General features: G+C 32.3%; 16 protein-coding genes, 1 non-coding gene and 1 pseudogene across 21 annotated transcripts; 8 read left to right on the forward strand and 10 right to left on the reverse strand.

Annotated features, from left to right (window-relative positions):
• Positions 1-657: 657 nt before the first annotated feature.
• Positions 658-5,343, reverse strand: LOC8267780 (dof zinc finger protein DOF3.6). Of its 2 annotated transcripts, XR_007216513.1 has the most exons (3): positions 4,412-5,343; positions 2,960-4,228; positions 658-1,385 (listed from the first exon to the last, which is right to left on the reverse strand). XR_007216513.1 is itself a non-coding variant. In XM_002530798.4 (2 exons), exons 1-2 carry the CDS (start codon positions 4,463-4,465, stop codon positions 3,266-3,268), a joined length of 1,017 nt encoding a protein of 338 aa, XP_002530844.2. In that variant the 5' UTR covers positions 4,466-5,343; the 3' UTR covers positions 2,728-3,265. The 2 variants fall into 2 exon arrangements, 1 of the variants encoding a protein (XP_002530844.2); XM_002530798.4 differs by lacking the exon at positions 658-1,385 and having other exon boundaries at positions 2,728-4,228.
• Positions 5,344-17,811: 12,468 nt separating this feature from the next.
• LOC8268260 (B3 domain-containing transcription factor VRN1) lies at positions 17,812-20,552 on the forward strand. Of its 2 annotated transcripts, XM_048375384.1 has the most exons (7): positions 17,812-18,298; positions 18,569-19,031; positions 19,162-19,328; positions 19,487-19,766; positions 19,883-20,029; positions 20,147-20,231; positions 20,335-20,552. In XM_048375384.1, exons 1-7 carry the CDS (start codon positions 18,194-18,196, stop codon positions 20,345-20,347), a joined length of 1,260 nt encoding a protein of 419 aa, XP_048231341.1. In that variant the 5' UTR covers positions 17,812-18,193; the 3' UTR covers positions 20,348-20,552. The 2 variants fall into 2 exon arrangements, with proteins under 2 accessions (XP_048231341.1, XP_015582772.2); XM_015727286.2 differs by lacking the exon at positions 20,147-20,231 and having other exon boundaries at positions 17,815-18,298.
• Positions 20,553-20,557: 5 nt separating this feature from the next.
• On the forward strand, positions 20,558-23,812 carry LOC125368579 (B3 domain-containing transcription factor VRN1-like). Of its 2 annotated transcripts, XM_048375386.1 has the most exons (5): positions 20,558-21,981; positions 22,256-22,404; positions 22,492-22,685; positions 22,762-22,943; positions 23,030-23,812. In XM_048375386.1, exons 1-5 carry the CDS (start codon positions 21,877-21,879, stop codon positions 23,192-23,194), a joined length of 795 nt encoding a protein of 264 aa, XP_048231343.1. In that variant the 5' UTR covers positions 20,558-21,876; the 3' UTR covers positions 23,195-23,812. The 2 variants fall into 2 exon arrangements, with proteins under 2 accessions (XP_048231343.1, XP_048231342.1); XM_048375385.1 differs by having other exon boundaries at positions 22,256-22,685.
• LOC8268259 (B3 domain-containing protein REM19-like) lies at positions 23,446-23,973 on the forward strand. The gene is made up of 2 exons (XM_048375354.1): positions 23,446-23,565; positions 23,743-23,973. Exons 1-2 carry the CDS (start codon positions 23,446-23,448, stop codon positions 23,971-23,973), a joined length of 351 nt encoding a protein of 116 aa, XP_048231311.1.
• A 6,943-nt stretch (positions 23,974-30,916) lies between these two features.
• LOC107262294 lies at positions 30,917-32,286 on the forward strand (annotated as a pseudogene).
• Positions 32,287-44,855: 12,569 nt separating this feature from the next.
• On the forward strand, positions 44,856-47,137 carry LOC125370381 (B3 domain-containing protein Os04g0386900-like). 2 transcript variants are annotated; one of them, XM_048375507.1, is made up of 5 exons: positions 44,856-45,010; positions 45,156-45,265; positions 45,943-46,222; positions 46,327-46,496; positions 46,719-47,137. In XM_048375507.1, the coding sequence occupies exons 2-5, from the start codon at positions 45,260-45,262 to the stop codon at positions 46,797-46,799; spliced, it is 537 nt and encodes a 178-aa protein (XP_048231464.1). In that variant the 5' UTR covers positions 44,856-45,010; positions 45,156-45,259; the 3' UTR covers positions 46,800-47,137. The 2 variants fall into 2 exon arrangements, with proteins under 2 accessions (XP_048231464.1, XP_048231463.1); XM_048375506.1 differs by lacking the exons at positions 44,856-45,010; positions 45,156-45,265 and adding an exon at positions 45,679-45,854.
• Positions 47,138-58,436: 11,299 nt separating this feature from the next.
• Positions 58,437-61,079, reverse strand: LOC8268257 (cytochrome P450 726A27). Its single transcript, XM_002532258.3, has 2 exons — positions 59,418-61,079; positions 58,437-59,285 (listed from the first exon to the last, which is right to left on the reverse strand). The coding sequence occupies exons 1-2, from the start codon at positions 60,309-60,311 to the stop codon at positions 58,665-58,667; spliced, it is 1,515 nt and encodes a 504-aa protein (XP_002532304.2). The 5' UTR covers positions 60,312-61,079; the 3' UTR covers positions 58,437-58,664.
• Positions 61,080-61,985: 906 nt separating this feature from the next.
• On the reverse strand, positions 61,986-63,782 carry LOC8268256 (cytochrome P450 726A27). Its single transcript, XM_002532257.2, has 2 exons — positions 62,858-63,782; positions 61,986-62,606 (listed from the first exon to the last, which is right to left on the reverse strand). The coding sequence occupies exons 1-2, from the start codon at positions 63,737-63,739 to the stop codon at positions 61,986-61,988; spliced, it is 1,503 nt and encodes a 500-aa protein (XP_002532303.2). The 5' UTR covers positions 63,740-63,782.
• A 4,841-nt stretch (positions 63,783-68,623) lies between these two features.
• LOC125370406 lies at positions 68,624-69,400 on the reverse strand. Its single transcript, XM_048375647.1, has one exon. The coding sequence runs from the start codon at positions 69,398-69,400 to the stop codon at positions 68,837-68,839; it is 564 nt and encodes a 187-aa protein (XP_048231604.1). The 3' UTR covers positions 68,624-68,836.
• A 393-nt stretch (positions 69,401-69,793) lies between these two features.
• LOC107261384 lies at positions 69,794-70,414 on the reverse strand. The gene has a single exon (XM_048375355.1). It carries the CDS (start codon positions 70,412-70,414, stop codon positions 69,794-69,796), a length of 621 nt encoding a protein of 206 aa, XP_048231312.1.
• Positions 70,415-70,510: 96 nt separating this feature from the next.
• LOC125370323 lies at positions 70,511-72,031 on the reverse strand. Its single transcript, XM_048375356.1, has 3 exons — positions 71,670-72,031; positions 71,113-71,576; positions 70,511-71,013 (listed from the first exon to the last, which is right to left on the reverse strand). Exons 1-3 carry the CDS (start codon positions 72,029-72,031, stop codon positions 70,511-70,513), a joined length of 1,329 nt encoding a protein of 442 aa, XP_048231313.1.
• A 7,337-nt stretch (positions 72,032-79,368) lies between these two features.
• LOC8268255 (cytochrome P450 726A27) lies at positions 79,369-81,236 on the reverse strand. The gene is made up of 2 exons (XM_002532256.4): positions 80,291-81,236; positions 79,369-80,178 (listed from the first exon to the last, which is right to left on the reverse strand). Exons 1-2 carry the CDS (start codon positions 81,170-81,172, stop codon positions 79,558-79,560), a joined length of 1,503 nt encoding a protein of 500 aa, XP_002532302.1. The 5' UTR covers positions 81,173-81,236; the 3' UTR covers positions 79,369-79,557.
• Positions 81,237-84,744: 3,508 nt separating this feature from the next.
• LOC8268250 (heat shock cognate 70 kDa protein 2) lies at positions 84,745-87,766 on the forward strand. The gene is made up of 2 exons (XM_002532251.3): positions 84,745-85,137; positions 85,784-87,766. Exons 1-2 carry the CDS (start codon positions 84,924-84,926, stop codon positions 87,520-87,522), a joined length of 1,953 nt encoding a protein of 650 aa, XP_002532297.2. The 5' UTR covers positions 84,745-84,923; the 3' UTR covers positions 87,523-87,766.
• On the reverse strand, positions 87,754-91,512 carry LOC8268249. The gene is made up of 9 exons (XM_015727287.3): positions 91,336-91,512; positions 91,187-91,248; positions 90,766-90,856; positions 90,381-90,467; positions 90,102-90,155; positions 89,262-89,446; positions 88,684-88,766; positions 88,463-88,563; positions 87,754-88,204 (listed from the first exon to the last, which is right to left on the reverse strand). The coding sequence occupies exons 1-9, from the start codon at positions 91,381-91,383 to the stop codon at positions 87,989-87,991; spliced, it is 927 nt and encodes a 308-aa protein (XP_015582773.2). The 5' UTR covers positions 91,384-91,512; the 3' UTR covers positions 87,754-87,988.
• Positions 91,513-93,164: 1,652 nt separating this feature from the next.
• LOC8268248 (geranylgeranyl transferase type-1 subunit beta) lies at positions 93,165-97,549 on the forward strand. The gene is made up of 11 exons (XM_002532249.4): positions 93,165-93,556; positions 94,295-94,370; positions 94,540-94,598; positions 94,751-94,890; positions 95,067-95,122; positions 95,207-95,283; positions 95,415-95,460; positions 95,801-95,925; positions 96,155-96,222; positions 96,306-96,393; positions 97,162-97,549. Exons 1-11 carry the CDS (start codon positions 93,329-93,331, stop codon positions 97,309-97,311), a joined length of 1,113 nt encoding a protein of 370 aa, XP_002532295.2. The 5' UTR covers positions 93,165-93,328; the 3' UTR covers positions 97,312-97,549.
• Positions 97,550-98,629: 1,080 nt separating this feature from the next.
• Positions 98,630-100,899, reverse strand: LOC8268261. The gene has a single exon (XM_002532247.4). It carries the CDS (start codon positions 100,120-100,122, stop codon positions 99,154-99,156), a length of 969 nt encoding a protein of 322 aa, XP_002532293.1. The 5' UTR covers positions 100,123-100,899; the 3' UTR covers positions 98,630-99,153.
• Positions 100,900-117,151: 16,252 nt separating this feature from the next.
• Positions 117,152-117,225, forward strand: TRNAN-GUU. Its single transcript has one exon. It is a non-coding gene; the product is annotated as a tRNA-Asn (tRNA).
• Positions 117,226-117,680: 455 nt separating this feature from the next.
• On the reverse strand, positions 117,681-118,425 carry LOC8268262 (RING-H2 finger protein ATL52). Its single transcript, XM_002532246.3, has one exon. It carries the CDS (start codon positions 118,310-118,312, stop codon positions 117,737-117,739), a length of 576 nt encoding a protein of 191 aa, XP_002532292.3. The 5' UTR covers positions 118,313-118,425; the 3' UTR covers positions 117,681-117,736.
• Between the last annotated feature and the right edge of the window lie 10,054 nt (positions 118,426-128,479).

Below are 128,479 nucleotides of genomic sequence, written 5' to 3' on the forward strand. Positions count from 1 at the left end.
CCCTCATTGATTGGGAAGAATGATAGAGCAGATAATTAGTCTTATTTCTGGAGAAAAGAAAAGGAAAAAAAAACTAGATAAGATAATAACCTTAATTCATTATGGGGACCTTATTTCTTAACTAATTAGGTCCTTTAATAATTGTGAAAGCCATATTCAGAGATAATTAGATAGCTCGAGGAATAAAAATATTAACAAAAATTAGCTTGGAGCATGCTGTGTTTGTGAAATTAATATAGGTTAATTAAGAAGAGAATTTATTCATTTGTTCATTGTTAATTGCAAATCAAAAGGCAGTTGCTGCTGATATTGATCAATGAAATTCTAGGGCCGCATAGAAAGGACATTGTGATATAGAAGATTCGAGATCTTAGCTAGCTAGATCTTACTTTCGGGTTGTCTTGATTTAGGTCCCTCCTTAAAGCTGTGTGCTTTCACGTGTAGGGTTCCTCGTGGTTCATTCAAATCTTTAGTTTTAAGTACTTGTTCATAGCTAGGCTTCATATACAGCTATTTAGTCTCTCCAATTTCAATTTATATTCATGAATATGGGCTTTTTCTTAATTACCAGAATGTCAAGGACGATTCCAGAATGATTTTTATTATTGAAAACGAAAAAATATTAAGAAACGAGGAAGTAAAATAAGGTATTTCGAGTGGAAGAACAAAGAATATAGATTTTTTATTATCTTTTTTACTCTTGTTTTTATTTGAAAAGAAATGTAAAATTTCCCAAACAGGTATCTAGAAATGACCAAGAATCTAAACACCAATACATGATTGAGCACATGTGGAAGAACGTGAGTAGTACTGTAAAAATAGGAAAGAAGAAACAACGAGAGAGAGAGAGAGAGAGAGAGAGAGAGAGAGAGAGAGAGAGCATAGATTGGAATCTCATACTCAAAGGAATAAAAGAAAGAAAGGGAAAATAAAAGATAAGGGAAAGAAAAGAAAAGAAAAGAGAAGCAATAACAACAATATGACCTCTCAAAAGCGAAAGCTGCCATGGAAACAGAGAGAACATACTCACGCCTATTCTATTACATGTGGGCATCAACAACATTATATCAATAATACCCCATTTCCTTGCTTGGATTTCCGAGCACTCTCTTCTTCAAATCTTCTTCTTCTTCTTCTTCTTCTTCTTTTTAATTTTCATTTTTTATACCTTTGATACTCTTCTTTTTTTCTTTTCTATCAAACAAATTTGAGATCACCTATCCAATCTTGTACCTCACAAGTAACCAACCGACCAGGAAAAACCATATCCTCAGTGGCTGCTTCACTCTTACATCCACATGGAAAGAGAGAGAGAGAGAGAGAGTAGTACTGTGTATGCCTTTTTCTTTTCTTCTTTGATGGACAGTTTAGGGATAGCTTTATTCCTTGTTGGTAAAACAGTCTTGGTTAATGAAAAAGCAGATCCAAAATACAGATTCCATTCTCTTATAAAATTATAACCCAAAAAGATTAACACTTTAATGACATCATAATCTCTTGAGTTAAAGAAAAAGAAAATTTAAAATTTGTTAAACATAAATGATTGCAGATATTGTTTTATATTGGATTATACATTCCAAAGGTTATCAAAATTAGAACAAAGGGGTTTAGTTGGTCTAGGTTTCTTTTTTAATTTTTCTTTTCTCTTTTTGTTACATTTATTTTTGTACAACTTTTGACCATGTGTAGAGCCATAGTCTTACGTTGGTTTTTGCTAACAAAATTCCAGAATCCTATACTAGGATTTTAAGTCGATTTGTTGCATAGGTTTGAGTGTGAATTTTGGCCTTATTTTCTACTTCTTCTACTACTCTGAGTTTGCAACTGTCATATACAACAAACAAGTACTTCTCATTTTTTGGTCAATATCCCATAATTGTATAATCATTTATAGTCTCCAACTCAAACCATAACAAAACAAATTTGTACGTACGTCCTCAATTTATGCTTCCTAAAACCAGTGTCATGGTGTCAAAATCTAAAGAAAAAGAGCACAAACTTAGATGTGTTTCAAACGGTTTTTCCTGGGTGGGTGAAGAATAGAATAAGTTAAATAACTAACGGTTGGTAAAATTTCCAAAAGTGTATGGGACCAAGTAACATATGGAGGCTTTGGAATTTGCCTAAATGGCGGATTAAAGGTTCTGAGAAATCAATGAGAGATCAGTTCAAGTCTGATAGTGATGAAACGAGGCATAATCAAAGTATATATTTTATGATCATAGTTTAAAGATCTAACATATTAGTATAGCATTCAGAGCTCACCACAAAAGGAAATAGCTTGGTTACTGTGTTGGCCTAAAAGAGCAAAAGAAGTAAAGTGCTCTCTCTTCATATATAATACCCACTAGCTAGAGAGAGAGAGAGAGTTTTGCAGGGTATGGAGTTCTACATTTCATAAAATTAGTCAAGCTAGTCACTTCTTCTGGAGCTAGCTGCACCTAACGTTTAACAAGTGTGTGGAGACTGAATCCCTTTTGCCACTTATAATTAGAATTAAAGATGGATTTTACCAAAGCAAACTAATTACTGTAGATGAACAGAGAGCGTGGCCGAGAATCAACTCTCAAAAAAAAGATTTAGAAAAGAAGAAGAAGAAGAAGACGAAGAAGAAGAAGAAGAATGATTCTTGTACATAACTAATGCAAAACATTTTTTTTCAATAATTGCCATTTATTTAGTGATAATTTAACTAAGTTGATTCCAATAAAAAGCAAAATAAAGAAATGATGAGCAATTTTAACATATCACAAATTCAAGGAAAGTCACTTAGTACAGTGCATTTGATCAAATATAACAATATAGCTTTTCATGTCAGATATACCGGAAAGATCCCAAGTACTCCATGAACACATAGACCTTACTTCTGTAAATATACTCATAGAATACAAGATAAACCTCCAAGAAAAAAAAAGAGAAATAACAAGCAAAAAAAATTCAAGAGTACTAGAAAGCCTACCATTTTTCTAATTACTTTCAGTAGAGATCATGGAGAGACATGCAACTTCCTTGGATCCATCCTTCTCATTTATTTCACCATCTTAATTAGACTCTTGGATTTGGAACTTACAAAGTTAGGGTGGTCGATCCATCGGCTGAGACTTGAAAAATATTTTGTCTTTGATAATCAGTTGATCGCTTTTCTCATAGAAGAACCTGTATTAATTCATTGGATCAAAAATACCAAGACTGGATGGAGTTTTGAAGAGAACATATAGAAGGGCATCAAGATCACAAATTAATTGATGGCCTAGATGATATAAGATCACAAGAGATGGCTTGTAGAAGAGGAATTGAAACCAGGAATATCAGTCCATGCATTGTTATTACCACCCCAAAATTGATCATTTCCTGAAAAAAAATTCTTTGACAAATTCAACCCTTGGTGATGATGATTGTTTTCTTCCATTTTTACTGATGCTCTCTGAGTAACCCCAGTCTCCAATGGCTTAGACCTAAGCTGACCAACATAATTTGGAGGCCCAGCACCTTCACCTTCAAAATGATACAATCCAGGCTCTAAATTTGGCAAGAAAGGGAACTGTTGTGCTTGTTGTAATCTCCATTGATCAACAAGTCCACTAGATAAAATAGACCCAACACCACCACCACCACCTGAGCTAGTACTGCCAATCTGAAACTCCATACCAGCACCACCACCGGCTGGGGCTACCACCTGATGCTGTATTCCGCTAAAATTTAACCCAATATCTGTGGAATTGAAGTCAGTAAGATGATGCAAAGGAGGCAAGATTGGCAAGTGAGGAGGTGGTGGCGGCATGTGCCCTATAATATCATTAATGCAGCTATTAGAAACAAGCCCACTGCTTGAGCTAGAACCAGCTTTAGATGGAGATTTCGATCTATTACTTCCTTTACTTCTTTTATTTCTTCTACATCCACCACCAACCGGCACGTTCCTTAGTGCACCACCTCTAGTCCAGTATCTCCTGCAAGTCTTGCAAAAGTGTCTAGGCTGAGTAAGACTATAATTATTGAAGTAACAAAATTTTGTATTTGTTGATTCACATCTTGGACATTTTAGTGCTGTTTCTGGCTGTGGTACTTTAGCCATTCTAGCTCTTTCTGCCATCGAACCAGGCCTGATTGAGCCTGTGCTTCCACCACTACCACCACCACCAACACCGCCGCCGCCACCTGGTGGCGGTGGAGGTGGTGGAAGTTGATGGCTTTCACCGCCAGCTCCTCCGGGTTGTTGATTAGATTGCTGCAAAAAATTGAAAGGTTAAATATTAGAGATTGGACAAAAATGAAATACATAGTATATTCAAGAAAAGATAAAAATAAAAAAGCATATATAGGAATATTATGTATATATCTTTTGCTTGTTCTTTTTTGGCGAGGAAGCTATGCAGCTAATAGAGAGCAAAGAAAAGAAGAGAAAATTAACCTGATGCCAGTTGGGTGGATCTAGATAGACTGGATTAATGGATGAGAAAACCATGGTGTGTGCTTGGGCTTTAATCCTCTATATCTTTTCTTTTGTAAAGGTTAATGAGGTTTTCTTTCTTTTCTTTCTTTTCTTTCTTTTTTTAGTTTTATTTTCTTTGAGAGATATATGGTGGAGAATCACATCAAGAAGAGAGTTGCAGAGAAAGAAGTAGTGGAGATCATGGAAAGATAAAGGGGAGTCTGTATTGTGTTCATTTATTTTGTTTCTTTGGTCTCTCCTCTCTTCAAGTCTTTCTCTCTGTTTTTGTTTCCCTTTCTCTTTCCCTCTTTTTGTTTTATTAAATTTTTAGGGTTTGAACTTTGAAGGAATGAAACGAAACCTTTTTTTGTTTTTAATTTCTTAGCCTGTAAGCTTCTTTTTATACTGTTTTACAGTATCCATCAAGAAAAAGTGATTAGTGGCCATGCATGTACAAAAGAATGAAAAAGGTAGAGAGAGAGAGATAGAACCCTAAATTTAAGTTTAATTAGCAAATTATTAATTAAATTAAAATGATAATCAACATAATTAAAAATGGAAAAGGAAAAGTGGGTCTTGGTGGGGGCAGTCATGGGTGGGAGTGTCACTATCGAATGTACCTTTGTTTCTTGGGTCTGTCTCCTGGCAGAGTTTTCTTTTTTTTTTTTTTCCTCTTAAATTTATTTTTGTTTGCATGGAAAATATGTAAGTTTTTTAATGAATAATTGTTTCTTTATGTAGATTATTGGGAGCTAAAGCTTTATGCATACCCTTTTATGCCTTGTAGTGTCACAATTCAAGACTCACCTACCAAAAGGGACTAAATAGAAAATGGCTAATTGCTGAGAATCTCATCCAAATTCTATATACACTATTTCAAATATATTAACTTAAAGGCTGGATAAATTATATATAAAATAATTATAAAATTTAAAACACATATTTTATAAAATATGAAATATTTCAAATATATATTACTCGTACAACAGTTACATTTAAATAGTATGATAATTCATGTATAAATATACGCAAATGTGAAAAGAAATGGAATATTATTGTTGGGGTAAAAAAAAAGAAGCAAATCCCAGCTACTATTTAGCAATATTCTCTAAAAATGTTCTCACGAAATTTCTAAGAATTATAGTTCTTTTGGATGAATATGTATAATTTTCGGTCAATGCTCTGAAATGAATTAAATATCAAACACGAGGGAATTGATTGCCTGCCTGAGCCCAGTTCAGGTGGTAGAATAAGGCTGAGAACTGGATTAAAGAGAATATGTAAAAAGCATAACATTCTTCTTTCATACGAATAATAAATTATAATTTGACATGAAATTTAGAGAGGTCAAAGTGTTAGGGCAAAAGGAAAATTCTGTATAAGAAATTGAATGAACCAGCATCTAGATTGATTTTATTGATCTCGTGGGATAATGGCAGATGAAGCGCAACATATTCAAATGAATCAAATAAATTAGTTTTAATTTTTCCTTCAAATTAAGCATATTTGTGAGATCGTAGCCCTGAAACTGTCTGATGAAGGCAGAAAATAAACGCCGGATAAAGGTAAAATATATAAATAAGGAATAGCAGGCTTTAAAATGTAGCACTTTCAAGCACCCGTATGAATGAAATTGAATTGCATATAAAAAATAATTAATAATATATAAGTAAAGCATTGGAGGCATTTTTTATAATTTAATAAGAGAATTTAAAATATCTAAAATTAAATTTGTTGAATACAAGAAATTTTGAAATAAATGATTTTTTATGAAATTTTGGAATCTATTAAGAGAATAAAATGGTGAGGTGAAGGATAAAATGGATAGGTGGTTAGAATATTATATATATGATTTTGATGGAGAAACATCATTTCTTTTAGAAGAAATATGAATATATTATAAATAAAAATCAACAAGTATATTATGATATAAAAGATAAAAATAAATATCAAATATCAAGAGGTATGTATAAGAAATTTACTTTTAGCAATCATCAATGGTATTGACAAAGCAGTAGATTGCGATTTTGCAGGAAAAACGTTCCACTCGATAGTATTATTAAACAACATATCGACTTTATATGTATTTTTAACGAGTCCAATTATTTAAATGTCAAATTAAATTTTTTCTTTCACTTCACCACTCCTATAGAAAGAGCACTCAACACCTCCATGGATGACTGTAAAAAAACTTTTATCAAAGAAGAACTTCACACTCCTATAATGAAGGACCATAAAACTCCTTTAAGAATACACTAATATTTATTTATTAAGACTAATTAATATAAAATAAGAGGGGAAAGGGACCACCACTAATTTAAAAGTGATCAGTGAAAAATTAGAAAAATAATATTTTGTATATAATATTAAACTAGAAATATAGTAACAATAAGTAATTAGTAATTGCAATGGTAGATCCATTTCTAGAAGTGAAAACGAGTCGAATGATCTAACCACATCATTGTTCAAGTTCAACTTGATAAAATCATATTAGTAATCGAAATCGGTTCGGATTTGAAATATTTTGAAGGAGTTCGAACAAGTTAAAAAATGAATCGAGCCCGAGTCAAGTTTGAGCTGTTCACAATATTATTATTTTTTAATATTTTAGTTTATTTTTATTATAGAATAATAAAAATAAAATAAATTTTCTTAACAATGAAATTAATAGGAAAAAATTACAGAATAATAAGCTTAAAATGATGAAAAAATTCATTTAAAAAACTAAATAAGAATATTTTCCTAAACTGAGAATAAGAGATAAGAATTAGCTCGTAAAAGAAGATTATTGCATGTCATTTATTCTTTTCAAACTTTGATTTATAAAATATTTACAAATTTAAATGTGAGTGTATAAAAATATTTTCTAGTTAAATACAAAATCTCTATTATTATTATTGATAATATATTATCTATAACGAGCCTAAAAGCTCATAAATATACGAACCGAGCTTTTGTCTTCTCATGCTCGACTTGAATTCTTAACGAACTTAAAAATAAGATCAAACTGAGATCATCATATATTTTCTGAACGAGTTTGAACAAAATAAAATACGAGCCGAATTCGAATCAAGCTCAAACCATTCAGATCATTTTACATCCAACTAATTAGTAAGTAGCAATTTCGAAGCCAAATAACCCGGTTTCCAAATTTCTAATGCTCAAGCTATTTAATTAAATTAACACAACCTTTTTTTTTTTCATTTTTTAGCATATTAAGTAATACTACTTGAAAGCCAAAATGTGCATCAATCTAAGGGTGCCTTTGAAATCTGTTGTCTTGTGAATTTAAAGTGAATATATACAAATCAAGAAAAAGGTGAAATAATGCATATAATATATGAGAATTTATAATGATGACAATTGAAAGAAAGTGATAATATAGAATTATTGTGAATTTAAAGTGAATATATATAGAAATCTTGATTTTAAGTTGGGTACCGTATTATTAAAGTTGTAATTCTAAAATTTAAACTTTTGTTATTTTGATTATATTAAAGAACAGAACTTAACTAATCAACTAAGTTTTAGATTAACTACATCAGAAGTAGTTAATTCCAGAATTCAATTGAATTTTATACATAATTCACATAATTCATATTATTTTTCATAAAGTACAGTATTTATACACTTAGTAAATAAGTCTGCATATATCATGGTCGATCAACTGCTAATTATATGGTTTTTCCATATTAATTGCAAAATGATTCTTTTCTCGGATTAATAATTTATTGCCTGAATATTATGATTAAGAGATCTTTCGAATTGCTACAATTATACCTAATTGGCATATCCATCTAATCTTACTGGGATCTTGAGTTTGAATATGAACCAGATCATGAATTAATATTTAGAAAAATTCATCCATTTCTTTTTCTGTAAATAGTTTGACTAAATCAAATGGTAAACTTTTGTACTTTTAGTTTTAGATGTGATGATAATTTATGTATCTGATATCAGTATGGTGTAAATAAAGCTAAATTATAGGGTTTAATAATATATTTTAAAAAATAGAAAACCAATTTGTATATCTCATATTATTTCCGAAGTCATACTATTTTATTTTATATTTAATTTGAATTTTGGAGGTAGATATAAAATAATATGTATCTTTTACAATCTTATAATTATATTATGATTTACTTTTAATCTAAGAATAAAAATAAATTATATATATGTTATATATGTGTGTGATTTCTGAAAGCTTGAACAAGCAAGCATCGCTTTACTATGGATAAGTACACCTTTTTAGTGATGTATGATAGGTAAATGCAACAATCATATTAGCCCAAAAGTGTATTTCCTTAGTTATGTAACCTTCACTAGTCTCTCTGTAGGCCTAAAGAGAAGAAATAAGGAGGCTCGTCCTCATGGGTGGTAGAGATGATCTTGGACCATGGTGGTGCCCAAGCCGCCGGATATGGAGTGGAAAGACCAGTCGGCATCAGATGCTTATGGTCGGGAGATCATTGCTTTTTTCCCTAATGCATGTGCCACATCAGATGCTTATTAATAAGGTCCACTTAACACCTTCTTCTCTGAACAGCCTCCCAAGAATGTACATGTTGCCTCATAAACTCTTTGCTATACCTATTAATTAATTCATTTAAACTAAATTTGAAAATAGTACTCTATATTAAATAGAATTTTTCACTTATGCAGAACAGTAGATAAGAAATGAATCAATTGGCCCTCTCACATTTCACTGTTCTTTTTGCCTTCTTAAAAAAAGTTTAAGACAAGCCTAATTTCTATTTACAGTGATAGTCTCTATATAACAATTTTTTTTTTGTTCAGTTAAGACTATAGATCCTAAGGAAGATGAATCCATCGCCATTTCAAAAGCACTCCAATTATCGAATTCAAATAACTCTCTCTAATTCTGGTCACACATCATAAACCGGTGGTTTTGGTTCATTGTTATGTGGCCTTAGCAATCAGCCGGTTTTGATTCATGGTTTCAGTTCGGCTAATTTTAACTATTATAAAAATAAAACTATTATAAAAAAAAGTTTTATCATTTCGTTTTTTTTTTAATCTTCTTTCTCGAGTTGGATCTAGAACTGACAATTATAATTTCAGTTAGAGAGAATCGGTCTTGAACTGCCTCTACCAATTTAGGACCGGTTCAAACTCAGTTTCAGATTTCACCGGTCCGTTTATGTTCTAGTTTCAGGCTTGAAACAGACCACGGCCTAGGCTAACTCCTTCAGCAACATGCATCTAGAAATGGAATCAAATTAATGTGACCGATTAGGTAAATAGGTCCTTAGACAACTTCACGTCCTTGGAAACTTTAGGACACTGAAAAATAATGTATTAACATGTATTATCGTTTAATTTAAGCTTATTCACATTTTTAATGCAACAGCAGATTATCTCGTCAAATCAAGTTTAAGCTGTAACTCAAATTTGTCGTTTGATTTTGATACTGTAGCATACGATTTTTTTTTTTTATTATTATTTCTCTAATCTTATTTTCTTTGCCTATTTCAGAATTACTTCCTTCTCCATTTGCATTAGTTTCTCATAATGTCCTCCTCCTTCTTAATCTCTCACTATGCAATTTAATTCCTTTTCTTCTGCTCCTTTAGTGTTCTGAGTTGTATATGATGTTGGCACTCTTTGCTTCTGGTGACAAACTTCTGGAGCTTTAGGTCTTGCTAGGTTATAAAAATAAACTCTATATTATGGTAGGTTATAGTAATAATAATTTGTATATTATAACTCCACTTTCGAATAATTTGTCTCCATATAGTAATAATTATTTGTATATTATAGAAAATATTGCTATATTATATTAAAGGTTTAAGATGAAATAAGATATTTATCTAAAATTGTTCGAGATAATATATACATTAAACAAAGTTATAAGATTGTAGAATTTTAAACAGACTTTGCATGTTCCCCATAAATACCTTAAATTTGATTTGATACTATAGTATATATTTCATTTCTATTCCAATAGAAAATTGATATTTCATATTTATCTTTTTTAATTATAATTTTTTTTATTGGTTGTTTTTGTCACGTGTCAATTTTTTAGTTGTAAAGTGACTAAATTGAAATCAAATTAAAATTGGATGATTGAGATGAAGCAAATTAAGATTTTGTAATTAAAATAAAACCACGTATACAGTTCAGTGACCATTTATATTATTATACCCATAATTCACTTAATAAAATAAAATTCTCAATAAAGATAATTTAAGAAAGTGGAAAAAGTTAATGTTATTAAGAAAAAAAAATCTTAGCTTCCTTAATTCAAATATAAATTGAAAATGAACTATTAAAATAAAATTAGAAAGTAATTTTAATAACTATGCCTTTATTAAATTATAATTTTTTTCATAATAGTAAAATTAATTTAATCTTATTTTATAACTTTAAAGAGGTTTTACTCTTAAACTCTTATGCGAGTCTAGAAAAGTTATGTTTGAAGGTAGGTATGATTTTGGGAATTTGATTCGAGAGAATGTACTCTAGTAGCTAGTGCAAGGGATATTTCTACCAAAATGGATTGATACCATGATAGTATATACATGATCTGATCCCTTGATGATTCCTAATTTGATCATTATAGTGACATTTCCAAACAATTTAAATGCGAAACTGCTGAGGCTTTTTAAAAATAAAAAGAATTTTTTAGAAAATCAAATGTTAGAAAATATTCTAGGTATATATTGTATTGAGTTCAATTTTCTTTTTGTTTTCTTCTTTACATTAATATTCTCTCATTACAAAATAGAAAATATTAATTTTACACTAATTAAACTAGGCTTTTTTGTTTTCTTTACACTAATTAGATAATGATTATTTTACAAAATTGTATATTTCTTATATTTTAATATTATATTAACTAATAAATTAATTTTATAATTAGATAATAATTTTAATTATAGAAAATAATATTTTTAAATATTATGTTCGCTAGTAATAATGTCAATTATATTGATAGTATTAATTTATATAATATTAGAATTAATAAATAAATATTTTAAAAATAAGTTTTACATTATTGCACTAATAAAATTTAAAAACATTATAAATATTTAAAAATAGTTAATTTGCTATTATTTTTTAAGATATTATAAATCAATATTAAATATTAAAAATTTTATTAAATTGTATTTATAAATTTGATTATATAATCAAAATAATAATAACGGTTGTGCAACGCACGGGTAAACAATTAATATATATTAATTTCTAAGATTTAAATTTTTTTCACATGTATGCTTAATTTTTGACACACAAATATTTTATTTTAATATGTATACTTATTTTTTATGTATGGAATTTAAACTTATGTGTAATTTTATAGTTTTTTCTATTAAATTTTTTATTTATAATTTACATTCCTAATTAATCATTGACTCTAACTTTAAAAACTAACATATTAATTATATTCTAATATTACATCAACTAATAAATAGTTCTCTAATCAAATAATGATACTAATTATATCATAAAAAGTAACATATTAGTTATACTTAATATTATATTAACTAGTAAATTAGTTTTATAATTAGATAATAATTTTAATCTTAAAAAGTAGCATTTTAATTATATTATAATATTACCTTAACCAATAAATATATAATAATTCTAATTCTAGAAAATAATATTTTTAATATTATATTTAATTATATAATAAATTTTTAATTTTAAAAATAGAAAGATTCATTATATTGATATGTTAATTTATATAATATTAACATTAAATAATAATTACTCTTTAAAATAATTTTATATTATTGCATTAATAAAATTTTAGAGGTTTAAAAAAAATTAAGGACATTTAAAAACTGTTAGTTTGTTATTATTTTTTAAAATTTTATAAATCAATATTAAATATTAAAAATTTATTAAATTATAATTATAAACTTAATTTTATAATTAAAATAATAATAACGCTGTGCAATGACTAGTATCAATAAAATAAAAAATAAAGACATATAACAACTAAATTTACAATAAGAATTAGCAAATTACATTTCTCCCCCTAATATTGACCCTAATTATAGTTATCTCCCTCTTATTTGAAAATCGAACATTTATATTCATGAATTCTTATTGTGTAAACATTTTTTTTTTAATTTTATACCACACCTGATACCTTCCTAGATATCAACGATAGATACATACATATATATATATAATATTAATCATAATAAAACTTTTGGCCTATAATTGATTCAAGCCTGGTAGCAATCCTCATTTTGTGTTGACATCATCCATCAGGCATGCATGTGCCCTGAAAAGCTTGGGCACGTAATTGTGTTACATTACTTATCTGTATTTGCTTGCTTTATCACTATATGTTAACAGGATTTGGATCACGTTTTCTTAAATTATCAATTACAAGTTATTTTATTCTCTATTCAGTTAAGGCCTGCCTGTGCGAGGACAGGTTTTTCTTTTTCTTTTTTACTTCTTGAGGGTGCAAAAAGTAAGAACATAGAGGTAGAAATCCAGCTGAAATAACTAAGAATATTTCATAACTTTTACTCCTTGAAGGTTTTTAATGAGATTGCCCACCTCAATCATTACAATTAACTAATCCGGATATGCTTGTAGCACTGTTTTAAAATTTGATAAGCTTAATTGATTTTTGGAACAAAGATGAAACCTTGAAGAAGGGTTGGTGAAATAACATGTTATATATATATATATAAAATATAGTATGATGGTCAGTGACACTAGATCTGGAGCTTGTATGTGGCTTACGATATCAATTTGGTAGAAGTTCAAATCAAGTTTCCGAAAAGTTAACATTTCTCATTCATTTTCTGAAGACTCATTTGATAATTATTATGTTATGAGATCTTCTTCTTTGTTTTTTAGTTTGACCTGTTCATGACAATTACCTTCTATGATATGTGTACAACTTTCTTTTTGAAGAATCAATCACATAATTATTATAATTATATATGTTCCTCTTGTTTTATTATTATTATTTGTAAAAATTGTATCTATTAAAATAGAAAAACAGATTTTTACAACTATAAGAGATTATTAAAGAAAAAAGAAAGTGACTTTCTGATCTTTTCAGCTTATGCATTCTTCTTTTGCAGTGAGGTGCTCCATATTTTCTATCCAATTACATAAACAAATACCATATATTAAATTTATGTATATATCTCGAATAGCTAAGAGCACTACGTTTTGCCTTGACACCTCATATTTAAATATGACCAGTGCCTAAAAGTAAGGATGATGTCCTATTTATGTTGTATTAATTAATAAAATCTTAAACCAAGAAACAAAGAATTGTCCCTCTTTTTATTGTTCTGTAAGATTTGGACATAACTTTACCCATATATTAAGCAGATTCTGTCCCCATGCATTTGTGTTCATCTTAGTAAGGTCAGTCTCATTGGCCCACTCTTCAATTGGCCTCTCATTTCAAATTTTGATTGCAATTTGATTAAAACATTCCGCGTTGCGACCAATTATTACTATTATTATCATTATTAAAAATCACTAGTATTGATTTAGTTGTCAAGTGTTTGAATTTGATTAGATGTAAAGATGATACCCACCAACTAATTAATATTTTTTAATAATATATACTTTTCTATATTAAATTGATAAATAAATAAAATTAAAAATTATTATTGATATAGTTCAATTGCCAAAAAAAATTATGTGTTTCTATATCTATTATCAAAATTTAGCATTTTATTCTTAAATTTTTAATTTTAACATTATATTTTAATATTAATTTCAAATTTTAGCATCTGATAACATATCTAGCTAAATCTGTTAACGTGGCATTGCCCTAATGACAATAAGAAAAAAAAAGCACGGAGTTGCACTCTATTATTAAAATATTACTGATTAAACACATAAAATTTTAAAATTAAAAAAAAATTATGTGCTTAAATAATAATATTTTAATAATAAAATAAGTCAATAACTCTAATATTAACTTAATTTTTATTTGTTATCACACAACATCAATTGATTTGACGAATAATTTTATTAAAAGCTAAAATTAAAATCGATATTAAAATATGATACTAAAATCTTAAAAAATTAAAAGCTATGTATTAAGTTTAATAAAAATATAAAATCTAGTATTCTTTTGACAATTAATTCTATTAATATAAACAATTAAAATAAATATCATTCATCTAATATTTTATAATAGAAACATAAATCTTTCACTTATTAAAAAATAAAAATGAAAATCACTACAATCAAAAAATATAAAAGAAAAATCTCACTTAAATAATAAAACTTATTTTCAATCTTTCAACAATGTTAATAGAGTTTTTCTAATTTGTAACTCGGCAATCAACGCTATTCACTAATTTGTAACTCGGCAATCAACGCTATTCACTGAATGATTATTTTAAACTATAAATTAACTATTTAGTTTTTAAATGAATCCGATCGCAAGAATATAATAAAAGATTTCTTGCGATCAATCAACTTTAAAATATTAGTAATAATACATTGCTCACTTATTTTATCTTAGTGCAGACACTATAAAAATTTTAGTCAAGTCTTACGCGGCTTGGAATAAGAAAATCCTCACTCGGTAACCCTTTTCATTCTTAGATTATTTCTATCATTTTTTCTTCTTCCAGTAAGAGGGAAATCATACAGAACTTAGATAATTGCCTTCAACAAATGTGAAAACCATTTGCTTTATTTTGAACTTTTACCTATAATTTCATTTCTGTTGAATTGTTTTTAATAAACAAAACTGAAGAGGAAGATGGCCTATATGTATATATACAGTTCAATTATTCAACTTGATTGCTTTTCTCCACTTGCATTGTATTAATTGTCAAACTGGTTTCTTTTTCTTCTTTTGTTAGCTTATTTTTCCTTAATTTTTACGGCTAATTAACCTGGGAAACATTAGCCTCTAGAGTACATCATTTCATTGTCAAAATTAAATAGCCTCTCGAGAACACCCTATTTTGTAAAAATTAAATTCGCATACAATAGTATTAGTAATAATCTTTTCTACACTTACAAAATCTAAAATTCCTTTCAAACTCTAATAAATTATTTACTATAATTTTTTTATTCCCTTTCGAAGGGATCATGCATGCAACTAAATCCTTCATGATCCACTTATGTATATCGATATACTCATGTGATATTATTAAAGAAGAAAAGAAGAACAGCATAAGATAAACTAATTTTTTGTTCAAAAAAAAAAAAAGAAAGTTATTTTAAGGTTGGTGGTGACGGAATCTAATTCCCCTATCTAATCAATGTTTGGCAGAATATCATCTTTAACTCATTTTCATGCAAAAAGTAAACCCTTCTTGTACATATACACATAGTTGGAAAGGAAGCTTGTTTTGCAGCTTTTGCAACCCATTATTTTGTCCACTTGCTCTCACCATGGGTTAAGTATGGAAGTCGGTAATTTCTGTCCAAAAAGTACCAAAACTGAAATAACCGAAAATTTTTATAACTGAACTAAAATTATCTAAAAATATTTTACTATTATGATGTGGTACTGGTTTTTTAGTAATAACCGTACTAGAACCGAGCCGTTTTGTACTGATTCGGACCAAACCGTAAAACTAAATTTTTTATATATATTTATTAATAATTATATATATTATATAAATAATACCTATAAAATATTAACTATGATATAATATACTTTTTTATTCTATAAAAAATCTATAATGTATATATATAATATTTGTTATATAATGTCTATTTATTACTATATACTTAAGCTCTAATTTTTTTTACTAATACAATTTGCTACAATAGCTAGCCGCATGGCTCAAATTTCAATTCATAGGCTTATTCTCTCATACTCTCTAGAGACCTTAAGCCAGCTGCGTTTCTTACACATAAAATTAAACTTATATTTTAGTGCTATATAAAATTTATAATTTTTTATTTTAATGCTAGCCCTCTGTAAAATATCATTATGCTAGCAATAACAAATATTTTAATAGTTTATATTTGAACATTAAATTATTATATTTTCAAGTGGATTAAATTGCAAAGCAAGTTGTTGAAGAATGTGATTACAATTCTATTTAATTCTAATTCTCATACTAGTTTCATTTGGACGTCAATTATATTTTTTTAATGTATTTGATTAAAGGTAAGATTTAAAGTTGTGTTTTGATTCAAAAATAGCACCAAACCAAATTGTATTGAACCGAAAAAATTAATTCAAAATGATATATGATGCCATTTATATTCAATACGGTACTAATGATTTATACATAACCGAATTGAACCGATGCATGTTTGTCTTACTGTCACCTCTCTTCCCCACACACACACACACCCCCTTAATTTTTCTATATCTTTCTTTCTCTCCCAAAACGATGCCCACAAAGGATTAATCACATAACTTAATTAACTAACCTTTTACTTATATCTATGTGATATTGTATAAAAAAATTGATAATTATTTTCAATATATTATATTCTAATAAATAAGTGACACGTATTATAAATATTTTATATTTAAATAAGAATAATTCTATATCAGCTTTATATACATTACTCATTTAATAGTTGAGTTAGAGTAGAATGCATCAGAGTAGTAAAGAGAAGTTCAAACATTATTTTATTTTGTATGTACCCTTATGACCACGTGAGATGAGGAGATAATTAAATAGGTTTAAATGGAGATTTAAGAAGCAAACAAAATCTTGCTTAAATTGTGCTCACGTGCTCAACTCTTGTGAAGATTCTTGAGTTAGATTCCAAATTAATTTTTAACTGAATGATATAAACCTGCCATTGCTATGGTTTTGTTACTTATTTTGGTTAAGCTTGCTTTTTAATTAGAGATCAGGTAAAAGATGATGGTGGTCCATACCCATTTAGAAAAATGTTGTTCTTATGAGTACCAATGCACTTCTCACCATGTACATCAGAGGCTCCTATGATCATCCATGTGAGATCCAAGATTCAGTTAGTTTTTTAATTAGCTTCTCTTCTCTTTTCATTTTTTTCTTTTGTCTTTTATTTTTATTTATTTTATCAGGTGTATTGAAGGCATAAAGAGAGTCGTATAATAACTAATAATAATAATAATAACACAACAATGTACAAGAAATTCGAATATATAAGAGGCACAATGGTTTATGGCTGAAATAACCGAATAAAGAGTAAATTTGAAACTAGCCTTTTCTTATTGGAAACCCAAATGGGGTCTTCAGCCACTGAGATATAATCCATTAACCATTGGGCCAAGAAAAGGAAAATAAAAGATATAACAATAAACAGATTGGAGAGTGCAATTTTGAATTTTTTTAGATTTAAATGATGGTATATTAATCAAATAAATTATATTTACTTTTCTTCTATAAAAGAGAAATTGAATTATCTACTATTCAGGAAATTCTTTTGACTATATAATTCGAATACAATTAATTCCGAGAAGAGGCCTTCTCTCCCGACTTAGCGCATACCAAAGGAACCTAAATATGAAAGGATGTGGCCTTTTAATTCAAGATTTCAAAATCTTGTTCATTAATAGCAAGATTACCACTATCAACATACTGTCTTTATTGGAAAAATTTCAGTGTTAGGTGTAATTTATTTAGGAATTTGGTGTAATAGAGCTGACGGCGTAGGCAATTAATGCCCGGACTTCAATTTTGACCGCAAAGATAATAGAGGGTAAGAATCTTTACTGCAGGACTCAGGAATTGCTCGACACACCAAAACCTTGAAACCCTTTTCTTGTAGTTGTATACAAGATCAACTTTTTCTGATAAAGAGACCTATCAGAGTAGGGTTGTTAAAATAATGGCTATTTCTACTCAAAGAGATAGCGATCGCTTGTTGTTTAAGGCAACTAGACCACATTTTTTCAAGATCGTTCTGAATGATGTTATTCGTGACAAGAAGCTTGTAAGCCTTCTCTTCCTAATTTCCTTCATCTTACTATAATATCAAGAGTTGAACTTCTTTTTTTCCATTTAATTTTTATAGAAAATAATAGAATATCAAGAATTCACCTTTTTCCTTCAAAGAAAGAATTTGTATCCTATATTCATAGAATTTTCTAGGTTTAATTTCTTTAGAGTTAATTTTTTTTTGTTCCAGGCTGGAATTTGGATGATTATCATGTTCTGCAATTTTATATAAATGACTACTGAATTTGATGCTCTTTAATATCAGGGATTCCCAAGGAAGTTTGTGAGGAAGTATGGAGATATTTTGCCAAATACTGTAGTACTGAAAGTACCTAGTGGTGACATATGGAGAATAGAGTTGATCAAGTGTAATGGTGAAATTTGGTTACAAAAGGGTTGGCAAGAATTTATGGAGTTTTACTCTTTAGCTTTTGGATTTTTCCTTGTTTTTCAATATGATCAGAGAAATTGCCATTTCAATGTAATCATTCTTGACACTAGTGCTTCGGAGATAGATTATCCATGTAGAAACAATGGTGAAAATGAGGTCCCTATTGATCTTGAGGAAGAATTTGTAGAGCCAAGAGTTGAACAAGTTGAAAAAGATGCCTTTGTTGAAATCTTGAATGCTTTTTCATCAAGCCGGAAAAGGAAAGAGAAATCACCGGTATCATCAGGCCAGCCACTGAAGAAGAAAAAGCTAGAAAATCCCACAAGACAATATGAAGGTATACAATGGTCATTTATGATTTTTTTAATTTTGGGCGGGGGTTCAGATAAAGAGTTCTTCAGGTTGTACTGATTTATTTTTGTCTAGTGTTTGTTCTCATTCTTAACTGGAGGGCTTAAATACTGCAGCTAATACTGGTAATGGAAGCATGAGTGTAGTAGTTGCAAAGACGCAACAATTGAGTAGTGATCAGAAAGCTTATCTGCTTAAGAGAGCAAGGGTTGCTTTCAATTCTAAAAATCCCGCTTTCACGGTCACACTACAGTCATCATATATTCATCCCGGATATCAATTGGTGAGTAATGATTTAATTCAGATTTTGAAACAACAGTAGACTGTGGTAATCATTTTTTTCATCTTTTCAATTTATCTTTATGGCTTTTCTGATTCTTGCTTCTATTGTATTGTTATTATTTTTAATTCTTTCGTTTCTCTTTGTAAATGCTTGCTCAGGGTATACCAGCAGGCTTTGTCAATCAACATGTCGATAAAAAGTACAGTGATGTCATCCTCAAAGCTATGGATGGGAGGAGTTGGCCTGTCAAGTGCTATAAATCGAAAACAAATGGAAGAACAACTGCAAAACTCTATAATGGATGGAAGAAATTCGCGCAGGAAAATCGTTTGGAAGTTGGTGATGTTTGTGCTTTTGAGTTGGTCAGTAGCAAAGAAACTACATTTAGAGTTGTCATATTCCGCAATGGGAAAGATGCAAGTAGCAGCCCATCATTCGGTCAGTTTTGATTTACAAATGCAATGGTTAATTTAATCTTGGTTTGTCCAGGGATGAACCCAGATCTTACCAAAATGCTCAAGGAAAACAGAACATAATATGTCTTCTTTATGCAGGTAACAGCGAGGAATTGAATCATGAAAAACAGAATGCGACCTGTAAGAAGATAATTAAAGGGACTTATGATGAAGCTGCAAACAAACTTACAGAAAACATTCTTCAAAGTGGTCATCAAGTCAGGCTAGCTGAAGCGTTTCCCTCTGGTAAGATTGTAGACACTTTATAAATGAGTTCATAACTGAAAAGCATTACTAAAACTAGCTGAAAATTAAATGCAATGATCTGTTACTAATTTCTAGTCTTAAATAAAATTATGTTAGATTCAGTCATCAGAATAAATCAAATATTGATGATTGAGATGCACATGTCCGGTTATGTTACCATGCACCATTTTCACTTGCCAAGGTGGGGAAGAACTTAAAGTTCCTCTTATCAATTTCTGAATTCGGCATCATTTTGATTGCCCCAAAAAACATATTGATGGTTTGTAAACTTCTTCTTTGTGCAGCATGTACCACTGAATTTTATGGCAAAATGTAGCAATCAAAGCACAACGAACGTAACGTTACAGGTTAAAAACAGACAGTGGGATGTGAAACTTATTAGTTATGCCTCTAGAGGTATATTATCAGCCCGATGGCCTGCATTTGCACATAACAATGTACAAGCAGGTGATGTTTGCATCTCTGAGTTGATTAATGCCGCAAAAGGTCTCGATTTTGAGGAGACATGGTAACTAATCGATTGTTGGTACTAGTTCCGTATCATTTTTTGGGATGGTATTTTTCTAGTAGTACAACTTGGATTTAAAGGGAAATGGCTGAATAGGATCTCCTGTGTATATTCAAGAAACTATGTCTTACGAGTTGTTGCATTTTATTTGCTTCCCCTCTTGACTTCAAACCCCATCAAATAATACATACTTACCTAAAACTTGACTTGAGGCATCGAATTTGGCTTCCAAAAATACCACTGCATGAAAAGCACCAAGATTTTTCTCTTACCTTTTCTCGTCTGCAGAACGACTTTGATGATCTGATTGGTTCTATTTCAGCTTAGTCTTTGGCCAATCTTAAACAGCTATGTCCTGTCCTGTGAAGCTTATAAGAGAGTTTTAGATAAAAACTTGGAACAAAACCAGCTTTGATTGTTCCACTTATTTCAATTGCTACTTGGTTATATGTTGCTCTTGCAAATTGTTATATTTCCATAAACCCTTTTAATTTTTCTCTCTAAGCATCTAAAACACAGTGTTTCATCTTCTGACAATGAGTTAAAATTAACTGAACCATAGAAATCTAGAAGAAGTCGTGTCCTTCTTCTCTCTTGTTGCGAATAGCAGAAAGGGAAAAATGGGTTCAAAAGGCGAAATCTTGTCACTGTACCGTTCACTTGTATAATCAGTTCAATAATTTTATGACTACAATACAAAGCGCTGCACTGGCGGTGCTTTCTCTGAAGGCAAAATTGATAGACCAGATTGATAATTTCCAAAGCCAATGATATAATCGAAAAGATAAATAAAGTTTGAAGATAAGTGGGATCCAATATTAGGATAATTTGATTAACTAAGTACTAGGATACCCGAAACTAGATTGTAATTTGAAAAAAAAAAAAAAGCAAACTAGCACTGTTAAATATAAAAATTCAAAATGTGATTAGGAAAATAAGTAACAATGGCTAAACCTCCACATGCAGGTCTTTCTTCAACCGAGAGGGCATTGCATTAGGCTGCTCCATTAAATGGGTGTACAATTTACGATCAAAGTTGCATTCAGAACTATTTGCCAAGAAATAAAGTTAAAAATAAAAATACGAGAGTAAACTACCAATTATAGGCTCAATTTATAACATTTGTGACTACTTACCTGTCTCTGCCTGTTCAAATTCATGATCACATTTAAGCTACCTTTCTGCTCCTCCGGCTACTTCACGTGCTTCCATTTACATGTTATAAATAAACTGTGCTGTGGTCTCCCTCCCGAGGATAAAAATAACAAGAAGAAACTTTGTTAACTGGAAATTTTCAATAGAAAGCTGCCATTCTAGAATGGAATCTTGTTCCAGAAGAGACAATGGGCGCTTGATGTTTAAGCCAACAAAACCACATTTTTTCAAGATAATTTTTGATGATGACATTCGTAATAGAAAACTAGTAAGTATTCTTATTTTTCTGTTCATATACATGTTTCTTATATAATATCATATGCATGGATACACAAAAAGTTCTGTCCACTACTCTTCCTACTTTTAGCTATCTCTCTGTCTCTCTTTTTCTTCTTGTCATAAATTATTTTCGTTATCACTTCAAATATGTAGACCTTATGAAAACAGCATTTTCCTGGGTTAGATTTCTTTAGAGAAACAGAATTTTTCTAATTTTATTTTGGATAATTTCTTGTACAGAGGACTTATTTTATATCTAACAGGGTATTCCAAAAAGATTCATCAGAAGCTATGAGAATGGTCTATCAAATCCGGTTATCCTGAAAGTTCCTAGTGGTGCAAAATGGCAAGTAGAGCTTGTCGAACATGATGGTATAATTTGGTTGCAAAATGGCTGGCAAGAATTTCAGAAGTATTACTCCCTAGCCTTTGGATCTTTCCTAGTTTTTGAATATAATGAAGGAGATTTTGATTTCAATGTAACCATATTTGACAAAAGTACTACAGAAATAGACTATCCAGTCAGTATTATCAATGGAGACACTGATGTAGATCTTGAACAAACTGAAAGTGATGCTTCTGTTGAAATCTTGAGTCACTTCTCACCATATCGGGAAACAAGAAAGAAATCACCATTGCCATTCTCTCCACCTACTAAGAAGATAAAGCTAGAGAATTCTACAGGACAAGAAGGTATTAAATTTCTTCCTGAAAGAAATTTGCAAACAGCTTTTTCTCGTATTACTTACCAGATGAGTGAATTTTGCAGAAAAGAAAGGAGGAATTTTTTGTCAGAAACAGATACTAGATGAGGTCCTGGGCAGAATAAAACCATTAACTGCTGAGGAAAAGGCTCAAGCACTTGATAAAGCAACAACTAATTTTAAATCTAAAAATCCATTCTTTATGATTGCAATGCAGCCATCATATGTTCATCCTGCATATAAACTGGTAAGTGTTAAATCTGGAATTATTTGTTTTAAATAATTTTTGTAGGCTTGTAACTGTTTCTTTTTTATTTTTAATGGTTTGTGTAGACTATACCAGCAAGGTTTGCCAAGAAATATTTTGAGAAGAAACGCGATAATGCCTTACTTCGTACTGTGGATGGTAAGACCTGGTCTGTTGTGTACAATTATGATTTGAGCAATGGAAAGGTAACAAGCCCAAATTGGTCATGGCTGGAAAGAATTTGCACATGAAAATCATTTAAAAGTTGGTGATGTTTGTGTATTTGAACTGATAAACTGCGCTAAAATTACAATGGAAGTTGTCATTTTTCGACATATTAGAGTTGCAAAGAACAATCCATCACTTGGTTAGTAACTATTCATGAATCCAACGGTTAATTTCAATTCCGTTTTCTAATCATAATGTGATTCAGAAAACAGAAGTTACCCTGCTTTAGGTTGGTGTGATGCAGTGAAAGAGGAAAAATACTAACAGGAAGTTTATGCAAAGGCATTCATGTTCAAAGGTTCCTGAAGCTGTTGTAGCAGCCAACAAAGTTGCCTCTTTGAATCCTTTCTTCAAAGTAAATATTCGATCAAGCCATGTGGAGCACGGCTCTTTGGTAGAGACTTGAACCTTATTCATGCATGATAGATTTGTAAAGTTACTGTTTGTAGAAGTTTTATAGATCTTGAAGAGAAAAAAATTACGTTAGATTTGAAACATAAAAGCAGATGATTAACTTTCTCTTCTTCCGTGAGATTTTGCTGGACCTGCCGATATTGAAATCCTTGTGCAGACTGTACCTGTGGAATTCTTCAGGAGTTATGCCAAGAAGAGCATTGAGAATGTAATATTACAAGTTGCAAGGAGACAGTGGACTGTGAAATTACTAATCTACCGGTCTCCTCATCAAGGTTGCTTTTCTGCAGGATGGTCGTCATTTGCAAAGGAAAATTCTATACAAGTAGGGGATGCTTGCATCTTTGAGTTGGTTAACAGTGAAACCATGTTGCTAAAAGTCTCTTAAGTAACTTAATCTTATTCCCACGTCGGAAATGGAACATTCCGGAGGAATTCTCGGATAAACCTGGTGTATGAAACTATAAATTAAATTAAACATTGATAATGCAAATAAACCAACTAATATAAATACAATACTTGATAAACAATGTTACATTTCATTATTTATTTTTACTTTATTTACGGACTAAATTTACTTGAGAATTTCTCAATATTTTATAATTTTTTTTAATATGTAGAGGTATTTACTTCTTTTGTAATTTATGGGTGGTTCGACGGAAATTTTTATAGGAAATTACTAACTTTTCCAACCCTCACTCTATACTTTTCGAGTTTATTCACATGTCCAGTAAATTTAAAACCTTGTTTCTTTTATTTTGAAAAGCAAAAATAAAATCAATCTAAACAAATGGTTGGGTTTTGAATTTGGTAGAATATATAAGATAAATTATAGCATTCACTTTATTTTTCAGACAGTATACATTGAACATAAGTATTTTAACACACCAAAAAATCTAAGTTGAAGTTAAAATTAGCAATTTTAGTTCAAAGTTTTACTTCAATATACATTTTGGAGTTCAAAGGTTTACTCCAATATACATTTTGGAGTTCAAAGGTTTTCTCCAATATACAATTTGGTCACAAAAAAAAAAAAAAAAGGATTGCTACCTGTAAGCAGTTAATTAAAGGGACTTGTAATGAAGGTGCAAATAACCTTACCTCACCAAGTCCATTCTTCAAAGTGGTCATCAAGTCAAGCCATCTAAAGCGGTTCCCTCTTGTAAGGTTCTTGAACAACATTTGTAGACATTTAAAAGAAGGAAAAGAAAAAAAATTAAAGAAAGTTCAGAACTGAAATGTATCACTAGAACTATTACCAACCATAGAACGAAAGTAAATGCAACTACAGAAATGCCAGAGCAAATATAGAAACATCAAAATTGAATCAAATGCTGATAATTGAGAGACATATATGTCTAGTTATGGTACCATGTCAGTTGCCAGGATGGGGAAGAACTTAAAGTTTCCCTCATCAGTTTCGGAATTAGGCATTTACCACTAGAGTTTATGGCAAAATGTACCAAGCAAAGCACACAGAGCGTGACGTTATATTAATCAGCTATGCATCTCGAGGTGTATTGTCAGCTGGATGGCTTGTGTACTATCTACTCAAAAAGAGCGAAAGGATATGTTAAATCTGTGAAAAGATTTGAATATGAAGGCTTGAGATGTTTATTGATCAATGATGTGTAATTGTATTGTTTCTGTATTCTGAGTTACAAGATGAATATGCATTCTGTTATATACAACATGAGTGTAACGGTCCTATTACTAATTTGTTCAATTCCAACGTTAATTTCCTGTTAGGGAGAGGTAGAAGCAGCCTTTTCCCTTAGGGGAGAGGTGTTGCTCCTTCTTTCCTAGCTAGGCCTGTGATAATTTAGAAGTCTGAGGTCAGTGACCATCAGTCAAGGATCGTCAGTCCTTACGGGTGGTCTTTGCCTGCTGAGCTTTGCCATTGTGGTATGATTTAGTTCTTCAACATTCCCCCTCAAGGTGGGTGTGAATAAATTGATAAAACCCATCTTGCTTAGAAGTCTTTGGTGGCTTGCTTTGTCTAGGGCCTTGGTGAAGATGTCTGCCAGTTGTTCGTGGCTTCTGACAAACGGGGTTGTGATTTCTCCTTATTAGACTTTTTTTCTTATGAAATGGTAGTCAACTTCAATATGTTTAGTCCTTTCGTGAAAGACTGGGTTTGATGCTATGTGTCTGGCTGCTTGGTTGTCACAGTACATCTCCATTGGATCCTTGCACTTTACTCCCATGTCAGTGAGCACTTGCTTAATCCAAACAAGCTCGCTAGCTGTTGATGCCATGGCTCGGTACTCGACTTCGTACTAGATCTTCTTTATTCTTGATTGCTTTTTGCTTTTCCACGTTACCAGATTTCCTCCTACAAAGACACAGAACCCAGAGGTTGATTTTCTGTTGCAACTGCCTGCCCAATCTGCATCGGAGAAACCAGCAACGATGTTAGCATTATTATTATTCTTCATCAAAATACCTTGGCCTGGAGTACCCTTGAGATATCTTAGGATTCTGTCGACCGCATCCAGGTGGGCAGTACGGGGAGCATGCATAAATTGGCTAATCATGCTTATGGCATAGCTAATATCAGGCCTGGTGACGGTTAGATAGATCAATTTTCCTACCAACTGTTGGTAGTGACCTATGTCACTTAAAGGGTCGCCATCCTCTAGATTGAGATGGTTTTTCGTTTCCATTGGAGTATCTACAGGCTTGGCTCCTATTTTTCCTGTTTCTTGCAGAAGATCTAGGACATACTTTCTTTGAGATAGGAATAGTCCTTTATGAGATTTGGCTATTTCTATTTCGAGAAAGTAAGTTAGTTGACCAAGATCCTTGATATCAAATTCTTTCTTTAGAGCTTGTTTTACTTCCTCAATCTCCTTATTACTATTTCCTGTAATAATAATATCATCCACATATACTAAAATAATTATGGTGTGAGTGTGCGTGTGTTTAACAAACATAGAAGAGTCATAGGTACACTTGCTGAAATTAATTTTTAAGAGAAACTGACTAAGCTTGGCATGCCATGCTCTCGGTGATTGTTTCAGCCTGTAGATTGCCTTTTTTAATTTACATACCAGGGAAGGCTCAGAGGCTAATGTATGGCCTGGTGGAAGTTTCATGTATACCTCTTCGGCTAGGGACCCTTGAAGAAATGCATTCTTGACATCCATCTGAAATAAGCTTCACCCTGAGTTAGTAGCAACAGACAATAAAATACGGATTGTGCTCATTTTAGCTACTGGGGCAAAGGTCTCTTGGTAATCTACACCATAAGTTTGGGTAAAACCCTTTGCTACTAGCCTGGCTTTGTACCTTTCAATGGTACTATCATGCTTGTATTTGATCTTATTTACCCATTTACAGCCAACTAGTTTTTTATTTAATGGTAGGGTAACAAGATCCCAAGTTTCATTTTCTTCAAGGGCCTGGAGCTCTTCTTTCATAGCCTTACACCAATTAGGATCGATGTTGGCATCATAGAAAGAGGTAGGCTCAGTGTGTGATGTGATAGTATTTAAATAGGTCCTGTATGAGGATGATACAGAGTTATAACTAATAAAGTGATGAATAGGGTACGATACTGAATTGGACACATAGTCCTTTAGCCGAGCAGGAGGTCTAGTTGGTCTAGTAGATCTTCACAGGGCGAGTTCTTCTGTTGGTGACTCATTCCGTAAGGCAAGTTCTTCTGTTGGTAACTCAAGATCTCCCCCTGAAGAAATTGCCACAGGAATGGAAGGCATTCCCCCTGAAGGGTTAGGGCTAGGGCCAGCGATGGGCACACAAGGGTGCTCCTGAGCGGAAGAAGTATCCTGAAGAATGCTGTCAAAAAAGGAAGAGTTAGAGGGAAATAGATCTGCTGAGAGAACTGTGGGAGGAATGGGATCACAAGGAAAGTAAGGGGTGGTTTCGTGAAAAGTCACATCTCGGGAAATGTAGGATTTGTAAGTGGTAGGATCATAACATTTGTAGCCTTTCTTTTCTGAGGAATATCCTAGGAAGATGGTTTTGACACAACTTTTGTCCAACTTATGATGACGTCTGATGTGAACAAAGGCAGTGCAACCAAATATTCGAATATGACCGAGGTCAATTTTTCTTTGTTTGAGAAGCTCCAGAGGGCTGAGATTGTTAATAACAGAGCTGGGGAGCCGGTTGATGAGATAAGCGGCGGTAAGGAGGGCATCCGACCAAAATATGTGAGGAACATTGTTTTGAAAAAGGAGAGTACGAGTAACTTTAAGAAGATGTCTATTTTTCCTTTCTGAAACCCCATTTTGTTCAGGGGTATAAATGCAAGTAGTTTGGTGCAAAATACCGTTTTGAGAAAAAAAATTCAGAAAAGTTCTTATTGACATATTCAGTGCCATTATCTGAGCGAAAAATTTTAGTTTTGGCGTTGTACTGATTTTTAATAAAGGTAAAAAAGTTGAGAAAACATGTAAAAACCTCATTTTTGCCTTTTAGTAAATAAACCGAAGTTAAATCAAATAATTTAACAAAATAAACCCAAGGTAAAAAAGTGAGTAATTGTCAATAAAAGTGACAAAATAGCGGAAATGATTATGGGAGGTAATGGGAGCAGGTCCCCAAACATCAGAGTGGATTAAATCAAATAATTTTTCTGATTTGGTAGACGATGATGGAAAAGGTAATCTAGTATGCTTTGAAAATTTACAAACATCACAACAGCTTGAATCTATTTGAAGTTGGAAAATTTGTTTCAAAATTTTATCGGACGGATGCCCAAACCGCCTATGCATCAATAAGCCTTGGTTAAAGGAATTGGTGGTGGTCAGACATTGACTAGGAGTGGTGAGATAGTATAGGCCATTTTGAAGGTATCCTTCACCAATCGTCTTCCCGGTGAGTCGGTCCTGAAAGATTACAGTAGATGGTGAGAAAATAACATTGCAATTTAAAGTTTTGGTGATTTGACAAACAGATAATAAATTAGATTTAAAAGTAGGCAGAAGAAGAATATTTGCTACTAGTTTATTAAACAATTTAGATGAGCCAAAACTAGAGATTTCAGCTCAATTTCCATTAGCAACGATCACATGTTGGGAATTTGTCGGGATAAAATTATGTAATTTGGTCGGATCCCAGGTCATGTGATCTGTTGCACCGGAATCAATAATCCAAGTAGAGTATTTATTTGTAGCGTGTTGCGATACCAAACCTGACCCCCTGGAATTCTGAGGCTGTAGAAGAGACTGAAGCTGAGAAATTATTTAGGAAATTTAGGAATTTTCGGTTTGATTAATTTCTGGGCGGGTTGGTGGGGTCACGGGTTGGATCCGGTTGGCCAGAGCCGTATTCTTTGGTGTGGGCTGGGTTGGCCCAGAAGCTGTTGTTTGGCCATGAGGCCGGGTGAGCCCATGACCTCTGCTGCAGTAGCCGGGTCGGGTTGGAAGGTCCGACCGCTAGCTATCGATCCGATAAACATGTCGAAATTTTTAGGTTTCGACATGTTTACTCCTATGCCGCCAAACCTTTCTCCCTTCCTCTCTTCTCTATCCCACTTGTTGCCTTGTCTCCCTCGCTCGCCTCTGCTGTGATTCGGCCTGAGGTGAGGATGGAGATGCCAACACCGTTCGGACGTGTGACCCTGCTTTTTGCAGTGGTCACACCACTCGACGTGAGTAGGCATCCCCTTGCCTCGAGCTGTTTTGCGTGAGTGCGAAGCGAAAGCTCTCCCTTCTATGTCCTGTCCCTGTGTCGTCGTTCCCATGGTGATCCGTCTCGTTTCCTCTTGTTGTATGAGGGCGATGACAGTGTCGAGCCGAGGGAGGTTGTGAGACAGCAAAATCTGGGACCGAAGAGCTTCATAGGTGGAGTCGAGACCACCAGGTACGTATAAACTAAGTCTTGCTCTGCCCTCTTCCTCGCTTCTTCGGGGTCGGCAGTAGGTGGGAGGTAACTCTGGAGTTCCTCCCACCGAGTCAATACCTCAGTTGCGTAGACAGAGCTGGACTTGGTCCCTTGTTTGATATGGGCTAGTTCTTGTTTCAGATTAAAAATGTGTGCGAAATTTTGTTCTTGGCCGTATAGATTTTTCATTTTTACCCATACTACCTGTGATGATGCTAGAAGCATACACAATCTGGCAATCTGAGGCTCCATCGTGTTTGTTAGCAAGGACATGACCAAATGGTCAGTGGCTTGCCATTCTTCGATGGCCTCCAGTTCTTCCTTCGTTGGTTGGTTTGGATTCTTTACTTCTGGCCTGCTTAGGGTTCCTGTTATGAACCCTAGCTTCTTTCGGCCACTAAGGCCGATGTACACAGCCCTTGACCATTCGAAGTAGTTCTGATTGCCTCTTAACTCAATGTTTGTGAGTTTTGTGAGGTCACTGTGAGACATGATGAAGTTTTTCTGATCTTACTGGGTAGATGATGACAGGATTAATCCTGCTCTGATACCATGAGAAAAGATTTGAATATGAAGGCTTGAGATGTTTATTGATCAATGATGTGTAATTGTATTGTTTCTGTATTCTGAGTTACAAGATGAATATGCATTTTGTTATATACAACATGAGTGTAACGGTCCTATTGCTAATTTGTTCAATTCCAACGTTAATTTCCTGTTAAGGAGAGGTAGAAGCAGCCTTTTCCCTTAGGGGAGAGGTGTTGCTCCTTCTTTCCTAGCTAGGCCTATGATGATCTAGAAGTCTGAGGCCAGTGACCATCAGTCAAGGACCGTCAATCCTTACGGGTGGTCTTTGCCTGCTGAGCTTTGCCATTGTGGTATGATTTGGTTCTTCAACAAAATCTGATTACAAAAATGAGTGATAATGGCTAGACTCTACATGGAGGTCCATCTTCAACTGAGAGGGCAATGGGCTGCCCCATTAAATGGGTGTACGAATTACAATCAAAGTTGTGACTGTTTAGTGAACCAATGCTTTAACAGGTCGGTAAAATTGTATTCAATACTGATTTGCAAAAGAAATAAAAATATTAAATAGATTACTAATACTGGGATCAATTAGTTCTATTTGTAGCCTAATTTGATCCAGTTTCTATAACTTATTACCTTTTTCTGCTTGTTCATTTATCACATCATAAAGACCGCTCTGCTCATCTACCTACCATTTTATGGTCTTCCCCCCAAGGTCAAAAGCAACAAGAAGAAGCTAACTTTGTTATGTTAACAGGAAAATCCCTTTAAAAAGCTACAAGCTGGTTCATAGAAACTTATCATTCGAAAATGGATTCTTGTCCCAAAAGCGACAAGGAATCCTTGATGTCTAAGGGAAAAAAAACACATTTTTCAAGATAATTCTTAATGGTAACATTCGTGATGGAAAGCTTGTAAGTGCTCTTCTCTGCCTAGTCTCTACTCATATGTTTCTTATATAATATCCTCCACAACTCTTCTTGCTCTTTAGCCATCTCTCTCGTATATAGAGCCATTCCACTATGAAAATAACATTTTCCTGGGTTAGATTTCTTTGGAAAATGAAATTTTGTACTTCTATTTTGCAAATTTTCTGGTCCAAGTTTTTTAATGATTTCATATGCATCAATATTTTCCAAGAAGATTCATCAGAAACTATGGAAATGATTTATCAAGTCCGGTAATCCTGAAAGTTTGTAGTGGTGCAAAATGGAAAGTAGAGCTTGTCAAACAGGATGGTGAAATTTGGTAACAAAATGGCTGGAAAGAATTTCAGAAGTATTACTCCCTAGCTCATGGATCCTTCTTAGTTTTCGAATAAGATCAAGGAAATTGCGACTTCAATGTAATCATATTTGACAAAAGTGCTACAAAAATAGACTATCCAGTCAGTATCATCAATGGAGATACTGATTATGAGCCTAATCCTGAAAAAACTGAAAGTAATGTTTCTGTTGAAATCTTGACTCACTTTTCACCGTCTCCGAAAATAAGAAAGAAATCACCATTACCATTCTCTTTCTCTCCACCTAATAAGAAGATAAAGCTCGAGAATTCTACAGGACAAGTTGAAGGTATTCAACTTCTTCGTAACAAAAATTCTTGAACTTCTATTTTCTTAATATTTACTAGAGGACTGGTATTGCAGCAAGGAAAGGAGGCGTCTCTTGTTAGAAGCAGACGCAGGATGAGGTTGTGGACAGAATAAAACCATTAACTACTGGGGAAAAGGCTAAAGCACTTGATAGAGCAACAATTAATTTTAAATCTAAAAATCCATTCTTCATGATTGCAATGCAGCCATCATATGTTCATCTTACATATCAAGTAGTAAGCGTTCGATCCGGAACTAATTATTATAATTTCTTTTTAGGCTCGTAATTTTTTTCTTCTTTTCTTTTTAATTGTTTGTGTAGGCCATACCAGCAAGCTTTGTCAAGAAATATTTTAACAAGCAATGTGATAATGCCATCCTGAGTACAGTGGATGGAAAGACCTGGTCTGTTGTGTACAATTATGATGTGACCAATAGAAAACCAAGAGCTAGAATGAGTCATGGTTGGAAAGAATTTGCGCATGAAAATCACTTACAAATTGGTGATGTTTGTGTCTTTGAACTAATAAATCGGGCTAAAACCACATTGAAAAGTTTTCATTTTTCGATGTATTAAAGATTAAAAGATCAATCCATCACCCGGTCAGTTACTATTTATGAATTCAATGGTTAATTTCATTTTCATTTTCAGATTATAATGTGATTCAGAAAACAGAAGTTACCCTGTTTTAAGTTGGTGGGATACAGGAAATAACAAGCAATTGAAATAGGAAAAGAGTTCTGGGAACAGGTGTTGTTGATGGACTTTAGAAGGAAAGCTTAGCACAAGAAGGAAAGCTAGAGAATGCAAGTATTTGGTGCAGTAAAACTTACTGCTTTTCTCATAGTTGTTGCCTTTTATTTATACTGACAAGAAAGCTACAAATAAGGACTCATGACCACGTTCTACTTCCTACGTACATGCCACTAATTAGCAAACTCCTAAAGACTAGGTCAAAAAGTAACCAACATCTATTAGCTAAAAAAAACACATTGCTGAAAATAGAACTTCTAGAGTACGAGCTTATCCAACAAATCACCCCTTAAGCTAGCTACACTATTGATTCGAATGACGCCAAGCTTCTAACGCATCTCGATGAACTTATTTCGAGCCAGAATATCTGCTAGCTGCCCATCAGTGCCGATGTGATCAACATCCATTTTCTCGATCTCGATACACTCCCGGATAAAATGAAATTTTGTGTCAATGTGCTTGCTCCTCGCATGAAACACCGAGTTCTTGCAAAGTGCAATGGCCGACTTGTTATCCACCAGTAGTTTGAAGCTCAATTCTTCGCACCCGACTAGCTCGCCGATGAGACGACTGAGCCAAACGCCTTGGCATGCCGTGGTCACTGTCGCAATGTACTCTGCCTCACAGGATGATAGAGCAACAATCTTCTGCTTCTGAGAAGTCCATGTCACTATGCTGTTCCTGATGAAGAAAGCTATCCCGGAGGTGCTCTTTCGATCGTCGATATCGCCAACGAGGTCACTGTCATTGTAGCCAATCAATGCCACTTTTTCTTCACTTGTCTTGTAATAACACCCGTAGCTTAGTGTACCTTGTATGTACCTAAGTATCTGCTTGATAACCGCCCAATGTTGTGTGCTTGGCGCCTCCATATATCGGCTAGCAATCCTTACCGCGTGAGCAATATTAGGCCGCATGTTAACCAAATAACGGAGGCTTCCGATTACACTCCGATACTTTATTGCGTCCACTGCAGTGCTCCCATCCTTCTTGCTTAGACGGAGTCGATTCTCCATTGGCGTGTGAGACGGGTTACAGCCACCCATGCCGGTGAACTCCAAAATCTTTGCTGTGTATGCTCCCTGGCACATCGTGATTTCACCATCGCCTTGACACACCTCGATTCCCAAGTAATAACTAAGAAGACCGAGATCGCTCATCTTAAACACTTGCTGCATCTGTGCTTTGAACTTGACGATTTCTTAAACACTTATCCCCGTAATGATTAAATCGTCCACATAAACACCCATAAGCAGAAAAGATTGAGCTGTACTTTTCCTATAGACAGCATGCTCGAGCTGGTTTTTCATGAACCCAAGTGAGATGAGGGAGGCTTCTAGCTTTGAGTTCCATGCTCTCGGTGCTTGTCGAAGCCTGTACAATGCCTTGCTTAGCTTGAGTACTTTTCCATTGTTGGCATTGTCGATGAAGCCTGGCGATTGCTAGACGTAGACTTCTTCAGCAAGGTCGTCGTTCAAGAATGCCGACTTCACGTCCATGTGGTGCACCTGCCATTTTCTGTGCGTGGCAAGTGCTAGCAACAGTCGCAATGTCTCTATCCTTGCCACGGGAGCGAAAACTTCCTCGAAGTCCACTCCCTGACACTGAGCGTACCCCTTGGTGACGAGTCTTGCCTTGTGCTTCACGATGTTACCGGCGAGATCTTTTTTTTTTTACTTTAAATACCCACTTGAGCCCAATGGCGCGGTGGTTCACCGGAAGTGATGCGAACTCCCACGTCTTGTTGTCGACAATCGACTTCATATCGTCCTCCATGGCACTCCTCCAAAATGCATCTGCAAGTGCAACTTCCATGCTCGCCGGCTCCTCCGTTGACAAGAGATAGTGACTGTTTTCTTCGACATTTGTTATCTCATTGATGGTGCTGTACAAGTCTAAGATTCGCTGGTATCGCCGAGGTCCTGAGTTGGTGTCGAGATTATCATCGTGTGTGGGTGGTGTAGCCCACTGAACTTGCGTCTGAACGGGCATGGGTGTTCGCGGCTCGACTTCCGGTATGGTTAGCTCAGTTGCCAGTGTTCATGGTGCACCTGTTGTTACCGCGGTGGTCTCCGTTGAGTAAACCATTGTGAACGTGGTCAGGGCTGTTATTGTCTCCGAGCTCGATGTCTCCCAATTCCAGGTGCGGCCCTCCTCAAAGATAACGTCTCTCGTCACATACAGCCGCTTCTCTGCCGGGTCGTAAACCCGATAAGCCTTTGCACTAGGGCTGAGCACGAATCGGTCCAATTCGGTTATTTATATATCACCAGTACCATACCAAACCTCGGTTATTTTAAAATTGAAGGTACCAGTACGGTACCAAACATAAAAGGATCCAATACCGTATTGTACCAATTTTACGGTTCAATACGGTTCGGTTCGATGCTATTTTCGGTTCTAAAAAATTTAAAAAACATAACTTTAATCTCATCTTTAATCAATTACATTTAGAGAAAATATGATTACCAACCTAAAAAAGTAGCATGAAAATCTAAATTAAAATTGCAATCGCATTCTTGAACAACCTGTTTTGCAATTCAATCACTTGCAAATACAATAATTTATTCAATATTCAAATACAAACCATTAAAATATATATTACTGCTAGCATAAAAATATTTTACAGATGACAATCATTAAAATAAATAAATTTATAAACTTTATGTAGCACTAAAATACATGTCCAAAATTAGCAAAGGAATGTTATTAGCTCCCCTCAAAATTAGCACTCCACATTTAATCTTGGCATAAGGGACTCACCAATCTCAGGATCTTGAATAATTTCTATAATAAAAGTAAAAAATAACGTCAATAAGACTTAACAGCATCAACAATAAACAAACATATGTAAGAAGTAAAGAAATGTTACCTGACTCTATGCTTTCAATATCCTCTATTGATTCTTCTAGTTGGATAGGTTTATTTGAACTTCTAAGCCAATCTTGACAACATATGAGAACCTCCACTGTTGTAGGAACTAAAGAACTTCTATATTGTTAAAAGATGTTTTGATAATTTTTTCTCAAGTTTTGTTTGATCATTTTCAAAAAAAAAAATAAATTTATAAATATAATTTAATATTTTTTATATTTTAATATTAATCTATAATATTTTAAAAGTTAATAAATTAATTATTTCTAAATATTTAATTTTTTAAGTTTTATTAGTATAATAATATAAAAATTATTTTTAAAATATTTATTTCTTAATTTTAATATTTATATAAATTAATACTTTTAGTATAATTAATATTATTATTCTTAAAATAAAAATATTATATAATTAAAAATTAATTTATTAATAAATATAGAGTAAATAATATTATATTTATATAATAATATCTTTTATAATTTTTACTAATTTATATAACTTTTTATTAAATTAAGTAATTTTTTAATTAACTTGTCAAAATTTCTAGATAGTAAATAAATTTTAAATCTAGTATTATAGTATGTATACTAGATTACTAGTATCAATATACTATGTGACATATTAATATATATAACTTATATTTTTTATAGAGTATAAAGTATATTATAATATTATAGTTATTTTTAATATGTATTATTTTTGTATTTCGATAACAATTGCTTGAATTATATAAATGATAAATATAAAATAATTTTTTTAGAGTATATGTATTATTTTTTTAATATATGTATTATTTATATAATATAAATAATTATTTATAAATATATGTAAAAAATTCGGTTCTACGGTTTGGTCTGGATCAGTACAAGATGGATCGGTTCTGTACTGTTACGGTACAGTTTTTACTAAAGAACCTATACCATACCGTAATAGTAAAAAAATTCGGATTGGTTCAATTCGGTTATAAAAACTTTTGGTTTTTTCGGTTCTGGTACTTTTCGGTACGGTTATTCGGTTCGAGCGGGAATCACCGAGATCCATGCTCAGCCCTACTTTGCACCATCCCCGTAGCCTATGAACACCCCCAATGTCGAGCGATCTGCAAGCTTGTGCATTCCTGGTCCGACTCTCTTGACATGTGCGACGCATTCGAAGGTTCTCAGATGGTGCACGCTCGGCTTCTTCTTATGCCACGCTTCGTAGGGCATCATGCCGTCCAAACTCCTCGTCGGCGCGCGGTTGAGAAGGTACACTGCAGTTCTCACAGCCGCTCCCCAAAACATTCCTGGCACAGCCATCGACTTCATAAGACATCGAGCCATTTCAACCACAGTTTGATTTTGCCTCTCTACAATGCTGTTTTGTTGCGGCAAGTAAGGTGCTGTGGTGTTGTGCTTAATGCCATTCTCCTTGTAGAACTCCACAAATTCGCCGGAGTTGAACTCTCCGCCGCAATCAGAATGGAACGCGAGCAATTTGCACTCACGTTCTGCCTCAGCTACTGCCTTAATCTTTTTGAAACACCGGAATGCCTCATCTTTCGTCATAAGCAACTAAATCCATATAAATCGACTAAAATCATCGACTATGAGCAGAAAATACCTTTTATTGCCTGCGGTTGTTGGAGTGATTGGGTCGCACAAGTCGTTGTGGACTAGTTCTAGTGGACGTTGTGTGGAACTTTGAAACCTGAGGAAATGGCGTCATGTGTTGCTTCCCAATTGCACATCCGTCATAGTGTTCCTCAACGTGTTCGATGTAGGGAATTCCCTATACCATCTCTTTACGCAAAAGATTATACATCGCTCGAAAATGGAGATGCCTGAAATGGGCATGCCAAAGCCAAGCTACGTCGTCCTTCTGCATCAGTAGACTCACAGGCGCCGTAAGGTTCAGACTCAGTGTATAGAGTCGGTTGCGTGCTCGTGATACCCGTGCGAGTACTTTGCGTGTTCGATCAAGAATGCAAAGCACCCCACCTTTAATGACGATTTTGTAACCATTTTCATCAAGCTGCCCAAGTGAGATGATGTTGCTCCGCAAGCTCGAGATATAATATACATCGGAGAGAACATGGTGGTCGCCGGTGAGACACTGAAACATGACCGTGCCTCTACCACATATGTTCAGCACTGAGCCATTGCCAAATCGCACCGTGCCATGCACTGTTTCGTCGAAGGTCCTGAATGCTTTCTTTTCACCGGTCATGTGACTGCTGGCGCCAGTGTCGAGATACCATACGCCTTCAGTTGCAGCCACGGGCATCACCTTCTCTTCGTTCAGGTACACTGCCGGAGGTGTGTCGTTGCCACCTTGTGCCAACGTCCCGATCTGCACCATGAGCAGTGTCGGTTCATCGTCTACCTCTGCCTTAGTACGAGCAAGATTTGCCTGCTCTTGCTGCTCCTGGTCATGCTTTGCTTTGCAACACTCCTTCGCCCAATGCCCTGGAATCCCTCAATAGCGACAATTGCCCTTTTTTTGTTGGCAGTTGCCTCTATTGCTTGATGATGACTTTGCTTTGTACCCCGCCGGCGACTTTAGTTTAGTTGCAGTCTTGCTCTTTTTGTTGCCGCCACCGGACGACCCTTGACCTTGCTCACGATGACGCTGCCGGGACTGCCACTCTTCCTCTGTAAGGAGTAAACAACCTCTGGTAGGTGCGGGGTCATCAAGCTCACCGCGCTCCTCTACGACTAGGAGTCGGCCGATGAGTTCTTCGATGGATAGGTTTTTGAGATCCACTAGTGACTCAATCACCATAGCCATCTGCTTGTACTTGCGTGGCACACTCCAAAGGAATTTAAGCACTGCCTTGTGCTCAGTCACTAGATCGCCCAACACCTCGAGGTCATTGACGATAGCCGTGAGTCGAATGCCGAAAGACTCCACTCCCCCGCCGTCCTTGAACGAGAGATTCTCAAAATCAGTCCAACGTGTCTGCGCCTTGTCCTCCCGGATGCGCTTGAATCCGACCTGCATGATCTTGAGTGTGTCCCAAGCCTCCTTAGTTGTCGCCTTTATGCCAAGCATACGGATTAGTTCCGGTGGAACTGCTCGTAGCAGTGCCGACATTGCTCTCCGGCCTTCGCATTGATCCCCAGGACCACCTTCGATGACATCCCACAAGCCTTGCGCTTGTAGTTGTACCTTCATGAGGATTACCCAATCCGCATAGTTGGTTCACGTGAGAACCGAAAAGTGTGTCGCGCCATCGCTCTCCCTGATGATCCGTTCCACTATGCGTAGCTCACTACTGCCACCGCTGTTAAGCTGTCCCAGCGGTGGAGTTGGACTCTCCCCCTTGTTCTTGTCGACTACTTCTTTTCCTTCGGTTGCCATTTGTCGAAGCGGATCAAACACCGATCGACTGCAAAGGTTTGGATCGAACACCACACGCTCTGATACCACTTGTTGTTGCTGGACTTTAGAAGGAAAGCTTAGCATAAGGAGGAAAGCTAGAGAATGCAAGTACTTGGTGCAGTAAAAATTACTGCTTTTCTCATAGTTGTTGCTTTTTATTTATACTGAAAAAGAAGCTACAAATAGGGACTCATGACCATGTTCTACTTCCTACGTACATGCCATTATTCAATTAATTAGCAAACTCCTAAAGACTAGGTCAAAAAGTAACCAACATCTATTAGCTAGAAAAAATACATTACTGAAAATAGAACTTCTAGAGTACGAGCTTATCCAACTACATAAAATTTATGCAAAGGCATTCATGTTTAAAAGTTCTTGAAGCTGCCAACAAATTTACCTCATTGAATCCATTCTTCAAAGTCAAACTGTGAGCAAGCCATCTGGAGTATGGCTGTTTGGTAGGGTCTTGAGCCATATTCATGCATGATAGAATGTCAAGATATCTGACATATGACCATGTTTGTAGAAATTTTATAAATTTTTATTAAAAAGGATTTTAGATTCGAAACACAAAAGAGATGATCAATTTTCTCTTCTGCCATTAGCATATTATTGTATTGTACATGTAAAAGTGAGATTTCACTTGACCTGATTTTTAAATAACTTATGCAGAATCTACTGAAAAGGTTTGTCATTAAACATACCAAGAAAAGCATATCAAATATAATCTTACAGGCTGAAAGGAGAGAGTGGCCTGTGAAATTCATTTTCGACCATTCTCATCGAGGTTGGTTTTCTGCAGGATGGACTTCATTCGCAAAGGAGAATTCTATGCAAGTAGGAGATGTTTGCATCTTTGAGTTGGTTAATAGTAAAAATATGTTGCTAAAAGTCTCAATTTTCAGAAATGTCGAATAGCTCAATCTTATTCCCATCTTAGATTTCATAATTGTTTGGGGATGAAATCAGATTTTCTATAGGTGCTATTTACTTCTTTTACGACTTTTTGGAATTGAGTACCAAAATTAATTTATAACTTGATGGATAGCATAATTGTCGATAAAATTCTGAGTCAAGTTCTGAATATGTTGTTCAGAAATATGATTAATATAGCTACGAGATATTTTATTGACATAACTCTTGAGGCTTGGTGCATGTTACTCCTTGTCACCAAACTAGTAGGTTATTAGCACGTATTCATTAAATTTAAATAATAAAAATGTCAATTATCCAATATCAAGATGTAAAAAGATTTCAAATTCATTATTAAGTTCTTAATTTTTCAGTTTTGTTTTATTTTTTGGAGCCTTTATATTTTTATTCTTAGTGTAATTAAAATCTTTTAGATATATGTATATATAATTTTTATTTATTTTATTAAATTTCTATACTTTTATCAGACTCAATAGTCCTTATTAAAAGTAAAAATTAAGTCCTTAATCAAAGCAAGTGTGCTTTTTCTTTAGTTGGTTTTGAAAAAAAAATATTTGTCATCTTAGGGTAAATTCTCATAAAATTCTTTATAATGTGAAAAAGTTTCCTATTTAGGGTATTTTTTTACTGAGGTGGAGCGAGTGGGATTCCGTCCATCACTTGGACTGGTGGATAAATGGACAGGAGCTGTAGCAGTTGGACAGCGGATGGAGGCTTTATTTTATTTTATTTTTAAATAAAATTTATATAAACACTATACTTTTTCTAGGATGGATTCTTTTTAGGGATACTGGGTGTTTTAGGAGTTTATTGTTCAAATTTGTTTAGGATTTTTTATTTATATAATTATATTTCTAATTATTTAAAATTTAAAATTGATATATCATATATTATATTTTTTTACTAAAATTTTAACTGTAGTTAAAGTTATAAAAAAAAATTTAATTATAGTATTTTATTTAACTTTAATTTTTAAGATAAGTGTTAAATTAATTAAATTGAATTGAATTTTAAATTAAATAGCATACAATTAGATTATATGAGCCATTTTCTAATGACATGATATGTATTCATACTTGTTAAAGATCAAAGAAGTGAATTATTTCTTAAAGAAAAGTTATTAACACAAAAATTCAAGCTTATAAATATTTTCTTTCTCTAAGTTGTTGAAGAATACAATGATTTACTATTATGAAAATGTATAAAAAGAAATGAGAGAAAGATTGAAAAAAATAAAGAGAGGTTAATCAAATTGTTAAAGAAAATAAAGAAATAAGAGAAAAAATAAAAAAGAAGAATAGAGTGGATGGGACAAAGCATCAATTTGCCCTATGAACTTATGTCTAAAAATTAAATAGAACTAGTTTAAACTTTTTTAATATATAGCTTACAACTTGTATTCAAGGGACAGGTACACTGAATTTAAATATTTTTTAAAATAATTAAGTTTTAATTAAATTATAAAAATTAAAAATAATATTTATTTTATTAATTTACTAATAAAATATCTAGTGTTGTGCTCTATAAGAGCGTATTTGAAAAATTTTAAATTTTGAATTTAATTGATATGAAAATGACAAGTATTAAATAAATCAAATTTTAAGTTTTTAAGATTAAATAAGTTAAATTTTAACTTTCTTAACATAACTTATTATTTTTGAGTCAATTAAATTCAAATCTTAAATTTTATCAAATGCGACCTTATATAGTGTGCATCACTATATATTGTATCAGTAAATTAATGAAATAAATATTATTTTTAATTTTTATAATAGAATTAAAATCTAAAAATATAATGTTATTTTACTTTAAAAAAATTAAATTGGGTATATTTAACTTTTGAACACAAATTTATTGGGCTATTTGGTGAAAAAAGTTTAAATTTGATTCATTTAACCCTTAAATATAAGTTCAGAAAACTATTTGCTAAAAAGTTTAAATTGAATATATTTGACTCTTGGACATAAATTCAAGAGACAAATTGACCATTTATCCGGTTTAGATGTATTTTATCTTCCATATTTAATTTTTCTTTTAAAATGTCATTCATGGGTGCTATAGATGCATCATGCAGCTAACTTCACTCTTTTAATCTAATGTGAGTCCTTTCGACGGTCACACCTTAATTTTCTTTTTTAAAATTCCTTTAACCATTCCGAAATCATCCTAAAACTAGAATTTTTGTAAATTCACCTAAAATGATTTTTTTAAAAAAAAATAAATTAAAAAAACTCAAAACAAAGAGTTTAGTAAAAATTAAAAAGCTTAATAAAATAAAATTAAAAAACTTAAGAACTTAATAATATGTTTTGTCATTTTTATTTTCTAATAATGTAAAAAAAGAATTGACTAATCAGCCATGATAACTAACTTATATAATTTTTAGGGTACAGGATTTTATTATGGTACTAAATTATTGATTCGGTAAGGGCAATGACCAACTTGCCTTTGAAGTTCATCACTGTCCTATTGATTCTTTGCAAGGGATGACTTGCAGTTTGTAATTATAACATATCTACAGTTCACCATCTTATATTTAATATTTAATAAACTAATAATCTCTATTAGTTAATAAATTTTTAAGAAATTAATTTAATTTAATTTCTTAGATAATTAAATTTAATTGATTAATAATTTTAACATTTAATAACTTATTTGATTTATTAAATACATTAATTATAAGAGTGTCCTTCTGGATAAAAAAATTTGACTGTTAATTGAATAGATAAGAGTAAGAATGGTTACTAACTTAGTAAGAAAAAAGAAATTTTGCACATTTATCAATGTTCTCCATAAATTAGTATTATTGAGGAATTTACTCAATTCAGTACGGCTTATTTAATGAAAGCACCTATAATCAATTAGGGTACTGAAATTGTTAAAGAAATGTTATGGAACCGGTAGTTATTTTTTATTAAATAATTATATTAAATTTATTTGATAAAATTTAAATTTAATAACTGATAAGTAATTTGATTCCAATTAATATTGATTTTATTATTTTTATTTAAAATTTTTTTATCAATTAATAGCTGATTTAATTTTTTATTTATTTAGATAATATTATTTTTATTAAAATTTAATTAATAATAAATTATTTTAAATTAATCTTATATAATTCATATTAAATAATTATAATTTTAAAATTACACTCAATAGTTAAATAATCACGATATTTATAATTTATTTACAATATTTAAATTTTAATATATGTTTCTAAATAATTTTTATAAATATATTAATAATAAATATAATTGAACTAAATAAAATTATTTTAATTAATATAAATTAATTTATCAGAAAATAATGTAATAAAATAAATTATATTTAAAAATAAATTATATTATCAATTATCATTTAACATATCAATAATAATCGCTAATAAATTTTTATCAACTAGTTTAATTTATCAATTAAACATGCTAGTAACAAGTATTAAAGAAGTCCCTATTAATTGGAAGTAGGGATAATGATTTCAATAGTCTTTATTTTTTCATTTTTATTTCTATAATGGAAAAAGGTAATGTAGCAAGAAAATGTAAGAGTAAATTGATATATTTTTCTTATTTAGTCACCGAGTAGCTGCCAATATGGCTATTTACTTACTAGGGTTGAGCACAGATCAGTCCAATTTGGTTATCTATAAATCACCAGTACCATACCAAATCTTATTTTTTTTAAAGTTAAAGGTATCAGTACCATACTAAACATAAAAAGATTCATACTATATTGTACCAATATTTACGGTTAAATACAGTTCGGTTCGATGCTATTTTTGGTGCTAAAAAATTTTAAAAACACAACTTTAATCTCATCTTTAATCAAATATATTCAGAGAAAATATGATTACCAACCTAAAGAAAGTAGCATGAAAATCTGAATTAGAATTGCAATCATATTATTAAACAACATGTTTTGCAATTCAGTCACTTGTAAATATAATAATTCATTCAATGTTCAAATATGAACCATTAAAATATATATTACTGCTAGCATAAAAATATTTTGCAGATAGCAATCATTAAAACAAAATATTTTTCGTAGTTGCAGCCAACAATCTACCCAGCAAAAAAAAATAAAATAAAATACCCGAGACTGAGCAATGACGATACAATTATGGGAAGAGGGAGTGCTAAAGAGGAAGACATCTACGTAAGCCAATTCTTACTTCTGCCTTTCTGCGAGCCAATTATGTGTGGCGCTAAAGAGGAAGACATCTAGGCGAGCCAATTTCTTTCTTCTTCCTTTTGATTTTCTATCCAGAAATTTGCCTTAGGGATTTTGTCTTTATGAATTGAAAATTGAGAGGTACGGTGGTGTGTTCTAAATAGGAAGACGTATACATAATCCAATTTCTTCCTTCTTCCTTTTGATTTTCTGTCCAGAAATTTGCCTTAGGGATTTTGTCTTTCTGAATTGCAAAATGGGAGGTGCAACGGTGTGTTCTAAAGAAGAAGACGGTGTATTCAAATTGTTAGGTGTAGGCTTGTAGTATGTGGTAAGAAAATGTATTAGGGTTAAGTTAGTAGATAGTAAATTATAAATTTAGTATTAGAGTAATGTATATTAGTATCAGTATACTATATGATATATTAATATATAACTTATATTTTTTTATAGAGTATTAAGTATATTATGATATTATAGTTATTTTTAATATGTAGTATTTTTTCTTATTTCGATAATAATTGTTTGAATTATATAAAATGATAAATATAAAATAATTTTTTTATAGAGTATTAAGTATTTTATAATATTATAGTTATTTTTAATAGGTATTATTTATATAATATAAATAACTATTAATAAATATATGTAAAAAAATTCGGTGCTACGGTTTGGTCCGGAGCAGTATAAGACGGATCAGTTCTGATATAGTTATGGTACGGTTTTTACTAAAAAACCAGTACCATACCGTAATAGTAAAAAAATTCGGATCAGTTCAATTCGATTATAAAAAATTTCTGTTATTTCGGTTCTGGTATTTTTCGGTACAGTTATTCGGTTCGGGCGGAAATCACCGAGATCCATGCTCAGCCCTACTACTTACCTCATAACTTTTAAGAAATTGTTGATTAAAAAAAATATTAAACATTTGATATTTATTTATTTTAGTTTTAACTTATATGATTTGATATATAATATTTTTATTAAAATATTTTTTGCATGGTATTTTTATAAAAACAAAAATATTATATGTCATATTTGTTATGTACTGGGCTGCTGCAATTAAATGTTATATATGTTCATCAAAACCAAAGCTGTGCCTTTTAGCTAACCGATGCTTTAACAACTGAACAAAACAATGAATAAAACAGTGAATTTAATACGAACATGGGCTCAATCCATTGCAATGCTAGCTTGATCTATCCAGCCCCTCTGCCCTTCCAGCTACCTGAGTTACTTCCCTTATGTTATTAACCATGAAGAATACTTAGCTCAACAATGGATTCCTGCCTTAAAAATATGCCACATCTTTTCAAGATAATTCTTAATGATACCATTCATGATGAGAAGCTTGTAAGTCTTCTTCTATGCTTGCTCTTGTATTGCTATGTAATATTTTATTTTAGAATTTCCTGGGTTAGATTTCTCTCTCCTTTTCTTATTTTGTACAGTTTATGTGCCAAAGGGCTGTTTTTAAATATTTGTACATACGTATCAGGGTATTCTAAGAAGATTCGTGAGAAGGTACGGAAATGATCTCTCAACTCCGGTTGTCCTGAAAGTCCCTAGCGGTGCAAAAATGGAAAGTAGAGCTTGTCAAACATGATGGTGAGATTTGGTTACAAAATGGCTGGCAAGAAATTCTGAAGTATTACTCCTTAGACCATGGATTCTTCCTAGTTTTTAAATACAATCAAAAAAATTATAATTTCAATGTGATCATATTTGACAAAAGTGCTACAGAAATAGACTATCTAGTCAGTACCATCAATGGAGATACTGATTGTGAGCCTAATCTTGAAAACTCTGAAAGTAATGTTTCTGTTAAAATCTTGAGCGCCTTCTCACCGTCTTGGGAAACAAGAAAGAATTCACCAGGAACATTCTCTTTCTCTCCACCTAATAAGAAGATAAAGCTCCAGAATCTATAGGACAAGTTGAAAGTATTCAATTTCTTCCCAAGAAAATTTTTTGAACTCCCTTTCTTGATACTTACTAGAGGACTGATTTTGCAGCAAGGAAAAGAGGCATTTCTTGTTAGAGACGGTCATTAGACGAGTTAAGGTTCAGAATAAAACCATTAAGTGATGAGGAAAAGGCTAAAACACTTAATAGAGCAACGACTTATTTTAAATCTGAAAATCCATTCTTCATTATTGCAATGAAGCCAACATATGTACATCCTGCACATAGATTGGTTAGTATTCAATCTGAATCTATATGTTATAAATAATCCTTTTAGGATTGTAATTTGTCTCTTCTTTTGTTTTTCATCGTTTGTGTAGGCTATACCAGCTAGCTTTGCCAAGAAATATTTTGCTAAGCAATGTGATAACGCCATCCTCAGTACTGTGAATGGGAAGACATGGTCTGTTGTGTACAATCATGACTTGACCAATGGAAAAGCAACAGCTAGATTGGGTCATGGCTGGAAACAATTTGCATCTGGAAATCATTTAAAAGTTGGTGATGTTTGTGTATTTGAACTAATAAATCGCACGAAAACTACATTGAATGTTGTCATTTTTCGATGTAAGAAGGATTCAAAGATTAATCCATCACTCGGTCAGTTACTATTTCTGAATGCAATGGTTAATTCATTTTCTTTATAAGATTATAATGTGATTCTGAAAACAGAAGTTACCTCGCATTAAGTTGGTGTAATGCAGGAAACAGCAAGCAATTGAAACAGGAAAAGAGTTCTCGCAACAGTAAATTTATGCAAAGGCATTCATATTCAAAGGTTTCTGAAGCTGTTGAAGCTGCCAACAAATTTACCTCCTTGAATCCATTCTTCAAAGTGAATATGCGACCTTACCATCTGGTGCGCGGCTCTGTGGTAGGATCTTGAACCATATTCATGCATGTAATAGAAACGTCGAGATACTGATATCTGACCATGTGTTTAGAAATTTAATCTTGAAGGAACGAATTAAGTTAGATTCGAAATATAACAGCAGATGATCAATTGTTTCTTCTGACATATCATATTATTAAATTGTGAATGCAAAAGTGAGATTTTGTTGGACCTGCTGATATTTGAAATATTTTCCTTGTGCAGAATATAGGGACACAGTTTCTCACGGAACTTACCAAGAAAAGGGAAGAGAATGTAATTTTACAGTTCGGAAGGAGACAGTAGCCTGTAAAAATAATAATCTACCGTTCTCATCGAGGTTGGTTCTCTGCAGGATGGGCTTCATTTGCAAAGGGAAACTCACTGCAAGCTGGAGATGTTTGCATATTTGAGTTGGTTAACCATAAATTCTGTTGCTAAAAGTCTCCATTTTCAGAAATGTGAAGTAACTTGTTCAATCCCATCTTGGATTTCTTCTTTAGAGGATATATTCATCAGTCGTTACCGATGCATCGCAACGAAATAATTTTTGCAGTGCTATTTAATTTGTTTTGTGTTGAGACTTGAGAACTTTCAACTTTATTTTCTTCTCTTGTATGGTTTGGCAGAATTATTGTCGAGGGTTTAAGGACAATCACATAATTTAATTTAAGAACTTTGATAGTATAAAGTCCCTCAAATTTCAGATATACAGTTAAGACCTTTGTTCTAAAATGAAATCATAATTTTACTTTCTTTCAGCATTCTAACTTCTATTTTTGTCTAGCATGATAACCATTTGAAAAATTCAGGCTATTTTGTTTTAGTGATTGAAGTAAAAATAATAAGAGAAAGCTTGTAAGTTGGGATATAATAAGAAGAAAAAAAAATGAAAATAAAAGCATCTACTGTGCAAAGTATTAAGTTTTTTAAGAGTTAATTAAGCTAACTTTTATCAACAACAGAATTTGTAACAATATTCGGATTCGGTGAAGTTAAATAATGTAGAATTTGAACCCAAACTGTAATTTATGATTTATATTTTTTTAATCTAAGTCCGGTATGTGTCTCTATCTATACACCGAACTGGCAGATGGTTGACATATATTATTAGTTTTAAATAATAAAGTATATGTCAATTATTCAATACTACAGTGTAAAACACTCGTGCATACATTTCACTTTTCTATTAATCGTGATGTATACACCAAGGCTATATAAGAATTTCACCTGAATTCGTACTAATCTATAAAAAATTCTTGCATAAATTTGGTGTGTGTCTCTATCTATACACCAAACTAGTAGATGATTGATATAAATTCATGAGTTTTAAATGATGAAGCATATGTATATTATTATCTAATATTAAAGTGTAAAACACTTATACATGTCGCTCTTCTATTAATCGTGATGTATACATCAAGACTAGATAAGAACTTCATCTTAATCCGCATAAATTTATAAAAATTCTTGAATAAGCTTGGTGTATGTCCTTATCTATATACCAAACTGATAGATGATTGACACATATTCATTAGTTTTAAACAACGGGGTATGTGCCAATCATTCAATACCAATGTGTAAAAAACTTATGCATATGTGTCATTCTCCTATTAGTTGTGGTGTATACACTAAGTCTAAATAATAATCTCCCTCAATTCATAGGACATAAAATCTCAAAAGCTAGTTTTTTTTTTCTTTTATGAACAAAAGTGAAATTTCGTGAGAAATATTTAGGTAGGCTAAGTTTACCACATTATTCATAAATCAAATTAATTATATGATGACATGTGGCTTCATTTATTAATTGTTGTATTTTTATTAATTGAATTTTAATTATAAATTGTTAATAGTAATAAATAAATTAACTAATAAAAATATAATAATTAATAATTAATATCGCATATGAATATATAGTTGATTGCATTGGATAGTAATTATGCAAAAGCCAAGAAAATGAAGCTTGAGGAGAAAGACAGTAGTGATGATGACCTGTTGCCATTTTGACAATACTAATAAAAATCTCAAAAATAAAATTCAAGTAGGTGTTTTACAATAAACAACATCGTTAACATGTGGAAATGAGAATTAAATTGACTAGGAATTGGTATTTTGAGAGTGAACTTTTGCACTAGGGAGAGAGAGAGAAAGGAATTGGCAGTGTTTGATTTAGACCTGTTCATGAGCCGAGCCTGACTTTTTTTTGAACAAGCCCGAGCCTGCCCAAGTTTGAAGATTTTTTAATATTTCTCTACCCAAGCTCGAGCCTTAAATTTTTCAAAAAGTCTGGCCCAAGCGACTATTAAACCTGTAAATAGACCTGTTCATGGGCCGGACCGGGATTATAGTTTTAATAATAACAAAACTATAAGCAGAAATAATAACTAGATATAGCTAGATAAGTGGTATAAGGCATTTAATTATAAAAAGAAGTTATGACATATTTATTTTAAACCTATTATTTAGTAACTATACTAGACATCAGGCCGGACCGGGCCAGACTTGTACTAAAAATAATGTGTCCAAGCCCCTAGAAGGATTTGGTGTTTCTCATATTTTACGGTTACCCAAGCCCATGAATAGGTATTTTAGTTAGAGAGAGATGAAAGTTATAATGGAAATTAGAGAGGCCTACTTAATTATTGCTAAAAGAAAAGAGATGAAATTGGTGGATTTGGCTCTTGTTTGCTTTTTTTTTTTTTTTTTCTATTTGCAGCTGGACCATCTTCGAGCGTATAGAGTTCAGTTGTTTTCTGTTTGTTGATTTTTTTTTTCTGTTTTTAAATTATTTTATTTTATTTTTTAAGCATGAATTGTAAATGAGAATTTGGATTCATAGTTACATATGGAAATATAAATGGTTTTAATATTTTTAATTATTTTTATAAATTAAAATTATATGGGTGAATCTCATAATTGTAAAATATTATTGATTAAATTCTAAAAATTAATAAAGAATTTAATAAATAAAAATAATATTTTTGATTGATCAATAACTAACTACTATATATGAGTAATTAATCTAGTATTTAATTATTTTTATAAATTAAAAAAATTATTTTTTATAGATTTATGTGGTAAGGTACACCAATGACACATTAAAATGACTCTAAAATTGATATTGATATGTCTAAGTTAGTACTCACAAGTGCTATAACTAACTATATATGACTTATTAATCTAGTATTTAATTATTTTTATAAATTAAAAAAATTATTTTTATAGATTTATGTGGTAAGGTACACCAATGACACATTAAAATGACTCTAAAATTGATATTGATATGTTTAAGTTAGTACTCACAAATGCACGAATTGTTCTTATAATAAAGCAGTAAATCTATAAAAAATAATTAAGAATGATTTGTGTGTTTGCGAGTACTAGCTTAAAGAAATATGATACCACTTATTACATAGACTAATTATCAATACGAAACAATAAAACTAAATCTAAATACTCTAAACTAGTACTTTGAAAAAATAATATTTATAAAGTAAAGTAACCAAATAATAAATAAATATGCAACGCAAACGCAAATGCTTATAATTTAAAACTATATGCTAAAGACAGTATTTAACCTAGCCAATTACTTAGTAATCTCCTTATTTTACTTTAAGTCTAAATCTAACGAATGAGATATTGATATGCATTTTCCTTTAGTAACTCAAACTAATGACGCAACTAAATTTTCTTCTACCAATATAGATTGAAGCAAAGATGGTGTCTCTAATACATTTAACCTAAATATTTTCATAACAATTATTATTATTAAATCAATATGATGATTACCTAACAATAATAATTGAAACTAATAAAAATATAAAGGTAAAGAAATCACACATTAAATAAAAAATAATAATAAGATTCATACGAAAGTAAAAAAAAAAGTTAAACTAAACACTTATGAAAACTAGCCTAATATATTTAACCCAATGATCATAGTATTAAATAGAAAGAAACAAAACAAAACAGAAAATAAAAAACCCTCGAAATTCAAAAATTCTTCAAGGTATAAAGATCATTGGTCATCACTCTCCACTTTTTAAAAAGCTTCTTTGATCTTAATAGAACAATAAAAACTAAGAATAAATATTTATAGAAGAATTGTAGAGAGAATAATGGTGGACATATGCAGATAGGCGAAAACTCTTATCTCCTTCTTAAAACTAGATTTGTAGAAATATATATAGAAAAGAGTCCTCTTCCAAGATATATCTTCCTAAAGATGTATATCTAATATAAATCTATATAATATATAATTATCATTATCTCCATCAAATACTATCTCACAAATAACTCTTAATATAAATTCTAATAATTATACAAAAGGACTAAAATTCCTGCCTTAGACCTTGTATAATTCTGCTAGCACGACAAATAGTAGGTCCACATGTCTTACTCTTGGGTCTTAACACGTACATGTCCAATTAAGCTCATTTTTTAATATTTAACTCCATATTTTTTCTTTTTTACTAATATTACTTAAAAATAGACAATTAAATTTAAGTGAGTTATAAAAACACTTATTTCTACTATATTATATAAAAAAATATATCATTAGAGCTATAAAATATTATAAATATTCATATATAATTTGGACATATTATGATACTATAAAATCTTAATCATTATTTAAAAAATTTGTAACTGATAACAGTATTTACATAGAATTTTCTTTTTAAATGTATTAACATGTTAATTTTCTCTTTTATTCCCTCCTAAAGGTTCCTTTACTTCAATTAAAAGCAAAAACATGAAAAAATTGATCAGGCATGATTCTTTTTCATCTCTTTTCAGCCATAATATTTTCATTTTATATTTATCTTTCACAAAAGTACAAGATTTACCTGGCTTATCTTCCTGTCAAAAGTTTTTAATTCTTATATTTCGTCAAAGGTAATCAGTACAGCATTGCCATATGCATTATCAAAAGAATTCTGGACCAATTACCTAACATCTAATGAAGACAAAATCAAGTGTTTCACGTATTTGAAAGAAAAAGAAAGCTTGTCATCATACAAAAGCGATTGATAAAATAATTAAATAATATAGCATTTGCTTTAATATATTGTATCTATTAATTTCTCCAATAATCAATACTACATTGTCATTATTTTTGACCTTTGTAGAAATAAAAAAAATAAACTTTGAAATATATGGTAAGAATAGATTATAATAAATTTGATGAATAAAATACAGATGATTATATGATAGCAAAAACATATAATAAATTTGATGAACAAAAAATATGTAAAAAGATATTCGTGTATTAATTTATTTTATGAATTTGAATAAATGAAAACTTATCATTATATTGTTGCCTTTTAAACATGCATTTTATTATTTTCTTTTTTATTCTCTTTTTATTTTTTTAATTATTATTCTTTAAGAGTGGCCGACAGTTGTATGTGGTCAGAAGACGTCATCATATGAGTCATCATCCATTGGCTGGGAGTCTTGCATGAGGGCTTCTTGCTGTGCCCTGGTTAAGGTAGGGTCGTCCAGAGGAGTTGGAAGATCAGAGAAACAGAAATGTTCAATGGATTGTTCAGTTGATTGATGTCCATTGAAGGTGCAGACTAATGGTGTAGATACATTACCGTCCTTAATTCATTCCCTGCATCGCAGGGCCCGTTTTAGTTCTTCTGTGATTGGTGGAGGAGCAAGATGTAAAGGACTATTAAGTGTTCTCCAATAGTGACAGATATTTTGAGTTGCATAGGTGTCTTCTGATAGTCGGAGATAGGGCCTGTGTAATATGAAAATAGCATGGTATTCCGAAGCTCTGGAATTATTGTCTGAGAATAACTGGTGCCCATGAATAAGTTTAAGGAGATCTTCTGTCCATTGGTATGGAGTTTTGAACCAGGTAAGGAATCTCCATGGATAAGACCCCGAGTTAGTTTCATTATTGAAGAAGTGTAAGAGATTCATAATAGGCACCTCTATAGCATGATGACAGACTGTAGATAGGCACCATAGAAACCATAACTCACTTTCATGCTTTGGATGTTCAGGGGATAAGTGGTAAATCAAACACCAAGGGTAGTCTGGAAAGAAGAAGTTGGGTTGGATTGGGAGTGAGAAGATTTGTTGAAAAGTTGCCAAATAATGGAACATCATGTTTCGAGCAAAGTCTGTGACTTGTTTGGTTGTAAGGTTGTTGGGAAGGTCTGGTGGTGAAGGAGATTGTAGGTTGGATCTGAAGGATGAGGAGGCCATAAAGATTATGGGAAGATTTATTGTAGAGGTGAGAAGAACTATAGGCTGATTCTGAGGCTTAGAAAGTCTGGATAAGAAATCCGGGATTAGGTTTCTTATCCCTTTTATATGCTCAACCTTAAAGTCATACCCTGGCCGAACCATGATTTTAATCGCAATAGTTGGGGCTCAGGCAAGGTCTTCTGGTTGGATTCAAGAATCTTGGGGAAGGAAGAGTTGTCCATCCGAACCAGGAAGTGCTGTCCAATCAGGAAGAATTCAAACTTTTTTATCCCGTACTTGACTGCCAGAATTTCCTTGTAGGTTGTGTGATAATGTTTTTCTGAAGAGGAAAACTGACCCGATGCATATCCACACAGTTGTTCTTTGTCGTGGAGCTTTTCTAGGAGGATGGCCCCCCATGCATAGTCGGGATGCATCCTGTTTGGAGAATAAGTTCTCCTGCTGACGGGATTGTAAGAGGTGGCGGATTGTGGGCCAGCTCTTTTAATTTTTTGACAGCTGTTGTTTGTTCCGCTCCCCATGGAGGAGGGTTCTTCTTGAGCATCTTTGAGAGGTGGCACGTGTAACTAGACAGGTGTGGAATGGCCTCTCGAACATAATTCAGGATTCCAAGGAACTGTTGAATTTGTTTCTTCGATAAATTTTCTTCCCGGAAAATTATCAAGTTCCTTTGTCAGTGGGGACCATATGTGTAATCGGCCATTCTTGAAATGCATTCAGAAATTCAATTTCTCGTTGGCCAATAAAGCTCTTCTTTTCAGATAGCATAATGCCATATTTTTGGATGATGGCAAGGAACTGTTGTAACAGTTGGTGATGGTCCTCTGCTGTTTCTGAAAATAGAAGGATGTCGTCGATATAGATCAAAGAAGAGTAAAGGATAGGCCCAAAAATCTCAATCATTGTCTTCTGGAATTGAGATGGGGCCGTCTTGAGCCCAAAAGGCATAACAGTCCACTGGTATTGGGCATTAGGGATACAAAATGCAGTTTTGTATCTCTCTGCGGGCTGGATACCGAGTTGCCAAAAGCCTGCCTTTAGGTCAAATTTGGAATAGTACTGGGCCTTTTGGATGTGGACCTTGAGATTTGAGATTCGAGGGAGAGGGAATTTGTTGTCTTGAAGGAAATGGTTTAAGGGTTTGTAGTCTATGACAAGCCTCTTCTTTCCTCGGATTCTTTCAGACCTTTTCTCCACATAAAAGGCTTGGCAAGCCCATTGTGAAGTAGTGGGCTCAATTAAACCTTGCTGTAACAGTGTCAGGCATTCTGATCGGGCAAGGGCTAGGTCTGTGGGAGACATTCCCATGTGTGTGGCTTTAGTAGGGTTAATGTCTTCATTAAGTTTGAAGGGGAGGCTGATATAGAATTGTGGATTTTTCCACAGAGGAAGAGGATGTTGGAAATGTGAATGGGATTCACGGAGGAATCGAAGGAATTTTTCCCGTGTATGAAAGGAATGGAGGAATAGTATTCGTCACAGAAAACAGATTTGAAGTTTCAGTGTATGACCGAAACTGTCTCTTGAACTTTATACCTGTTGGAAGGATTTGGAGCTTTTGAGCTTGGTGATAAACATCAAATCCTATCAGAATATCCTTGCTTGGAAGATCTGAACCAATGATGTGCGTCCATACAACGCAATCAGGAAAGAACTGAATTCCGATCTTCTGTCTTGTGATCAGAGTGGTTTTGAAGGTTTGACCGTTGGCCTGAAGAATCGATCATGGGGCTTCCAATACTCTGATGGGAGAACCATTGGGTTCATCATGCTTCTTTGAGCTCCAGTGTCAAAGAAAGCTATTACTGGAACAGGCTTGGAGTATTTCGAGGATAGTATCTGTATGGGAATATATGGGACTGGAGGAGGTTTTGTAGTAAATTGAAAAGTTTCAGGAGGTGGAGGAGAAACAAAGAAGGAAGATAATAGGGTTGGAGAGAGAGGATATTGTATTGCATCTTCCAGAATATTCTTCTGACTCTCTTCATGCAGACCAATCATCAAGATTGGTATTTCACCATCATCTGAATCTGAAGAAGATTCTTGTGAAGATTCTGTGGAGTCTGAGAACTCCATTTCTAACCCAAATAAGCTTTCTGGGGTAAGATCTTCTTGTTCTGAAAGTAGGGACTCTATTTCCTCTTCAAAAGAGTCTGCAAGAGATAAGGACATGCTAACTTGTTGTATCATCTTTGCTGACTTTTCTGGACTTCTGGGACAATTTTTTGCATAATGTCCTTCCGTTTGCGGATGAAACATCTGTCGGACTTGTACCCACAGTTACATTTTTTACGGAGTATTTGAATCTCTTTGGGTTCTTTTCCACGAACTTCGGTTCTTTCGCGTGTATTTCTGGAAATGATGTCCAGATTTCTTCTTGTGATTTGTACAGACGCAGTTGGCGGCTTTGCACTTGATCTTTAGGTGGTTTTTGTTGCAAGCCTTTTGGACAATCAAGTCCCTTTGAGACAACCTTTTGAATAATTCCTGTTGATCACACAGTCTCTTAATGGAAGAGAGTGTGAATTGCCAGATTTCTCCAAGTGTAATAGAGGTGACTGGTCTCTTTGTAGCCGCAATCATATTGTTAACCTCAGGTTGTATCTCATCTGGCAGAGAGGTGATGAAGGTATACTTTAGTGTATCATCACCATCATGTCCTCCAATGACATAGTAGAGCTTGGACATAGCCGAATAGTGTTTTTCCAGATCCTTCATCTTGAATGAACAGCATTTTCGATCAAAAAACTCTTGTTTCTGCTGTCTTATGACAAGGTCATAACTTCCAAGGAACTGGTTATGGAGGATCGTTACTGCTGCTGATGGAGTCGGCAGAGTGACAAATTGAAGCCTAGTGTATTCAGGCTGAGACTGAAACCAATCTCTTAAGCTTCCGATAAACCTTGTGACAAATTCGGCAAGGACTTTTTTGAGTGTGGCCCCTTCAAGGGTCATCTGAAGATCAATCCATGCCAAGAATTCAGAAAGCTTATCCTTCCATTTTGATGGTGGCAAGTCATCAAAAGTGAACCAAGGTCCTGCGCTAGCTGGTTTTGGCTTTGGGTTTGGAGCTCCAGTGGGAGCAAAGAATGACTGAGCATCTTCATCTTCAGTTCTACTACTCGGATCGATCAGCGAAGTGTTCATGAGAATTTCAGTGATGTCCGCCATCTCTGAATTGTCCGAAGAAGATTCTGAATCATACGGACTGATGAGAGATTGCTCTGGAAATTTGTCTTTAGGTGCTAGAGGAGGAGAGGTTTTCTTTTGCTGGGTTTCTGAGTTTTTTGGGTAAAGGTGAGAGAATGTGCCAAAGGGCTGATAAAGGGTTTCTTGTGGTTGTTCTGGTTGTGAAAGAAAAGGGAAAGAAGAAAAGTATGAAGGAGTAATAGCCGATGAGGTTGAAGCTGCTGATATGAATGTTGGAATTGCAGCAGACTGGTCTTTCCTGAGATCATTTTCAATTTGATCTATTTGCTTCTTCAGCCGGGAAATCTCCTTTTGCTTTTGCATGAAAGAGGGGGTAATTGGCTGAGGTATCCGGAGTTCTTTGTCCAGGAGCTTGATACTTATTTGTCGGGGGATGAGTATGATTGCAAGACTTCTTGTGAAAAAGTATCCGACTTGTGATCCATGTTTTGAACCAAGTGCAGTGCTTGATCCAGTTTGCCATCTATCTTCTTCAAGTAAGTGTTTTGGACAATAGAATTAGATGTCTGCCAGTTGAGAACTTCTTCAGGGGGTGTCAGCGGTTCTAAGTTTCCAGAAGGTGAAATCCGTGTAGGAAGGATTTCAGATCTTTTGTTCTCTGTTTTTCCCAAGGGAGGGAAATCCTCTGGTTGTAACATGAAACATTCTTGAACCAAGGGTTGTACCGCTGATACAGTTGACAGAGATGAAGTAGGTTCAAAAGTTCGTGGCGTTGTTATACCTGGCCCAACGTTTTGTACCTCCTGTACAAAACTGGACGGGTACCAGGTTTCCAGCCTATAAACCTTTAGATCTGACTCAATCTCCATTCTGCAAGTTGCAGAAGGGGGTTTGCCATATTCAATGTTGAGCTGTGCCATAATTTCTTTGAACTCATCATAAGAAACGTCAATGACCGTTTTTCCTTCTCTGGCAAGAAACTCAATTGCCTCGTCGAACATTGGCAGTGGCTTTTTATTCTTTTTCTGGGAACCATCTGGATCCCGATCATCTGGCTTAGGATGAATCTCCGAACAAGAAGTATCCAGAGACATCTTTTCCGGATGCTTCTGCTGATGCTGAAAACAGGGTTCAGCATAATCCATGTCATCATGACATAGGCATTCTGGCTTGCACATTTCTGGGGCTACATCCCAGACAAAGTGTCCTCTGATTTGTGCAGCATAAATCTGGTTGCCATATGCTTGAAAGGAGTGAATAGGGACCTTCTCCCTAGGTCGTGATACTGGTTGTATCATTGATGCTTGGAAAATTGATGGTGCCGAGGAAGATTCCTCAGTTCTTGTAAAGATCGTCTTAACAGTCCCATCCTTTTGCTGTATAAAGAGGGGATCTGTGGCTTGAACTGGTTTTGATTGAGATGCCTGGAACTTCTCATAATTTGTTACCCACTCAATAGGAATTAGTTTCTGTAGATCTTCCTTTTCAAGCTGTCGAGGAGCTTGAACTATTGTAGGGGTTTGACCAGAATCAGCCATGATGTACAAAGCATCTGATGAGGCTTGGAAGCCTGGGATCTGCAGGTTAAGTGCATGATCCTGCAATCGATAAACGATCTGATGATGAAGAGTCGCTGAGAGAGCATTTTCAACTTGACTAGCTCCCGTGATTTGGACTTGTACTTTCAAGGCAGTGGATAGATAAGGATCACTTAGAGAGAGGTTAAAGTTTGGGAAGAAAGTCAAAACAACACTACCAGTGTTGAGTGTTGTGACTATTGTCCCAATCACTGCATGCTCGTACTTGAGGTAACGAGTGTCCAAAAGCGACATCCGTGCTGTAACAGGCAATCCCATCCTTCCATGATAGGAAAGGACAAGTCTCACAGCTCCGAGATGGAGATGAGAATAGCCTTGCTTCCGCCATTGTTCTATGAAAGAAGTGGGGATTTCTAAAGTAACATACTGCTCTTGAGAAGTAGCAGTAAGTGAACACTGAGAAAGTGAGGAGGATTGAACATATTCTTTTATGGTGAGGGGTTTTTTGTGGATGATTTGGTTAAAGGCTTTTCTGACAAAATTTTGTTTCTTGAATATGTTGTAAGGGTTGATGATAGGTACTAGAGTATCTTCTATCTGTACGTTATCAGGAATATGGGAGATCTCAACAAGATGATCTATCTTGTTAGATATAGTTTTCTTACAAGAGGGAGATAATTGAAGGGTAGAAGTATGAGAGGTAATCTCGGTTGACATGGTGTTTAGGGTTTCTCTTCTTCTATCACCAAGGCTCTGATACCAAAATGGGAGCCGAGAGCTGTTCATGGCATAATCCTCATGCTGTAAACTCAAAGCATGGACAGATCCTCAAGTTAAGACACAAGCGGCCTCTTGCCATGGGGGTCTTTCTACTCTTTTGGATCTTTAAATTAGCTGAGTTAGCTCTTTTGGATTACACCAGAAACAGATCGTAGCAACTATTAGAACATTGCCATTGGATCAAGAGAAGAGAAATGAGAAAGTTAGAAAGCCATACGAGAGTGAGAGAGAGTTTTCTTGGAGAAACTTGTTTAGAGGAAAACTTGCCTGCCTCTTATTCTCAAAGATCTCTCCTTATATAGAGTGGAGAGTCGGTAGAAAATATACAAAGGTTAGTGGATATCCCACTAAGACTAATAATACAGCACTATCAAACAAAAGTTAGTGCATTTTATTTTAATTCCAATATTCATTTTATTACGTTCTGCATTACACCAAAACAAACTAAACATGGCATAATTAAGATTTTGATGTAGCTCTATTCTACACGCAAGGGATGGAACGGAATGGGAATTAAATTAAGATCATATTTTCTGTTAATTGAACCGCTAAAAGCCTCTGTCATGTCAAAAATCTCAGGTGTCGCTCCATCAGGGAATTGCCAGTCAAAATGATACAGTAGTTGGGCAAGAAAAAGCTCAAGATTAGTTGTACCCAACATCATGCCAGGACATATCCTCTTTCCTGCACCAAATGGAATGAACTCATAACTAGTGCCCTTATAATCTATTGAACTATCCAGAAATCTTTCTGGATAGAATTTCTCTGCTTCAGGCCAGATATTAGAATCTCTTCCAATTGCCCACACATTGATCAGAACCTTGGTTTTTGGATCAATGTTGTATCCATTGATCTTAGACTTGTTCATACACTCTCTTGGAATTAAGGGCAATGCTGGATGCAATCTCAGAGTTTCTTTAATAACCAGCTTCAAGAATTTCAATTCATGAAATCCTGATTCATCAACAATCCCTTTTTGGCCAAAGACTCGCCTCACTTCTTCTTGTGCTTTTTTCATTGCTTTTGGGTTGAACATCAATTCTGACACTGCCCATTCTGCAGTTTTTGAAGTTGTATCACTCCCACCAGCGAACATATCCTGCAATATTTTATTTTTTTTAAATTAATTCTATCATAAAATCATTTCAATTATTTGTGATAGAAACGAACAGAATTCTTGCACATGATTTGCAAACATAAGGAACTTATAAAAGAAAGTAAAAGCGCCAACCAGAATTGTTCCTTTGATGCTGTCATTGGTTAAAGGGACTCGAAGGTTTCCATCTTCCTGAAGATCCAAAAGAACATCTAAAAGATTGTCAGCTTCATTCTGATCACCATTCTTGGATACGGCCTTACAAGCTCTATGCTCATTTATGATGTCTTCAAGAATCTGATCTGTGTCTTGATGCAACCTCTCAAGTCGAGACTTGATCCCAGTAATTAAATGAAGCAAAGTAAATGAAGGAAAAACATCAGCAACAGTGAAACCTCCTGATACTTCAAAAATCCTATCTATAACTGTTAAGAGAACTTCTTGATTTTCACATTGTTTACCTACGGAGGTTCTCGCCATAATAGTATTTGTTAAAGCAAACAGCTTGCGAGTAAGGTTGACAGGCTTCCCTGCTTTCGAATAAAGAAAACGAATAAAATTTGATACCTCTGCTTCCCTTAACGATTTGAAAGACTGAACACGTTTTGCACTAAGCAGCTCCAATATGCAAATTTTTCTCAGTTGTCTCCATTGTTCTCCATAAGAACCAAAAACAACATCGTTACCATTATAAAGCACCATTTTCGCTGAGAGGCCAAGGGGTCTATCAGCGAAACTGACATCCTGGGTTCTTAGTACTTCTTTTGCTGCTTCCGCGGAAGAAATTACCACAGCAGAAACTTCGCCAAGTTTAATACTCATCACAGGCCCATAAATTTTGGCCAAGTCTCTTAGGCGATGATGGGGTAGTGGGCTAATTAGCTGGTGAATGTTACCTAGGATAGGTAGCTTCCATGGTCCTGGAGGAGGGCTGATATTCTTGTTGTATTTCTTCCTTATTTTCAAGACCATGAAGATAAAAAGGAAGAAGCTTAGAAGGACTGGAAATGAGAGAATTTGCTGCTCCATATTAAGCAATGGTTTTGGTAAAGGCTGGTAGTGTAGTGGGAGTAAACTGGTAATCACATGCGCACATTTTATAGTGGTTTTAGTAGGCTGTCAGATTTGCTTGTGAGGTTTTTGGCTGTCAAATTTGTTTCTTCATTTTCACAATTACGTGATTTCATTTATTTCTAACATTGATTATAAATATTGCAGATCATGTAATCTAGCAGGAAAAGTATTAAACTCTGGAAAATTCCATCAGCTGCACATATTTGACTAATACAATAATTAACAACGGTAAATCATGGGCAACGATGATTTTCAATATTAATCTTTCCAACTTTCAAGGTATATGATGTTTCTATAATAATTTTATGAATTAGCACACTCATTGTTTTTTTTTTTTTTTTTTTGAGAGCTTTGAATAGTTAACCTTGTGGGTCCTTAATTGATAATTTAGTAAGTGCTTTCTTTATCCCAAAAAAGGTACTATACATTACACGTTAGTTATTAAAAAATGTATTTCTTTTAAGTAAATATCATTAATTTTTATCACTATTTTAAATACCTCAATTAAACATTTTATAAAAATTATAATTTTAAAGTATAAAATATAAAAATTAATTATATATATTGGTATATATGCTTATTAATCATGGCTACATTTAATAATTACTCAGTAAACTAATAATTTTTTAAAAATAGACTATCATAAAAGAAAATACTATTTTTTAGAAAGCAGTATTATTTATTAATTAACATAAAGATTATCCCATTCAACTACAAACTATAGTAAAAATTGGCAGCTTCCTACTCCACCATTTAGAGCACATCCATCAGGGTAAAACGACATTTTACGCACAAATCTCTGATTGAAGCTTATTATCCTTTCTTTTAATCTCTCTCAGTTTCTTATTGTTTATGGTTTTCTTGTAAAAAAGAACAAGGGAATAAGTTGATAAAACCTTAAAGTAACAGATGTGGTTCAGGTGACATAAAGACTATGTAAAATAAGACCTTAATCTTAATCTGAGCGAAAATAAATGTATATGTTTTAAGGGTAATAAAAAAATAAAATGATTAATAGCCAATTTGGCCTACTATTATATCAATACATATTATAGAACTTTGACATACTATTAGTATTGGAGCCTAAATGATCTTGAGACTTGGGTAAAACTACCCCCAATTGCTTGAATGGGGAGCCTTGTAAGCTACGGCTCCATTTTAAAGTCCACATGAATTTGAGTAGTATACAAGTGAAAATTTTACATCTAAATTATATTACTCCCTCCCTCCCAATAAAACCTGGACTTATGGTTGTTATAAATTTAATGATCATTGGCTTGCGGAGGTGCATTAAGAGATTTTTATTCTAACAATTTTAATGGGTTATACATATCAATTATTACATCTCAACATTTGAATAGGAATCATGCAATGCTTATGCCTTTCATTTAATTGTTTTGGAGGCAAGAACTTGGTTTGTAAAGTAGCATAATACAATGAGCTGTTGAAAAGCAAAATTGAAATGGGTACTCATTGTTAAAGGAAGTTTTTCACAAACCAAAATCGTTCTTTATATTTCATTCTAAATATCAAAAGAAACAAAACCAAGAAATAGTGAAATAGAAAATTCAATTTATTACACTCATGACAATAAAAGAGAGGAACAAAGAAATAACATTTTCACTTTGCTTATTCTATAGGCAAAGGAAGGACAGGAATGGGAATCAAGATAAGGTCATGTTTTCTTCTCAATGAAGAACTATAATATTCGCTCATGTCAAAATTCTCCGGAGTAACTCTATCAGGAAGTTTCCAGTCAAAATGATAGAGTAGCTGTGCAAGAAAAAGCTCAAGAATTAGTAGGCCTAATGACATGCCAGGACATACCCTCTTTCCTGCACCAAATGGGATCATTTCAGAAGAAGTATCTTTGTAGTCAATCGAACTTTCAAGAAATCTTTCAGGATTGAACTTTTCTGCGTCGGACCAGATATCAGGATCCCTTCCAATAGCCCACACGTTGATGAGCACCTTAGTTTTAGGATAAATGTCGTATCCATTCACCTTAGTTACTTCCCTACACTCTCTAGGAACTAATGGGAAAACAGGATGCAACCTCAGAGTCTCCTTAACAACTGACTTGAGAAATTTTAATTCATGCAGCCCTGTTTCATCAACAAATCCCTTTTCACCAAAGACTTGCCTCACTTCTTCTTGTGCTTTTTTCATCAGTTCAGGGTTATGCATCAACTCTGACATTACCCATTCTACAGTTTTTGCCGATGTGTCACTCCCTCCTATAAATATAGTCTGCAAGAGAATTTACATCAGTTCCATAAATAAAGGGACATAATTTACAATGCCATTGAGTTTGTATCAACTATTTAAGTGCCCCATACGATAGTGCAGAGTAGGTGTCAGTGTTTCAAATTTGACATATTATTCCTCATTAAAAGTTTCTCCCAAGTTCCGAAGAAATAAATGACATGATTAGATGAAAAAGAACCAAGAAAAGAAAATTATTAGTATCAAAAGAATAATCAGCTTGATTAGATACTAACCAGAATAATTGCTTTGATGATGTTGTTGGTTAAAGGAACTTGAAGATTTCCATTTTTCTGAAGATCCAAAAGAACATGCAAGAGATTCCGGTCTCCATTCTCGGTAGCATCCATAGTAGCTTTGTGTTCACTTACAATGTCTTCAAGTATCTTGTCTGTTTGTTGATGCAATCTCTCAAGTCTAGACTTGACTCCGGTGATTACATGAAGCAAAGTAAAGGAAGGAAACGCATCGGCAGGGCTGAAAACTGTTGCTTCCTCAAAAATGTTATCAATACATCTTAAGAGATCTTCTTGATTCTTGCATTTCTTACCAATTGAGGTTCTTGCCATGATAGAATTAGTTAATGCAAACAGCTTGTCAGTAAGGTTGACAGGCGTCCCCGCTTTCGAATTAAGGAAACTGATAAAGTTAGATACCTCTTCTTCCCTTACTGATTTGAATGACTGAATGCGTTTCGCACTTAACAGCTCCAATATGCAAATTTTCCTTGACTGCCTGAGTTGCTCGCCATAGGAACCAAAGACAATGCCATCACGATTGTAAAGCACCATTTTGGCTGCAAGAGCTATTGGTCTTTCTGCAAATATGACATCCTGAGTTTTCAGTACTTCTTGAGCTGCTTCTGCTGATGAGATTACGATAGAAGAAATTTCTCCAAGCTTAATGCTCATTACAGGACCATAAGTTTTGGCCAAATCTCGTAGGCGACGATGAGGTAGTGCGGTAGCTAGCTGGTGAATATTACCAAGAAAGGGTAGCTTCCATGGTCCTGGAGGAGGGGTAAAATCTTTACTGTAATTTTTCAAAATATTAATGACCATTAAGAGAAAAAGAATGAGACATGAAAGGACAGAAAATGAGAGGATCTGCTGCTCCATGGTAAAGGACTAAGGATTGCTAAGGGATGCTATGTTGGTAAAGATTAATGGTTCTGTTGGGATGGAATTACCCTGATGAACATATGCATATTTATAAAGGTTTGCAATGCGCATGCATACAGTTTCTGATAACTCAGGTTCGCCTCTACAATTTTTAAACATTATGCTGTGCTGATTCATGGGCAGCTGAAGCACAAGAAACTTATAGAATCTTAGATTAGATTCAGGAGTTGCACAATTTGACTGGTCAAATAATAAATTCTGAAGTATTTGCTGTTATTTTATGAAGTAGTGCAATTAATAGTAGAAATATAATAATGCATAAGAAACTTAGAACCTTAGATTCAGCAGCTGCATAACTTGACTGGTGAAATAATAGTGTTATTTACTAATGAGTAGCTAGGGTTTTTCTGTTTTGGGTGTCTGCAGATGTTCTTATCACAATTGCTTCGCTTCTACTTCAGTAGATATTTATAAATATTTTTATTTATCTTAATACTTAATTTCCCAAATATATGTTTTGTGCATAAATAATTCTATCTTCAATTCCGTTAGCATATTTCTCTTTTTTTTTTTTTACACGTATATTTTTATGATTAAAATATATAAATAATTTATTTCATTTCAAAAAAAATACAAGAGAGAGTAAAAAGGAAATGATTAAGTTGAAAGAGGTTTTTTGGTGTTATAGAATATATTGACTTACTAATATATAAGTCATTTTGAAAATTCTACTTATTTTATTAGAATTTAATTTAGTTATAACTAATTTTATATAAATTTGATTATGTAGAACTTTCATTTCATTCAGATCACATGAGCTTTAGATTTACAAATAAATTTTATAAATTTAATAGATTTCAACTAAACATAATATTATTTTCATCATTAATCTTATTTCTGATCTTTAAATTCCTATTTATTTTATTTTCATCTTTCTTAATTTAGGAAAATCAATCACTAAAAGCCGAGCGGCAAATTAACGATGGACACATATCCCTTGCTAAATTGAACATTATAAAAGCTTTAACGATGGATCTTTTTATCCGTCGCTAATCAGCTATGGAACTATTATTTGCCCTTCAATTTGGTGCTTATCAAGCAACAAACTTTAGTGACAGAATGATTGTTCATCGCTAATTAGCAACGGATAATTCATTGCTAATTTGCTTTTAAAATTGGCATAAAAAATTAGTGTGATAATAAAATAATAATTAAATTTATCTGTCACAAATTGTATATCACTATTTGACAAGGTTGCCGCATGCCTATCAAAAATAACCTAACTAGACCTCCTAACTATGTAGTCGGGCAAGCAAATGTCGAATCCCTAGAGACTAAAGTAGTAAAAACTAGCTAATTTTGACTTTAATTAATGCTAAGTAAGTAACCAAATCAACGATTGAGGATGAATCAATCTATAATGCAAATAATAATCATGAGAATAAATTCAAGGATAAAAAGCACCTAGAGTTAAGTATCCCCACTAGCATAATTAACGCAAAGATAAGTTCCTACCCCAAACTAATTAAATAAAAGTTCACAAGGAAAGGTAACCCTATAAAATACCATAGATCTCTCCCGAGTATCAATGGCTTCTCTAATATGCAATCAAAACCTACTCCCGTGGAATCATACAAATTAAAGACATTAAACTCAATATCCTGACTTCCTAACAATCCATTCTACCTACTCCCGTGGAGAATTTCATGTCCTTAATTGAAATATTCAAATCCGTCAAAACCCAACTCTCGATGTGATAAAGACAATGGAATCATAACAATACTAATTATCCTTAATCTAGTATTGGAATATGCAAAATCAATTAAGCAAGAGCAATTAAATAATTAATTTGGGGAATTAAAGGAACAAATCATACATCAATCATGGCTAGGGTTCACTTAACCCTAGATTAGAAAACTACTCACTCATGATAATTAAATAAATAAAATAGATTATAAAAGAAAATATAACTAATAACAACTTAAAAAGGAAAAGGAGAATACTTGGATTGATAAATGAATGATGAGGTCTTTGATAAATCTTCAAAGCATAAAGAAAAGTAACATAATAGAGAAGGAAAACAAACTAAGAAGAAAAGAAGGAGGGAGCTCTTCTGTTTCAAGTTCTTTACAATCTATTTATATCATAGGATATTCAGGAGTTTGGCTAGGTTTTCAACCTAAAAATTCGATTAGACAAGTGTCCAAAACTCAGTTTTGTAGATCCAGCCATGGGCAGGCTGCGGCATGGCATTGTAGGCCGCGGGCAAGAGGCGAAGTGGACTGTTTCTTTACTTTATCATTGGCCTTGAAAGCCAAGTCGTGGAGTGGCTGCGGGATAGCTTCTCTTGCTCATTTCACGATATAATAAAATCCTCCTAGGCATGAGTATCTCTTTGATATCGTGCTTGACCATAAACGACTCTACAAACATCCTCGCCAACGCCTAGCAACTCGAGCCAATTCCTACAAAAAAAAACGAACTCGATGAGAGAAATATCGAAAATAACGAATAATAGCTCTAAAAGATTAGAAATACGAAGATAGCATGAAGAATAACGTATATATATAGCATATAAAATGCATATATTATTGCGCTATCAAATTCCCCCACACTTAACCTTTACTCGTTCTCGAGGAAACAAAACAAAAATAAGAAAAATTGTACTAATAAAGTAATAAAATCCTAACTCACTGTCGTAGGAATCACGGTTGCACTTAGCATGTGCAACAAGCCCTTTTAACCCCTAGGTTACCCTAGCGGACGAGTAAGGTCTCGTGAAGGTTTTCAGATGGCATACCTACAAAGCCGAATAAGGAACATCCAACCAATAAATTCAATCAAGTAACAATTATGAAAACTTAAAATCATTTTAGGAACTATGTTAATGTCACAAATCAACGATCATGGAATGAAACAGTAAGTCGATAACACCCTTCAATGGCCAACTAATCTTACCGCTTCCTTCCCCTAACTCAGTCACATGCATGTAGCTTCTCACTTTAGTTCTATAAAAGAAAATAAATTGAGTTTCTCATGTGTTTAAAAAGGTAGTAGCATTATCACTCAACATATTTCGCGTCGACACTTTTGTAGTCTTCCTCTTTAGACTTGCCTCTCGTCTTTCTCCACTTATTTTGGAGTGGCACAAACACGGGGGGTCATGAATTCCTTGTAATAGGGTAGGCTTGATTAAAATAGGGTAAAACAACGTTATTTGGGGATGTGGTGCTCAAATCCTAATAAAAGAAAATAAAATCTACTCCGACCAACACAACTATTTCCAAATGTAAGGTTCATTCTCTTTTTTTTTTCTTTTCTCTTTTTTATGTATATCAGGAAATCGTGTGCTTCTTTCCCGAACTTTTTCACTTCCTTCTTTTCATTTTTTTCTTTTTTTTTTCTTCCTTTTTTTTTATATCGGGAAATTATGTGCTTCTTTCCCGGACTTTTCACCCTTTTTTTTTTGAAAATAAACTAACACTTTATTTGAGTAACAAACTTTGCAATTTTTCTTTTGTATCACAATCTCCATATTGACATATAAAGCATACATACTAGCATACTCCGCAAAATCCAAACAAAACCTACAAAAGGGCTCTAAGGCATGTAATGTAGGGCGTCAAGAAATGGGATTAAGGCTCAACATGGTTCAACCTAGAGGGGAATGTAAAATAAAAAGAAAAATGAGCGAATAATCCTAATCCTAAAATTTGAGGCTCTAACTACCTAAAGGAATCTTCAGTCATCCCCTCACATACGTGTCACAAAATCTCAAATAGAACCAAGTCAAGTCCAAGAATCGTACTACATAAGAGGAAAATATCTAATCACACATGAAAAACAGAGACTGATTCAGATGTGTCAGTCTATATGGCTCAAATTCCTCACAAGTTACTCAAGATACATGCATTAGTCGAGTCGAGGCCTGGAAGATAATTCTAGCCACAACCTATTGCCAAGAAAGGATTTACACATCATTACCGAATTATTCAATCCAGTGTCAATCAACTCATGACAAGAACTATAGAAAAACATTTTTCTTTTGAAATTACTTGCTTTATAAATTGGCTTAGAATGTTCAAAAATTTTTTTTTTTTAACAACACCAAAAAACTAATACATACACTAATACCCTCCCCCACACTTAAATATTGCAGTGTCCTCAGTGCAAAAGCAAAATATAAACATAAGTAAAAGGGAGAGGTACTCATAAAATCTCACTAACGAGGAGGAGGAGGGTTTGAAAACCCTTGTGACTTCATCCAAGTATTTAGATTCTCCAAAGCGAGTTTGGTTGAAGTCTGGTTGAATCGAGCATCAAAAATCCAGCAGATTGTTCACGACCATGCTGCGATGATTATGGGTGCATCGCGTCCATCCCGTGAAGTAGACTAGTTGTCTCCTTTTTCAGGTTTGAGGTCACGATCCGGCAGTGGCTCGAGATATCAGGTTGTGACCTTGCTGTGGAGCGGACTGCCTCGTGTGTTATTTATTTTGAGAGCCGCGGGTTACCTGTGGTTGAGAGTAGTCAGCCGCGAGGTGGTTGTGGACTAGACTGCCTTCATTCTCTCGCTTCCCCCCTTTTTTTCTCTCTCTTTTTTTTTGCTAATTTGGTGAGGGCATGAGTACCTATTAAAAAAATGAATGGAAGAAATAAAACAAGAATAAGGCTTAAGTTAAAACAAATTAAGTAAGAGAAATAACAACACAACATACAAAACAAAGCAAAAATGAAGAAGGCAAAAAGTTCTAAGTCCTAAGAAAATTGATTTTGTACCAAAATGCTTGCATAAAATGAAAAATTATTTTTATGATTTTATTTTTCTAATTTTAATTTTTTTTATTATTTTATAAATGTAAAATGTAAATAAATAAAAAAGTATGAGTAAAAAGAAAATTGAAAATAAAAATAAAAATTAGGAATGAGTATGGGGTGCCTCCCAAAAGCGCTTGTTTATAAGGTCATAAGCTCAACCCCCTTTGTGATTCATTCCGATGAAGGATCGAAAAGTGTGATATCCATATTGTCGTTAATGAGGTCACCGACTCTGTAATGTTTCACTCTTTGACCATTCACCTTGAAAGTACCATTTTATTTGTTCCAAAGCTCTATTGAACCATAAGGGAAAACCTTACTAATTCGGAATGGTCCTGACCATCGAGAGCGAAGTTTTCCAGGAAAGAGTTTTAACCTAGAGTTAAAAATGAGAACTAAGTCGCCTTCCTTAAACTCTCTTCTTAAAATCCCTTTATCATGCCATCTTTTAGTATTCTCCTTGTACAACCTTGAACTTTCATAAGCATCAAGTCGAATCTCTTCTAGCTCATTAAGTTGCAGGAGTCTTTTCTCACCCGCCATTTGAGAGTCGAAATTTAGGATCTTGATAGCCCAAAATGCACGATGCTCTAATTCAACAAGAAGATGACATGTTTTCCCATAGACTAGTCGATATAGAGTGGTGCCAATAGGGGTCTTAAATGTTGTCCTATAAGCCCATAGTGCATTGTCGAGTTTCTCAGACCAATCTTTCATTGAATTCACAACCGTCTTCTCCAAGATGGTTTTGATCTCTCGGTTAAAAATCTCTACTTGACCACTAGTTTGTGGGTGATATGAAAGCCCTACTCGATTATGTACTCCATACTTCTTAAGCATTGCCTCAAATCGATTCTCCAAGAAATGCTTGCCTCCATCACTAATCAACACTCGTGGTACACCAAATCGAGGAAAAATATTCTTTTTAAAAAACTTGCTTACCACACGAGCATCATTGGTTAGAGTAGTTATGGCTTCAACCCACTTTGAGACATAATCCACATCGACCAAGATATACATATTCCCATAAGAAGAAGGGAACGGTCCCATGAAATCTATTCCCAACACATCGAACAATTCTACCTCGGGAGGCGTAGTACTCTCCTTAATCTCCCTTGGTTTCAACACTTCATTGATAGGCTCATCAGCTGCTAATGCTTGTGTCTCCTGCAAGAGCCTCTTGTACTCTCTTGTTTTCCAATCCTCTTCATCAGCACCCCCCATTAAGATCGTCTACAATGAATTATCGAGTTGTAAATCTGCGGCCTTAGCTTCCACTGCTTCATCTAGAGCACCCACCCTATAGATTGTTTCCTCCTTAGAAGGAGAATCCATAGAACTTGTGAGCGAATACTCCACCTTCTCATCACCCACTTCAAAGGTGATTTTCCCATTCTTCATGTCAATAGTGGCTCCAGCAGTGGCCAAAAAGGGCCCCCCTAGAATGATAAGGACTTGCTTATCTTCTTCCATCTCTATAACTATAAAATCACAAAGGATGAAAAATTTCCCAACTCTAAGTGGCAAATCCTCAAGAATATCCAAAGGAAATTTCACTGATCTGTCTGCCAACTGTAGGGAGATGCGCGTGGATTTTAATTCACCCATCTGAAGTTTCTTGCAAATTGATAAGGGCATAAGACTGACACTTGCCCCTAGATCACATAAAGCCTTCTTTATTTCGATGTCACCTAGCTTGACTGGAATGGAGTAGCTCCCTGGATCTCCTAGATTCTTTGGAAGCTTGTTTTGCAATATAGCACTGTATTCAACTGTTAGTGAGATTGTTGCATTCTCTTTGATTTTCCTCTTGTTAGAGAGCATGTCTTTTAGGAATTTAGCATATGAGGGCATTTCTGAGATTGCATCCAAGAATGGGATGTTGATGTGCAACTTCTTTAGAATGTCTAGGAATTTTCCATACTTCTTTTCTAGCTTTGCCTGTACTAATCATTGTGGGAAAGGTACAGGTGGCTTGTAAGGTTTAATGACAATGGGCTCCTTCTTCTCTTCAATTTTCTCCTTTTCTATCATCTTTTGAGCTTCAACCATCTCTTCCTCTACTGCAACTGCTTTCTTTTGAACTACCTTCGGTGGAAGGTCTTCTAGCTCTCTACCATTCCTCAAAGTTACAACATTAACTTGACCCTTAGGTGGTTGCTCGGTGTTACCAGGAAAGTGACCCGGAACCTTTGAAGATTGACCCACTTGTTGAGCAAGTTGGCTTATCTGATTCTCCATGAGCTTGGTTTGAGCTTGAATCTGTTGAACTGTAGCAGTAAGGAGACTATTCTGTTTCAACTGCTCTTCCCAATACTTGTCTTGCTTAGCCTGTAAGGCTACAAAAGTTTCAACCAAAGCTTCCAGATTGGACTTGGGTTGCGGTTGTGGTTGTGGTGGGGGAGGCTGTTGATTGTAGTTTTGATGATTGAAGGGTGGTCTATTTTGAAAACCTGGAGGATGATTGAAGTTGTTGCGAGGTGGTGGTTATAGTGGTGGGTTCAACTGATTTTGAGTGTTCTTGTAAGAGAATGTTGGGTTTTATTTCCAACCTTCATTGTAAGTGTTAGAGTAGGGATCATAGGGTCTCCTTTGTTGGTTGTTATTATAGAGAGCGTTAGCTTGCTCCATTAACATTTCAACATATTGACACTCACTTGCAATATGTCCTTGTACTCCACATGTTTCACAAGATGCTACCACAGATGGCCCTGCTCGAAGTTGATCAATCTTAAGTGACAAAGCCTGCACAGTACTAGTCAAGAGCGTCATTGCATCAACGTCATGTTTACCTCCTTTCTTTGCATTGTTTCTCCCACCTGAGTGAAAGTTATCATTAGCAGCCATCTTCCCAAGTAATGCCTTAGCCTCAATAGGGACCTTTTCAATAAACTTACCGCCCGACGCAGCGTCAATGTAAATCCTGTACTCATGCGTCAACCCATTGTAGAAGGTCTGAATCAATAGCCACTCTTGAATTCCATGATGAGGGCACTTTCTCTGTAGACGCTTGAACCTTCTCCAATACTCATACAATGACTCATCATCTAGTTGACGAAGAGTGCTCAACTCGGTCCTTAGCCTTGCAGTTTTCTCTTAACCCAAGAACTTGGCCAAAAATGCCTTTACTAGCTTGTCCCAGGAATCAAAAGTATTAATGCCTTCATCTTTTAGCCATTCCTTTGCCCTATCCCTCAGAGAAAAAGGAAAAAGGCGAAGTCTAATTGCATCATCACTCACATTATTAATCTTAAAAGTGTCACACTTCTCTAGAAAACTGTCAATATGATTAATAGGACAATCATTGACTCCCCCTGAAAAGGAATCATTGGAGATGAACTGAATAAACTGAGGTTTTAGTTCGAAGTGTGTTGCAGTAATTGCAGGTCTAAGAATGCTAGACATTGCACCGGTAGTTGCATCCGGTACACCATACTCCCAAAGAGGTTTAGCAGCCGGTGGTTCAGCCATTGTTTCCTGTTGCTTGTTCTTATTCCTTTTCCTTTTACTTCCTTGCTTACCTACAATAGCCTCGATTTCAAGATCAATAGGGATTAAATCTCTTGAACTTGTTCGTCGAGTTTGCATGCAATAAGAAAGAAAACTAGAAACAAAAGATCAGGAGCACAAGGAATAATAGCTGAAGCACTATTAAACCTAAAGCTTAATAAAAATAAATCAAAATTAACTATTTTAATACCGTCAATCCCCGGCAACGGCGCTAGAATTTGACAAGGCTGTCGAGTGCCTATCAAAAATAACCTAACTAGACCTCCTAACTATGTAGTCGGGCAAGCAAGGGTCGAATCCCTAGAGACTGAAGTAGTAAAAACTAGCTAATCTTGACTTTAATTAATGCTAAGTAAGTAACCAAATCAACAATTGAGGATGAATTAATCTATAATGCAAATAATAAAAATGAGAATAAATTCAAGGATAAAAAGCACCTAGAGTTAAGTATCCCTACTAGCATAATTAACGCAAAGATAAGTTCCTACCCTAAACTAATTAAATAAAAGTTCACAAGGAAAGGTAACCCTATAAAATACCATAGATCTCTCCCGAGTATCAATGGCCTCCCTAATATGCAATCAAAACCTACTCCCGTGGAATCATGCAAATTAAAGATATTAAACTCAATACCCTGACTTCCTAACAATCCATTCTACCTACTCCCGTGGAGAATTTCATGTCCTTAATTGAAATATTCAAATCCGTCAAAACCCAACTCCCATTGTGATAAAGACAATGGAATCATAACAATACTAATTATCCCTAATCTAATATTGGAATATGCACAATCAATTAAGCAAGAGAAATTAAATAATTAATTTGGAGAATTAAAGGAACAAATCATACATCAATCATGGCTAGGGTTCACTTAACTCTAGATTAGAAAACTACTCACTCATTATAGTTAAATAAACAAAATAGATTATAAAAGAAAACATAATTAATAATAACTTAAAAAGGAAAAGGAAAATACTTGGATTGATAAATGAATGATGAGGTCTTTGATAAATCTTCAAAGCATAAAGAAAAGTAAATAGAGAAGGAAAAAAACTAAGGAGAAAAGAAGGAAGGGGGCTCTTCTTTTTCAGGTTCTTTACAATCTATTTATATCATAAGATATCCAGGAGTTTGGCTAGGTTTTTACCCTAAAAATTTGACTAGACAAGTGTCCAAAATGTAGTTTTGCAGATCCAGCCACGGGCAGGCCGCGGCGTGACATTGTAGGCCGCGGGCAGGGGGCAGAGTGGACTTTCTTTACTTTATCATTGGCCTTGAAAGCCAAGTCTCGGAGTGGCTGCGGGATAGCTTCTCTTGCTCATTTCACGATATAATAGAATCCTTTTAGGCATGAGTATCTCTTTAATATCGTGCTTGACCATGAATGACTCTACAAATATCCTCGCCAACGCCTAGCAACTCGAGCCAATTCCTACAAAAATAAAACAAAATGAACCTGAGGAGAGAAATATCGAAAATAACGAATAATAGCACTAAAAGATTAGAAATGCGAAGATAGCATAAGAACAACGTATATATATAGCATATAAAATACATATATTATTGCACTATCACTATTTATCACAAATCCGTTGTTAAAGAGTAAAAGTTTCCATAATACTTATTCCATTATAATTTCATGAAATAGTGAAGAAAACAGTCTATCGCTAAAATTTATCTTCTTTTACTAATTTTTTGCTCCAATTAATATATATTTTACAATTGTATATATTTTTAAGAGAGCCTATTTGATTCTGTTGATCTAGTAATAACTCAATCTTTTTAATGCATTTTTTCTCAAATGAAAAAGGTAATTACTAGATAAAAAATTCTTGAATAAAAATGACCATCATATATAAGAAATAATAAAATTAGTTAAATGGGAATAAATGTGATTAGGCCAATTTTTTGTTCTTAAAAATATATCTGCAAACTATTCGTAATTCTCTAAGAACTCAAAAAGAAAGGGCGAAAATGAAAAATGAAGTTTATGGGTAGAAAGAGAGGTCGACGGTGGCGGCGGGAGGAAAGGAGAAGCGGTGGTGGCTGGAATACTTCATCCTTTTTCAATCCACCCAAACCGCATGCTAACCATCTTTTTTCCTCGTGTTAAAGACCTTACATTGCTAAAAATAAGGTGAAATCAAATAGCTAATTTTAGTCATTCTATATCAGTGAAATTCAAATACAATTTTATTAATGGACTTTATATTTTGCTCGTATGGAACTCTCACTTTAATCAATTAACTCAACTATTAATACCTCGTGATAGTTACTCTCACCATAGCCACATCTAGTTGCTTCTTGTTGAAAGACAAACAGAAAACACTAGACAGAAAAGCTTCAAATATAGACCTCAGGTCTGTACAGCTAAAAGTGTACAGACATATCATTACAGGCACCAAAAGAGTGAAGAAGAGCAACATTTCTTCCCTAAGGAAAAAAGACCACTTCAATCCTTCCCAAATAGGAATTAGCCGTTATAGAACATAGATTGTCTTTAGAATAGATCAATAGGGAACCATAAATAAAAACTTCTTCATAGATTACTCAAATTCAACACTTCTCTTCGACTTCAAAATCTTTCAACCAATCCTCAAATATTTTTGGAGTCCCTTCTTTAAGGCACCTCACTGTTTTCCTAAACTTCTGTAATCTGCTTTTGAATTCTCACCGAAATTAAATAATATATGATCATAGGTCCCTAATCTAGGCAATTGGTTATCAACCCACATATTTTTAATCATACTAAAAGGATAATCACCATCCCCTTTAGCTCATTATGTTTGATCCCAGTAGCCACTATGTCTTCAAAGATATACCAGACCCACTTTGTAAAGCAAGTTCCTTTTTACGGGTGATTAAGAGATAAAGTAGGGTGTTATGGTGATGTTGATTGAGTTGGATTTTATTAGGAATTGCAGTTTTGTAGAGAGAGATAGCAGAAATGAGATTTCTTTTTTTAATTAGATTATAATTGAATTTGGATTTGGGGATTCTTTTATGGGTTCTTCAATTGGGTCAGCTTTTTTTTTTTTCTTAAATTTTATTTTTAACTGTAGTCAATGATTTTAAAACCTCGACACAAAAGGACACAAAACTTAAAAAACCAAAAGTTAAAGAGTTCCTTAAAACTTAAAAAATCAAAAGTTAAAGAGTTCCTTAAAATTAAATTGAATTGTAAAGATCAATTAAACTAAACTTGTAAAATTTAAGAAACTTAAAAATATTGAAAGGATGTCATTTTATTTACATTTTGACAAATCAATTAAGTGAGATAGATTTATCATTTTTTTATCTTTAAATTTAGTATCCATAAAATGAAAAATATTACATATTTTTTTATAGTAAATAGTGTATTTTAATAACAATAAAAGAATATATTTCAAAAAAAATTATAATATACTAAACACATACCAAAATGCAATTGAAAATATATAAAAATAAAATTAAAATAAAACTAAAAAGTATATTAATTTTATATTTATAAAAGCTATTGAAATTTTAAAACAATGAAAAGATAGATAAAAATGAAAGATGAAAATACTATCGTCATAATTTTATTAAAAATATAATTTATAAAAAATAATTAATAGGACAACAACAGAATATTATACAACAATTCTGAAAAAACATATAAATAATTCAGATTTTATATCATAAAAAAAAACTTTAAACCATAAAAATAAGATTTTTTTTTTATTTCCCATATATTTGCAAAAAGAAAAATCGAAGATTAAATATGAGGAGAGTTAATTCATCTCCCTTTTGGACGATCCTTATCTCTTTCTCTTTTGCTGCTTTGACTGGATTTGGGAGTCATGGAAAAACTATTTTCATGATGGGGTGATTTTAGACTTCTTGAAGCTCACTTGGCAGCGATTCGTGGGGTCATATGTTTGAACTCTCTATTCCGGCTTGTAGGCGTCATGTACTGTTTGTTAATGAATTGAACTTTAAATGCCAAATGGGTATGGCACAGGAATTAATTGTCTAAATAATTTCTTTGTCTGTAATGCTGACTTGGTGGATCGAATGGGGCCCCTTTTTCTTGATTATTTGTTTCTTGGGAAAATTACAAAAAAACCCTTCAACTATAGCCCATATATCATTTTAGTCCTTTATATTCTTTTTGTTCCAAATAAGAAACCTTTTTCTTTTAAGAAAAAAAGCCCAATTAAACCCTTATGCTGAATAAATCTTAGAAGGAAGTTTAGATGATGTAGAGTAATGACGGATCCACATTAATATTAAAGCTACATAGATGATGTGGCAATTAAAATAGATTTTTCCTAAATTAAACTAAGAAAAAAAATCTTCTTTCCTCTTCTCCTCTTCTTTCTCTCTGTGATAGAGAAAAGAATGCAAATGAAAAAGATAATTAAATTGCCTTTTATTTTTGTTGATATGGCAACTTTTATAAAATTCGAACAAATAAGCCTTCTATGTATTTTAAATAAACTGCCTTTTATTTTTGTTGATATGGCAAGGTGGGGCCCACTTTTTTAGCTAAGTGGATTCACATGTGACAAAAAGGGACTCTTATGACCATTGTGGTGTGCATTTCTCCTCCTTTATAAATCCCTAATAATCGAAAACTAAATGCCCAAAAAATTAAGTAAAAATTTCTTAAAGTTCATCACAATTTTAACTAAGTAAAATAAAATTATCACTCTAAGAAGTTCGAAGAAACTCACAATATATAGGTTGAAGAAGTGAAGTTTAGAGATGTACACAATCATCTGCTCGAAGAAGAAGATCAATGATTTATGAAGAGGAGCCATAAAACTATAGTTATGGTGTTTGAGAGGTTATGTAGATATCATGGACGAATGATAACTCTGGTAAGAGGTTTTATGGATATAGAAATTATGGTATAAGTCTTGGTCACTTTATATTCTTAAAAAAATCTTTTGTTATGTGTTGTTAGCTAAAGTTTGGATTTCCTTTTTATTGTAGCCACCAAAACAAAGAGTTAGCGGCAAAGGATGTGGTCATTTTTATTGGTATGATGAAGAGATGTCTGTTAGGGCGAAAAAGGTGATTAATGGACTTAAAAAAGAGAAGAATTTCTGGTTAAGGAAGACAGGGAGCTTATGAAGAAATGTGAGTCAAATCGTGGGGTGATATCTCGAATGAATTTGAGAAGCTGAAAGAAGATTTAATTAACCTAAGATTAAGGAATCAGCTTAGGATAGCATATAGTTTTGTCCTGATTTCTTAGTTGTTTATGTTGTTATGGTAGTTAATATTATGATGTAATTTTAAATTTTTATTATTAATGTAATAGTTGGTTAGTGAATGAATATGGTTTTTGGTTACAGAAGGATTGTCAATATTATGAAATAAATAATTCTTTTTTTTTATAATGCAGTAAAACATACCTATTAAAAATATATAAATAATTAGCAGTAAAAACAATATTAGGAAAAGTGACTAAAAATGTCGATTTCATTAATTTGCTAAGGAGGTAGCATTACGAAATAGTAAAAGTGGTCACTTTGTTAACAAAAATTAGGCTGCAAGTGACCAGCATAAGGCCTCGTAGGCTCAGAATACCAAAGTATCAAAATATCAATAACTTAGGCATGCAGTTGTTAAGGAACTAGAGTCACTGCAACAAGACCTGCAAGTTCCTATATGAACTAACCCTAATCAAAAGATCATAATTATTTTAAACACAATAAATTCAATCTCTCAATTTCCATTGAATGCATTAGACTGAGATTTGTTGGGCATTTGGTTTTCGATTTTTAAAGATTTAGGGAAAAAGAAAACATAAATGGCTAAAGTAATCCTCGTGCCATAGTTGAAAGGTCTATCTCTACCTTTTTCCCTTGTTTCTTTATCTTGGATGTAATCCAGTGGGCTATGAATTAAAGAGAAGAGATATTAAGTCATAATAATACTACTAAATGCACTGCATTTTCTGAGTGGAAAAGAAATTAAGATTTGGACTTACCAATAATGTGATATATAGTAATGTTTGGATTGAATTTATTTATTTTTTTCTCTAACACCTCTCATTATTTAGGGCATAATGCTAAATCACATCTAAAGTTTCTTTTGTTATAAGAGAGAATAGAGGTAATTGCAGATAAACACAACCTCAGCACTCCAAAATTCTCCTTTTTCTTTCATATGTTGCATTTATCTCTTTGTTTTCTCATACTACAAAGTATAAATTAACATTTACTATACATTTCGATGGTACATTCGATCTTTGTGTACTAAAACTTTGTGCAGCTTATAAAATTCCGCAGCAATTAAATTCCTTTACACCTGAACTATAAATCTAATGGGTGAGATTCATTGTTAATGAATTTCAATTACAGTGTACAAGTGAAATTCATTGAACCATGAGATTAGTTAATTTAAAACTTCTAACTGTTGGAATTATATGCTGGTGAAGAGAACTTAATTTCATTTGAAGGAAACTTCTAAGCATAAATAAAATAGTAATATGTACTTTGATTTATTTAAAGATAATCGTTAAAACTTTAGTTTGATTCTATTTAGAAAAGAGAAAAGCCAATTATTTATAAAATATATATGGGTTAATTTTGTTCTTCCATCTCATGAAAAGTATAAAGAATGATATGCTTCCGGTCCATTTCTTCAATTCTCTTAATCTGCTAACAAGCCATTGAAAATTGGCAGCTCCCTTGACATTTAAGTGTAGTCATGGCCTTAGATGTTACATCAGCCAAAGAATTAATACAGAAAAAGAAAAATTGAAAGGAGATATTATACATTTAAAATGATATAGGAGTAGCTATACTCATAATATTACAATAAGGCGCGCCAATTTATGGTCAAATAATCAAAAGAACTAATCAAGATTTGGCGTCATTTTTATCTTTTTTCTTTTTCAAAAAAAAAATATATATATATATATATATTCGCAAAAAAAAATTAATAAATTATAAAAAATAATAATAAGTATCAAATGTCAATAAATATATATTAAGAAATTTTATTTCTCGTATTCATTATTTGTGTTGATAAAGCAGTAGACTATAATTTTGCTAGAAACTTGTTCTACTTGATAACATTTGAATGTCATATTTAATCTCTTCATTTTCTTAATCATTTTTATATATAAAAAAAAAGTATATTATATTTTCATAAAAAAGAGAACTCAATATTTTTCATAAGAAAAGATACACGAATATTTATTTATTAAATAGATTAACGTAAAATAAAAAATAAAAATAAATCACTTTTGATTTAAAATATATAAGCGATTGGCTAAAGGATGAAATATTAATAAACAGAGAATCGATTAAAAGATGAAATTTTAATAAAAAGCAGGAAAAGAGAGTCTCTTTAAATGCATTTTTTTTCTTCATTATTATTACAAGAAAGAATTGGAACTTAACATCCAAATCCAATTTATATTTATACCAAGTCCTAAACTTAACTTGTTACATGCCTGAAATATAATAGAAGAGAGCAGACAAGAAATAACAATTTTCATGTTGCTTTTAGTGTGTAGGCAAAGGATGGACTGGAATAGGAATTAAGATAAGGTCGGTTTCCCTTCTCATCGAAGCACTATAATGTTCTGTCATGTCGAAATTCTCAGGGGTTACTCCATCAGGAAATTTCCAATCAAAATGATAGAGTAGTTTTGCAAGGAAATGCTCTAGAATAAGTGTACCTAATGTCATCCCAAGACATATCCTTTTTCCTGCACCAAATGGAATCATTTCAGCATTATTACCTTTGTAATCAATTGAACTATCAAGAAATCTTTCTGGGTTGAACTTCTCTGCATCAGGCCAGACATTAGGATCCCTTCCAATTGCCCACACATTGATGAGCATTGTAGTCTTAGGAGAAATGTCATATCCATTGACTTTTGTCTTTTCCCTACATTCTCTTGGAAACATTGCAAAGACAGGATGCAATCTCAAAGTTTCTTTAACAATCAACTTCATGAATTTTAAATCCTGAAGCCCTGCTTCATCAACAAACCCCTTCTCACCAAAGACTTGCCTCACTTCTTCTTGTGCTCTTTTCATTAATTTTGGGTTTCGCATCAACTCTGACATTGCCCACTCTACAGTTTTTGCAGATGTGTCGCTCCCTGCGATAAATATATCCTGCAAGATGATTTCTATTAATTAGATTCAGAAGAAGGGGACATAAATCATAACAATTTTAAGAAGAAAATAAAAATGTCAAAAACACTAATAAGTTTGGCTAGATGCTAACCAGAATAGTAGCTTTGATGCTGTCGTTGGTAATAGGGACTTCAAGGTTTCCACTTTCCTGAAGATCCAAAAGAACATGTAAAAGATTCCGGGTATCTTTGTCTGAAGCAGCCTTGGAAGCTATGTGTTCACGTAAGATGTCTTCAAGTATCTTGTCTGTCTCTCTATGCAATTTCTCAAGTCTAAACTTGGCTCCAGTGATTACAGGAAGCAAAGTAAAGGAAGGAAACGCATCGGCAAGATTGAAAACCCCTGCTTCTTCAAAGATGCCATCAATACATCTCAAGAGATCTTTTTCACTTCTGCATTTCTTACCTATGGTGGTCCTTGCCATGATAGTATTTGTTAAAGCAAACAGCTTATCAGTAAGGTTGACTGGCGTCCCACCTTTCGAATAAACGAACTTGGCAAACTCGTCTACCTCTTCTTCCCTTACAGATTTGAATGATTGAATGCGTTTGGCACTTAGCAGCTCCAGCACGCACAGTTTTCTCGTTTGTCTCCATTGTGGTCCATAAGCCCCAAAGACAATATCGTTGCGATTGTAAAGTACTAATTTCGAAGCAAGAGATGCAGGCCTTTCAGCAAAGGTGACATCCTGAGATTTTAGTACTTCTTGAGCTGCTTCTGCTGATGAAATTATCACAGCTGAAATTTCCCCAAGTTTGATGCTCATCACTGGGCCAAAACTTTTGGCCAAATCTCTGAGGCGTTGATGGGGTAATGGGGTGGCTAGTTGATGAATATTTCCTAGAAGAGGTAGCTTCCAGGGTCCTGGAGGGGGGTTCAATTTTTTGTTGGAATTCTTCCATATCCTCAAGACCATGAAAATAAAAAGGAAGAAGCTCAGAAGAACTGGAAAAGAAAAGATTTGCAGCTCCATTAGTAAAGACTAAGGAAATATTATTTGCAAAAAGATTGTTGGCGATGGAGTGGGAAGTAGACTGGTGTTGTAGTTATTTATAAGTGTTTAAGATAATCTCGTGGGCAGTCTCATTTTGACTCTCTGTTGTCCTGTCGTTCACAATTTGCCTGCTGGCTTTTCACATGTGCTAACATATTATTACAAACAGTGTCAGCAGTGCATTTAGATGTAATATCCATCCTGATAATTTTTACCGTCAGGTTAGAATATTTCAACCCCCTACCTATTAGATCGAGTAACTTTATTATCTATTTAGTAAAACCTGCAATCTATTGAAGTAGTTCTTCATCATAATTTATTAATTGTGTGAGTTTTATATACTATCATCTTTACACTTTTTAATTTAAAATTATTTAACTACACAATTCATTGAAATTCAAAAAATTAATTAAAAAACTCTAGTTCTCTCTTCTTAATTTTCTGTCAACATCTATTAAACTGGTTGATTTAGTCAACCCATTTTACTTATTAAACTACTCATATGTTATAATACAAATAAGACTCATTACAACTTAAGTAACCCCCTATTGTCACGTGCCCGCCTCGCAACCAGGCCAGGAAGGCTACCGATGCGCCGAAAACTGCCCAAAGAATGCCCGTATGGACGGACACGGCCGTGTTGGTTTCAACACTGCCCGTGTTGACCAACATGCCCAAGGACACGCCCGTGTTAGTTTCAACCCTGCCCGTATTGACGAACACGCCCAAGGACACGCCTGTGTTGGTTGAATACAAATGCGAAAGGCCTAGAAGCTTCGGGAAACACGGCCACAGTAGGTAACACGGCCAATTACCCCAAACTGTGTTTCCAACACGGCCTGGAACACGGCCATGTTGGCGGACAGGGGGAAAAGACTATAAATACCCCTTCCTTGTATCATTTGGAAGGGAGGAAGAGGGAAAGAGAAAGAGAGAGAGAAAAGAAGAGGGCTGAAGAGTGAGAGTCCATAAAAGGGAACAAGGGCAGAAATAAAAGAAGAGTGTGGGCACAAGGTGTGCCAAAATGTAGCCATATAGAGGGAAAGAGTGTTGTTGCTCTACATAGAGCAAAGAAAGATGCTCTATGTAGAGATTGTTGTAGGAAGTAGTTATGTAAATTAATACATATTGTATGGAGAAAAGGAGAGGAAGAGAGCTTGTAGAGAGAGAAAGTGTGCTCATTGTAAGTAGCTTTAGTGTGAATTAATCAATATAAGTATACACTTCCATAACTCTTGCGTCTCTTTGTGCCACTTTCGTGAAATTACTTCCGCTAGCATATTTGCTATCATTCTGCCGGGTTTGGCAATCAAAGGTAGGCTGACTAGCTATCTTGACTTTCGGGGAAATCAAGCAAGCTAGGCCGCACATGGGCAAGATTTTGGTTAGAAAACAAAACTCACGTGACACTATACTAAATTAATATTTATATGATATTTTATTCTAATAGTAAGTCAATCTCTAAGTGCATACTACACCCTGATGCACTATATAAAAAACCTATTACAGATTTTATAAATGACAACCTTCCAATAACAAGTCAAGTTGGGCTGCTATATTACATGATGAAGCCGAACCAATGATATCCCAGAACTAGCAGGATGACAGGAATATTATAATAAATTAATTGATATGATGAATGACGACAATTTTGCCCGACCTAAGATGTATTCAAAGATGGAGGAGGCTCTTAGCAACTTCTAGTGTATTGGAATCAAATTATATTAAGTGTTTTATATATAAATAATAGGAAAAAATGATATTTGTTTATAATTGATAATTATTTCATAAATTTTTACTCTTTTAATAATACAACATTTTTAAATTTTTGTATTGTTTGAACATAGGACAGTCTTTTTCATCTCAATGTTGCGACTTTTCTTTAAGCATATAAAATCAATTTAATATAGCAATTTTAAATGGCTATAGTTATAAATAAAAATATAATCTTAAGAAATTTTATTAATAAAAATATATCAAGATCGGAATAAAAAAAATAAAGTGAACAATTATAAAAGTAATAGTTACAGTGTATGGCAATATCTATGAAATGAAAAGTAACCATTAAAATCAATGTATATACATATATAAATAAATAAATAACTTTTTTAAATTAACAAATGAATAAAATAAAATCTAAACTCTACTGAAGGTTAATCTCTACTGAAGTCTTTGTAGTTCTTGTCATTTCAATCATAAATCATGAATCATGAATCTTCCTAAAGAGGTTCATCCTTTCTAGTTCAAGCTTCCCTTTTTCTTAAAAAAAATTAAACAAATTCTGAATGTAATCATTTATCAACATTGTCTAATGTATATACTTTCAGAATTGGGTTCCAAGAATTGATCTTTAACAGTAACTCAGATTTAAAGGGGGTCCAACAAGTTGGATAGATTTTCAATTTCAAATCAACCTTTCGTCTTTACCAGCTAAAAAGATGAGGTTTAATTCGGATTTTCTTTTTTATAAACTACATCACTAGTCGTGTATTTATGATAGAGGTGAGTAATTGGCACCTTACCCAATAATTATATTTTAATTACTCCTAATAAATAACTTAACCTATACCTCTGTATTAAAAAAGACCTAACTTCATTCCCAAAATGTCCAATCTCAGACACTTTATTTGACTTGATTCAATGTGAGATGGGTTGCACAATAAATTGGTTTGTTGCCTTCTTTTGACCAGTAATTGATATGTTTTAAACTTTCAGTTTTGCCCCAATTCAAGAATTTCCATCTTTTTAAACATCTCATTTTCAACATTATTGTGCATTTTTTCTTTGACACTAAATGTTTAGCTGACAAGTAAGAGGATCATATATATATATAATATTGTACAGTTCAATAATCATGCAGAAACAAATAATAATAAAGAAAAAGAAACATATGATACACAGCAGTTTACATTTGACTAGTGAAATAAAAAAATACTAAATATTATAAATGGGTTCAAGGTGATGTAAAATGCTTACAGATAATTGCAATTAGTATTCGGAATTGAATCACAATTGCTTAGAAAGTGTCTTTCAAACCTGACCAATTTGACTAACCATTGATTCTTTCCCAATAAAGCAAGTAAACTCTTATTTTCCTTATTGTTCTTTAATATTAGCTACTATTTTTGGTCTTATTGTTCAATAATCTTGTGGGGTTTAGTCTTCTACTTTCGTTTTAGGGTATTTGTGTATGGTTGTTTGGGCTGTATTTTGTCTTCTTTTATGGTTTTTCAAAAGCTTGAAAGAACAACAATGCCAAAGAGTTTCTTAGTGCTTTTAATAATATTATAAAATAATTTTCATATTTATAATTATATTAAAAATATTATAAATTATCATATTTTTTGGATATAATAATTTAATATTTAATTTTATTAATTATTTTATATTATATTATTACTTATAATTAAATAATAATAACATGAATAAATACTAATTAAAAAAAAAAAGAGAGCCAACTAACAACGGCACTTCAATTTCTTTCCAAAAATAAAAACAGAAGCCAAATCAAAACGGTTCACAATTTCAAAATCAACGATCCAGATACAGCTAGAACATTCTAGAACTAGAATAAACCTATATATCACCACACGCCTGCACTCATACAGACTCGCAGAAGTCTTAAACAAGCCGGGAAAACCCTTTCTCTCTGCTTTATTTTCTCTCTTTGCTGTTATTTTATCAGCCACATTATTCAAAACAGCGTCGTTTTAAACGCTAATTTGTGAAAATGGCCGGAAAAGGAGAGGGACCGGCGATTGGTATAGATCTAGGAACAACATACTCATGCGTCGGCGTATGGCAACATGACAGAGTGGAGATCATAGCTAATGATCAAGGAAACAGAACAACGCCGTCTTATGTTGGTTTCACCGATACGGAGCGTTTGATTGGTGATGCTGCGAAAAATCAGGTCGCCATGAATCCTATCAACACCGTCTTCGGTAAGTTTCTCTTTATTGTTATCATTACTATGATTATCATTATTCCTATTGCTGTTTATGCTTTGTTTGGTTTAATGTAAGCTTTTCTTTCAGATGTAAGGATTTAAAGGTTAATGGTTTAGATTTGATATGTGCTAAACTAGATCTGACCATCAGATCTGGTTTGTTTGATATGCTACTATATTTAGATCTAGGGTGTTTACGGCTCCAATCTGTTTATATTTGCTTGTGTTGCATGCGCCATTGAATGTCATAATAAAATGGATATAATTGTCATAACCTTATTTTAAGTTGGATATAATTGTTACAACTTTTATAGGTTGGATACAGTCGTCATATTATAAATTTGATAAATTTTTTTGGATTTATTCCCATGTAACTTCTTCATAAAAAAATTTGGTTTTGTTGGAATATTTTTTAAATCATTTGTAATTCTCAATTGTTAGAATCTAATTATAAATTGTGGATATAATTGTCATGATTTTGTTAGTTGTAATTATCGGATATAATTGTCATAATATAATGAAAAATAGCATGTAATTGTTATAAAAAATGATTTAAGATATAATTGTCATATATTTTGTAAATTGTTAGTGCTCTGTTTTGTTTAGGTTATGTTTATTAATATTTGCATTACATTGTACAGATGCGAAGCGGTTGATAGGTAGGAGATTTAGTGATGCGTCAGTTCAAAGTGACATCAAGCTATGGCCATTCAAGGTTATTCCAGGACCTGGTGATAAGCCAATGATTGTTGTCAACTACAAAGGTGAAGAGAAACAGTTTGCTGCTGAGGAGATCTCTTCAATGGTACTCATTAAAATGCGAGAGATTGCTGAGGCTTATCTTGGTACAACTATAAAGAATGCAGTGGTTACTGTACCTGCATACTTTAATGACTCTCAGAGACAAGCAACAAAAGATGCTGGTGTTATTGCCGGTCTTAATGTAATGCGAATTATTAATGAGCCTACTGCTGCTGCCATTGCTTATGGTCTTGATAAGAAGGCAACTAGCGTTGGTGAAAAGAATGTGTTGATTTTTGATTTGGGTGGGGGTACGTTTGATGTTTCCCTTCTTACTATTGAAGAAGGTATTTTTGAGGTCAAGGCTACAGCTGGAGATACTCACCTTGGAGGTGAGGATTTTGATAATAGAATGGTTAACCATTTTGTTCAGGAATTTAAGAGGAAGAACAAGAAAGATATTAGCGGAAACCCTAGAGCTCTTAGGAGATTGAGGACTGCTTGTGAGAGGGCAAAGAGAACTCTGTCGTCCACTGCTCAGACAACTATTGAGATTGATTCTTTGTACGAGGGTATTGATTTTTACTCTACTATTACCCGTGCTAGATTTGAGGAGCTTAATATGGATCTTTTTAGGAAGTGTATGGAGCCAGTTGAGAAGTGTTTGAGGGATGCTAAGATGGATAAGAGTACTGTACACGATGCTGTTCTTGTTGGTGGTTCAACTAGAATTCCCAAGGTGCAGCAGTTATTGCAAGATTTCTTTAATGGTAAGGAGCTTTGCAAGAGTATCAACCCAGATGAAGCTGTTGCTTATGGTGCTGCTGTTCAGGCTGCTATTTTGAGTGGTGAAGGCAATGAGAAAGTGCAGGATCTACTTCTCTTGGATGTTACCCCTCTGTCCCTTGGATTGGAGACTGCTGGTGGTGTCATGACTGTTCTGATCCCAAGGAACACCACAATTCCAACAAAGAAGGAGCAAGTTTTCTCTACCTACTCAGACAATCAGCCTGGTGTGTTGATCCAGGTTTACGAGGGTGAGAGAACGAGAACCAGGGACAACAACTTGCTTGGCAAATTTGAGCTCTCAGGCATTCCACCAGCACCAAGGGGTGTACCTCAGATCACCGTGTGCTTTGATATTGATGCAAATGGTATCTTGAATGTGTCAGCTGAGGACAAGACCACTGGACAGAAAAACAAGATCACAATCACCAATGACAAGGGCAGGTTGTCCAAAGAAGAAATTGAAAAGATGGTCCAGGAGGCTGAGAAGTACAAGTCAGAGGATGAGGATCACAAGAAGAAGGTGGAGGCAAAGAATGCTTTGGAGAACTATGCTTACAACATGAGGAACACTGTAAAGGATGAGAAGATCAGTTCCAAGTTGGATGCAGCAGACAAAAAGAAGATTGAGGATGCCATTGACGGGGCCATTCAGTGGCTAGATGGCAACCAGCTTGCAGAGGCTGATGAATTTGAGGACAAGATGAAAGAGCTCGAGAGCGTCTGCAATCCCATTATTGCCAAGATGTATCAAGGTGCTGGTGCTGGTGCTGATGTGGGTGCTGGCATGGATGAGGATGCTCCTCCACCAGGTGCCAGTGGTGCAGGTCCTAAGATCGAGGAAGTCGACTAAGGGATTTCTATAATGTTTCAGCGATGGTTGGCCTTTGAATTTTATTGTTAATTGCTACAGTTCCTTTTATTAGATATTATCTGTCTTAATTTTCGTTAGGTGCAAATTTTTCAGATTTTGCTTTGTACCTTTTTATCTACTTCAGTTCAGTTTTTGAAAATCCATTGTTCCAAAGTGCAAAGCAATTGTTGATACAATTCGCTTTAAAGAAAATTTAATTGCAGAGATGGGTTTTATATTCGAATCAAAACCTTTATTGCTTTGTGTTCGGTTCCAAAGTATCCTGTCAGCTGTGGGGCTTTTCTTTTTTTAAACTGTTTTGCTGATACTCTCACTAGCCAAAAACAGTAAATAATGCAGCCATTTCTAGTTCTAGTAGCCTTATTGGTTAACAAAAAGCCAAAACATTACATAGCTTGAAAACTGCTTTTCCTGAACCCTAATGGTAAAAAGTATCCATATACTCTCATGTCAAACCGCTGTAGCTTGAAACCTTCTTGAGAGCTTCCTCCTCCATTTCTACAAGTTGACGACAAAAAGTTTCAACATCACGTGCTTCTTCCTTGAATGTAAACCTGAATTCTTTCCACTGGTGTTCACTAACTCCGTCCTTTATTACTGGACTTGGAACCTTCCCCAACACGTCGAATCCCTTGCAATCAACGGAGAGCACATATGCAACCTGGTCCACAATAGGCAATAGTTCAGTGTCTAACACAAGTGCTGGGATGGCAGGTTATTAAAGAGTAACAAATAATTGATTACACCAAATACATGTTAAAGCAATTACAGTAACCCTGCAGTTCCATTTTCACAAATTTTATTTGACTATGGGCAGTCAGAACTGGAATGGCTATAACAGGGTGCCTAGCTTATAGCAATCTAACATTCACATCAAAAAGTAGATGGCGACTATTTTTTTTATGTAATATTATCTTACTTTTGCGCTTGTGTTCATGTATAGAAAACAAAAGAGAATCAGGGCTCTACGCCTTGCTTCACTTTGATTGATGCCATCAATTAGCTTAGCGGAAAAAGATGCTGCATTTGGAACAACTTTAAATCAGAGGAAGGAACAAAATGATATTAAATCCATGATAGACTATGCAATGTACACTATCCTGTTTAAATGGTCATCACTTTATACGATGAGGGTCTTACCTAAGGGGTGTGCTTTAGATGTCTCCATATCTTCCAAGTCCACTTCATGAGTGTGCTCATGGCCATCGATAAACATGCATGATCTGAAGGGTACATTCATAAATGCGATATCTGGTTAAACATAGAATTTACCAAGTTGTACTACAAAAACAAGTGAATATAAAGACTCACCTGGAAATGTAAAGACTTTACCAGCTCACATTATATTCCACCCCAAAAAAGGAAAACTATATTTCTGATATCATCCTATTTACTACTCTGAGAATGTGGAGCATCCAAATGTGAGCACTCAGCAACATATTAACATAACAGTTTCTTGAAAAATTGGACTCAGTCCCCAGCATGTGCACACCACTGGAGGAAAAGACAGGTCTTTTTTTTCTTTCTAATTTGTGTGCAGGAGCTTGTATTTTTTTGGTGCTAGTAAATGCTAATTTAGTGCTGATAAATCATAATAGAAAAGCCTACTTTTCCAAATTTGAAATTTAGGGATGATGATGACTTCCATTCAATTACTCAACAAATGCAGTAAATCGTACAAGATGTATACAGTGTTAAGTTTAGGACCTCATATTTACCTCATATTGAACCTATAAACTCGGTATCTTTCACCTCCATCAACAAGCTCCTTAAGGTTTTCACTTCTTGTCGTAGTAATAAGATTAGAAGAACTTAACACGCCAGAAACTGTATAAGTGAACTCATTCATCACTCTTTGTTCAGACAGTATGATTTCTTTAACACTTTCCGTAGCCAACTGAGCCTATAACAAGAACCATAAACATTTGACGTCAGTATCTCTTAGATTCAATAGTTCTATTAAATAAAAAGAAAAGAGTGCACAAAGTCAAGTCTAATCTGTCATTACAGTGTCCTGCTACCAAGGTAAACCTCATGAACAGGTACGGTAACAAGAGCATGTCAAACATAGACTCAAGTCTAATCATAGTTGCAGATATTGTAGCACTATTATCTAAAGAGCTTCTCTGACTGTTAAAGCATAAACCATGACAGGATTTTATCATATAGACTATAGCACTTCTAATGATTCAGCCTCTGAACCCTGATTGAAACACTCCTAAAGCCGTCAACTAACAGGCATTACTAAACAAAATAGTCATTTTAACCTCTATTTGTTCAACTTTAGAAATATCAGATTTTTGGTGCTATACACCCATCATCAAAATAAAAGAAAGAAAGATATAGCAGTCCTTAAAGAGCCTAAGGTAAACTGAAAAATCATACTCCTCTTCCTCCAACCCAAAAAAGCTGAAGTTAGAGATTCTAACCAAATCACACTTTTCCAAGCAATCATCAGTATAAAAGTTGATTCTAGTATTGCTTACCAACATGTCAAACAATAAATTCAAATGTTATTTTCCACAAATCTAAAGTTGCATGAAATAAAAAAGCCACACCTTTTCATCTTTAAGAGGGATGACATCCCCAGTCAGAGCAATCCTTGCTGGCAACTGCAACATGTGTATAAAACAGTAAGTTGGACACTTAAAATGTATCTAGGACACTTGCTCCAAAGACTCACTTTCATGTAACGTTATACCAATTACCAAGTAATACGAACTGTAAAAGCAACTTATTCATTTTTAAGGAACTTAAACAATAAGGGAAAAGGAGATGGAATCAGAAAACTAAGCAACAAAACAATAAAAAATGTACAAGTCAAATTTGCAACATACCTTCTTTATATTTCTGAGTAAACTTGATAAAGGCCATGGAAACGGACTTGAAATAGCCAATGAACCACGTTCATCAATGACTGTATTCTACATGATCAAAGAGCATAACCAAAAGATTCAAGCTTAATTGCTAAGAAAACTGCATCCAAGTAATTCTGTAGCTAGTAAGTATCCAATTGATTTCTATTTGATGCTTAGATGGTCAGTGGAAACTGCTCTAATATATATTAGCATCCCATGCATGACATAAAAATACAAAGCTATCTCGAACTATACACATATAAAATCTATAAAAAAAAATTTCATTTGTTAATTCAACTAACTGGAATTACTAAACAAATTGAACGAATGTCAATAACATCACAAATGAATTTGAGAATCGTACCACATTGTGCATATCTTTTTCAGGTACCCATATATATGGTCTCCCCTTCTTGACTATGTACTTAACTTTTGAAGTGTATATATCCTCCTTGCTAACAAGAACATAAAAGAAAATTCCATTATTTAGCATAAGTTCCTCTTTAATGTTTTCATATAAGAAATAACCTTGGAAATAAAAAAGTTGTGAAATCCCCATGTATTCTTATTCTGCTGGACAATCTCAATTAACATTAAACTAGACAACTTCAAACTCATACTGAACCTAGTTGACTGACAATATCATAAAGTTTATGACAAAAATATCTTCAAAAGATTTTCTTTTTCATTTTCCCGCGTTTTCTAACCAGCCAAACAAACGTCTGGTTTGAAACTATAAATGGCAAAAAGCTGTAATACCCAATTATCAGACTGAAGAAGGATACCTTCCTTTAGCGTCAGCTTTGATGGTATTGAGGTGAGCTTGCCAATTTGAAGCTAGTATATTCTGCAAAAACACTTGGATTAAGTTTTGATTTCATAACCAAAAGAAGAAAAAAGAAGAAGAAGAATTTGGTTTGAATAAGAGTTTTACCTTGCATCTCTGAGCTAGAGTCAAGACCGTAGCTTTGCTACCCTTCATAATCCCGTACTTTCTTCGCACGCCCGCTGCTTGACGAAATTACCCAATCAAGGTCTGTCCTCGCGCGCATGTGAAATGATAGAAGTGTCTTAAGCTGAGGTCATATTTGTTTAATGCGTTTACATAAGGGAGGATTTATACTGACCAAAAAATTTAGTATCCTCAGTTATTTATAACAAACTTATTATGTGATCACATAATTTAATTAATTGATATTAATATTCAAAATTTAATTTCCAAAGGTGATAATGGTTAACAGATTAAAGTTAACAATGTTCAATATAAAATTTTTCTATGAATAATATTTGAAGAAGATCCGATAAACTTATGAAAAAGGCAGCAAAACAACTACCTTTCAATTTGGCCTGTCAACTATTTTGTTAAGGTCTAATTCATTCTAAATATAATTTATTAGCTTAATTATATATATATCTTTTATTTTTAAAATGTCAGATCGAAATAAATTTTTTATCAATACAATAGTCATAAACTAAAAAGTTTACTTATGTATTATGATAATTCAAATACCACCTTAATATCTAAAAAGATTGATGTAAAATTAACTAATACTAGTTGTTTATCCATGTATTGTATGATTGTTATTATTATTTTGATTATAAAATTAAGTTGATAGATACAATTTAATAAAAAATTTAATATTTGATATTAATTTATAATAGTTTAAAAAATAATAGCAAATTAATTATTTTTAAATATTTTTAAATTCTTAAAATTTTAAAATTTTATTAATGTAATAATATGAAAAGTATTTTAATAATATTTATTAACTAATTTTAGTACTATATAACTCGATACCATAATTGATGTTATTATTTTTAAGATTAGAAATATAATTAAAAAATTAATTTATTATTAAAGATATAATTTAAGATGTTATTTTCTATAATTAAAATTATTATTTATTAAAAAATTAAATTATTAGTTAATATAATATTAAAATATAATTAATATTTTATTTTATAGAATAAAATTAGTATCACTTTTAATTAGAAAACTACTTATTAGTTAATATAATATTAAAATATAATAAAATGCTAATTTTTTAGGATTAGAGTGAGTGTTTAATTAAGAATATAACTTATTAATCTATAAATTAATAAAAAATTATAAAATTACACATAAATTTAAATTTTATATATTAAAAACAATATACATATCAAAATAAAAATTCGATGTATAAAAAATTAAGCATACATATCATATATAGATTTGAAATTTCCTTTCTACAAAATTAGCAAAATTAAGGAGCAGTAAATTATGTGAGACCAAGGCCGATTATTGCCTTGACCAAAAAGAGGTATTTGAATAAAGATTTTGGAGAAATTGGAGGACCACACCATAATAGAAAGTTTTGGTGTAAAAATGGAGATAGTAAGTCGCCCCGGATATATTCATAACCCCATTTAAACGGAACGGAAAATATCCGTTTCGCTGCTAATAATAGAGTAGAAACGGGTTTAAGCCACCTCACTCTATAATTTATTTCAAATTATATTTCAATTATTTATATATTATATATAATATATATATTTATAAATGTAAGTAAATAAATATATTTTTTAAACAATTTACTAGATATTATTAAAATCTAGATTTTATTTCAACAATTATATTAATAATAGTTAATATATTACAAAATATATTTAAAAAATTAATAAAAATATATAAAATAAATATAGCAGATATTTCTCCAATCGACCCTTTAAAAAACTTCTCTTACTGGAAAGGCCAAACCCGTCCCGCCGCTTCATTGCCATTCCGATGTAAAGAAGCTGATTCTGGGTTCACTTGGGCTTATAATAATTCAGGGACCAAATTGAACTTAATCCCAAAATTGAGGTGTTTTGAGTTTCTGTTAACAAGTGAACAGCAAGAAACTCCACGGATACTCCGTCTCTTTTCTCTAAGCTCATAGCCATAAGCCATGGGAGAACCAGGAATGGAGTGGAACCTATCTTCACCCTCATCATCAGACGGTGAAGAACAGCCATCTCCATTCCAATCATCATCATTCAACAGAGAGCACCACATAGCATACTTAGAGATGATGTATCAAATGCTGCCGAACTATTACCAATCACAAGAGATCAACCGTCTTACTCTCGCTTACTTCACGATCTCCGGTCTCCATATCCTTAACGCCCTCGATCGAGTAAACCACTCTCAATTTTACTGTTTTAATTTTCTTTTTATTGCTCAATATTTGAAACTTTTCTTTATATTTTGTTACAATTGGTATTGTTACGTTGGTAACAGTGCTGCATCAAGTAAAGGCAGCTGATTCTTTTTTTTTTTTTTTTGGTTGGGGAAGGAGGGGGTATGGTTATTTGAAGTAAAATTTTAGCCAATTATTCAGAGAGAAGATTGGATCTTTTCTTTTTCATAAATTTGCATGTGAACTCTTTATAAAGTTTAAAATAAACCATGTAAGTAACTTTGAGAATCAAAATTATATCCTTTATATATAGTGTTGGTAATCTATAAATGTAAGCCAATTCTTATGTTTGGAAGGTTAAGTTTGCTAAGGCATGTTAGAAGGAATTGTGAAAGAAATGTAATGCAACAAATTATACGAATTTTTAAGAAATCTATTGTAATGAACTGTTGTACATGATTCGTTCAAAGCAAGACCAGTGTTTGTGGTTTATATTTTTTATGTATTAAGGGCTTATTTTATGTGTAAATTGTAAAAGCCTATGATTTTTCTAGGATTTGTGAACATTTAAAAGTGGAGTGAGTTCGTTTGGGTATCAAAGTTTGAAACTTTAAACCTGCTACAATTACAAGATGGTGTTCCTTGGAGATTACCTTTTTCATCAATGTATTTTACTTAGTTTTTGAAGTTTGGAGAGTATAATTGATAAGTCTGTTCTTGCTTGACTTGTTTTAGGTAGATACAGATGCAGTCGCTAGTTGGGTTTTATCATTTCAAGCTCACCCTGAAGATAAAAGTCAATTGAACAATGGTATTGAATTCTTTGCTGATATGGTTTTATCAGTGTTGGTTACTATTTGCTCGATCTTTAAAATGAATGCATTACTATTATTCTTTTTTCTGTTATGTGGTCTGCAGTAGCAGTAAGCATCTTTACAATTAAACACATGCACAAACGATGGGCTATTTGTTTGTTGCAGGACAATTCTATGGGTTCCAAGGTTCTCGGTCCTCTCAGTTCCCTTTGGCCTGTAATGGGGTATCGTAGAGTTTAGCTATTCCTTTTTCTTTTCTTTTTTTTTCGTGCTTGGTGAATTGCACTGAGTAGCAAGATAGCTTGCAGCTTCATGCCTTTTTAATTCTTCCAATCGCATCAGCCATAACTTTCTGTAAACATATCTCGGCCTGCAGGTGTCGGTCCACACTCTTAGTCATTTGGCAAGCTCATACTCTGCCCTAGCTATACTAAAGATTGTTGGCTATAATTTGTCAAATCTCGATTCTAAATCAATATTGACATCAATGCGAAACCTGCAGCAACCTGATGGCAGGTATGCGTTATGTTGTTTGTTCTTGGATATTTAATTACTTCTTAGATTTTAAATCTTATCAAACTATAAGTCTGCACTGAATGGGAGTTATTTACAGGAAAGGATTTGTTTAGACTTTTAATATGGCTTTCTCCCTACTGCTCCCCATTATAACTTTAGTTGGCTTTATCTTACAGTTTTCTTCCCATCCATATTGGGGCAGAGACAGATCTTCGCTTCATATATTGTGCAGGTAAGAATATAACAAAAATATTGTGCATATTTATGAAGCTATATAAGCTAGTTCATGTATCCATGTGGTTAATTGATGGATCAGCGGCCATCTGTTTTATGTTGGAGGATTGGAGTGGTATGGATAAGGAGCAAGCCAAGGAGTACATCGTAAGATGCCAAGTATGTTTTGTTCCTTTGTGATGTTCTTTATACTTAACCATCCTTATGTAGTAATATATTTTCAATTGAATCCTTCTGTGGTAAAATGCCATTTCTTTGTTCACTTACATTATAGCAACTTTTCTGTTCAGTCGTATGATGGTGGATTTGGGATGGTTTCTGGCTCAGAGTCTCATGGTGAGTAGTAAAAAATTCTGGGATGCTGTTAGTTTCAGGAAATTTACACTTGAAACTCAGTCTTATTGATGTCTCTTCTTGTCTGCACCTCATGCCTTCAATTTTTCTTCCAATATGAAAACTATTTCCTATTTTACTGCTATTTTGAGAAATTTAGTTATCATTTGTCATTTTAATAGTAGCTATTTCTCAATTTACTATTTGGTGCAAATTTAGTTATCATTTTATCATTTCAAAAATGAAAAAAGTTCAAGTAAAATATTCTACTGTCATGTTCTATGATTTTATCAGTTTAACTCTTCCAATATTATTTACCAACATTGTTAATCTTAGTGGACAGGTGGTGGAACTTTCTGTGCTGTTGCATCTCTTCGATTAATGGGTTTTATTGACGATGATCTTCTGTCTAAAGATGAGCCGCCTTCCATCATAGATGTTCCACTACTGTTGGAGTGGTGCTTGAAGGTATATTTTTTTTATCTGATTTATGAAATGAATCCACAACATTGGTGGCAGACTTCAAAGCTACAGCTTTTAGAGTATAAAATAAATGGGCAAGGAAGAATATTGTTAAGAATTGAAAGAATTTCATGACTGAATGATTGTGAATCATAGACTTCATTGTTCTCAATTTTCTTTCAAGGTTCTCTTTCTGTACCACTTGTAATATTTCTTGCTATGCTCTTTGCTTCAGAGACAAGCAGCTGATGGTGGGTTTCAAGGTAGACTAAACAAGCCTACTGACACATGTTATGCATTTTGGTAAGTGCATACAGCTTGAGAAATGCCAAATATGTAGCAAGTTGCAATGTTTGCATACCTTTACAATGACAAAACTTGTGCAGGGTTGGAGCGGTTTTGAGGATTTTAGGAGGCTACAAGTTCATTGATGGGAAAGCTTTACGTGGATTTTTGATAACTTGTCAATCCAAGGTGTGGATGCTTCTTCTTTCCAAATTCTTGAAGACGTGCATATGTTGAGATATGAGTTGATTTTATGTTATCTCCATATCTCATTATTTTCTAAGCATGTGCATAAGAATGAGTCTTTCCATGATAGTCTGAATATTAGTTAGGAACATTACCAATCAGTGCTGGGGCTAAGGAGGAGGCTGCAAAGCAAATTTTATCTTATTTGAGAATCTCACGGAATACGAAAAAAAATATGGATAAAATTATTTGATATAAAAGGGGATAGGATAAATGGTGAAAGAAAAATAAGAAGCAAGTCTTGAGGGAATGAAGAGCCACCTTAATTTCATGGAGGGGCCAAGATTTAGATATGAAAAAACGTAGGGAAAGGTTAGTATTTTTTGGAAGTTAGAAGGGCCAAGATGATAAACATCTAAAATATATAGGGAAAGATTTAAAATTTTTTGAAGCTCTTCCATCCACCTCTGACTGGAATTTCTATTAAAGACTTGGTGTTCATCTAGACTACAGAATACCAACTGGACGATATATGAATTTTAGGCACTGAAGACTTCCTGGGGCACATGTAACAGCATGAATTCTGACAGACAGTTACTGGAAAACAGAACCATGAAGTGTAGCGTGATGCATAACATGTCAAAAATTATGCTTTGTAAAGAAATTACAAATGTAGCAGCAGTTTTCCGGTTTTCCCTGTTAAAAATTATGCTAGCTGATAACATGACTATGAAATTCTTACTTGCTTGTTCTATGTTCTTCTTGCACTAGTATGGTGGTTTCAGTAAATTCCCAGGTGAGCTTCCAGATATATACCATTCGTATTATGGATACACAGCATTCAGTCTTTTGGAAGAACCTGGCCTTAATTCACTCTGCGTTGAACTCGGAATAACAGATGTTGCTGCCTTAGGAATATGATTTGATTTTATCCCTCATCTACGCTTTGTAATTTCTTTTCGTTACTTTCATGATACTGGAACACCGACTCGGCAATAGATGGCTATAGGTCTCATTGATCCAAGTTGCAACAATTGTATCTTTTCTCGTATAGATCGCCAGTAGTCATGTATGTAACCATATACGGCCTGTGCGTTTAACATTTTTGTACCTGCCACTTTCTTGATGTTGGTTGAAATGCAAATTACATGTTTACAAAGTGATTTGTGTTGGACATACTGATTTCATGGGTGCATATTATTCACCTGACATGCCTTCTTACTCGAGAGAGTTTGTGGCAATTGCTTAATTGGTGCTTTTAGATTGTTTTTAACTTGATTAATTATTGAAATAAAAAAAGAAAAATGTATATAATAGGTTACACGGGATATAAAAATAAAATAAAATTCTATCATTTTATCAGATAAGTTTTCTGCAAACCTGGTGGATTAGGTTCATGTAATAATTTCTCGTCATACGGATAGTGGGTACCAAAAATGTCTTCTGCTTTATGTCATCTTACTCATAATTCCAACTTGATAAATCAGAGTTCATGAAGAAAGTACGCAACTTAGAGAAGATTACATTGACAGCTGATTCTCATAGCAAAATTAAAAAAAGAAAAAAAAAAAAAAGAAATTGTTGGGCTCGGAGTGCATGCCCTGCCTCCAAACCGATTCTCAGAATCATGCTATAATTGCAAGCTGTTGCAATTCCTGGAGCTTGATAAGATAGATCATGCTATTCATGTCAACCAGTTCATGATACATTTTACTTGAAACACAGCTGTGCTATGCATGCTTTAGTGTGTGAACTGCCAAGTGTAATATGAATTCAAAAACCTAATGATTCAAGCATGTAGATTTCAACATTAAATACATAAAGAGCAGAGAAAAAGGCAATGCCTGTAATGATTCTACGAGGGGGACACCTTTCGGCCCACAACCCACGAGACATTTTCACGGGGCAATTTCATCTCTTTGTTTTTTACGAAAATGCCTAAAATTGGCATCTCACTATCACAAGTCACTCACACCCCCTCCTGCTTTTTCCAATTTTGTCACTTTCTTGAACGGTACCTTCCCTTTTCTTTAGCTATAGCGCTTGTCAATAAAGAAAAGAAAAATACCTCTTCCATTTAGGGTCACTAGATTAGATGTTGATCAAACGGTCAGAATCTTATTGTACCAAAAGGTGGGGTATATAGACAATTACCATGCAACAAAAGAATACAAGATTAAGACATGGCAATTATGTTTAGTTTATGTGTGTTGTGTCATAAGCATGGAGGGAGAGAACGAGACGAAAGAAACAAAGCATTGAATTGAAAGGAAAGAAAGAAAAGAAAGTAAGTTGCACTTGTCTTGAAAGAAATCCATCTATTTCTTTTCTCCTGTTCTTTTTTCTTTTCTTTTTTTTCCCTTTCTTTTTTACAGTGCTTGTTTCGTGGACAAAAACAGGCAAACAGCAGTAGTACCATCACTCACCAGAATGATTACATGTATAAGACAGCTCAGGCAGACATGGAGATTGCATAAAACAAGTTACCCCACTAGTCTACCACTTGCAGTTGCCACATTGCAACAATTATAATGCAGAGAATGTTGTTGTCTCCCTCTTCCACTTGAAATTTTTTTGACATAACATTGCACAAGGTTTTTTTCAACATTAACCTTTCAATGCCATCCTCAGAAACACCTCCAAAATATATTAAACAAAAAAAGAAAAAGAAAAAAATCCTAAAAACAAAACTAATTAACTTCTAATATAATTAAAGAAAAAAAAAGAAAGAAAGAAAACAAGTCCCATATTTCTTTTAATTGATCATGAAGCATAATCCTTGTCGAAAATGGGATTTTTCTTGTTTGCTGATGTGAAACTTGAAGGTGAAGAAGCAAGAGGAAGTACCTGCGAAGAAGTGCTTGAATGGAACTGTGGATGTTGGTGATTTTGATGATTAAGCTCTCTTTCTTTGTTCCTATCAACAATGATGGTAATAAAAGGCCCATCATCTTCATCTTTTATGAATTTTGAACTAGTAGGCTTATTTCCATAATCGTGAGGAAATCCATCATTCTTTTGAACCTTGTTTTCTGCTTCTTGCATTACTTTTTTTCTGAGGAGTTTCTCCTCTGCATCCTGTAAGAACTTGAATCTTGGAGGTGGTGATGACCTTATCTTGTTAAACTCTGCATCTGCTACTGATTCAAAGAGATGGTGGAATCTACTCTGGCTGTAATTCGAGTCCATAGGAGTAAGTGGAGGAGTGAAAAATGGGGGAGAAGCAAGTGGGGTTAGATAAGGAGTCTCCATATTGAGAATCAAATCACTCAAACTTCTACTTCTTGACCCTTTATTATCAGCTCTAGACTTGCCATCTTCAGATTCTAAATCCTCCTTTGTTTCTTCAATAATTGTGAAGAGAAATCTTGGTGGACCTGAAATACTATTCAATCTCATCAGCTCTGTCTCCACAGGATCATCACCAAAAGGCTTGAACAAAAAATCTTTGCTTGTGTTTAAATTAAGCTCAGAATCTTCCTCATGGTGGACAAGAGTATCTGTTATTCTTACTGAAGAACATAGTTCTTGAGAGTGCCTCAAAGAAGATGGTTTTTTCAAACAGAACATATAGAAAAGCTCTCGTGCTGGGCTACTATAATCATCTCCAATCTCTCTGTTAGTAATTCTTCTCTTCCACCATAACAAGTAGTAAAGCTCAGCAACAAGCGCTAGTAAAAGACAAGCAAAAACTATACTCAAACCAAGTCCTACACTACTCAAAGATTTCATCTTTCTATAACCTAATCACATCAAATCTACTCAAAATACCCAAAAAGACTTATCAGAAGAACAAAGTTAGCATAAATAACTTGAAATCACTTTCAAGAAACTGCTACAAGAAGAAGTCAGGAAAGCGAGTGACAAGCTCAGTCATAAGAGCTACTCCGACTAGTCCTAATCTTGTCAAGCCCAAGAACAATGAAACTCAAAAGAAACATCAAACTCACTTCTTCATTTTAGCAAATATATTCACAAACAACATAAACATTCCTAACTGTATTCTGCCAAATAACAAAAACCCAGAAACACTATACTCATGCCACAAATATACTTCATAAACAACATAAACATTCCTAACTTTATCTGCCAAATAACAAGAATCCAGTAGCACACTCCTTATGCCACTTGCTAATACCTATCCAAAAAGCTCTCTTTTCTCTGAAAATCACATTCTCAAATCATGAAGCATGATTATAAAAACTGCAGAGCTTTTTCTTTTTCCTACTATATAAATATATATAACCCCGCAGCATAAACTAAGCCATATACTTGTACACAATTACATATATATATATATTTTTGGCATACGTACTATCAATCATTTTACCCAAAACTCACATGCTAACATGCACTAACAAAAGAACATATTATAACTGCAATAAACCACTATAAGTTTGCTAAACTGCACACAGAAACAAGGAGCTTCTGGCTGATAAAAATACACATCTAGAAGAGGATTGAGGCAAAAACTCAAAATGGGTCGGCAATATTTCTCACTTTTATGGTTTGACAGGTCACATTCTTCGAGGGAAACTCACATGGGATCACAAAGAAAAGGAAAATGATGGGACACTGTTATGTTTTTTTTATTTCCTATTAATTATATTTAGTTACAGAATTGCCCTTAAGACACATTCTTCTTTAATCCAAAAGGTGACTGGACAAGAGCTTTTTAGCATTTAATAAAAGTATCATTCGCGTAATACTAAAAATAAAAGTGTTCTAATTTAGGGTCATTATATCTAATACTACAAAGATGAGCTCTCAAGATAGAGTTTATAGAAAATTGATAGCTTTGAGTTTATCCAAATTTATACTTTTGCAATCTTTTTCATTTTAATAAATTTAGATATCTTCTTTACTCGCATTTTCACTTCTATTTATTTTTAGAAATATTAAATATATGTGTTTCCTTCCATTTAATTTGATGATATTTTGTTAGTTTTATGTAAATTATTTTAAAAAAAAAAATTGCTAGTTAAGTTTTCCATTTTTATAGAAGTAAAAAGAACATTGCTAACTAAATAATATAATTTGATTGAAAAAAATATTATAAATTATAAAATAAATACTTTAATCTTTCTTTCTTTCTAAACTATAGGAGCAGTCATTTCTTTATACTAATTACAAAAATAAGATTTATATAATGCAAAAAGAAAACCGGTTATCATATTATAGGAGTATATTTAGTATATTAGCATGCCTATACTATATCAGTGTATATCCATTCTAATTTTTATAAAAAATTACGTATTAAAAATATTAAAAATTAATTTTTTTAATATTATTTATGCAGAGTAAAATATTGTTAACACAAAGTATTAAATTACTTTTATATATTCAAGTAATTATGTAGAAGTGGGTATATTACTATTTTTATTATAAAATTTATAAATATTTAAATCTTGAAAATGACATTTATATAATTTATTATGTGAGATGTCAAGGATACTAATTGTAATCCGAGTAAGGGGAAGCTAATGACCTACTTCGGACAAAACTTGGGGCTCATCCTTTTCAACAAATGTCGTCAACTTTGATTCTGATATATAATATTTAATTTCCAGCTGGCACTGAAGCCCTCATGTAGTCATGTTGTATGTTAATTATTTATATTCTAAATTCTATGTCAGAGACTTTATATTAATTAAAATCTTAATACATTAGTTAATCTCCATATTTTATTTTTAAAAATCTGGTTTAGACAATGAATTTTTTTTATAATATTTTATAAAATAATTTATTTTTATATTATTTTTATTTTTAATTTATTTATTTTTCTCTTTCTAACAACTACACGTCGTACCTTAAGTGTTACTTTTAATATTAAAATAAATTAAATATTTTTATTTGTTTTTAAATTAAATAATACTAATTATATAGTCGTTTGTTGTAAAAAATTGAATATACATGTTATTTTAAGTTTCAGAAATTAATATATATAATCTTAAAAATAATATATTAATTATATTTAATTAATTGATAATTTTTAATTAAATAAAGATACTAATTCTATCTCAAAAATTAGCATATTAATTATATTTTAATATTATATTAACTAAAAAATTAATTCTATAATTAGATAATAGTTTTAATTTTAAAAATAACATCTTCAATTATATTTTAATATTATATTCAATAATAAACTAATTTTTTAATTATTTTATTATATTTTTAATTTTTAAAAATAGAGATATCAATTATATTGATATGTTAATTTATATAATATTTAAAATTAATTAATAGATAATCTTTAAAATAATTTTATATTATTATATTAATAAAATTTTAAAATTTTAAAAATTAAAAATATTTAAAAATAATTAGTTTGCTATTATTTTTTAAAATTTATAAATTAATATTAAATATTAAAATTTTATTAAATTATATCTATCAATTTAATTTTATAAATAAAATAATAATAACAGTCGTAAAAATATAAAAATAAACAAACAATTAGTATAGATTAGGCAGTATATACAAGGGACATCTTCAGTGATGATATACATATACACTGCTTGCATGTTCTCTTTGAATAAAATAATTTTGATTTGAGCAGGAATTTGACAAATAACATAATTTCTAGATTATATATTACTTACAATGCTTTGTGGCTTATACCACCTGTGAGAATATATTTTATATTTACTAGCAGTTTTGATAAAATTAAATTCTTTAAATATTCCTCATTAGTCTGGGTTATTAAATAAGTTTTATTTCCATTCTTGGCTCTCTTATATATAGAGGGCCTATTGTACACATATGCAAATTTAATATATATAAAATAAATAATATTTTTATATTTATATTTTGATTATTTAAATATTTAATAAATATGTGTTATTTATTTATGGACTTAATATTTAGATAGGGACATACACTTAGTTTAAAGAAATTTTTTTTTCTAATACTGCTAAAGGATTTATTTATTTATCTAACATAATAACTATTACCACTGTCTGTAAAAAAAAATCCATTCTCTCTTTTTTTCTTTTTTATTATTGGTGCCACTATTAAAGTTGTGATGGCCATCATTATGCTATAGACTTGGGTGATCCTGGACCATTATGCTCTTTTGTAAGTGTTATTTTCACTAAAAAGATTTGGAAAAAACATTACCTTAGGCTTTAGCCACATGGGGTTTATGAATCTATTTGGGAAAGAGAGGGAAATTTTTGTTTGGTATTCTCTGATAATTAAAGCCCAAATTAGTTGAGGAGGATCATCTTCAAAATCTTAATCATATTGTTTCTTGACACAAATGGCATTGTTTGGCAAAATGTCACATGGGTAATTACATTAAAATATCTGGCAAGATTATGTTGCTTACTAAGTTGGAAAGAATACATGAATGGAAAGAGGGAAATTTTCTTTTTACACTAACAACAATTTTTCTTGATTTTGAAACAATAATCTTATGCTTTCATTTTCATCTTTGATTTCTTATACAAAGGCAATTTCATGATCACTTGATTGAATGTCAAGAATGGGCTTTTGCTTATCCTAGCCAATTCACATTATAAGAGTTTTGAACATTTTACCTTACACAAGAATCAGGCAAATTCTTGTTATAGCCCTCCAAACATTTTATTAGTATACTTTATTACCTTATTTCTACCTTTTAACATCAGAAGGACAAAATATTTAAATTAATAAAATATCAAAATTTTACATTATGTCTGATTAAAATTTATAAAATTTATTTATAAATCTAAAAAGTTTTACATTTTAAATGAGATGAGAGTTAATTGAGAATTTAAATAATCAAATTTATATGAAATCAGTTATAGCTACATCAGATTCTAACAAAATAGATAGAATTTTCGAATAAATTTCACATGAATAAGTCAATTTATCTATAATATCAAAATACCATTTTGCTTTCTCTTTATATCTTTTTCTTAAATGAAATGAATTTCAACCAAATATATCATTAATTTAAAAGTCTTTCTTCTGAAAAAAAAAAATCTTTCATTTTTTTTTATTTCTCTAAAATAAAGAAGTAATTAGTGGATCTAAAAGGGTCACTTTTTATATTTATGAGTGTTTTATCCTTTTAATATGGAGCGAGGTAAGTGAGATTTAGCTAAAAAACCATAGCATGGCTTTCACTATTTTTTCTCTCCTATGTTATATTTGGTTGATTCATTAAAAAAATACATAAAAAATAAAATAAAAAAAATAGAGTCAAAGAGATATCTAGGTGCTATAGAATGCATTGAAAAACTAATATGAAATTCATTTTTAAATTTTATTTATTTTGTTAGAATTTAATTTAACTATAACTAATTTTATACAAATTTAACTTTCACTTGCATAAATTTTAATTTTATAAATAAATCTCATAAATTTTATATATTTCAATCAAACATAATTTTTTCTCCGGCAATTATCTGAGATACAAACACCGTGGAGTAGCTATTTTTTTCCCTTTTACTTTTATTTTTCATTTTTGGTTTAAGCTTTTGTTTTTGACTAGAGTGGTGGCGATGGGATTTGAGGCACTTTTTTAAAATTCTCAAACTAAACTGAAAAATAACACTTTATATTCTTACAAGACCAAACTAGATTGTTTACTGAGAAAACCGAACTAATTGAAACCGAAAAATAACGTTATATATGATCTGTTTTCTTAAATAGTCTATAATAAGATTTTAACTGTTAACATGTATACATAGTAGAAGATCTAATTGCACATATTCATGAATTGAATTTTCAAATTCAGGAATTCTAGTATTGGTTGAGATGATTTATTATACAATCATTACAAACCACCATGATCAACTCTTCCAAAAAAACAACAAAGTAATTAAATTGAACTGTGAGGCTTTTATATAAAAAAATTTAGGCATTAGTCTTATTTTTTGTTTTTTTTTGTTTTTTCTTTTTAAAGAATGAAAATGGTTAAGGTTAACTACCAGACATGTAGCAGAGTGGCCAGAGGCTAAATTTTGGTAATTTATTTTCTTGTTTGTGCCTCAGTATTTCTTTCTGGGCTTCATGTGAATAGTTTCTTGTTCAATTCCAATGTTCTTGATTGGCTTGAATAACGTTGGATTCAACCATGAATCTTATGCTCCATCCATCTTTGGTTTGTTTGAAGTTCTGAGCTTGAGTTTGCGAGAGAGAGGAGGGTTTCTACAGCATGCAAAAATTAAATCCTTAGATCTCCATGGTTAAGCTCGGGTTCAAGAGCTCGTGTAGCTCTCAAGTTTTTAGGTTGAGCACTAAAGACAGATTTTTCAACCTCTCATTATAGATTTTTCATCAAAATGACCACCACAGAAAGAAAAATTACATCATATTATTAGACTGAAATATGACACCATTGCAACTTGCCATGGGATTCCTACAAAGTCATCAACCACAGGTCTTTTAAATCCCAAATCATTACTGTAGGCATGCTACATGATTGGAGAACTTGAAAAGTCTGTGCTCCCATAGGGGACCCGGTTTGTAAAAGGTTATATGATGAAAAGGGAAAAAATAAAAATAAAAATAAATCCAGATCTTAGAACATGGAGATGACCTGTAATTTTGAACAAAAATGTACCCTTCACAGCATAATCCATCCAAAGTTCTGAACTACTCGTGAGTAGGTGCCAGGCTCGGTATTTGCAGAATTGGCAATTTATCAGAACTTCAAAGAAAACCAATCCATTTGTGCTGTCTATGAATTAGATATCATTAAGTAGCAGGTGATGGTGAGGCCAGCTAGCCACCAATGGTTTTCCTCCTCTTAGGGGAAAGCTATTTCCATCACTCTCATCTTTAATTTTCATGTAATTCTTTCCCATAAACTCCTATATTTATTTTTAAATAAAATGTTATGTTTATTACATTACAAGATAAAAGAATATCACTTTGTATCCAAAATTAAATTTTAAGATATTTGTGCAAATTAGAATATAAAACAATTTATAATACCATTATGATTGATCCGATGATGTGTTTGTTTAATTCGATGAATTATTAGCTTAATAATTGAGCACATATTTGATATTATGATGTTATGTTTATGGTTCAAAAATTCTCATTATTTGAGATTCTAAATCCGATTGAAATCCTTTGAAATCGAGTATTAATTTACTTGATAAATTTTATTTTACATTTAAAAAGGCTAGAAATAAAATTAATACTTATTATTGGATAGTAAATTCAATACGTGGAGGCTAATTGATAGTGAACTGAAGAGAAATAAAAAGGAAAAAAGAAAAAAGAGGATCATATATTATGTATAAGAACAATTGATATAAGGAAACATAGCATGAATAGTACTCCAATAACTACATTTTCTTACAAAATAAACACCATAACAATTTAACACCAGGCTTGAAGATGGCTTGCCATAGAGATACTGTAACGCCTGCATTTTCTCATCATCCATGTTATGTGCATTTACATTTAATCATTGGGCATATGATGGTATATCAATGATATTTTTATTTTATGAGAACATATTTATATTAATTATAAGTAGAGAATAAGAAGCATGATATTAGATTATTAATTTAGATAAGTTGATTAAGTACTTGGGTTATGTGTATTAAGCCTTAAGACTTAATTGAACCAATAGTTGAAGGTTGGGTAAATAGATTGGACTTAAAAGATACAATTAAAAGTTAGTACCTATATATGGTTAGTAAGAATTAATTTAGGGTGATAAAAATAGTTTAGTAGGTGGTGGCATTAAGAGAGGAATATTGGAAATTGGAACCATGAGTAAGCTCATTTTACCTCTTCATTTCTCTAAAATTCGTACATGGCCAAAAACACAAAATTTGGAATAAGAGAGAGGAGTGGAATACCTAGAAAAACTTAAGATTAAGATAGGATTTTGCCAACTATTGAAGGAGCCAAGCTAAAGCTAAAGGATTTAAGCATATTAGCAACCCAAAAGCTGAAATTGGTAAGTTGTTACTTGAGTGTTATTAATTTGTCATTAGGGTTCTTGATTACAAATTGGAAAAACTTCATTTGATGCTCTCATTGATTAATTAAAGGTCTGATTATCATGAATTAGTAGAGTATTGAATGATTGCATAAAGATTAAGCTTGATTTAAGTTTAAGTATGTTAAGATAGAAAACTGTCAAAATTCCAGCAACCTTGATGTTCTGTATTTTAGGCATAACATGGATTATATAAGTCCAAATTAAGCTTAATTGGTGTCTATGGAAAGTTTAAAGAGTCCTCTATAACTTTGTAGTTTTGTAATTTTGCTATTTTTGCCGTTTTGGTTGCTTAAATTGAGCAAACAGATTGCTGCTCGGGTACAACTAGCTGTATGACCCTTGCTCAGTAATTTGAAAATAATTAAATCTATAGAAGTCGGAATTGAGTAATTCTTCTTGGAGATGAAACTAGACGCATAAATGAATATGTCTATTTAATATGAGATTTTTGTATTAAGCCAATTTTGCCCAGCAATAAATATACCTTGGTACTAAATTCTGTCTAGAAAACAGAAATGTTGGAGATTAGTTTTATGCAATTTATTGATGTTAATTTGAGTTAAATTGGTATTTAACTAGATGAAAAATGTTTATAGGATATTAAAACAGTAATTGAGAGTCTTAGAGGAAGAGTTAGACCTATGAATTAGAGAGGGGATGATCTTGTAATGCATTAGAACTCGCATTTACATGAATATTTGTAATATGCATGAAATGTGAATTGATGAATGTGTTGACAGGTACTCAAAGGCCTGGAAAGGAAGTTGTGGAGAAAGGAGGTTCTTATATGCTAAAGGAATAAGTATATTTTGAGTAAGTAAATAGTTAATATTCGCTATGTTCATATATTTAATCAAATGTTCCGCAAATGGTTGCGTTTGCTTAATATTGTTTATGTTTGAATGACTGAGATGGAAATGATTGGTGTTGAGTGGAACAATTGTTATTGCTGAAATATGATATAAGTGAAATGATTGAATTGTGATGTTAAGTGCATGTGTGCATGTGAATGGTGGATTCCCCTATGAAAAAAAAAGATATATATATATATAGCCTTGGGAGGCTAAAGCCTGGAGAGGCTATAAAAGTGTATAATGTGAGATGAGGCAGAGTAGCTTACGTGTGTGATATGTGAGGATGAGGCGGAGCAGCACATTAAAGGGGATCCACAAGCCGTGAGAACTAACCATAATTGTTGAATTGTATTTGTTCTATGATGGTTGTAATGAATTGAGTAGAATAGTATGACTTTATACCTAAACTATGAATATCATGGAAAGTTATGTGATTGGGTGGAAATTGTATTAAGTGTATGTGATATAGATTATGTTGATTATTTATTTACCGAAATGGAGGCTCACCCTCTCCAAAATTTTTCTTTTCAGGTTTGTAAATAGTAGTGCATCCGTTGGTTGTATGCGAAGTCTAGCTTTTAGCCCAAATTGGGCCAGTTTTGTGAAGTCTCCTCCCGATGCATTTTTGTATGCAATTATGTGATATATATGGAAGTATGCCTTATAAGGCATAAGAAGATGTTTGTAATACTTGTTAAATGATGTTTAAGTATAATCATATGTTTATATGTTAATAACCTTGTGTCTGGATTCTTAACAACCTACATATTGACCTATCTACTTGTAGTATATATTCTACGACGCTTGTATGCTTCCCCGGCTAATGTTTATTGGTTAACATGTGATGGGGGTGTTACATTTTAGTGGTATCGAGCGGGGATTAGATTCATTGGGAGTAGATTCATGTTGCACATCATTAAGCATATGATATATGTTCTTTGAACTTGACTGAATATTTGCATTTCATATATATAGATGGAGAGACAAGGAGAACACGCAACTGGCCCAGATAAGTCATTAGAGTCTGTGCATGGTCATGAAAATGCATCTGAACATGATCAACATGATGAGCATGAGCTATATTCTGAAAATGCTGCACAATCGAATGTACAAAATGTTATGGAACAGTTTATGGATTTTCTGATGCAATGGGCAGCTCAACAACAAGCACCGGCGCCTCAGACTCAACAACAAAAGGCTGTGATAGATAAGAATTATGAAAGAGTTAGGAAACAAGGTGCTAATGTTTTTCAAGGTACTACTGATCCTGCTGAGGCTGAGGAATGGTTACGAAATATAGAAAGGGTGTTGGATAAATTTAATTGCACATCCGAACAAAGGCTTCTATATACAGTATCTTTAATAGAAAAAGATGCACTTGATTGGTGGGAAACAGTTTTAAGAAGCAAAGATCGACCAATGACTTTGACTTGGAATGATTTCTTGAGAGAATTTGCTGAGAAGTATACTCCAGAAATTTACAGAGACAGAAAGAAGCTTGAATTTCTTCAGTTGAAACATAATGATATGGGTTCTGCAGAGTACGAAGTTCAATTTGTGAGATTATGTAAGTATGCACCAGAAGAAATAGCCACTGAAGAACTAAAAAGGAAGAAATTTGAGATGGGTTTGAGGCTTGACATTCGTGAGAAAATGGCAGTGAAACCTCATAATTACAATGCCTCAATTGAAGGCCGCTTTGAGAGTCAAGAAACATCATTTGAAAGGAATACTATGGAAGCTAAAAAGAAGAAGATCATTGGTGCTTATAGTAATCCTCCAAGACATATTAGTATTTCTTCGTTTAGAGACTCTAATTCACAGTACGGAGTAGTTATCGTGGACGAGGGTTTGGTGGTCAGTCTAGTAGATCCTCCACGTTACCTTATAGTAGAGGTGGATACAATTCATCCGGGACTTGAAGGAGGACAAGTTTCACCAAGAGAGGGTTTGCTCCTGTTTGTCCCACGTGCAACAGGAAACATCTTGGAGAATGTTGGGGACCTAGACCGGTAGTATGTTTTACTTGTAGTAGGCCGGGACATTATTCTAGAGATTGTCCTATGAGAAGAAATAATGCTGGAGAATCTTATACGTTGGGTCGGAGTAGTGTTGGTGAAAATATTCCAGTTAGTTCAGTAGGAGGCAAAGGAAGAGGTGGCGGATGAGGTTTAACTATTTCAGCAACACCATCGGAACAAATTGGTCAACCACAAGCACAAGCTAGAGTATTTGCTACTACTAGAAATGAAGCATTTGTAGCACTGAAATTGTCTACTGGTATACTTTCTATTCATGATTCCGATGCACATGTTCTTATTGATCCTGGATCCACATGTTCATTCATATCACATGATTTTGCATCGCATGTTCATGCTAATATAGAGGCATTAGGTTATGATATATATGAATCTATGCCTGCTGGGGGTATTATCACAGTAAATACGATAGTGAGATCATGTCCTGTAGTAGTAGATAGTGTCAAACTACATGCAGATTTGGTTGTTATTAATCTTAGAGAGTTTGATGTTATTTTGGGGATGGATTGGTTGTCAAGAAATCATGCTATTGTTGATTGTAAAACAAAGGAAGTGGCTATGGAAATACAAGGAGAAATGAAAATAGTAATGGTGGGTGAAAGGAAGACAATTCCTAATTGTTTGATTTCAGCAGTGACTACGTGTCAGTTAATTAAAAATGGACGTGAAGCATATCTAATTAGTTTTATAGATACTACTAAGGTCAGTCCAGGGGTATTAGACATTCCAGTGGTCAGAGAATTTCCTAACATATTCTTAGATGATTTGCCTAGTTTGCCACCAAATCGAGAGGTTGATTTTGAGATTGACATCATCCCTGGTACGACACCTATTTCCATTGCACCATACAGAATGGCTCCATTAGAATTGAAAGAATTAAAGAAGCAATTAGAAGAGTTACTTGATAAAGGTTTCATCAGGCCAAGTAATTCACCTTGGGGAGCACCAGTTCTGTTTGTGAAGAAAAAGGATGGTAGTATGCGATTATGTATTGATTATAGGCAATTGAATAGGATTACGTTGAAGAATAAATATCCATTCTAGAATTGATGATTTGCTTGATCGGTTAAAAGGTGCAACTGTGTTCTCTAAAATTGATTTAAGATCGGGTTATTGGCAACTCCGGGTTGAAGAGAAATCTATTGCCAAGACGATTCGAACGAGGTATGGGCACTATGAATTTATTGTGATGCCATTTGGTTTAACAAATGCTCTTGCTGTTTTATGTCAACGATGAACAAGACTTTCCGAGCCATATTTAGATCACTTTGTTATTGTGTTCATTGATGATATTCTGATTTACTCTAGAAGCCCGGAAGAACATGAACAACACTTGAGAATTGTTTCTGATTTTGAGGGAAAAACAGTTGTATGCAAAATTCAACAAATCGCGAGTTTTGGATGGAGGAAATTGCATTCTTAGGGCATATTATTTCCAAACATGGAGTGCAACCAGATTCATCAAAGATTAAAGCAATTATTGAATGGGAACCGCTTCAGAAATGTTTCCCCGAAGTTCAAGTTTTCTTGGGTTAGGCTATTATAGAAGATTTGTAAAAGATTTTTCGGTTATTGCTAAGCCTCTAACAGCTTTGTTAAAGAAGAATGTGCCATTCCGGACGGAGTTATGTGATCAAAATTTTCAAGAGTTGAAGAAAAGGCTTACTACTACACCGATACTCGCATTGCCATCCCGAAATGGAGGTTATGTTGTATATACTAATGCTTCTAGGCAAGGACTTGGATGTGTCTTAATGCAGCATGGGAAGATTATAGCTTATGCTTCAAGACAATTACGACCTCATGAGCTGAATTATCCTACACATGATCTTGAATTAGCAGCTATTGTACATGCATTGAAGATATGGCGACATTATTTATACGGGGAGACATTTCGGATATTTCACCGATCATAAGAGTTTGAAATATATCCCTACGCAGAAAGAGTTGAATCTGAGACAACGAAGATGGATTGAGCTTTTGAAGGATTATGATTGCACTATTGATTATCATCCTGGAAAAGCAAATATTGTTGTTGATGCTTTAAGTAGGAAGTCAGTGGAAAATTTTTCAAGTATGATTTGTTACAATGTAGAATATTTAGTTGCACTTAGAGCTATGGATGTGAAGTTTTATGTTTATGACAATGATCTGTTAGCCACATTACAAGTAAAGCCTTTGATTGGAGATAAAATTAAAGATGCACAATATGAAGATTCTTATTTGCAAAGGATGAAGGGTAGAGTACAAGAAGGAAAGAATACACAATTTGTGTTGAAAGATGATGGTGTGTTATTGAATAGAAATCGTGTATGTGTACCTGATGTAGGAAATTTGAGAAAGGAAATCATGCATGAAGCGCACTATGCACCTTATGCAATGCATCCTGGAAGTACCAAAATGTGCAAAAATTTGAAGCCTTATTATTGGTGGCCGACAATGAAGAAGGATGTGGCAGAATTTGTGAGTAAGTGTTTGACATGTCGGCAAGTGAAAGGAGAGCACCGAGGCACTGCAGGTAAACTTCATTCTTTATCTATACACTGTGTGGAAGTGGGATAAGATTACTATGGATTTTGTTATGGGATTGCCGCGTACATTTAACAAGCATGATGCTATTTGGGTAATTGTTGATCGACTTACTAAATGTGCTCATTTCTTACCCTGTGAAGCAAACAGATTCACTTGATAAACTTGCTGAATTGTATATTTCCGAGATTGTTAGATTGCATGGTGTGCCTATATCTATTGTATCGGATAGGGATCCCGGATTTACTTCGTTTCGGGAGAGTTTGCAGAAAGCATATGGTACTAAGCTTCATTTCATGACTTTTCATCCCTCAAACGGATGGGCAATCGGAAAGAACTATTCGGACATTAGAAGATATGATGAGGGCTTGCACACTTGAGTTCAAGGGTAAATCGGGATGATTACATACCACGGATGGAATTTCGCGTATAACAACAGTTTTCATTCTAGTATCGGTATGGCTCCTTATGAAGCTTTGTATGGGAGGAAATGTAGAAGTCCGGTATCTTTGGGATGTTGAAGGTTTAAGACGACTTGAAGGTCCAGAATTGGTATAAGAAACAGTGGATAAAATAGAGATAGTTAAAAGAATTTGAAAGTAGCACAGATGACAAAAGAGTTATGCTGATTTGCATCGAAGGGAAATGGAATATATTGTGGGTGATAAAGTTTTCTTGCGGGTATCACCATGGAAAGGAATATTAAGGTTTGGTAAACAAGGGAAATTGAGTCCGAGGTATGTAGGACCTTATGAAATTATTGAAAGAGTTGGACCATTGGCTTATAGGTTAGCATTACCTACAGAGTTGTCTTCTATTCATGATGTTTTTCACGTTTCTATGTTGAGGCGATATAGATCAGATCCTAGTCATATCACTCCAGTGCCAGAGATAGAAATCACAGAAAAGTTGACATATGTGGAAGGACCGATAGAAATTCTTGATCGAAGGGTTAAGAAATTGAGAAATAAAGACATTCCTATGGTCAAAATTAAGTGGAGTCATCATTCACCAAGAGAAGCAACTTGGAAAGTAGAAGAACATATGAGACAGAAGTATCCGCATCTATTCCATTGTAATGTTGGTGAGTTGTTAAAATTTCGGGGACGAAATTTCTTAAGGAAGGGAGAGTTGTAGCACTTTGCATTTTCTCATCATCCATGTTATGTGCATTTACATTTAATCATTGGGCATATGATGGTATATCAATGATATTTTTATTTTATGAGAACATATATATATTAATTATAAGTAGAGAATAAGAAGCATGATATTAGATTATTAATTTAGATAAGTTGATTAAGTACTTGGGTTATGTGTATTAAGCCTTAAGACTTAATTGAACCAATAGTTGAAGGTTGGGTAAATAGATTGGACTTAAAAGATACAATTAAAAGTTAGTACCTATATATGGTTAGTAAGAATTAATTTAGGGTGACAAAAATAGTTTAGTAGGTGGTGGCATTAAGAGAGGAATATTGAAAATTGGAACCATGAGTAAGCTCATTTTACCTCTTCATTTCTCTAAAATTCGTACATGGCCAAAAACACAAAATTTGGAATAAGAGAGAGGAGTGGAATACCTAGAAAAACTTAAGATTAAGATAGGATTTTGCCAACTATTGAAGGAGCCAAGCTAAAGCTAAAGGATTTAAGCATATTAGCAACCCAAAAGCTGAAATTGGTAAGTTGTTACTTGAGTGTTATTAATTTGTCATTAGGGTTCTTGATTACAAATTGGAAAAACTTCATTTGATGCTCTCATTGATTAATTAAAGGTCTGATTATCATGAATTAGTAGAGTATTGAATGATTGCATAAAGATTAAGCTTGATTTAAGTTTAAGTATGTTAAGATAGAAAACTGTCAAAATTCCAGCAACCTTGATGTTCTGTATTTTAGGCATAACATGGGTTATATAAGTCCAAATTAAGCTTAATTGATGTCTATGGAAAGTTTAAAGAGTCCTCTATAACTTTGTAGTTTTGTGATTTTGCTATTTTTGCCGTTTTGGTTGCTTAAATTGAGCAAACAGATTGCTGCTCGGGTACAACTAGCTGTATGACCCTTGCTCAGTAATTTGAAAATAATTAAATCTATAGAAGTCGGAATTGAGTAATTCTTCTTGGAGATGAAACTAGACGCATAAATGAATATGTCTATTTAATATGAGATTTTTGTATTAAGCCAATTTTGCCCAGCAATAAATATACCTTGGTACTAAATTCTGTCTAGAAAACAGAAATGTTGGAGATTAGTTTTATACAATTTATTGATGTTAATTTGAGTTAAATTGGTATTTAACTAGATGGGAAATGTTTATAGGATATTAAAACAGTAATTGAGAGTCTTAGATGAAGAGTTAGACCTATGAATTAGAGAGGGGATGATCTTGTAATGCATTAGAACTCGCATTTACATGAATATTTGTAATATGCATGAAATGTGAATTGATGAATGTGTTGACAGGTACTCAAAGGCCTGGAAAGGAAGTTGTGGAGAAAGGAGGTTCTTATATGCTAAAGGAATAAGTATATTTTGAGTAAGTAAATAGTTAATATTTGCTATGTTCATATATTTAATCAAATGTTCCGCAAATGGTTGCGTTTGCTTAATATTGTTTATGTTTGAATGACTGAGATGGAAATGATTGGTGTTGAGTGGAACAATTGTTATTGCTGAAATATGATATAAGTGAAATGATTGAATTGTGATGTTAAGTGCATGTGTGCATGTGAATGGTGGATTCCCCTATGAAAAAAAAAGATATATATATATAGCCTTGGGAGGCTAAAGCCTAGAGAGGCTATAAAAGTGTATAATGTGAGATGAGGCGAAGCAGCTTACGTGTGTGATATGTGAGGATGAGGCGGAGCAGCACATTAAAGGGGATCCACAAGCCGTGAGAACTAACCATAATTGTTGAATTGTATTTGTTCTATGATGGTTGTAATGAATTGAGTAGAATAGTATGACTTTATACCTAAACTATGAATATCATGGAAAGTTATGTGATTGGGTGGAAATTGTATTAAGTGTATGTGATATAGATTATGTTGATTATTTATTTCATCGAGCTGGAGGCTCACCCCTCTCCAAAATTTTTCTTTTCAGGTTTGTAAATAGTAGTGCATCCGTTGGTTGTATGCGAAGTCTAGCTTTTAGCAGTTCTGTCAAGTTGGGCCAGTTTTGTGAAGTCTCCTCCTGATGCATTTTTGTATGCAATTATGTGATATATATGGAAGTATGCCTTATAAGGCATAAGAAGATGTTTGTAATACTTGTTAAATGATGTTTAAGTATAATCATATGTTTATATGTTAATAACCTTGTGTCTGGATTCTTAACAACCTACATATTGACCTATCTACTTGTAGTATATATTCTACGACGCTTGTATGCTTCCTGGCTAATGTTTATTGGTTAACATGTGATGGGGGTGTTACAGATACCATGCAATATTCCATTTAAAAGCTGATACAGAAACTTACTATAACTCATTAGAAAGAACATGAGAAGTATGAATACATTCAGCCCAAATTTCTCCAGTGTATTAACATCAAGGTAGAAGCGTTGTGGCCAATTTTTCTTTTTCTTTTTTGTTTTCCTAAAGCTTGTAGGTACGTCTTGAATGGTCATGGACAGTAGGGGCATTTCTCTATAATGAAATTCCAGCCAGCGGAAGTGAATAGGGCACCGATTAGGCCATGAAGAACAGAGTCACTGGTGGTGAGAGAGACTGTCTTGGAATTTTTAAGACGAGATGTATGATTATGCTTTGTGATTAAGATATAGGCAATGTCCTTAGCTACTTTATGTTTTTATCCATTCAATTATACTGGATACAATTCACATTTTCTTTTAATATATATATATAGTTAATTTAAAGTGTGTCGAGTAGGATCTTTCTCTTAAAAGTTTTAACACAGCTACATATCCAAGGGTCGAACTCGATAACTTTATTAAGCTAAAATAAAGTTTTGTCATCTCATCTCTGCCCGATAGATGAGCGATATGGAGCAATTTTTTTTAATGTAAAATATTTTTGTATTAGTTAGTTATAATTAGAATTTAAAATCGTGATTTTACAATTTTGAAGACTATCAATAAGTGAATGTTGCCTAATTGGACAAGAATTACGCACCAAGTGAAAGATGTTTTCTGTTCAAAAGATAGACTATTTAAAGTCAAGATTAATAAAGAATATACATTTAATTATTTTAAGTATTAGATAAGAGATACTATATATATTTGGCTCAAATACATAAAAGGTAGGGACATTAACTGAGATTTCTCGTTCCTTTTCAAGTATGAAGGGAAGGCAAATTGCACTATTCAATCTCGAATCATTAAAAATGTGTCTACGAAAGACAGTCCAACAAGCTGGAATAGCTCAGTTGGTTAGAGCGTGTGGCTGTTAACCACAAGGTCGGAGGTTCAAGCCCTCCTTCTAGCGGTGTTCTTTTATTTATTTATTCAATTTTTCTCAATGACAAATCACAACCTGTTTTGGGCCTATGGTTCTCTTGGGTATTCCCTATATCTGGCCTACTTCTTTCTTCCCATATATATGGTTGAATTGAAATTTTTTGTACCTTCTAACACATTTGATTAACTCTGCCTTCTTTTGTAGAAATTATACTTAGAGAATTTCACAACTGTTCTAACAAATTACACAACCCTAAAGCTTTGTTTGGGCTAATTAAAAAAACAATACAATTGTTAAATTTTATCTAGTGAAGCAAAAGGAATTTAAATCATGATTAATTTAACAATCTATGGCTTCCATTCGTGTAATCAAATTATAAATTTAATTTTACAACTAATTGAGATTAAGAAACTAGTGAGCAATTATTAAGTCAATCACCCATCATTTCCTTTAGTTAAAAAAGAAGAATTGGAAAAGAAAAGAAAACTTAGAATTATAACTTTTTTCTTTTAAGAAGAGAGAGAGAACCATTACAAAGTTATATTGTTCGTGATTGTATAACAATATTCTGCAACATACCTAGATCTTGATATGGGTTATTCCCATTGGATCCTTCTTCGGAAGCTAGACCTAAACTTCGATATACAATTTGGGTTGACACTGCATCCGCTCGACAGACGGGACAATTGGAGTGCGAGCACAGCCACATATCGATGCATGGCAGGTGGTACGAGTGCATGCACTCCGGCAAACTCCGCACCTCTTCACCCTCTTCAAACTCACTCAAGCAAATCGGACAAGTTGCTTCCTCCCCTCCTGAGCCCATCCCTTTTTGGTACTTGAAGGCTGGGATGAGCCTGGCTGCGGAGTTCTCAATGCTGCTTGGCGTTTCTCTACCAATAATAATACTGTTGCTGTCTTGGTGTAGCCGTTGCGCGTTAGCCCTAGCCCGGTCGCGGTTGCACCATCCCGTGGCAAGGCAGTGGTAGATTGTGACCACCAGAGCTGCCGATCCGACTCCGATCAGGAGAGCCGTGACTTTGTTGCTAATATCATCGCCATCGTTAGACATGGTGGACATTAGCTCGAAAGCTAATAAATTACAGTGGGTCATCCTTTTCAGAGTGAGGCATAATATTAAACAAAAGAAAAGAGTGGTGATGAATACAACGATATGTTACATTGTGTTTGCAACAACAAGATGATTATTTTGTCTTATGCCCAGTCTGCTTCTTCTGAATGCTATTAGCAATAAAGAAATTATTTTTATTATTTTATCATACATAAAATTAATTAAGATTATTTATAACTTATCAAATTTTTCATGTTTAATTATGAATTAAATAAATAAAATTATAAAAAAATAATTTAATAACATGCAGATGAGATTGTAATAGTTTCTTTTAAATTAGTTAAAATTTTCGGTTCGAGTTTTGAATATGCAAATGTATGTTGATAGTGTGTTACCACCGTAAATGTTATTTTTACTTTTTTATTTTATATATTTTTTATTCTATTTGCCATAAAATCTATATAAATTCGGAAAATACTTTTTTTCTTTTTGATGGGGAAATCATTTTCCTTGAAGAGATTGTTTTTTTGTCTTTTAGTGATAAAATATTATTTTTTTGATCAATTTTTCTATTATACCAAATACAAGAAAATGCAGAAAAGATGTATTTCGGAAACAAACTAAGTTCTAAGTAACTAAGCAAGAAGGTGAGATGGGCAAGGCTGAAAAGTGTGATACAAAAGAAGAAAAAAGGACTGGGATACTTCAAAAACCCACCAAGGCCAAACCACAAATTATGAGCCCAAATAATTGTATCCTTATATAGTTTGTACTGCAAAAAAAGAATTGTAAATTATACTATGACTTTAGGTTAATGGCATCAGAGTTTTCTCAAAATTAGAAATCTTGAAGCTTGTTTGAGAGAAATTCTTTTTTATCATTCTACAGAGAATGTAATTCATAAATTTATTATTTTCATTTGAAATAAATTTAATTTTTAATAAATAAGTATTTCTAAAATAATTTAGCAATTTGACTAAATTTTTTATAATTATAATAAATTATTAGAATATACATATATTTTAATCTTTAATTAAATTTGAAAATTTTTCTTAATAATAAAGTTTTCGTATATACATAGACTCCATAATCAATTGTTAGATGCTAGAAACTATTTTTTTTTAGTGAAGGTTGACTATTAAATATATTTTTATAATAAAATATAAAGAATTAAAAAATAAAATATAAAATACCTTATGATAAAAAAAATATTTTCATTTCTTAAATGTCAAACAACATAGTTACTTTGAGATTATAAATTTTGACACATAAGAATCCATCTAGCACAAAAAACCATATTCCAACAAAGAATTCTAATGATGCAAATCCTACTAGCTGAAAGAATCATATTCTGACAAGAGTCCTACTCTAACTATAGGAGTCCTAATGATATTAAGAGTCTAAATGACATCAAAAATTCAAGTGATATTAAGAGTCTAAATGACATCAAAAATTCAAGTGATATTAAGAATCCTAATCCAACTAGAATTCAATATCTATTTCACACCCATGAAGACCCAATTATTAGGTCCAAGACTAAAAAGATAAAAAGAGCTCTCAATGGACTTATTCAGAATGTTTGGGCTAAAAATACATCAAGGCTTAAAGAGTTAGATTCAAATTCAAGACTCATTAATCTAATTTAATTTATTAGGCTTTAATAAATCTAATATGTGTTTAATGAGTATAAATGAGCACATAAGGGAATTTGGGCCTAATTAGCTCCACCAAAAATAATCCAATGGCTTAAAGAAATTAGAGTTTCTTAATTTTAATGGCGGCTGGATAGTATTTTGAGAGTATTAGAATTTTATTTTTAGTTAGAATATTTATCACTATCCCGTTTGAGCTATAATTTTTTAATAGCTTAGAATTAGGGTTTTCTGAAGGCTATAAAAGCCTAGTACAAATTTTTAAGTTCATTGATTGATGATTAATATATTTTATGAGTTTATACTCTATCTTTAGTTCTTGTTTAGAGATAAATCGAACTTATCAAGCAATTTATTGTCTGTGGCGTTCAAATTCGATTTATCAATTTAGAATCCATAATAAATTGTGGCATCTTCTACCTCTAATACCTTAGGTTTGATAATTTAATATACTTAGAGGGTCTAATGTTTTCATTAATCTGGTACTAGATAGATATTGAAGAATGAAATTAAACTTGCATACGGATTTAATCTTTTAATATAGGTTAGGTTCGTATCGCTCTTTTTAATTTAATTGCTAAATTAAATTTTTACCTTACACTTATTTTTAAATCTAGTATATAACTTTATTGCCTTAATTATAGTAATGTATTTTTACATTAATTTTTATTTTTATTTTGGAAAGTTTATTAGTCAAAAATTACTATCTTGACAACAATTTTGCGATGATAAAAAATCTGAGCAATATTGGACTTGTTGACCCACGTCTACATATTTTAGAGAACATAATACAAACGATTAAAAAAACAAAAAAATAGAGACGAAGATATGCTATTAAATTATATGTTAGTTTACTTAAATACCATTATTTATTATTATGAGAAGAGTCTGCAATATTAATTTAATTTTTCCATTGCTGAAATTACAGTTATTATCAGTCAATTGTAACTAATAATTTTGTGGAACGCTAAATTAGAATTAATGTCAATATATATATATTATTAAAATTTGAAAAAGCTGAAAATAATGAATTTTTAGTTCAAAGAAAAGTAAGGAAGGAAATAGTTGATGAGCCTTTTTAATTAAGTCAACTTTGAATTTTAGAAAATGTCAAAATTAGAGCGAACGAGGTGAAGTGGACAAATTGAATTTAAAAGAAAGAGAAAAATCGTTAGTTTTAAAAATGAGAATACAGAGAGAGAGTGTGGGTTGGGTCGGAGAAGAAGAAAAGAAAGGGAAGAGATGATGTCTTATCTCAGCAAACATAACTCCAAAAGTGATAAGGAGTTAAGATAAGGAAACCCAACCCCAAGCAAGCACGTGCCTTCACAATTATAGCACACCTACTTTTGTGGGCCAATTTTTTTCTTATATGAAATTAAATACACAATTGGACCCCTTGATTCCCATATTATCTCTACCCCTCTATTAATTATCCTTTTTCAAATATATCCATTTGAAATGAATAACCGACTCATATTACAATCCTAAATATTATGGTAGTAATATCTATGTTAATTAATATATCAGTTTTTTTTCTAATATTTACTTACTAAACTATAAGTAAAAAAATAAATTATTTATTATATTTTAATTATTTGTTTAAAGTAGGGTGTGTGTATGATAAATAAATCAGTTCGACTCATGTCATTGATCAAGTAATTCGAATTAGTCTCTTGTAAGTAAGAATTATTGATTTAACTTCACAATATATTTTTTTCTCTTAACAAATTTTCAGTTAAATAAAATTTGTCAATACATACTCATCTAACGGTTCATATTATGCTATTAATTAAAATGCTATTGTATTTTATTATGTAAATAAAAAAATAATATAGTGCATCTAGATGGTATTAACAGACAAGTTTCTGCATATATAATATATGGTACTAAATTATCATTTATACAAGTAACATAGTACTAACATGCCAACATGATTAGTATAATATAAATTACACAAATTTTCCGATCCTATAAATAGGAAAGAACCCTGAGAAAAGTAGATACTAACTGACCCAGTTCAAGCCTGAAAATAATAATTATTATTATTATACAAACTTAATTATTGTCAAACTGATCATATTATATACAATCGTCGGTGCTATTTATCAATCTTAATTATGACACTGATTATTCTGATGCTTTTTCTGGGTTACTTGAACACCACTTCCATTGGAATATTCAATAATGCAACTTTCCATTAGGACAAACAGATTCCTGAGTATCTGTTAACCAATAACTTATCACTCGCATGCCATGGAAAACTTGCTTAATGGAGTTGGCCGAACAGACAGCCACCACTAATGTCTAAAGTAAGACAATGTTGTATTTGTACAGTGGTGAAGCTGAAGTGATACCCAAGTATAGTATAGTATTCTTACACGGTATTATCCAGGGACAGACAGTACTTATCAGGTTCTGATGACGGCGTTAGGGGAATAATTTTGTGTGCTGTGAAAAACTGACGCCGTCTTTGATCGTATCACATGTTGCGGTGGGCTCCTAGAAGATAGTGCAGTTGTCAGGCCGTGAAAATTGACACTGGTTATGGTATCCTGAGGATTACCGTTTCAGGAATTCATAATAAATTGTTTTTATTATGTGATGACTGGTGATCATCAACTTACAATTTGTGGTTCTTAAGACTTTTTGTTTTGGCTTAATTGCCAAAAGAATTCTCTACATTATATTTATTATTAAATCTAATATATAGTTTATAATATTTTTTAAAAATTTTAGCCATATTTTCATATTAATTTTAATTTTTTAGTCTTAGATGAAATTATCAATTTATTAATTTAGCATAAATTTTAACAATAATAAAAAAAATAAGAGGCTGAGTCAACACTTCCATTATTAAAATGCAACTGTTTAAGTATATATGATTAAGGGATAATTATAAATTTAGTCTTCAGTTTCTAATTTTTTATTTTATTGTTTGAATTATTTTTTTATCTAATCAATTATCTGAATCTACTAATCTATATATATTATAGTATCTTTTATGGATTGTACATATTAAAGTAATAATTTAATTTATTTCACACATAAAATTATCTAAATATTCTTATTCATCCTTACTAAAGAAAATATTGGATTAAATTTTTTTATTTTTTTATTTATTTTTTAAGAAAAAATTTACTCATCATCTTTTAATTTTAAAAATTTATTTTTTGAAACACTTAATATTTTCTTTTTTCTCCTCTTATTGTTTTAAGGTGAAAAAATATATGTTTTTAGATGAATATATGAAAATAAAATAACAAGTAAATAATATATAATTTTTAAATCTTTATTTGAATGAATGAAAAAAATAAAAAAAATATTTTTTCTTTTTTTAATTTGTTAAAAGCAAATGAAATATTTTTTTAAAATAGTGTTGAGAATGGATAAAAATAAAAATATAAAAGAAGAAAATTAAAAGAAATATGATATTATTTTAAAAAAAATTATTTAAGTCAATTTATTATTTAAAATAAGTCAAATAAGAATTTTAATGGTTATATAAATTTTTATAAGCATAAAATTCCCAGAAAAACTAATTGTTATTTGACGATTCCAATGAGAAAGATCTATAATTAATCAACCTATAAAGCCAAATTCTGTATAAAAGAATATTCAAAGTCTTGTACCTTCTTTGCAATTTCCTTTTGAGCCAGAGACAAAAAATTGAAATATGTTAGATTATATTAAAATATATTTATTAATTTTTTAATAATAATATCTGTTGTAAATATAAATAAAAATTAGAGATTTGAGCCTTATATTCTATTAATCTTGACTCTGAGTTCTTAGACCTAGTATTTTTATTTTTCTATTATATCTTTTATTTATAAGTTCTAAAAAGATTAAAGACACGACATTTATATTAAGAGTAATCTTATATTGTTGACTTTGATTTTCGATTTTTTCTTAATTAATGGAGCATATAATATTTTTATAAAAAAAGCTAATGTTTAAAATTATTTTTTAAATTAATTAAATAATTAAAAAATATATTATATGCCATATCACGTAAGTAAGAGTTGGAATAAGTTAATGTGAGATGTTTGTATGGAATAGTATAAAGTAATATATCTTCATAGTATTCAATAAGGTATATAATATCACATATATTACTATCCCATTAGATGTTAAATGGTAAATAGAATAGATTTTATATAATTTTATTTGATTAAATGTTCATAAACAAATTAATTAGAAATTTACTAAATTTATGTTGATAATCAAGTGTTCATAATTTTATTAGATGTTAAGTTAATAAATTATTTATTGATCGATAAATTAATTAAAATACTAATCTAATCTAATTAATTAATTAATTGATACCTCACTTAGTGAATTTCTTTAGTTCCTATACTATTAATTTATAAACTTTATTGTATAAAGTTGATGAGATAAAACCCAAACCTAGATAGTTAATATGAAAAAAAAATCTGATAAATTAACCTGAAAATTGATCTAAATTTCAAAAGTAACCTAAATTAGAGATTATGTGAATCTAATTTAATCCGAGCTCATAATAATTAAATTTGAAGAATAATCTTATAAAAAGACTCGAGACTTATCTAATCTTATCTATTTCTATACTGAAATAGTCTAAAATTAAAATATTTAAATTTTAAAATAACTTAAACTTGAATAATCTGAATCTGAAATTACTAAATTGATATAATCCAAAATACAAAATAATATATGTTTGCATCTTGAATTACCGGTGAAAACACATGAGTGGGGAATAATCAAACTAAAGATCCCCATTAGTGAAAGGTGACACCAATGCTTAGTTTGCTTACCTTAATTAGTAGTCTCTTATTTCATTATTTTTTTCCCAAAAAAATAAAAATAAAAATAAAATCAACAAATTGTCATGACATCAATATATATATATATATATATATATTATAATATTAGAATTAGCATATCTAATCATGTAAAGCATAATTCTAAAAGAATTGACAAATTCTTAAATGAAGAGGCACAACACTATTGTACCAAAATATAGCAACTCTTGGGAGTTTCTAAAAGACACTACTAAACTAGTTCTGTCTTTTCTTGCTGGCCATCAAACTATAACAAAAGTTATTTGCTAGTGACTAAGCATATTTTATTATTATATTATAATTATATAATAAAAATAATATGGTTGCCTTATCAGTAAAGAAGATGGCACCTGGTTTTGTGTTCTGAGGCCTTCTTCCATTGACAAACTTGGAAGTGATAAGTTATTGGCTTTTTATGGACTGGTGATGATATTTTATAAAATAAAATTGGGTGAATAAGTCCAATTGTTTTTCTTTTGTTTACTTTCAATTTAATGTACAACTGTCCTTACTTCCTTCTTTCCTGCCTGGCCTGTCATAACATTAAATAAGATACACTTGAAAATGGAGTATCTCTGTGCCGGACACGTGTCGGACACAAGATACTGATAAACGCTCATTTTTAAAGAAAACTTACGTCAGCACATGTGTAATAAATTCCATTGTTTATTTATGAAATTCGACACGATTCTTTTTGCATCAAATTTATCATTTTTACTAATTATTTTAAATAATAATTAAATCCTTAAATTTATATAAAATTGGAAAATTAGCTTTAGATTTAATTTCTTATATCCAACTAATCCATAGTTTGTGCGAAATAATTCATTATGTTAAAATTAAAATATAATTATATGAAGTATATTAATATTTTAATAGTTTATTTTAATTAAATTTAAATATAAAAAGTGGGACCATCTTGAATGTAAAAAAAAAAAATAATCGAAAGAGATGATTCGATATTATATTCGGTGGTCCATTTCAATGATTTTTAGATTAGTAATAACAGAAAAGAAAGAATAGAATATTAGAGAAAGATTGAGTAGAAAATTCCTTTATTAATAAGGCTACTACTTCGCCTGCAGCCAAACTTTAAAATTTACAGTATTGGACATATAATAGCTTAATTTCTCCTCTAAAAAAAAAATTATAGAAAGATAAATATATTATCCGATTGAAATCTATTAAAACAACTATTTTATTTGAAAAAAAATACAAAAAAAAAAAAAGTAAAACAAAAAATAAATAAATTTAAAAAATATTTTAGTACTATAATATATGTTGATAAACTAATATAAATTCATTTAAAAATTTTATCTATTTTATTAAAATTTAATTATATAAATTTAAATACGTAAAATAATATTAAATTTTTGCTTCAAAATGAAATTAACTGCATATAAGCTTGAAAATGTTCCCACAAAACCCAATCTTTTTAAGAATCATCTCAAAGAATGAGAACCCTTCTTGCTTTTTCTTTTTCTTCAAACTATGGGATCACCTCTTGGACTACAATTGGGTTCTCTTGAATAACAATGATATTCTATGAGATATATGAAATTTTACTGTTTAGAAATGTGGAGAATTTTAAGGATGACATGACAAGAGTGTTGTAATTATTTAAGTTTTGTATTGATATTGGAAGATAATTATACATTAGATACACATATTGACAATAATAATGCAAGAATACAAGAGATTAAAATAAAAAATTGTACAGGTCTTTAATTTCCTATGTTCAAGCTGAATTTGGGTTTTAAATCACGAGCTAAGCAAAAGATTGATGCACTAACTTATTGAAATTGAAGAAGGAAAAGGGTAACTTCCAAGCATATCTTAGATTAGGGTTAATGTATCTAAGTTTTGTAATATTACACTATGAGGTTATTTTATCTTTAATAATTAATTATAATATTTCTTTTTATTTGATGAAATTAACTATTACTTCATTACATCATATTTTTTTTATATTTAAAATCAATCATATCTTTTTAAATAGAGAAATTTTAATATTTTTGAGTCTTATTAAATTACACTGATAAATTTCTCTGTTTTTAATAATTAATTTTAACATTTTTTCAAAAATATTAAAATAATTATTTAATATATGAAAATTTTTCAATAGTGATTTAAAATTTGTTAGAGAAATGTTAATCATTATGATATTTAAAAATTAAATAGATATTTCATAGTTAACATCTATTTTTAATTAAAAAAAGAATAGTTTAATAGAATTTAAAAATATAAATATTATAATTAATTATTAAAAATAAGAAAAAATATATGAATATAATAGAATAAAACTTAAAAACGTTAAAATAATTAACCTCTTTTAGATTGTTAAAAACATTGTTACCATGATGATAAGGACCGCAACACACAAAAAAAAATAAAAAATAAAAAATAAAAAATAAAAAATAAAAAATAAAGGAAGTATATGTTATTGAAGTTGGCTTTTGAAACTTTTTAATTTGCATAATTAGAAAGTGAAAATGGGATCTTTTAGTAATGCCGCCCCTTTAATATACTTTTATGTGTTGAGACTTGAGACCACCAACAATCAATAACTTATCAATTTTATTTTCAGAACCAAAATCATATAATACTATGGACAATAAGGTACGGCCTTTAACAGAAAAAACCTGAATAAAGCAACTAGGTACTATCTACAATGGTACTTTATAGGGGACCTTAATTATATTATCTCATTTAAAAATTTATTTTTATCTTAAAAATTTAACAAATGATATAATTAATAATATATCAATATTAAACTTATTATTTTAAAGCTTTTTTAATAAAATTTTAAAATTTAAAACTTTTTAATATTCATATATTTTAATTACATTTATAGATTAATAATAACTTGTTATAATTAATCCATTAATTAGTTAGTATTCAAAGTATGAATAGTCTTTATCTACAAACTTGGTATCAACTTTCTAACTTTAAGCCTAACCTTATCAACTTGAGATTACATGAATATTTGCTCATGAATTACATCAACTTGTTCAACTGTTGACTTGATAATATAAACAACCTTTTCACTTTTTGAATATTTTAAGAAAATAAAATTAAAAGTGGAGCAAAACTCCCTATTGCTTTTTATTTCTTTTTTTTTTTTTTTGAGGTTGTACAACTTTTTCTCACTTCACCTTTTCTTAGATAAATGCAATAATACAATGTACAATTTGATTTGCTATAGGCAAGAAAATGGGTTTTGTTTCCACTATAATGGAATTGGAAGCCCTTTTTCTTGTCTATGAAAATGATAGCATATTCTCATCTTTATACTAATGTTTCATAATTAGAGAATTGGGAGTCCAAATTAAATTAGAATATTGTTTTTCATGCCTCCTTCTTTTTATCAAAATGAAATTATGTTCCATTAGGAAATACTAACATAACCAAATGCATGTCTATTTTTATTTATATGTTGGTTGACATAATTACCTTAATGGGTGTAGAACTTAAATTCTTTTGTGCATTTGGGAATCATATAAGATCTATTTATTAATTCAATCATTTCCTTTCCTTGTTGTTTTCCTCTCAAGTGGAGATATTAATATGATATAATATAATATTTATTGTAATTAAGTATATTTTTTAATAATTATAATTACTAGCGAGAGAGAGAAATATTAATTATTTAATTTAAATGATTATCTTTATATTTGAAATAATTAATTATTTCTTAAGAAATTAATATAGTTTGATGAATTTATTTATTATCA

The sequence above is a fragment of the Ricinus communis genome, chromosome 6 (genome assembly GCF_019578655.1).
Source record: "Ricinus communis isolate WT05 ecotype wild-type chromosome 6, ASM1957865v1, whole genome shotgun sequence".
NCBI lineage: Eukaryota > Viridiplantae > Streptophyta > Magnoliopsida > Malpighiales > Euphorbiaceae > Ricinus > Ricinus communis.

Bases quoted from the DNA above. Each gene is read 5' to 3' on its own strand.
- LOC125368579 (XM_048375385.1), top strand. From the start codon at position 21,877: ATGGAATCTTGTTCCAGAAGAGACAATGGGCGCTTGATGTTTAAGCCA. The intron at 21,982-22,255 runs GTAAGTATTCTT...TATATCTAACAG, and splicing joins ACATTCGTAATAGAAAACTA to GGTATTCCAAAAAGATTCAT. The intron at 22,686-22,761 runs GTATTAAATTTC...TGAATTTTGCAG, and splicing joins GAATTCTACAGGACAAGAAG to AAAAGAAAGGAGGAATTTTT.
- LOC8268249 (XM_015727287.3), bottom strand. From the start codon at position 91,383: ATGAAGGGTAGCAAAGCTACGGTCTTGACTCTAGCTCAGAGATGCAAG. The intron at 90,468-90,765 runs GTACGATTCTCA...TTGATCATGTAG, and splicing joins AAAAAGATATGCACAATGTG to AATACAGTCATTGATGAACG. The intron at 90,156-90,380 runs GTATGTTGCAAA...CACATGTTGCAG, and splicing joins TACTCAGAAATATAAAGAAG to TTGCCAGCAAGGATTGCTCT.
- LOC125370323 (XM_048375356.1), bottom strand. From the start codon at position 72,031: ATGGCTGAACCACCGGCTGCTAAACCTCTTTGGGAGTATGGTGTACCG. The intron at 71,577-71,669 runs GTTCTTGGGTTA...GTATTGGAGAAG, and splicing joins GTAAAGGCATTTTTGGCCAA to GTTCAAGCGTCTACAGAGAA. The intron at 71,014-71,112 runs GTTGGAAATAAA...ATCATCCTCCAG, and splicing joins CTCTAACACTTACAATGAAG to GTTTTCAAAATAGACCACCC.
- LOC8268261 (XM_002532247.4), bottom strand. From the start codon at position 100,122: ATGAAATCTTTGAGTAGTGTAGGACTTGGTTTGAGTATAGTTTTTGCT.
- LOC8268256 (XM_002532257.2), bottom strand. From the start codon at position 63,739: ATGGAGCAGCAGATCCTCTCATTTTCTGTCCTTTCATGTCTCATTCTT. The intron at 62,607-62,857 runs GTTAGTATCTAA...ATTCTCTTGCAG, and splicing joins TCATCAAAGCAATTATTCTG to ACTATATTTATAGGAGGGAG.
- LOC8268259 (XM_048375354.1), top strand. From the start codon at position 23,446: ATGCAAAGGCATTCATGTTCAAAGGTTCCTGAAGCTGTTGTAGCAGCC. The intron at 23,566-23,742 runs GTAGAGACTTGA...ATCCTTGTGCAG, and splicing joins ATGTGGAGCACGGCTCTTTG to ACTGTACCTGTGGAATTCTT.
- LOC8268260 (XM_048375384.1), top strand. From the start codon at position 18,194: ATGGCTATTTCTACTCAAAGAGATAGCGATCGCTTGTTGTTTAAGGCA. The intron at 19,032-19,161 runs GTATACAATGGT...TAAATACTGCAG, and splicing joins TCCCACAAGACAATATGAAG to CTAATACTGGTAATGGAAGC. The intron at 20,030-20,146 runs GTAAGATTGTAG...AAATTATGTTAG, and splicing joins AGCTGAAGCGTTTCCCTCTG to ATTCAGTCATCAGAATAAAT.
- LOC8268257 (XM_002532258.3), bottom strand. From the start codon at position 60,311: ATGGAGCAGCAAATTCTCTCATTTCCAGTCCTTCTAAGCTTCTTCCTT. The intron at 59,286-59,417 runs GTTGGCGCTTTT...AAAATATTGCAG, and splicing joins GCATCAAAGGAACAATTCTG to GATATGTTCGCTGGTGGGAG.
- LOC107261384 (XM_048375355.1), bottom strand. From the start codon at position 70,414: ATGCCCTCATATGCTAAATTCCTAAAAGACATGCTCTCTAACAAGAGG.
- LOC8267780 (XM_002530798.4), bottom strand. From the start codon at position 4,465: ATGGTTTTCTCATCCATTAATCCAGTCTATCTAGATCCACCCAACTGG. The intron at 4,229-4,411 runs GTTAATTTTCTC...AATTTTTTGCAG, and splicing joins ATCCACCCAACTGGCATCAG to CAATCTAATCAACAACCCGG.
- LOC8268248 (XM_002532249.4), top strand. From the start codon at position 93,329: ATGGGAGAACCAGGAATGGAGTGGAACCTATCTTCACCCTCATCATCA. The intron at 93,557-94,294 runs GTAAACCACTCT...GACTTGTTTTAG, and splicing joins TCCTTAACGCCCTCGATCGA to GTAGATACAGATGCAGTCGC. The intron at 95,123-95,206 runs GTAAGAATATAA...TTGATGGATCAG, and splicing joins TCGCTTCATATATTGTGCAG to CGGCCATCTGTTTTATGTTG.
- LOC125370406 (XM_048375647.1), bottom strand. From the start codon at position 69,400: ATGCTTAAGAAGTATGGAGTACATAATCGAGTAGGGCTTTCATATCAC.
- LOC8268255 (XM_002532256.4), bottom strand. From the start codon at position 81,172: ATGGAGCTGCAAATCTTTTCTTTTCCAGTTCTTCTGAGCTTCTTCCTT. The intron at 80,179-80,290 runs GTTAGCATCTAG...ATCATCTTGCAG, and splicing joins GCATCAAAGCTACTATTCTG to GATATATTTATCGCAGGGAG.
- LOC8268262 (XM_002532246.3), bottom strand. From the start codon at position 118,312: ATGACCCACTGTAATTTATTAGCTTTCGAGCTAATGTCCACCATGTCT.
- LOC125370381 (XM_048375506.1), top strand. From the start codon at position 45,819: ATGAAGCCAACATATGTACATCCTGCACATAGATTG. The intron at 45,855-45,942 runs GTTAGTATTCAA...TCGTTTGTGTAG, and splicing joins TACATCCTGCACATAGATTG to GCTATACCAGCTAGCTTTGC. The intron at 46,497-46,718 runs GTAGGATCTTGA...TTCCTTGTGCAG, and splicing joins ATCTGGTGCGCGGCTCTGTG to AATATAGGGACACAGTTTCT.
- LOC8268250 (XM_002532251.3), top strand. From the start codon at position 84,924: ATGGCCGGAAAAGGAGAGGGACCGGCGATTGGTATAGATCTAGGAACA. The intron at 85,138-85,783 runs GTAAGTTTCTCT...TACATTGTACAG, and splicing joins TCCTATCAACACCGTCTTCG to ATGCGAAGCGGTTGATAGGT.